General features: G+C 40.2%; 1 protein-coding gene across 1 annotated transcript; it reads left to right on the forward strand.

Moving 5' to 3' along the window:
- The first annotated feature begins 13,445 nt into the window (after window positions 1-13,445).
- Window positions 13,446-94,543, forward strand: C5H12orf56 (chromosome 5 C12orf56 homolog). The gene is made up of 13 exons (XM_052640248.1): window positions 13,446-13,697; window positions 44,587-44,749; window positions 50,475-50,547; window positions 59,329-59,734; window positions 63,406-63,479; window positions 71,717-71,861; window positions 77,330-77,436; window positions 78,062-78,151; window positions 83,652-83,775; window positions 87,605-87,679; window positions 88,201-88,275; window positions 91,114-91,292; window positions 94,417-94,543. The coding sequence occupies exons 1-13, from the start codon at window positions 13,446-13,448 to the stop codon at window positions 94,541-94,543; spliced, it is 1,890 nt and encodes a 629-aa protein (XP_052496208.1).
- Window positions 94,544-131,007: the final 36,464 nt, after the last annotated feature.

Raw genomic sequence — 131,007 nt, forward strand, 5'->3', positions numbered from 1 at the left:
TTTCTGATTGTTAAATATGTACTGAATATAGACTAGGTTACCCTCAGTGGGACTACAATGAAAAAGAAAACCTGGGAGAAGGGAATGGACAGAAAAGTAGAATAAAATTAATGTTGACTATGCCAAAGCCTTTGACTGTGTGGATCACAATAAACTGTGGAAAATTCTGAAAGAGATGGGAATACCAGACCACCTGACCTGCCTCTTGAGAAACCTGTATGCAGGTCAGGAAGCAACAGTTAGAACTGGACATGGAACAACAGACTGGTTCCAAATAGGGAAAGGAGAATGTCAAGGCTGTATATTGTCACTCTGCTTATTTAACTTCTATGCAGAGTACATCATGAGAAACGCTGGACTGGAAGAAACACAAGCTGGAATCAAGATTGCTGGGAGAAATACCAATAACCTCAGATATGCAGATGACACCACCCTTATGGCAGAAAGTGAAGAGGAACTAAAAAGCCTCTTGATGAAAGTGAAAGATGAGAGTGAAAAAGTTGGCTTAAAGCTCAGCATTGAGAAAACAAAGATCATGGCATCCAGTCCCATCACTTCATGGGAAATAGATGGGGAAACAGTGGAAACAGTGTCAGACTTTATTTTGGGGGCTCCAAAATCACTGCAGATGGTGACTGCAGCCATGAAATTAAAAGACACTTACTCCTTGGAAGAAAAGTTATGACCAACCTAGATAGCATATTCAAAAGCAGAGACATTACTTTGCTGACTAAGGTCCGTCTAGTCAAGGCTATGGTTTTTCCAGTAGTCATGTATGGATGTGAGAGTTGGACTATAAAGAAAACTGAGCGCCAAAGAATTGATGCTTTTGAACTGTGGTGTTGGAGAAGACTCTTGAAAGTCCCTTGGACTGCAAGGAGATCCAACCAGTCCATTCGGAAGGAGATCAGCCCTGGGATTTCTTTGGAAGGAATGATGCTAAAGCTGAAGCTCCAGTACTTTGGCCACCTCATGCGAAGAGTTAACTCATTGGAAAAGACTCTGATTCTGGGAGGGTTTGGGGGCAGGAGGAGAAGGGGACGACCGAGGATGAGATGGCTGGATGGCATCACGGACTCGATGGACGTGAGTCTGAGTGAACTCCGGGAGATGGTGATGGACAGGGAGGCCTGGCGTGCTGGGATTCATGGTGTCGCAAAGTCGGACACGACTGAGCGACTGAACTGAACTGAACTGAACCGTATAACAGCTACATTTATTTTGTGACCTGCCCCGTGCAAAACACTGCACCAAGCATTTTATATATAAAGTATCCTGAGTCACTTTTGCATCACATTTATAATTTACTTGTTCAAAATGTCAGGCTAGGATTCCTGTTCTATTTCAGTGTATCCTGGTGCCTAGTACCACCCTGTAGTTACAATTCAATAAGTGAATCATTGCATGGATTCTTACATTAGCTGTGTGGGTCAACTACTGATTATGGAAGTTCAGTACTAATCCTGGTCCAAGTGGCTCCAAAGCCTATATTGTGTTCAGTATATTCCACTGTATCATCCTAAAGAACTTCAAGAACAGCAAGAAGAGATAAGAGAGACTTCCTCAGCGATCAATGCAAAGAAATAGAGGAAAACAACAGAATGGGAAAGACTAGAGATCTCTTCAAGAAAATTAGAGATGCCAAGGGAACATTTCACGCAAAGGTGGGCTCAATAAAGGACAGAAATGGTATGGACCTAACAGAAGCAGAAGATGTTAAGAAGAGGTGGCAAGAATACACAGAACTGTACAAAAAGATCTTCATGACCAAGATAATCACGACGGTGTGATCACTCACCTAGAGCCAGATATCCTGGAATGTGAAGTCAAGTGGGCCTTAGAAAGCATCACTATGAACAAAGCTAGTGGAGGTGATGGCATTCCAGTTAGGCTATTTCAAATCCTGAAAGATGATGCTGTGAAAGTGCTGCACTCAATATGCCAGCAAATTTGGAAAACTCAGCAGTGGCCACAGGACTGGAAAAGGTCAGTTTTCATTCCAATCCCAAAGAAAGGCAATGCGAAAGAATGCTCAAACTGCTGCACAATTAATATTCATCTCACACGCTAGTAAAGTAATGCTCAAAATTCTCCAATCCAGGCTTCAACAGCACGTGAACCATGAACTTTCAGATGTTCAAGCTGGGTTTAGAAAAAGCAGAGGAACCAGAGATCAAATTGCCAACATCTGCTGGATCATGGAAAAAGCAAGAGAGTTCCAGAAAAACATCTATTTCTGCTTGATTGACTATGCCAAAGCCTTTGACTGTGTGGATCACAACAAACTCTGGAAAATTCTGGTTTTTTTTTTAATTTTAATTTTTGTTTACAATACTGTATTGGTTTTGCCATACATTGACATGAATCAGCCACGGGTGTACATGAGTTCCCAATCCTGAACCCCCATGGAAAATTCTTAAAGAGATGGAATACCAGAACACCTGACCTCTTGAGAAACCTGTATGCAGGTCAGGAAGCAACAGTTAGAACTGGACATGGAACAACAGACTGATTCCAAATAGAGAAAGGAGTCGTCAAGGCTGTATGTTGTCACCTGCTTATTTAACTTATGTGCAGAGTACATCATGAGAAATGCTGGGCTGAATGAAGCACAAGCTGGAATCAAGACTGCCAGGAGAAATATCAATAACCTCAGATATGCAGATGACACTACCCTTATGACAGAAAGTGAAGAAGAACTAAAGAGCCTCTTGATGAAAGTGAAAGAGGGGAGTGAAAAAGTTGGCTTAAAGCTCAACATTGAGAAAACGAAGATCATGGCATCTGGTCCCATCACTTCATGGGAAATAGATGGGGAAACAGTGGAAACAGTGTCAGACTTTATTTTTGGGGGCTCCAAAATCACTGCAGATGGTGACTACAGCCATGAAATTAAAAGACACTTACTCCTTGGAATAAAAGTTATGACTAAACTAGACAGCATATTAAAAAGCAGAGACATTACTTAATCACAAAGATCCATCTAGTCAAGGCTATGGTTTTTCCAGTAGTCATGTATGGATGTGAGAGTTGAACTATAAAGAAAGCTGAGCAGCAAAGAATTGATGCTTTTGAATTGTGGTGTTGGAGAAGACTATTGAGAGTCCCTTGGACTGCAAGGAGATCCAACCAGTCCATCCTAAAGGAAATCAGTCCTGAATGTTCATTGGAAGGACTGATGTTGAACTTGAAACTCCAATACTTTGGCTACCTGATGCAGAGAACTGACTCATTGGAAAAGACCCTGATGCTGGGAAAGATTGAAGGCAGGAGCAGAAGCGGAGGACAGAAGATGAGATGGTTGGATGGCATCACTGACTCTATGGACGTGAGTTTGAGTAAACTCTTGGAGTTGGTGATGGACATGGAGGCCTGGCGTGCTGCAGTCCATGGGGTCACAAAGAGTCAGACACAACTGAGCAACTGAACTGAACATTTTTGAGCATTTATTATGTGCCAGAAACTGTTCTGAGTGTTTAGACATTAATCCTCACAACAACATGCCCATTTTATAGATAAGAAAACAAATGAAAGTTAAGTAGCAGAGTTGGGATTCAAATGCACACAGTCTGACTGTAGAGTCTGTGCTTTCAACCCCTGTCTCTCAAATGAAGGTTCATTAAAGGATGATGACACTGTGGAACTATTGTACTAGTTCTTCCTATAAATATGCTGAGGCACCTCTCTTATAACAATAAAATATTGTTTTTGTCCCATATTTCCCTTTTCTTACAATTGCCAGAGTACTTGAAAGAAGCATAATAGATAACATTATATATTGCATTATGGATTATAGTATGTCTCCATATAACTTCTCTTATTTGTTCCTTTTAGCTTGTAGCGATGGAGCAGATATCATCATCATCATCATCATCATCTTTAATTTACAGTTAAGGAAACCAAGGTCTATTTTAAGTAACTTACCCTAAGTCACATGAGGCTTTCCTGATGGCTCAGTGGGTGCAGAATCCACCTGCAATGTGGGAGACACAGGAGATTCAGGTTTGATCCCTGGGTCAGGAAGATCAGACCCTCTGGAGGAGGAAATGACAACCTACTCCAGTATTCTTGCCTGAAAAATCCCATGGACAGAGGAGCCTGGCAGGCTACAGTCCAAAGGGTCACAGAGTCAGACGTGACTGAACGACTAAGCACACACACACACCTAAGTCGCATAGGTAGTAAATGTATTAGAACCCTAAGTTCTTGAATCTAGGCTTCCTGTCTTCAGGATACCATACATTTTTGCCTACACTTAATCCTCCAGTCTCTCACTTTTTGTAACATATTTTCTATCCTCAAATCATTCAACTGAAACTTAAAATTATCCAACCCTGTGACCATTTTTATGAATTTACTTCTATTTTCCCTTTGACTATTTCCTTTCTCCTTGAAATTATCTCCTATCTTAACTTTGACACTGTGTTATCCTCAAACTCTTTTATTTCATTTTTCTGATGACACCTCCTACTTTTATTCTCTTACCACATCTTCCCCAAGGCTGCCTTCTTAGCTACGTGGCTTTCTGTTTTCTGCCCTTGCTCTCAGTAATTATTTCCACATCTTCCGCACTCATTTCTATGAAGATCTCCCCTTCTCTACTTCTGGTTCTAAGGTTTTGTACTCTCATCTTGTGTTACAAGACACACATCTCAACCAGTACACGAAGTCTAATACATCCAGAAACCAAAGTTGAGATCTTCCCCACAAAATCCATCTGACTCCTGATGTGACCCTTTCTGCCAATGCATCCAGCTCCTCAGCACAAGTCAGTGCTCCTGGGATCACTTTTGTTGCTTTCACGTCCAATGACCCAGTTCAGTTTCAGCATAGCGCTATCACATCTGTCCTTTCTGTTCCTTTCCTTGTTTCCTCTGTCTGACATTAGGCTTTCAAAGCTTCTCTGCTGGATTTACTGAAGGAAACTTACCCATTACTTGAAAGTTATCTTCAGGTGGTAAGACTGCAGGTGATTTCTGTTATGTTTCTTGTACCTTTTTGGATTAAAATAATTTTTTTCCCACAGTGAATATGTAGTACGTTCTTAAAAAATTTTTTTTAAAACTGACTGTAATAAAAGGGAAAAAAGGAATAGTTTCATTGACTTTGAGAATTTATTGAATGCTATCTCTCTCATGAAGAGACTCTACATTTGAGCGACCAGGTTTATTTAATCATTTCTTTGATGTGCTTTTTTTTTCATACCTCTCATGTCATTAATATATTTTTGTTTTGTATTAAATTTGTATGGTTGTCTTACTCACCTAGTAATCAATTCTTGAAGACTGAAAATAAGTTCTTTCTGATTCTGTTTATGGATAACAGCTTCTCAGTATTTGTGACATGTATTGAATTGAACCCAAAATAATATAATGTGAGCTGATAAACACTGAGTTGTGTCTCAAATTTTCTTCACTGCAGTGCTTATTAAGCCTAGTGCCATTGTTGCCAAAGCTCATTCGCAATGGGCTTCCTGGCAGAGAAAGAAGTTGGAAAATAGGTCAGGTGAGCTGTCTTTATTGGGTTCTAGTTCAATCATTGGTTTCTTTTATAGGAAGTGGGTGTGATGCAGGAAGCCTGAGGCAGAACAGAGCACTGGGGCATTATTTAGTAAAAGAAATGTTTGCTTTAATCTGCTTTGGATGGTTCCTTAGACTTAATTATAATGACATGTCTCCTCCATATTTCAGTTGATTGCTAAATGTTGCAGATAATTTAAATGGTCAGTATCTGTTAATACTAAGTAGAAATACCAAGGGATTCCTAATACAGACATTAAAAAAATTCAGCTTCTATTTACCTATTGCAAACTTCAAGTATCTCTCTTTACATACTGTCTGTCCTTATTTTCAGGTTGAGAGGTGGGAACACTTAGGATCCTAAGAGCCATTGAAGGGTACTTCCAGTTTGAAATCCTTACAGGGTTCTTATGACCTGTGGCCCACTGCTCACTTCTCCACCAAAAATGCAACTAAAAAAAGAAAAGGTAAAAATTCCATTCTTTTGTTTGTATGTTTGTGTATGTAGATTATATTTTTGTCTTGAGCTATAATCTAAAATGTAAAAAGTTAGGCTTAGTTCAGTTCAGTCGCTCCGTCATGTAAAAAGTTAGGCTTAGTTCAGTTCAGTCGCTCAATCGTGTCCGATCTTTGTGACCCTATGGACTGCAGCACGCCAGGCTTCCCAGTCCATTGCTAACTCCCGGAGTTTACTCAAACTCATGTCCATAGGGTCGGTGATGCCATCCAACCATCTTATCTTCTGTCGTCCCCTTCTCCTCCTGCCTTCAAAATTTCCCAGCATCAGGGTCTTTTCAAAGGAGTCAGTTCTTTGCATCAGGTTGCTGAACTATTAGAGTTTCAGTTTCAGCATCAGTCCTTCAAATGAATATTCGGGACTGATTTCCTTTAAGATAGACTGGTTGGATCTCTTTACAGTTCAAGGGACTCTCAAGAAGTCTTCTCTAACACCACAGTTCAAAAGCATCAATTCTTTGGTGCTCAGTTTTCTTTATAGTCCAACTCTCACATCCATACATGACTATTGGAAAAATCATAGCCTTGACTAGATGAACCTTTGTGATAATGTCTCTGTTTTTAATATGCTATCTAGATTGGTCATAACTTTTCTTCCAAGGAGTAAGCGTCTTTTAATTTCATGGCTGTAGTCACCATCTGCAGTGATTTTGGAGCCCCCAAAAATAAAGTCTGTCACTGTTTCCACTGTTTCCCCATCTATTTCCCATGAAGTGATGGGACCAGATGCCATGATCTTCGTTTTCTGAATGTTGAGCTTTAAGCCAACTTTTTCACTCTCATCTTTCACTTTCATCAAGACGCTCTTTAGTTCTTCTTCACTTTCTGCCATAAGGGTAGTGTCATCTGCATATCTGAGGATATTGATATTTCTCCTGGCAGTCTTGATTCCAGCTTGTACTTCATCCAGCCCAGCATTTCTCATCATGTACTCTGCATATAAGTTAAATAAGCAGGTGACAATATACAGCCTTGATGTTCTCCTTTCCCTATTTGGAAACAGCCTGTTGTTCCATGTCTAGTTCTAACTGTTGCTTCCTGACTTGTATACAGATTTCTCAAGAGGTAGGTCAGGTGTTCTGGTATTCCCATCTCTTTAAGAATTTTCCAGAGTTTGTTGTGGTCCTCACAGTCAAAGGCTTTTGCTTAGTCAATAAAGCAGAAGTAGATATTTTTCTGGAACTCTCTTGCTTTTTTGATAATCCAATGAATGTTGGCAATTCGATCTGTGGTTCCTCTGCCTTTTCTAAATCCAGCTTGAACATCTGGAGGTTCATGGTTCATGTGCTGTTGAAGCCTGGCTTGGAGAACTTTGAGCATTACTTTACTAGCATGTGAGATGAGTGCAATTGTGTGATAGTTTGAGCATTCTTTGGCATTGCCTTTCTTTGGGATTTGGAATGAAAATTGACCTTTTCCAGTCCTGTGGCCACTGCTGAGTTTTCCAAATTTGCTGACATGTTGAGTGTAGCACTTTCACAGCATCATCTTTCAGGATTTGAAATACCTCCACTGGAATTAAGGCCCACTTGTTAGGCTATCACCCAACAAAGAAGAATTTTATATTACTACTTTGTATAAGGGGAACTGAATGACCACATATGTACCAGGAAATCACATACTGGTTCAGTTCATTTTTAAAAGACTTATGGAGTGTTCACTCTGTTCCAAGTACCTGTTCTAAGTACTCAGAAACACTGCTAATCCTCATAATAACCCTGTGGGGTTGGTACTGTTACCCATTTCACAGATCAGGAAACTGGGGCACTGAGCATTTAAAGTAAGCTGTCCAGGAATTCCTAGGCATTCAGTGGATAAGACTCCTCATTCTCACTGTGAAGGGCCCAGGTTTGATCCCTGGTTGGGGAACTAGGGTCCTGCATGCTGTGCAACACAGCCAAATAAAAAAGTTGTCCAATGTGATTTTTTTAACTACTGAGTGAGAGCTGGAATTTGAACCCAGGTCATCTGGCTCTATCCAGATGTCTATCCAACCTAGACAGCATATTAAAATGCAGAGACATTACTTGGCCAACAAAGGTCCATCTAGTCAAAGCTATGGTTTTTCCAGTAATCATGTATGGATGTGAGAGTTGGACTATAAAGAAAACTGAGCGCTGAAGAATTGATGCTTTTGAACTGTGGTGTTGGAGAAGACTCTTGAGAGTCCCTTGGACTGCAAGGAGATCCAACCAGTCCATCCTAAAGAAAATCAGTCCTGAATATTCACTGGATGGACTGATGCTGAAACTGAAACTCCAATATTTGGCCACCTGATGTGAACAATTGACTCATTGGTAAAGATCCTGATGCTGGGAAAGATTGAAGTCAGGAGGAGAAGGGGACGACAGAGGATAAGATGGTTGGATGGAGTCATCAACTGGATGGACGTGAATTTGAGCAAGCTCCAAAAGTTGGTGATGGACAGGGAAGCCTGGCATGCCGCAGTCCATGGGGTCACAAAGACACTAAGTTGTGTCCAACTCTTTGCAACCCTATGAACTGTAACTCACCAGGCTCTCTGTCCATGGAATTCTCCAGGCAAGAATACTGGAATGGGTTGCCGTTCCCTCCTCCCAGGGATCTTGTACAGGATCTGTACCAAATGCTTCCTGAGTTTGGTTGGATTTAGAAGATAAGGAGTAAATGCCTATGTAGGGTGTATTTATGTTGTTGTTGTTGTTTAGTCACTAAGTCGTGTCCAACTCTTTTGTGACCCCATAGGCTGGAGCCCAGCAGGTTCCTCTGCCAATAAGATTTTCCAGGCAAGAATATTGGAGTAAGTTGCCATTTCCTTCTCTAGGGGATGTTCCTGACCCAGGGGTCAAATCCTCACCTCTTGGATGGCAGAAGGATTCTTTACCACTGAGCCACCTGAGAAGCCTATATTTATGTTAACTGGTCTTGTAAAGCTTACTAAAAGATAAGGGAATACAGACACTTTACATGTCTGTAGTCCTTTCATAATTCATAAGTCATTGCCTTTGGTCCTCCTACCAACTCTCTAGTTAGCAGGGCATATGTTTAGTAGTAGTTTCATTACACAGATGGTGAAATGAAGCTCAAAAGGTGAAGTGACTTTTCAAAAATCTCAGATACTAAGCAACAGGATTAGTGCTCTAATCCAGTTCTCCTGATTCCAAATCCAGGGATCTTTCCCCTATATTAAAACCCTTTCCTGTGATCTGAACTTTGCTGTTACCTTGGCAACAGTAGAGAACAATGAGTGCCTGGAAACCATGATACTGCCTTCTCTGTGTGCCACAAAATTAAAAAGTTAACTGAGGTCACCTTAACCACCAGACCCTTTGTTAAATTCCCTTCTTTGTGTGTATCACCTTCACATTTGTTAAGCCTAGTACCCTCGTCACCAGAAACTTGTTTATGATGGGCTTCGTGGCAGATATATCAGATATGCTTTCTTTTCTGGTCCTGATCCAGTCATTCTCTTTCTTAGTCCCGGGAAGTGGCTATGAAACAGGGAGCCTGTGAGACATGAGACAGCAGTCTGGACTGAGCCCTGTTCCCCACTTGGGCCTCCTGTTCCAACTCTGTAGTAGCCATTTCCCTCTCAAACACTCTCCTGAGGTATGACTCTTTGGCAAACATGAAGGGCCTTTCCTTCTCTTGGTTTGAGGCAACAAATTTCAGAATGGGTTAGATGGGAATAATCCTTACTTCAGAGGAAATAGCCATGACCCTGGGGCTCCCTTTTCATCCAGGTATGAATATGAAGAGTCAGATGTATGATCAGATCCTAAGAAAACTTCAAATGCTAGGTCATTTAACATTTTGTCAGCAGGTGGCACTTCTCTCCTTACTCACCAAATACAGTCTTTCCAAAAGAGAAATATTGTTTCTATTCCTTTGCTGCTATTGAGTTTCTCAGACTTCTTTAGCTACATCTAAACATTTCTCCTCAGTTTCCTCAGTTTGTAGCAATTTAGTCTACATTATGTTTAGGTTTTAATTTATTTATGCTGTTTCCACAAAGGATTTGAAATTGCTTACAACATACAGTATGCAGTAGTAAAATAGGAAAATGAAAATGTAAAATGTAATAAAGAATACATAATTCAATACTGGGTTGCCGGTAGCTGGAACAAATTAAACAAAATATATATATACTGTTTGCATTGTCTCTGGGTTTCTGGGTGAATCAGAAGGGAGAGAGAATGACTTTTCTAGGATTTGAATTTAAAATGAAAGTTCTCACCTAGGCTTACTAGAGATAAGTTTCTGTTGCTGTGTTATCATCTCATTAACCTAATTTACAATAAGTTGTTCCTGGTCTTCCAACAACACAAGAGAAGACTCTACACATGGATATCACCAGATGGTCAACACTGAAATCAGACTGATTATATTCTTTGCAGCCAAAGATGGAGAAGCTCTATACAGTCAGCAAAAACAAGACCAGAAGTGGACTGTGGCTCAGATCATGAACTCCTTATTGCCAAATTCAGACTGAAATTGAAGAAAGTAGGGAAAACCACTAGACCATTCAAGTATGACCTAAATCAAATCCCTTATGATTATACAGTGGAAGTGAGAAATAGATTTAAGGGACTAGATCTGATAGATAGAGTGCCTAATGAACTATGGATGGAGGTTCGTGACATTGTACAGGAGACAGGGATCAAGACCATCCCCATGGAAAAGAAATGCAAAAAAGCAAAATCGCTGCCTGGGGAGGCCTTACAAATAGCTGTGAAAAGAAGAGAAGCGAAAAGCAAAGGAGAAAAGGAAAGATAAAAGCATCTGAATGCAGAGTTCCAAAGAATAGCAAGGAGAGATAAGAAAGCCTTCTTCAGCGATCAATGCAAAGAAATAGAGGGAAACAACAGAATGGGAAAGACTAGAGATCTCTTCAAGAAAATTAGAGATACCAAGGGAACATTTCACGCAAAGGTTGGCTCAATAAAGGACAGAAATGATATGGACCTAACAGAAGCAGAAGATATTAAGAAGAAGTGGCAAGAATACACAGAAGAACTGTACAAAAAAGAGCTTTATGACCTAGATAATCACGATGGTGTGATCACTCACCTAGAGCCAGACATCCTGGAATGTGAAGTCAAGTGGGCCTTAGAAAGCATCACTACGAACAAAGCTAGTGGAGGTGATGGCATTCCAGTTGAGCTATTTCAAACCCTGAAAGATGATGCTGTGAAAGTGCTGCACTCAATATGCCAGCAAATTTGGAAAACTCAGCAGTGGCCACAGGACTGGAAAAAGTCAGTTTTCATCCCAATCCCAAAGAAAGGCAATGCCAAAGAATGCTCAAACTACCGCATAATTGCACTCATCTCAAACGCTAGTAAAGTAATACTCAAAATTCTCTAAGCCAGGCTTCAGCAATACATGAACCGTGAAATTCCAGATGTTCAAGCTGGTTTCAGAAAAGGCAGAGGAACCAGAGATCAAATTGCCAATATCTGCTGGATCATGGAAAAAGCAAGAGCGTTCCAGAAAAACATCTATTTCTGCTTTACTGACTATGCCAAAGCCTTTGACTGTGTGGATCATAATAAACTGTGGAAAATTCTGAAAGAGATGGGAATACCAGACCACCTGACCTGCCTCTTGAGAAACCTGTATGCAGGTCAGGAAGCAACAGTTAGAACTGGACATGGAACAACAGACTGGTTCCAAATAGGAAAAGATTGCCAGGAGAAATATCAATAACTTCAGATATGCAGATGACACCACCCTTATGGCAGAAAGTGAAGAAGAACTAAAAAGCCTCTTGATGAAAGTGAAAGAGGAAAGTGAAAAAGTTGGCTTAAAGCTCAACATTCAGAAAACGAAGATCATGGCATCTGGTCCCATCACTTCATGGGAAATAGATGGGGAAACAGTGTCAGACTTTATTTTTGAGGGCTTCAAGATCACTGCAGATGGTGATTGCAGCCATGAAATTAAAGGATGCTTACTCCTTGGAAGGAAAGTTATGACCAACCTAGATAGCATATTCAAAAGCAGAGACATTACTTTGCCGACAAAGGTCCATCTATCAAGGCTATGGTTTTTCCAGTAGTCACATCCAGTAGGATGTGAACATTGGACTGTGAAGAACGCTTAGCGCCAAAGAATTGATGCTTTTGACCTGTGGTGTTGGAGAAGACTCTTGAGAGTCCCTTGGACAGCAAGGAGATCCAACCAGTCCATCCTAAAGGAGATCAGTCCTGGGTGTTCATTGGAAGGACTGATGTTGAAGCTGAAACTCCAATACTTTGGCCACCTCATGTGAAGAGTTGACTCATTGGAAAAGACTCTGATGCTGGGAGGGTTTGGGGGCAGGAGGAGAAGGGGACGACAGAGGATGAGATGGCTGGATGGCATCACTGACTCGATGGACGTGAGTCTGAGTGAACTCCGGGAGCTGGTGATGGACAGGGAGCCCTGGCCGTGCTGCAATTCATGGGGTCGCAAAGAGTGGGACAAGACTGAGGGACTGAACTGAACTGATTCCTGGTCTGTAAAAAGTAAACAGTACTTGTCACTACCCTGAAGCCTCAAGGCTGCATGTTCAGCATTTCTCGGCCTCCAAGTTTCAATTTTTTAAGGACGCAGGCTTCACCCGTTCAGTCATCCTACACAGATTGAGCTCCGACTGCCTACGGGGCGTTGTCCTGGGCACTGGGAATAGAAGCATATCCATTAGGTGGACTTGGGTGTGCGGAAAAGAATTTATAACAGGCTCTTATGTCAGCTTTTATGTAGGTGCAGAAAGAAGAGCTACGTCTCTACTCGTGAAAAATTAGAGAGCTATGCCAAGCAATCTTATAATCAAGTGCTAAATCTGTGTGGTTGATCTTAATAGAGCTCTAGGATTTTTTTATTTAAAAATAAATCGGTAAATTTCATCTCATTCAAGTTTGTAATAGAAAACCAGACCAAACCCGAGGCCTCGATGCTTGGTCCGCAACAGCTAGGCTAGGGGAGGGTAAGGGGCCGGGGTGAGCAGAGGGCCCCAGGATGCTTGGCAGCGAGCCCAGAAGGACCAGCGTCTCGCCCCGCCCATTGTTGTCGGGGACTGAGACTAAGATTGGGGGGCGGGGCCAAACGCGGGGGGTGTGTGTGTGTGTGTGTGTGTGTGTGTGTGTGTGTGTGTGTGTGTGTGTGTGTGTGTGTGTGTGTGTGTGTGTGTGTGTGTGTGTGTGTGTGTGTGTGTGTGTGTGTGTGTGTGTGTGTGTGTGTGTGTTGGGGGCGGGGCCGCGGTGGCGGTTCAGGGGGCCGGACGCAGGAGCTCCGAAGCTGGGGGCCCGGCCACCAGCGCCCGGGGAGGCGGCCGCGCGATTCGGCGGCTTTGTGGCGCGCGCGGGTTCCACCGCGGACGGCACGGAGGCGGGGTCGGACAGAGGCGTCCGCGGACCCCGGCACTCGGCGGGGCCGCGGGCGCCCCGCATGGCCAGCCCCGCGCGCTGCGGCTTCCCAGCGCGCAAGAATAGCCGCCTGGACGCCTTCCTCCGGAGGCATCTGCCGCCCGAGGTCTACGACGCCGTCCGCACCTATGAGCAGTGCATCGTGGTATCTGACTCGGAGAAACACACCCTAAAGTACGTGGTGCTCACTGACCGGCTCATCTACCTGACCGAGAACCCGCCCAAGTCCATCCGACGAGTCGTGGCGCTGCGGGACATCGTAGCCATTGACCTGGTGAGGCGCGCAGACGGGCTCGCGAGAACCCCTTTCTTGGGCCCCCCGAATCCCTGTTACTCGCGGGAAGGAGGAGGAGGAGGAGCTTCCTCACCCTGCCCGGGATTCTTGTTCTCTTTAACATATACTTTCCTGCTAGTAGCCACATAGGAAAACTGGATTGCTGTATGCATTCCGAATAAAGATGCTTTTACCATTATTATTTTGTGTACCGGTCATCCCTGTCCCCTCAAATAGGACGAGAGATTTGAGAACTTAGCCTCCTTCTAGAAGTACGCTTTAAGGTAGTTCTTTCGTTAATTAAGCACCCACAGTGGGCCAAGCACTGTGCTAGGCTCTGAGGATGAGAAACTGAAACAGGGGGCCTTCCTAGAAGATTCTGTGGGAAAGACAGAAAACCAAAACCAATGCAAAGAAATGCCATGTGAGAAGTGCGAATATGCCTTGTTTATGTTTTATCTTTAGGGCTTAGACCATGTTAGGTACTCAGTATGAGTAAGTGAATGAACGAATAAGTGCATGCATTGATAAGATTTGTATGGGACGCATGGCAATCTCTCGCAGGTATTTCATCCAATCCAGGCTCAGGCCATGCTGGGAAAACTTCCTGGAAGGAGTGTCATTAGAGCAGGAGCCTTAAAGGAGATACAGCCTGTCTCAGTTTTTAGTTGCTGCTACTGTATCCCTTTCATCCAGCAATAGATTTACCTTATAAACCAGCAACAGCTTGGAAGCAGTCTCCTCTCCAATTACTGTTTCCCACCCCCCTTGGCTCCCTTTGTCTGAGTTGCTCTCCAGGTGTGTTCTTCCTTTTTCCACTGGGGACAGGTGTCTAGCCTCCTGTTTCTTTCCCTCGCTTGAGTCTCTGTGTCTCCCAGGGGACAAGCTAGCAAGCCTTGATGGGGTCAAGAAAATCATAGCTTCTTTGGATCATGTCTGTAAGAAAATAATGAAATCGAATGAAAAAAGTGAAAGCTTTTTCTACTTAAAATACCTCTGTGGGCTGATATCGCTATGCTGATTTCTTTGCTTCATTTTGATCTCAGGTGGCCTCAGCCTGCAGGGGATTGAAGCAGGATTCCTGGCCAGAGATTGAAGTCAGCCACCGAAGTGACAGCACTGGATCCTAGACTAGAACATCAGGGACCAGTGGTCAGTGACAAGGCCCTTGCCTGTCAGCTGTGTAGAAATGAATTCCCACATAGAGACAGAAAGTAGTGCAACAAGGAAAGCATTTATTAGGAGGAAAAGGGTACTGTGGATAGACACACAGGTGGTCTCAGAGAGTTGCGCCCTTGTGGTAGTTTGAATCACTTTAATGGGGCATTTCTTCATGTTTCCTCTGGCCAGTCACCTTGCTTTGCCTGGTTGAGTCCATATGCATCAGGGTCTTTCCATGTGTGTGCATGCATCCCTTAGCCAAGATGGATTCTAGCAAAGAGGCCGATCCATAGGTTGATATCACTTAATATGTGATATGGGGTGGTGCCCCCTCCCTTAGACCTCCAAGAAGCCTTTCTGTGCATATATAGTTAAGACGGTCTCCTTATCCTCAAGAGTGATAAATATGTGGTCTCTTTAATCTGGGCAGGGCTTAACTTCTCTTTCCTTCTGCTATTTTGGAGTATCTGTCCATAGGGGATGAACTCCAGCTGTTCAGCCTAGGGCTCATCTATCTCCTGCCTTAATTTGAGCAAGAGTTAGAAGTAAAACTACCTTTTCCTCACTGCTACTATTTGCATTCTCTTGAACTAAAATTTAAAAAAATTTAAATTTCTGACCAAATGTTTTAGAAAACATTAAATGGTCAAATTTTTTTCTAGTGTCTGCAGTGTAAACATGTATTCTTTGGACAGAAAGTAATGATTTTAGGATATTGTTACTCTCTCCCAAAAGAGACAGTATACATATGTCGATAAGTGTCATATAGCTTTCTTTTTAAGCTGTCAGAATCTGCAAAGTACAGTAAAGCTCCCTAGGTCTCCCAAGACAAGAATACTACAGAAAGGCATACCTGATCATGCTTGATGTTCAAAGTTTACCTTGCTGGCATATAGGAGACTGTGTAATGTCTATAAAGGTACTGAACAAGTCTCAAGATTTCAGCATTGTTGACAGAATTTTTTTTTTTTGGCTGTGTTGGGTCTTTGTTGCGGCATGTGGGACTGTTCAAGTTTCAGAGTGTGGGCTCCAGAGCATGAGGGCTCTGCTGTTGAGGGATGCAGCCTGTTACCCCACAACATGTGGGATCTTAGTTTGCTGACCAGGGATTGAACCCACATCCCCTGCAGTGGAAGGTGGGTTCTTAACCCCTGGACCACCAGGGAAGTCCCTGTCGGTACAATGAATGTCCATCTTACACAATATAGTTTAACTTTGGTTAAAGCTGTGGAAGGCAGAATAATGGCTCCCCAAAGATATCTCCAGAACCTCTTTCTATTTTATATTACTTCCTATTTTATATTATACAACAAAGGGGAATTACAGTTGCAGAGCTTCCCAGGTGATGCAGTGGTAAAGAAGCTGCCTGCCAGTACAGGAGATAGAGACGTGGGTTCGATCCCTGAGTCAGGAAGATCTCCTGGAAAAGGAACTGGCAACCTCATATTCTTGCCTGGAGACTGAACAGAGGACCCTGACAGGTTACAGTTCATGGGGTCACAATGAGTTGAACACAACTGAGCAACTGCACACATATGCTAACCCGCTGACCTTAAAATTGGGAGATTATTTTGGATTATGCATAAGGTAAATGTAATCACTACATCCTTAAAATTGAAAAAGAGAAGCAGAAGAGTCAGCAGCAGAGTGATGCGCTATAAGAAAGACTGATTTTGAAGTTGGAAGGGGGCCACAAACCAAGGAATGTGGATAGCCTCTAAAAGCTAATAAAGGCACAGAAACATGTTTTTCCCTAGAGCCTCCAGAAAGAATGCAGTCTTGCTGATACCCATGTTAGATCAGTGAGACCCATTTCAGACTTCTGACCCCAGAACCATTAAGAAAATAAGTTTGTGTTATTTAATACCACCAAGTTTATGAAAATGTGTTACAAAAACAATAGGAAATCAGTACAGAAGTGTTTTCTCTTATGATGTTTTAAAATGGGTAATTGTTTAAGAAATCTTATTTCAGTGAGTAATAAGTACAGTCATGCCAAGCACAAATGCCTTGACAATCTCTTTTGCTGAGTTTTTATTATAGTTCAGTGGCTTGTACTAAATTTGCTGACCTACTGAGTGCAGCATTTTAACAACATCATTTTAAGGATTTTTTTAATAGCTCAGCTGGAATTCCATCACCTCCACTAGCTTTGTTTGTAGTAATGCTTCCTAAAGCTCACTTGACTTCACACTCTAGGATGTCCGGCCCTAAGTGAATGACCACTGAGTTTTCCAAATATGACCACTGACCATCTCAATGACCACTGTGGTTATCTGTGTCATTAAGACCTTCCTTGTATAGTTCTTCCATGTATTCTTGACACTTCTTAATCTCTTCTGCTTCTGTAAGGTCCTTACAGTTTCTGTCCTTTATTGTGCTCACCCTTGCATGAAATGTTCCCTTGATATCTCCAGTTTTCTTGAAGAGATCTCTCAGTTCAGTTCAGTCGCTGACTCCTTGGGACCCCATGGACTGCAGCACACCAGGTCTCCCTATCGATCACCAACTCCTGGAGCTTGCTCAAACTCATGTTCGTTGAGTCGGTGATGCCATCCAACCATCTCATCCTCTGTTGTCCCCTTCTAATCCCACCTTCAATCTTTCCCAGCATCAAGGTCTTTTCAAATGAGTCACTTCTTCACATCAGGTGGCCAAACTATTGGAGTTTCAGCTTCAGCATCAGTCCTTCCAATGAATATTCAGGACTGATCTCCTTTAGGATCCTTTGGGACTGGTTGGATCTCCTTGCAGTCCAAGGGATTCTCAAGAATCTTCTCCAACACCACAGTTCAAAAGCATCAATTCTTCAGTGCTCAGCTCTCTTTATAGTCCAACTCTCACATCCATTCATGACTACTAGAAAGAGATCTCTAGTCTTTTCCATTTTATTGTTTCCTCTATTTCTTTTCATTGTTCTGCACTCAGTATGACAGCATATTTGGAAAACTTGGCAAAGGCCACAGGACTGGAAAAGGTCAGTTTCCATTCCAATCCCAAAGAAAGGCAATGCTAAAGAATGTTCAAACCACTGTATAATTGCCCTCATTTCACATGCTAGCAAGGTTATCCTCAAAGTCCTTCAAGCTAGGCTTCAACAGCATGTGAACTGAGAACTTCCAGATGTACAGGCTGGGTTTAGAAAAGGCAGAGGAACCAGAGATCAAATTGCCAATATTTGTTGGATCATGAAGAAAGCAAAGAAACTTCAGAAAAACATCTGAAGTGTTGACTACATTTAGTGTTGACTACACTAAAGCCTTTGACTGTGTGGATCACAACAAACTGTGGAAAATTCTTAGAGATGGGAGTACCAGACCACCTTATCTGTCTCCTGAGAAACCTGTATGTGGGTCAAGAAGCAACAGTTAGAACCAGATGTAGAATAACTGACTGGTTCAAAATTGGGAAAGGAGTAGGACAAGGCTGTGTATTGTCGCCCTGTTTATTTAACTTAAATGCAAAGAGAGAGAGAGAGAGAGTGTGTGTGTGTGTGCTCAGTCATATCTGACTCTTTTTTGACCCTACAGACCGTAGCCCCCAGGCTCCTCTGTCCATGGAATTTCCCCAGCAATAATACTGGAGTGGGTCACCGTTTCCTTCTCCAGGGGATTTTCCCAGCCCAGTGATCAAACCTGCGTCTACCTGTGTCTCCTGCATTTCAGGTGGATTCTTTACCACCACTGAGCCACCAGGGGAGTACATCATGTGAAACGCTGGGCTGGATGAATCACAAGCTGGAATCAAGATTGCTGGGAGAAATATCAACAACCTCAGATATGCAGATGATACCACTCTAATAGCAGAAAGTTAAGAGGAACTAAAGAGCCTTTAATGAGCGTGAAAGAAGAGAGTGAAAAAGTTGGCTGGAAACTCAACATTCAAAAAATGAAGATCATGGTATCTGGTCCTATCACTTCATGCCACACAGAAGGTGAAAAAGTGGAAGCAGTGACAGATTTTATTTTCTTGGGCTCCAAAATCACTGGATGGTGACTGCAGCCATGAAATTAAAAGATACTTGCTCCTTGGAAGGAAAGCTAATGACAAACCTAGACAGTGTATTAAAAACAGAGACGTCACTTTGCTGACAAAAGTCTGTATAGTCAAAGCTATGTTGTTTCCAGTAGTCATGTACAGATGTAAGAGTTGGACCATAAAGAAGGTTGCTGCTGCTGCTGCTAAGTCGCTTCAATTGTGTCCGACTCTGTGCGACCCCACAGATGGCAGCCCACCAGGCTCCCCCGTCCCTGGGATTCTCCAGGCAAGAACACTGGAGTGGGTTGCCATTTCCTTCTCCAGTGCATGAAAGTGAAAAGTAAACGTGAAGTCGTTCAGTTGTGTCTGACTCTTTGCGACCCCATGGACTGCAGCCTACCAGGCTCCTCCGTCCGTGGGATTTTCCATGCAAGAGTACTGGAAAATACTGAAAAGGCAAGGGTGCCATTGCCTCCTCTGATGAGCACTGAAGAATTGATGCTTTCAAACTGTGGTGCTAAAGAAGACTCCTGAGAGTCCCTTGGACAGCAGGGAGATCAAACCAATCAATCCTAAAGGAAATAAAGGAATGTTCGTTTGAATGACTGATGCTGAAACTGGAGCTCTAATACTTTGGCTACCTGATGGGAAGAGCTGACTCACTAGAAAAGACCCTGATTCTGGGAAAGACTGAGGGCAGGAGGAGAAGGGGGCAACAGAGGATGAGTTAGTTGCATGGTATCACCAACTCAATGGACATGAATTTGAGCAAATTCTGGGAGATAGTGGAAGACAAAGGAGCCTGGTGTGCTGCAGCCCATTGGTCACCAAGAGTTGGACATGACTTAGCAACTAAAGGACAATGATGACAGCTTGTACTAACTAAGCTTCATAGGGTGTGTGAAAAATGAGTGTCCCCACATTGCTTTATCTAGTGTCAATTAATATCCACAGGTGTAGTTGGCTTGTCATCCCTCTGTGAACATTATGTCTGTCCTTAATACCACACGGAGAATTTTCCTGATTTCTGTGTTACGTCAACTGTATTGTCCCCTCATATATATAGTTGTCTGTTACAGTGGATTACATTGTTAGAGTGCCAGGCAGCTTTGTTGTTTAGAATCGGTTCCTCCTTTCTTGAAAGATCAACTGTTTTAATCTCCTTTTCTACTAGGGTGCTGTCTTTCTAAGGCTACCTCTTTAGAATCCTTTTCCGTTCTCAAAGGTCTTCTCATTTTACTGTGCAAATTTGTCTCTTGTTATTTAACTTTCAGTTGGCTCAGGTTCCCAGTGGCCTTTGTTTTCACTGTTAATAAAGCCCCTAAGCAAGCCAATCCTTTATGCCTCTGGGCCCCCACCTTTGTTCCCCGTCTGGCTAGATCTCTCATTTAGTTCCTGTCTCATGTTCTAGTTACACTTCACAGAAAAAGAAAAGTGCAAATATACAGATTAAATTCTATTCTCTCTCCTAAGAGGGGGGAAAGAAAATGAAAAGAACAGCAGTGAGATGCTGTGAAAACACAGACGTGAGATTTCCATTCTAGCAAAGACAAGTTTGATGTGCACTTGGAGGTCTCAGTAGGGGACTTTTTTCCAAAACAAATTAATGTCAGATTTATTTAAATAATTTAATGTAAGTTTTGGTCATTTATTTTTTAAAACTAATTATTTTAAAAACTGAAATATAATTGACCTATAACACTGGGTTAGTTCCAGGTGCACAACACAGTGGTTCAATATTTCTACACATTACTAGTGATCACCACTCAGTGGGCGTTTGATGTGGTTCATCTCCTAAAACAATGGGTTTCGAAGGTCCCTTAGGCAGAGCTTTTGTGAAAGGCTGATATTTTCTTTAAAATTAACTTTTGAAAACTCTAGAGTTTTGCTTTTATTGTGTGCATCACCACACTATTCTTTAAGCACTTCTAAGATTAGATACATTTTTCAAGCGTGAGAACCAACTATCCTGAACAGTGATTTCCAAAAGTTCAGGAACACTGCCTGATTGATACATGTGACATGGCCAATAACTATTTGTTAAATGTTCAACATAATCTGTCTCTTCATTTCTCAATTTATTATTTGCAGTATACACAGGAGTGTTTAGTAGTACATTTTTATTCAGCTTTTGCCTTCTACCTGTGTGGATTTGGTCAAGTTATTCAACCTCTACTTTATCTCTCCATTTCTTCAGCTGTAAAATGCAGATGATAGCATCATCCTTATAGAGCTATTGGAAGGATTAAGTTCATTAATAAATGAAACATACTTTAAATAATACTTGGGGATTTCCCTGGAGGTCCAGTGGCTAAGACTCCATGCTCCCAACACAGGTGGCCCGAGTTCAAACCCTGGTCAGGGAATGACATCCCGCATGCCACAACTAAGACCCAGTGTAGCCAAATACATAAGTCAATAAATAAATGTGTTTAAAAAATAAATAAAATAGTACTTGGCGCATGGTAGGAGCTATACATGTTTCATTATTATTAATAACCTTTATCCACATACATTAAGTCAACTTAGGTTCATGAATCTGTAAGACTGATATCTCTTTGGGAGATTAGTAAATTTGGGGGGGAAAAAAAAAAGAAGAACTGGTTTTTGAGCATTGCTTATGTATTAGGTGTTTTAAAATCTCACTTGTTCTTTTTGAAAACTTGCCCATTGGGTTTGCCGAGTTTAATTTGTTGAAGAACAGAATTCCTGAGCTCCACCCCCAAACCTGTTCCTCTCTTAACTTTTCCCATTTTAGGAAGTAATGTCATCCTCCATTATCTTTAGTTCTTTCTTTCATTCCCCATATCTTACATATTAGTCTATCCTCTTGATTTGTGTTGAAGAGGAAAAAGTTTTCCTCAACCCTTCTAAGGATCCTGATTAGGTCTGAAAATTAAACTGAAAAAAAAAATAGATGAACAGGGGAAAACTGTACAAACTTGTTTAACATAAATTTTATATGATAAGGGAGACTTTAGAAGGAAATGAAATTCCAAAGAAGAAACAGTTACACCTGTGTGTGGGGGCTTCCCTGGTGGTCCAATGGTTAGAACTTTGCCTTCCAATACAGGGGGTGCAGGTTCAATCTCTGGTTGGAGAACTAAGATCCCACAGGACTCATGGCCACAAAACCAAAACATAAATAATATTGTAACAAATTCAATAAAGACTTTAAAAAATGGTCCCACATCAATTAAAGAAAAATCTTAAAAAACAAAGCACAAACCGGTGGGTGTTTAACACTAAGTTTGATGAAGAATGGAGAGTCATAGAAAAATGTGATAGTTCAAAAAAGCTGAAAAAGCTAAGGGTCATAAACTGGGGACATTTTAGCGAGGCCTGCTTGTTTGGATTCATCTTAGCATCCCTGTCTTGGAGATAAGGTTGTTCCTTTCTTCTGGGTATAGAGAGACCAACTCTCTCATGAGGGCCTTATGACCCAATTCAGGGAGGAGGGCTGGGGATCAGAAAGACTTTTCTGCATCTGCATTTTCTTGAATGCCTTCAGCTCAGAACACTCAGTATGCTAAGGTACCAACCATGTTTTGGAGTAGTGTGTTCTGAACCCTGTCACTTGTCTGCTAAAATGTATTTAACTATGAACTACCTGGAACACTTTCCCTCACATCTTCAGAGGGTTGATTCCCTGGGATGCCTTCTGGGGCCACCCAGTCTAAAGTGTCAGTCCCCAATACAACTACCACATCACTGTTTCAAAGCACTTACCACTATCTGCACTATGAGATTAACGTGTTTGGTGATTTATTCTTAAGTGTGTCCCATAGTGGGCTCAGTGGTAAAGAATCCACCTGCCAAGCAGGAGATGCAGGTTTGATCCCTGGGTTGGAAAGATATCCTAGAGAAGGAAATGGCAACCCGTATTCTTGCCTGGGAAATCTCACAGACAGAGGAGGCTGGAGGGCTACAGTCCATGAGATCACAAAGGAGTTGGACACGACTTGGCAACTAAACAACAACAATAACAAATGCCCCGCAGTAAATGTAAGCTCCATGAGAGCAGGACCTTGTCTGTCTTGTTCATCCCTGTATAACTGTGCGTTATATTCTCTGACACATAGCAGATAGTCAATAACTATTTGTAAATTGGGAGAATGAATAAGTGAATAAATGGATGCTCAGGTACATCATACAGTTCACTTCTTAGAAAGGGAGATCATATTTCCTTATTTCCAAATACTGAGAGACTTGGGAGATTGGCAGCTCATCACACTGGCCAGAGTTACACAGTCAGTTAGAGGCAGAGTCGGACTAAATTCTCATGGGTCTCCTGCTCCTCAAGTTCAGCTTTCTTCATGTATTTTGTGTGTTTGCATGAAATGATCCCTGTGTTGTTTATCATGCATGTTGAGAGGTAGTAAAAACTTATAGAAGGTAAGACCATGTTATGGATACTTCTTTTCATCTTGAAATTTTTTTCCCCCCTGTATTTTGACTCACTTCTTACATTTCAAAGATCTCACTGTGGGAGGTGGAAAAAAGTGGTAAATTCTTATCAGTCATTTTGGCTGCTGCTTAAGAGTTTGTTTGCATAGAATATTTTGGATATTGCATTCAAGTCTTGAGAAACTCTAAGAGGACCAGCAGTTTGTCAGCCTGATTCACTGCTCTGACCCTAGTGACTGGTCAGAATTGTTCAGCTTAAGCTGCACTAAGAAATCACCTCAAAGCCTGAGTACTTTCACACAGCACAGAGTCTAGTCTTAGCTACCTGTCCATGGTGGATTAGCAAAGACTGTTCATTTTACTCACAAGGTGTGTGATACTTAGTTACCCATTTTAGCATCAGAGGTTCCCTTTTACCACATGCTTGCTTGATCACCAGGGCAGGGGGGATTGCCTCTGCAAATTATGCACTGGGTTTTCATCTTCTACCCAGGGGCATGTCCCTACTTTTCACATTTCATTAACCAGAGTCGGGAACATGGCCATGCTTAACATAAAAGGGGGTAGGAAAATATGATCCTACCATGTGTGTGTTCCACATGTCTGGAAGAGAGGATAGGAATACTTGTGAACAGCTCTAATGGCTGCCTCAAATTGCTGACATTTTATTGAGTGCTTACTATATGCTACCCATCTGCTGTTCTGTGTGCTTGATGTGAAACTTCTTTATCCTTACAACAAGCCCCAGATGATACTGTTACCTCAGTTTTACAGATAAGGAACCTGAAATAGAAGGATTGAAAGCAGTTTGCCCACTGTCATCCACCAAGTGACAGAACCAGAATATGAACCTGAGTCATCTGGCTCCAGAGTCAGGGCTCTTAATCTCTAGGCTACAGCTGCCTTAGTACCTAGCGGATCATTTTTTTTAGTTTTCATTGACTGGATTTCCAGAAGACTCTAAACTCTTTTGAGAATAGAAACTGTAATCTTATGTTTTGTATGTTTCAACTTTGTGCTTTGTATCAGGAACTCAAAATATCTACGAGGAGTTGAACTGAATAAATTAGAAACTTGATAATCAACTGCTGAAAGCTTAGGGTTCCTTTTTTCTCTGAAATTAAAAGCTGGTAAAAGAAATCCAATGAAATCAAGACTAAGGGGTAAGGTAAATATAGGATTATTCACAAAATACTGGAAAATAAAGGAGGGTTTTCCCCTCTCCCTGCATTTTGAAAGTAGTACTTTAAGAGAAACTGGTACCAGTTGCAAATATGAATATGGTCAAAAATGATGCAGACTTATTCATAAGTGATATATTATTCTTAGTGTAGTGAAAGTGTTAATCACTCAGTTGTGTCTGACTCTTTTCCGACCGCATGGACTGTAGCCCACCAGGATCCCCTGTCTATGGGATTTCCCAGGCAAGAATACTGGAGTGGGTTGCCATTCTCTTATCTAGGGGGAATCTTCCTGACCCAGGGATTGAACCCAGGTCTCCTGCATTGCAGGCCAATTCTTTACTGTCTGAGCCACCAGGGAAGCCCATTTTATTCTTAGAGATTTAGTCAAAAAAATTAGGGATATTTTCAAGTAAAGCCTATTCATTTAATAACAAGAAAGAGCATTCACCTCTCTCCCCAAATGCCTTTTGCTGCCATCATCAGAGACAAATGCCAGACTGAGTGGACCATGAATCTGGCTCAGCATTGCACTACTGAAGTTTTTATGAACAATCAAATATCAAGAGTTATAACACACACCTATTGGGTATGTACTGTGTGCCAGCCACTTTAAGTGGATTATCTCATTTCATTGTATTGATTCTTTCAGGAAGGAGATGTTCTCTTTCTTGCATAGATGAGAATACTGAGGCAGAGAAAGGGTAAATACTTGTACAAGTTGCATAATCTGAAAACATGTGACCTGGAATGTAAATTTAACCTTTGGACATCATAGCCAGCATTCTTTTAACCACTATGCATATAGTAACAACTGGCCTCCTGCAAATTTATGGTATTAATATTTCTTGAGAAGCTTTTAGGTTTTACAATAGGACAAAAGAGTTACCTCAGTATGCACATTGCATGGTTTCTGAATATCGGGTGTCAGGAACAAGGGGAATGGATAAACAAAACACCTTTTCCATTCTCCCACACCACCTCTCTGTATTCAGGATTGTTGTCCTTCACAACTGAGGCTGGTGTCATTGCTGCTGATGAGGTTTAAGGACAGGTTTGGCTGCAAAGACCCAGATGGAATATAGTATCTTTTTCATAGGGCTAGGATTTGCAAGGTTTTTTTTTTTTCCTTTTAGTATTCCTCAGGTGTGGCTCTCGGTCCTGAGGCAATGATTTTTCAAGCAAACATTAAAATAATCTAGGGACTCTGCAATATTATGTGAGGGCAGTGCCCCATTCTCCTAATGGGTAATTCCTTTTGAAATCTATGAGTGGATCATTCACACCAGCAATATTCATACTTTCCAAAAATAGTTCACCTACTCAGATTTCCTCAGGAACTGGTATGCTAAAGCCCAAGGAGAGTACAATGGGAAAAAACCACCTGGTGGAGGCTGCACAATCACCACAGTGGAAGGCTTTGCCAAATGCTAAATGTTAGAACTGGACATGGAACAGCAGACTGCTTCCAAATCAGGAAAGGAGTATGTCAAGGCTGTATACTGTCACCCTGCTTATTTAACTTATATGCAGAGTACATCATGAGAAACGCTGGGCTGGAGGAAGCACAAGCTGGAATCAAGACTTCCGGGAGAAATGTCAATAACCTCAGATATGCAGATGACACCACCCTTATCTCAAAAAGTGAAGAAGAACTAAAGAGCCTCTTGAGGAAAGTGAAAGAGAAGAGTGAAAAGTAGGCTTAAAACTCAACATTCAGAAAACGAAGATCATGGCATCTGGTCCCATCACTTCATGGCAAATAGATGGGGAAACAGTGGAAACAGTGTCAGACTTTATTTTGGGGGGGGTCCAAAATCATTGCAGATGGAGACAGTAGCTTTGAAATTAAAAGATGCTTGCCCCGGAAGAAAAGCTATGACCAACCTAGACAGCATATTAAAAAGCAGAGACATTACTTTGGCAACAAAAGTCTGTCTAATCAAAGCTATGGTTTTTCTGGTAGTCATGTATGGATGTGAGAGTTGGACTCTAAAGAAAGCTGAATGCCGAAGAATTGATGCTTTTGAACTGTGGTGTCGGAGAAGACTCTTGAGAGTCCCTTGGACTGCAAGGAGATCCAACCAGTCCATCCTAAAGGAAATGAGTCCTGAATATTCATTGGAAGGACTGATGTTGAAGCTGAAACCCCAGTACTTTGGCCACCTGATGCAAAGAACTGACTCACTAGAAAAGACTCTGAAGCTGGGAAAGATTGAAGGCAAGAGGAGAAGGGGACGACAGAGGATGAGATGGTTGGATGGCATCACCAACTTTATGGACATGAGTTTGAGTAAACTCTGGGAGCTGGTGATGGACAGGGAAGCCTGTAGTGCTGCAGTCCATGGGGTTGCAGAGTCAGACATGACTGAGCGACTGAACTGAAATGTAAAAATAGCTTCCACTTGGGAGTAAGCTTAACTACAGTGTGACATAGGTGATAGCTAACGTGGTTTAATTTGAGGGAGGTTCATTGATGGCCTCTCCATATATTGATTGGCCATTTCATCAGGATATTAAATATTTTCGGCTTGTCTGGTCCTCCAGATTTGCTCTGAAATAATCTTGGAACAGGTGATTCATTACATTGCAATTTGAGTAAATTTTTTTTTTACCTGCTTTCCTCCCTTTTTGGGAGATTGTAGAGTTAGAATGTGCTCTGCAGAGGAAGTTAGGTCCTGAAATGACAATGGAAGCAGAAAAATGTCTCACAGTTTACCTGTATCAGGGCCTTACTTCAACTACTTACTGTCCCATTAAGTAAAAGTGAAAAAAAGTAAAAGTGTTAGTCACTCAGTCGTGTGCGACTCTTTGCGACCACATGGACCACCAAACTCCTCTGTCCATGGAATCCTCCAGGCAAGAATGGGAAGACATTCCCTTCTCCAGGGGATCCTCCCCACCCGGGGATCAAACCCACGTCTCTTGCATTGCAGGTGGACTTTTTACCATCTGAGCCACCTGGGAAGCTTATTAAGTGAAATAGTCTCCAAATAGATGTTTGCCTTCAGTTTTTCCCTTTTCTTCTGGTTTATGTCTTTGTTCTTTCTACACTGAATAGTTCTACTGAATGTATGTTAGATTTTATAGAGAGCATTTTACCAGTGTTTTGAACTACTAGTATTCATTTATACTACAGATATATAAATGAATAAAAAATGGAACCTGATTTTGAATAACTCATAATTTAGAGAGGAAGGTAAGCCAGATGGAAAATAAGAAAAATGATAAGCAGATGATTATAATGGAATATGAAAGCAGATTAAATAGAATATTTTGGGATAAGAGAAAGTGATATATTCTATCGGGTGGATGAATGGGTAATGGTTCACCAAGAAGTAACTTTTGAGTTTCATCTTGAAGGAAGATTAGAAGTTTCTAGCCAAAAAAAAAAAAGGGACAGTATTCTTAAAAGGAGGGAATAACATGTACTTCATCAGCTTTCTACAATATGTGTGTGTGCTAAGTTGATTCGGTTGTGTACGACTCTTTGTGACCCTCTGGACTATAGACCTCCAGGCTCCTCTATCCATGGGATTCTCCAGGCAAGAATACTGGAGAGGGTTGCCATGTCTTCCTCCAGGCGATCTTCCCAACCCAGAGGTCGAACCTGCGTCTCTTGTTTCCTGCACTGGCAGGTGAGCTCTTTACTACTAGCACCACCTGGGAAGCCCTTTCTTCAGTATGTTTTACCCAAATCAGTGGAACCTAGTAGAGCTTATTTTAGCGAAGGTCACATAGCTGTTCTGCTTCTACCTGTCTTTTCAGTTTGTTCAAACTAGGATCCAATCAAGAATCACACATTGCATTTGGTTGTCATCTCTCTCATATTTACATTTTCATATGGAAAATCTCAAGCATAAAGAAACTAGAATAAAGGACTGCATTTAATATTTCTTATAGGTTGCTGCTGCTGCTGCTGCTAAGTCACTTCAGTCGTGTCCGACTCTGTGTGACCCCATAGACAGCAGCCTACCAGGCCCCCCCGTCCCTGGGATTCTCCAGGCAACAACACTGGAGTGGGTTGCCATTTCCTTCTCCAATGCATGAAAGTGAAAAGTGAAAGTGAAGTCGCTCAGTTGTGTCCGACTCTTCACGACCCCATGGACTGCAGCCTACCAGGCTCCTCTGTCCAAAGGATTTTCCAGGCAAGAGTACTGGAGTAGGGTGCCATCGCCTTCTCCGTCTTATAGGTTAGCTAGTACCAATACCTTTTATAAAATTCTTTGGGATATAGATACAGAATTCTTTATAAGGAATGTTCTTAACAAAATGCATAGGTAAATTACATATTTACATATATTCTCCTCCCACAAAACAGGACTCAGTAGATACCCTTTGCCTGCATCTTTGCAGGGAAGCTCTTGTGGTTCTTTCTGATCATGCAAATACATTTCCTGAAGTAGTCATTAACAAAGTTTTAATATTGTAATGTTATAATTTCATGTTTTAAAATATATATATTCAAGCTGAAAGAGACCTTAGTTGATTCCACATTTCTCATTTTAACCTGAGAAAATCACAGCCAAAGAGAATAAGTAACTTGACCAAAGCCACATAATTACAATAATGGAGACCACATTAGAAATCAGATTTCTTAACTGCTAGTTCATAGCGTTTGCCCAGCATTCCAAATTTCCATCAAGGTGTCCTAGTTTGGTCATGATGTACTTAATAATTAGGGCAACAAAACAATGAATTGGTTCATAAGACTTTAATGAGAATAATTCATACCAGTTAACCTGATTGCTGCCTGCTTGATGGCTTTTCTTTAGGACATGTTAGTACCTTCCACTTAGAAATCTGATCTTCAAGCGATTTTAATCCTGACCTTTGTACATGAATTTATGTTCATTTTAAAGGCTTTCTTAGTCTGAGGTTCTCTTTCATGTGTCAGTCCCTCTTTGATATCAGGCCTTTGATAGAGATTCTGAAGGTGGGCAATTCATGAAAATGGGTAAGAAGTAAGAGTTACTTATCTCTCCTAAACTAAAGGAAATAAAAGCAAAAAATAAACAGTTCAGTTCAGTTCAGTCACTCAGTCGTGTCCGACTCTTTGCGACACCATGAATCGCAGCACGCCAGGCCTCCCTGTCCATCACCAACTCCAGGAGTTCACTCAGACTCACATCCATCGAGTCCGTGATGCCATCCAGCCATCTCATCCTCGGTCGTCCCCTTCTCCTCCTGCCCCCAATCTCTCCCAGCATCAGAGTCTTTTCCAATGAGTCAACTCTTCACATGAGGTGGCCAAAGTACTGGAGTTTCAGCTTCAGCATCATTCCTTCCAAAGAAATCCCAGGGTTGATCTCCTTCAGAATGGACTGGTTAGATCTCCTTGCAGTCCAAGGGACTCTCAAGAGTCTTCTCCAACACCACAGTTCAAAAGCATCAATTCTTCGGCGCTCAGCCTTCTTCACAGTCCAGCTCTCACATCCATACATGACTACTGGAAAAACCATAGCCTTGACTAGATGGACCTTAGTCGGCAAAGTAATGTCTCTGCTTTTGAATATGCTATCTAGGTTGGTCATAACTTTTCTTCCAAGGAGTAAGCGTCTTTTAACTTCATGGCTGCAGTCACCATCTGCAGTGATTTTGGAGCCCCCCAAAATAAAGTCTGACACCGTTTCCACTGTTTCTCCATCTATTTCCCATGGAGTGATGGGACCGGATGCCATGATCTTTGTTTTCTCAATGCTGAGCTTTAAGCCAACTTTTTCACTCTCCTCTTTCACTTTCATCAAGAGGCTTTTCAGTTCCTCTTCACTTTCTGCCATAAGGGTGGTGTCATCTGCATATCTGAGGTTATTGATATTTCTCCTGGCAATCTTGATTCCAGCTTGTGTTTCTTCCAGTCCAGCATTTCTCATGATGTACTCTGCATATAAGTTAAATAAGCAGGGTGACAATATACAGCCTTGACGTACTCCTTTTCCTATTTGGAACCAGTCTGTTGTTCCATGTCCAGTTCTAACTGTTGCTTCCTGGCCTGCATACAGATTTCTCAAGAGGCAAGACAAGTGGGATCTAATTAAACTTTAAAGCTTTTGCACAACAAAGGAAACCTTCAACAAAACAAAAAGACAACCTCCTGAATGGGAGAAAATATTTGCAAGTGATATGACTAATAAAGGATTAATATCCAATACACATAAACTTCAGTTTAAAAAGAAAGAAAAAAGAAATGAAAGCCAAATGGGTCCATTTAGTAATTAGAAAATTTGGAGTTTTTGAGGTTTCTGTGACATTTGTTACCAGAGTAATAAGGTCTGTACAGCAGTCTTTGTCCTTAAACACTGTCTCACAATAAGATTACAAAATACAGAAACACAAAAATCTACCTCATCATACCATTGCACCATCTCATAATAGAAGCAATTTTATTTTTAGACCCACAGTATGTTAGGTTTTTTTGGGGGGGCATATATGTTTTATACTTTGCATGTCAGCTGCATAAGTTAAGAGCACAGGATTCATTTTGAATATTTGGTCTGCCACTTACTAGGAAAGGAACCTTGGGCAGGCTACTTAACTCTCTCAGACTCAGGTTCTTCAAATTCCCTTGTAAAATGGGAATAGTTTTACCTACACTAGGAGTTCTATGAGGATACAGTGAGGTAATACCTATAAAGAACATGTAATAAGTATTCAATAAATGTTAAATTTTATTACGTTTTGTAAGATACTGTTTGAACATTTAATCTCTTTTTCCCATCTTCACTATGGAGCAAATCTGGCCTCAAGGATCAGAATCTTATGAGTTCTTTGAAAAGGAAGGACAGGAAGGTGGGGCTGACTCCTCAGGACTTAATAGCCCGGGAAAGGGCAAGGATCTGCAGTGCCCAAAGGAGGTATAACCAGTGGTATAGGCAGCCAATGGCCTTATGCTTGGGTTGCTGTTGTTCAGTCGCTAAGTCATGTTGATTCTTTGTGACCCCATGGACTGCAACACGCCAGGCCTCCCTGTCCATTACTATCTCCTGGAGTTTGCCCAAGTTCATGTCTATTGAATCAGTGATCTCAACCATTTCATCCTCTGGCCCCCTCTTCTCCTGCTTTCAATCTAACTCAGCATTAGGGTCTTTTCCAATGGATTGACTCTTTACCTCAGGTGGCCAAATTACTGGAGCCTCAGCTTCAGCATCAGTCCTTCCAGTGAGTATTCAGGGTTGATTTCCTTTAGGATGGACTGGTTGGAGCTCCTTGCAGTCCTAGGGACTCTTAAGAGTCTTCTCTAGCACCACAGTTCGAAAGCATCAATTCTTTGGCACTCAGCTTTCTTTATGGTCCAACTCTCACATCTGTACATGACTTCTGGAAAAACCATAGCTTTGACTATCATGGACCTTTGCTGGCAAACTGATGTATTTGCCTTTTAATGCTTGGGTATGGCTGTCCAACTGTGTAGGGGGTCCCCAAGACTATCTTCATGCTTGATGGATCATAGAAGGACTCACAGGACTCAGACATGGTTTATTATAGTGAGAGAATACAGATTACATTTAGCAAAGGGAGGTGTGTAGGATGGAATCCAGGAGATACCAGGTGCAAGCTTCCAGTTATCTTTGTCCAGTGGAGTAGCATGTGTGTGTGTGCTAAGTTACTTAAGTAGTGTCCGACTCTTTGTGACCTCATGGACTGTAGCCTGCCAGGCTCCTCCATCTTCCAAGATGCAAGGTATGAGCAGCTCAGACCTGGAGAGTTAACCCTTTCCTGCACACCTACCTACTTTTTTAACTTCACAGATTGAGAGACGGTATTCCTGGTTGGTGAGCCAGCATGGTTTTTCTTCCCGTCACATAAGCAGTGAAACCTAGCAGGACTCTGTGGGGCTCCTAGCCACGGAAGCCTTTCAGACAGTTGCTAATCAGGGAAGGGAGGGGAAGCAGAGACAAGGGAGGAGCAGCCAAGAAACAATATGGCAACCTTGGGGCAGGGTTGGTGTTCCTCTCCAAGGGATGCCTGCGTGTGTGCGTGCTATGTTACTTCAGTTGTGTTTGACTCTGCGACACTATGGACTGTAGCCCGCCAGGCTCCTCCGTCCAGGGGGTCCTCCAGGCAAGAATACTGGAGTGGGCTGCCATTTTCCTCCTCCAGGGGATCTTCTCAACCCAGGGATAGAACACATGTCTCCTGCGGCTCGTGCACTACAGGCAGGTTCTTTACCACTGAGCCACCTGGGAAGCTCCCCCTTAAGGGATATACAGAACAATTTATTTGAGCACCTTACAGAACTAAAACTCCCCATAAATGGAAAATGTTAGCATTCTTCACTCCAGAGAGGAACACCTGAGGTCAGATTAAAGGAGTACAGGCCCTACACACCCTGATCCTCATAAACACCCTGACCCTTGAACTAATGCTATAAAACCCCTCATGAAATCTTCCTGGGTTAGGACACACAGTTTTTCAGGGGCACAAGCCTGCTTTTCCTGGCACAGCAATAAAGCTATTCTTTTCTACTTCACCCAAAACTCAATTTGGCACTAGTGTACAGAGGCTGAGTTTTCAGCATCAGTAATACAGGTTTTTTGTTGTTTTTTTTTAAGATTTTCCCCAAGACTAAATTTTTTTAAGGCGGGGACATGTGGCTTACAGGATCTTAGTTCTCTAACCAGAACCTGTGTATCCTGCAGTGGAAGTGTGGAGTCCTAACCACTGGACTGCCAAGGAATTCCACCCAAGACCTAGCTTTTAATAGGAGGATAGCAGCTGGTGCTCTTGGACATGGTTGGAGCATGGGGTTCCATATTAGTAGTGAGGGGGTCAGCACCTTTTTCAGCGGCAAAGAAAGGTCATATATCAGGAAGCACTATAATTGATGAATAGTCTTCAGTTCAGTCACTCAGTTGTGTCTGACTCTTTGCAACCCCATGGACTGCAGCATGCCAGGCTTCCCTGTCCATCACCAACTCCCAGAGCCTGGTCAAACTCATGTCCATCGAGTCGGTGATACCATCCAACCATTTCATCCTCTGTCGTCCCCTTCTCCTCCTGTCGTCAATCTTTCTCAGCATTAAGGTCTTTTCCAATGAGTCAGTTCTTCGCATCAGGTGGCCAAACTATTGGAGTTTCAGCTTCAGCATCAGTCCTTCCAATGAATATTCAGGACTGATTTCCTTTAGGAATGACTGGTTTGATCTCCTCAAATAGTCTTAGAGTTTTTATAATATTGAGAGGGAGCGCTTCGGAGGCTGTTGAGAAATAACTCCACCTTGTCAGCCTCAGTGTCTAATGAGAAAAGGCAGACAGCTAAAGTTATCATTTATATAAGTGGAACAGCAGAAGTACAGCACTGGATCAGTAATAATTTAATACAATTATATTTAAAAGAGGTGATTTAAATATGGGCAGCTGTTCTTTAGAAAATCGAACGTATGAAGTCATAGGCTTAAAGCTCAGAACCCAGATGCAAAAAATTCAGAACAAATTAAAAAAATTGCCAAGCTATGGAGGGAACTTCCTGATTCAGAGAAAAAGATATATGAAGATGCTTACAGGGCAGACTGGCAGGTTTACAAGGAAGAGAGAAACAGAATTCAAGAACAACTAACTCCAAGTCAAATGGTATCTTTGGAAAAAGAAATCATGCAGAAACGTTTAAAACAGAAAGTGTTAATAAAAAAGAGAATAAAGCTGAAAGCTATAAATGAAAACTGGAAAAATCTCTCTAATTCTCAAAAGCAGGTATATATTCAGCTTGCTAAAGATGATAAAATTCGTTATTATAACGAAATGAAATCTTGGGAGGAACAAATGATGGAAGTTGGACAAGAAGATCCTAGACATTGCTCAATTAAATACCCAGCAAAAAATGACCCTGAGAAGTTTTAAAATAGAAGATTGAGTTATGTTCATAATGGATAGACATAAGAAACCAACTAGGTCTCAATACCTGAAGCTGTTGTAAAATTAAAATGGAAAAAGTTGGTGAACATTTATATTTAATTCCTTTTCTGTAGCCCATGGACTTCTGCTAGCCGATTTAATACATTTTGTATTGATGTCTTGCTTTTGAAAACCCAGATAAAAGTTCATGTGGAATTTATTTTGTGTTTAGGAACTACTGAGCATCACAATAATCCATGAAATGTAGCTGCTGCTGCTAGTCACTTCAGTCGTGTCCGACTCTGTGCGATCCTATCGACAGCAGCCCATCAGGCTCCCCTGTCCCTGGGATTCTCCAGGCAAGAACACTGGAGTAGGTTGCCATTTCCTTCCCCAATGCATGAAAGTGAAAAGTGAAAGTGAAGTCACTCAGTCGTGTCTGACTCTTAGCGACCCCACGGACTGCAGCCCACCAGGCTCTTCAGTCCATGGGATTTGCCAGGCAAGAATCCTGGAGTGGGGTGCCATTGCCTTCTCCAATGAAATGTAGCAGTGCATCATTTTACCTTTGATAAAGGTAAATCAGACTGTTAAGTTTTTTTATACTTGATGATTGTGCAAAAAATATTCTTGTTTCCTTATATTATGGAAGCAGGAGTTTCCTATTCATAAGTATCTCAAAGTGTGTAGAAGCCATAGTGTTCTATGATATAACTGCATTTTTAAAAGAGCATCCAGAACTCATGCTGGTAAATTCCAAATCCTGGGTATAATTCCATCAAGTCGGTGATGCCATCCAACCATTTCATCCTTTGTTGTCCCCTTCTCCTGCCTTCAATCTTTCCCAGCATCAGGGTCTTTTCTAATGAGTCAGTTCTTCGCATCAGCTGGCCAAACTATTGAAGTTTCAGCTTCAACATCAGTCCTTCCAGTGAATATTCAGGTCTGATTTCCTTTAGGAATGACTGGTTGGATCTCGTTGCAGTCCAAGGGACTCTCAAGAGTCTTCTCTAACACCACAGTTCAAAAACATCAATTCTTTGGTGCTCAGTTTCTTTATAGTCCAACTCTTACATCCATACATGACTACTGGAAAAACCATAGCTTTAACTAGATGGACCTATACATAAATAGTGTGGTTTAATTATTTTATTAAGAGTTTTTATGTCAACAAGTCATAGGAAAAAAAAATGTCACGTGTCTCAATTTGGAGTTCTATGGTTATTTTCATGTAGATATTCTACAGGTATGATTACCTGTGCTAGAAGTAAAAGCAGTTCTTTCAGCTTTGAAAACTGGTCCTAAAAACATAAACTCAATGCTGTATGAAATAATGGATAATTTATTTCCAACCTAAATTAGCTAAGAGTTTACAAAATAGAATATATCATAATATTTAAAGCTTATTTGGGACATAAAGTTAGAAATTTTTAAACAAAGGTAATTCTGTAGGACCATTACAATTTCCTTCCTGCCTCCTCCCTCCCCTTCTCCTCCACTTCCTCCCCCCACCCCCCACCCCCATCTCATTCCTCTCTCTCCTTTGGGCTAAAACTTTGGCTTTTGAATTTCCTAAAGATGCTTCTGATGTCCCAGTGCAAAGGCAAAACATCTTTTTTTTCAGATAACACCATATCTAAAGTAAATCGCTAACAAGGGACTGAATTCAGCTCTGTCCCCTTTAAGAGCTTTCTTTTCTTTCTTCAGGCGTTGATTTGGACTAAGCGTCCTTGCCCTGTTCTCTGATGCCAGTGGAGAGGCTTTCTAGTCAGAAAAGTAGGCCAACACCCCATGGATGAGTAAATTCGCCTTGTTTGGTTCCTGGGTGGTCCTCTCATGCTTCACAAGCATGCTGTGGGTCTTGAAAAAAAGATCTTGATTAGTTTTTTTTTTTTAATTTTTAAAAGTGAAAGAAAAAAGAGAGACCATCTTCCTTTCTTTAACACTTTGCCCTGTTAATTCAAGTCCAAGTGAATTAATTGTGTACATCAGAGTCTTGCTCTGTTTATACATTTGTATTCATAGGATCTGCAACTGAGATTATGATTGTTACATGAACCAATAAGAGAGCAGAGGGAAGGTGAAAAGTGACCGGTCATTTTGGCACTACCACTATTCACAGTTACTGTTTATCACATCTGTCATCATCTCCCCCCACCTTTTCCAACATAGATGTATCCCTTTAGCTGTGTGACTGTTATCAGAAATCATTGAACACTTCTGTTCTTGTGATGGGGTGTCACGGTGTGCATAAAAATGGCTTTTTAAAAAGTGAGCCTACTGTAAACAAATTGTTTTTATTAATCATATTAGATGTTGTCCTTACTGTTCCACCCCTGCAAACCTGAACTCTTTGGTGACAGATTTTTCAGGGAAGAATGCACACATCTATATTTAATGACTATGAGATGCCAGACTACCAGCTGAAATATTTTTTTAAAAAAAGATCAGCAAACAAGATGATTCTTATAATTAAATGAAAATAAATTATATACATATAATTCCATCATCCAGAGATAACCATAGTTAGCCATACACCCAAGAAAATCTGGAGTACAATATTACAAACTGATCAATGAATTAAAAAACATGGAACCATATTCCACATAAAAAGTGAAAGTGTTAGTTGCTCAGTCATGTGTGACTCTTTGTGACCCCATGGACTCCTCCTGCCAAGCTCCTCTGTCCATGGGATTCTCTAAGCAAGAATAGTGGAATGGATAGCCATTCCTGTCTCCACAGGATCTTCCTGACCCAGGGATCGAACCCTGGGTCGCCTGCATTGCAGGCAGATTCTTTACAGTCTGAGCCACCAGGGAAGCCCATATACACCACATACTGTTTTATAATCTGTTATTTTTAGTTTCCAGCATATCATGGACATTTTTTCATGCCAATGAATACAGAAAGAATTTAAATGACTTCTTTGTATAAAATGTCACTTTAGTGTATTTAAGCAAGATACCATGTTCTAGAATGACAGAGCTAAGCAAATTCGATGATTACAGCAACTAAAAAAAGAAGTCTGACTCTACTTACTTCCAAATGAAGGAATTAGCATAATTTGACTGAAACTCTGACGAAATAATGAATCCAGCTGCTTGATTACTTTTTGGATTCCTGCCTTATTTTTAAAAGAAATTCTTCTCTGAGAGGATCCCCACCTCTGACCACTAATAGGGCTGTGCACTTAAATCTTAGTTGTTTTTTTGTAAAATTGGCTTTAGAGACAGAGTAACTTGATTTGTAATTCTAGTTCCACCATTTATTTACTAGTTTTGTAAACTTAACTCTGCATCTTGGATTTTTCCATTGCAAAATGGAGTTAATAATGACTATCTTATAGATTCGCTGCAAGTATTATTATATAAAATTTGTGCTATTTTTCATGAACTGTAATTATTCAAATAATTATAAATACTTTTTCTCTCCCCAAAACTGCTAATAAGCAATTTGACTCAGAAATGTTTACATATTTATTTGCATTCAGTCTCTACTTAAGGCATGGTTTTCATCAGAGTAACACCAAATACACTGGAATCATAGACTGAAGTCTTGAGGAACACTCCCAATAAAGATTCCAGAAGTATTAGAGAGTTAACTGTAAAGGAGAAAACCATAAAGGAAATATAAATTGTAGGTGAATATTTATCTGATTTTAAGGTATAGAAGGCATTTCTAAGCATAAACAAAGGAAGAAATGAGGTCAAAAGTTGACAGATTTACCACTTAGAAACGCTATGTTTCTGTATGTTTTTAAAAAACACAGAAAAGTTTTCTACAAATAACAGCATTGTAAAATATGTCATAGACAATGAAAGACATAGATAGGTTGCCCCCACCAGAATTCCTACTAATCACCCCTATCCCCACTTCAAAGTCTTTACCACCCCCACTATCATAATAATCTTAAAAAAAAAAAAAAAAGGTTATTCTTTTTTTTTCAGCCAAGCCCCACAGCTTGTGGGATCTTAGTTTTACTCCTGCAGTGAAAGCACAAGTCCTAACCACTGAATCACGAGGGAATTTCTGAGAAAAGATTCTTTATCACAATATAAGACTCTTCAGGCTGGCCAGATTATTTACATAGGTGCAACAAGAGTGTTAATTTACCAGATAGGCCTCCTTAAAAACACTTTGCAAATCTAGGGTACTGAACAACTACCACTGCTATAGATTTAACTTCTATCTGGAAATTCCATAATGAATGCAGGTTAGACTTTTAAAAGCCTATATTTGCTTTCCCAAGGCTAGGAAATCAAGTTTAAGAAATTCCACCAGATTTCTCCTGCAGTACCTATAAAATTTGAGTGTTTTTGAGATCTTGAAATTTCTTCTGGAGGGTCTTCCTGAGGTTCAGAAAATTTCTTAAGTTTTCTAGTCTGCCAGGAAGTGACTTTGCTAATATCTGTGAGGCTGGTACACCTAGGTACCAGGCCAGTTTTCCTTGGAAGTCTTTGTTAACATTGGTTCCATAGGTACAGCCAAACTTTGGCCCTTAAAATGGGCTGTCATACCTGGTTGAACCAGCATTCTACTTAAATATTACACTTCATGTAAGGCTGTAGTTATACAATCAATGTGTCTGTCAGGTTATATCCCTGTAAAAAGGAAAGCAGATCTTTATTCAATCAAGTTAAGAGTTTCTGAATTCTGGGGGAGTCAGTAAAGATCTGATATTTAAACATTTTCAGTTTTCAAAAGTAGAATCCACTAAATTGTTATGTTACATACTGATTATTACTTAAGAAGAAAGAGAAAAAGCTTCCTTTCATATCCAGAAAAACAGAACATTAAAACAACACTAATAATAGTCCAAAGAAATAATAAAAATAAAATTCCCCTCATCAGTTTCATTTTGTCCTTAACTGTTAATTCTTATTCTGATAAATATTGGGTTAGGAGTCTTATGAAGTCACCTGCTTCTTGATATAACAGAATCCTGGAAATCCTGACTAAGCCCACTGGTGCAGTCTTGAGGGTTGACTATGTAATATCAGGTCAGCATTGAAGTATTAATACTTTGAAGAGTTATATGTCAATTATACCTCAATAAAAATATGTTTAAAAATAGTTTGAAGAACCTGGCTCAATTATTTTTCCAGGAGGCTCTGAAACTGGCCTTCTTTGTTGAAGACACAAACTCTGATCTTTAGCTTATAGTAGAACTCTCAAGCAAGCATCTCAATAAAATGAAAACTGTTTGTAGAAGACAGAGACATTAAATGACTATGATTAGTTTATTACTCAGACCTTTCAAATAGGAAAGTCTGATGAGGCAACTGACAAGAAAATTAATCTCACACACTAGTAAAGTAATGCTCAAAATTCTCCAAGCCAGGCTTCAACAATATGTGAACTGTGAGCTTCCAGATGTTCAAGCTGGTTTTAGAAATGGCAGAGGAACCAGAGATCAAATTGCCAACAACAGCTGGATCATCAAAAAAGCAAGCGAGTTCCAGAAAAATATCTATTTCTGCTTTATTGACTAGGCCAAAGCCTTTGACTATGTGGATCACAATAAACTGTGGAAAATTCTGAAAGAGATGGGAATACCAGACCACCTGACCTGCCTCTTGAGAAATCTGTATGCAGGCCAGGAAGCAACAGTTAGAACTGGACATGGAACAACAGACTGGTTCCAAATAGGAAAAGGAGTACATCAAGGCTGTATATTGTCACCCTGCTTATTCAACTTATATGCAGAGTACATCATGAGAAATGCTGAGCTAGATGAAGCACAACCTGGAATCAAGATTGTCGGGAAAAATAACAATAACCTCAGACATGCAGATGACACCACCCTTATGGCAGAAAGTGAAGAACTAAAGAGCCTCTTGAGGAAAGTGAAAGAGGAGAGTGAAAAAGTTGGCTTAAAGCTCAACATTCAGAAAACTAATATCATGGCATCTGGTCCCATCACTTCATGGCAAATAGATGGGGAAACAGTGGAAACAGTGTCAGACTTTTTTTGGGGGGGCTCCAAAATGACTGCAGATGGTGATTGCAGCCATGAAATTAAAAGACACTTACTCCTTGAAAGGGAAGTTATGACCAACCTAGACAGCATATTCGGAGAAGGCAATGGCACCCTACTCCAGTACTCTTGCCTGGAAAATCCTATGGATGGCGGAGCCTGGTGGGCTGCAGTCCATGGGGTCGCTAAGAGTCAGACACGACTGAGTGACTTCACTTTCACTTTTCACTTTCACGCATTGGAGAAGGAAATGGCGACCCACTCCAGTGTTCATGCCTGGAGAATCCCGGGGACAGGGGAGCCTGGTTGGTTGCCGTCCATGGGGTCGCACAGAGTCAGACACGACTGAAGCGACTTAGCAGCAGCAGCAGCAGACAGCATATTAAAAAGCAGAGACATTACTTTGCCAACAAAAGTCCGTCTAGTCAAGGCTATGGTTTTTCCAGTAGTCATGTATGGATGTGAGAGGTGGACTATAAAGAAAGCTGAACGCCGAAGAATTGATGCTTTTTAACTGTGGTGTTGGAGAAGACTCTTGAGAGTCCCTTGGACTGCAAGGAGGTCCAACCAGTCCACCCTAAAGGAGATCAGTCCTGGGTGTTCATTGGAAGGACTGACGTTGAAGCTGAAACTTCAATACTTTGACCACCTCATGTGAAGAACTGACTCACTGGAAAATACGCTGATGCTGGGAAGGATTGAAAGCGGGAGGAGAAGGGGACGACACAGGATGAGATGGCTGGATGGCATTACTGACTCGATGGACATGAGTTTGAATGAACTCCAGGAGTTGGTGATGGACAGGGAAGCCGGGTGTGCTGCAGTCTATGGGGTCACAGAGAGGTGGACACGACTGAGCAACTGAACTGAACTGAACTGATGACATGCAAAACAAAGATAATAAAGCCATGCCAAAAAATTAGACAAAATGTATCTAAGGGTAGTGATGAAGCTTGTTTTCAAAGACATCGTAAAAGTTACATCTCATTTGTAAAAATGAATGAATGAACATGATTTTTATATAATGCTTAAATATAGCTAATAACACTGAGATATTATACTAATAAGGCTTCCCTGATGGCTCAGTGGGTAAAAATCTGATTGGAGACTCAGGTTCAATCTGACACAGGACACTCAGGTTCAGTCCCTGGGTCAGGAAGATCTGGAGGAGGAAATGGCAACCCACTTCATTATTCTCACCTGGGAAATTCCAGGGACAGAGGAGCCTGGCGGCCTACAGTCTATGAGGTCACAAAGAGTCAGACATGACTAAGCACACGGCACACATTATACGAATATAATATAAAGAATTGTGGTTGTTCAGTCGCTAAGTCATGTCACACTCTTTGTCACCCCATGGAGTGCAGCACACCAGGCTTCCCTGTCCTCCATTATCTCCCAGCGTTTGCTCAAGTTCATGTCCACTGAATCAGTGATGCTATCTAACCATCCCCTGCCACCTCTTCTCCTTTTGCCCTCAATCTTTCCCAGCATCACGGTCTTTTCCAGTGAGTCAGCTCTTCACATCAGGTGGCCAAAGTATTGCAGCTTCAGCTTCAGCATCAGTCCTTCCAATGAATATGCACAGCTCATTTAAAATATTAGATGGTAAATGTACATTTTGGGGCAGAAACATTTTACTTACATAAGTGGTTGCTTATCTGTACAAGCCATGAGAACACAGTTCTTTTAAGAATTACTAATGTAGGAGCTTCCCTGGTGGTCCAGTGGTTAAGAATCTGCCTTGCAATGCATGGGACAAGGGTTTGATTCCTGGTTGGGGAAGATCCCACATGCCAGCTAAGCCCATGAATCACACACAACTCCTGAGCCTGAGAGCTGAAACTACTGAAGCCCAAGCTCCCCAACAAAGAGGGGCCACTACAGTGAGAAGCCCACTAGTCACAACTAGAGAAAGCCTGGCCACAGCAAGGAAGATCCAGCCAAGGCAAAAATAAATAAATACATTTAAAAGTTAAAAACAAAAAGTATTACTAATTAGCACTTTCGTGGTGGTCCAATGGCTAAGACTCTGCACTCCCGTATCAGGCAGCTCATATTTGATCCCTGGTCAGGGAGCCTGGTGGGCTGTTGTCTCTGGTGTCGCAGAGTCAGACATGACTGAAGTGACTTAGCAGCAGCAGCAGCAGATATAGAAAGAGCTTATAGTTTCAGATCAGTAAAGTTAGAAAACAAATTCACACTGGTACAGATATCCAATAGCTGTTCTTTGTATCAGATGGCAATGATCAATTCTGTTCCACTGGACACAATCCATATCATTATGAACAAAAATCATTTGAATTATTATCAGTTTTCTACAACTTACAGTTTTAAAATAGCTTAAAGACGATAAAAGATGAACACCTAGATAATCCTTTTTGCCTATTTCAAAGCATTTCATAATTTATCTTGATTAAAGCAAGGGAAAAATATTCAGAATACAGTTATACAAACCAGAAAATTTAGCTATTTATGTGTAACATTCTAATTTTATAAACTTTGCAGGTTTCAAAATAAAGGCATTTCTGAAGAATCTTTCGTGCAGAATTCCTTTATTAACTATAAAACTTTGTATTAACTAAAGCACATTCTCCACTAGGCCTTGCTTCATTAGCCTGATTTGAATTATCCTACATATTTGAAAATAATTTTAAAAATTTGAGTAGGTCCTGACAGTTTTTCATTAATCCATCTTCCTATCTTTGGTTACTCTGTATTAGAATTAAAATTTTTAATTATTATCATTAATCTCCTTCTTATATTTGTGAAAAGAAAATGATGGAACTAAACAATCACAGGAAACATTTTTACCCAAATTCTAAGTCCCTGTAAAAATTACAGGGAAATCCCTACTGATGTTTGAATTAATAGTTTTAAGTATGTGTCAGGTGATTCTCCTTTGGAGAAGGAAATGGCAACCCACTCCAGTATTCTTGCCTGGAGAATCCCATGGACAGAGCAGCCTGACAGGCTCCAGTCCATAGCGTCACAAATTGTCAGACACGACTGAAGCTTTTAGCACACAGGTACACACAGGTGATTCCCTTTACTCTTAGCTTTTCAGTCATGTGCCACTGCTGCCTCTCTGTCATAAAAAGGGAAGTAGATTGTTAAAGAAAAGATCAAAAGCCCTTAATATTTATTGAGATTTTCCCCTTTTCAGTCAAGAATAGAAAACAAGCACTTTGGAGAGAAGAAAAAGCTATTCAGAAGTAGGAAACTTCCAATAGTTTAAACCTTGATGTTTGTATTCACAGAATCTTCGTAGACTGTTCTCTACAAATGGCTACTGTCCTCTGTAGAGAAAAATCCTAGTCTAAACCCAATTAATTATACCTTTTAAGACCTTTAAAATTCTTTAAAAATTTTTAAAATGGAAGTAGTAGGGTATATTTTAACAAATAAAGACACTTATTATTTATTTAGCAATCCTATAGTGTAAATAGTTTCTTAGGTTTTGTTGCTGAGCACATTTTTAGTAAAGACTAAAACAAATAGAGAAGGAATTGGGAAACCTAACAATAAGAGGAAAGATTTCCCGGGGAAAAAAATAATAAGAAGGAATACAGTAAAAATTGCAAATAGAATTTGCATAATACCTTATGACCCAGCAATCCCACTGCTGGGCATACACACCAAGGAAACCAGAATTGAAAGAGACGCATGTACCCCAATGTTCATCGCAGCACTGTTTATAATAGCCAGGACATGGAAACAACCTAGATGTCCATCAGCAGATGAATGGATAAGAAAGCTGTGGTACATATACACAATGGAGTAATACTCAGCCGTTAAAAAGAATACATTTGAATCAGTTCTGATGAGATGGATGAAACTGGAGCCGATTATTCAGAGTGAAGTAAGCCAGAAAGAAAAACACCAATACAGTATACTAACACATATATATGGAATTTAGAAAGATGGCAATGATGACCCTGTATGCAAAACAGCAAAAAAGACACAGATGTGTATAACGGATTTTTGGACTCAGAGGGAGAGGGAGAGGGTGGGATGATTTGGGAGAATGGCATTGTAACATGTATACTATCATGTAAGAATCGAATCACCAGTCTATGTTCGATGCAGGATATAGGATGCTTGGGGCTGGTCCACGGGGATGACCCAGAGGGATGTTGTGGGGAGGGAGGTGGGAGAGGGGTTCATGTTTGGGAACTCACGTACACCCGTGGTGGATTCATGTCAATGTATGGCAAAACCAATAAAAAAAAAATAAAACGAATCACCAGTCCAAAAAAAAAAAAATTCCCATAAGCTTTGGGGGATTTATTATCCCAGAAGAGATGAGCAGTTGTATTTGTCTTTAATCAGCTCTATTCATTTTGTTTTTCAGATTGATGATTACCCAGAATTTCTAAGTCCACCAGATAGAGAAACCAACCAGCACATTCGTATCATTTATTATACAACTGTCTTAAAAAAAGAGTGTGAAAAATCAAAAGGTGTCAGGAAATTCTTATTTCCATTTCATCATGCCAATGCTAACAACAAAAAAGGTATGTAATATATTTCTTTAGGTGACATAAGAAAAGATACATTTCTATAGGAGATAAAAAGATAATGTTCTTTTTTCCTTCCCAGCTTTACTGAAGTATGATTGACAAATAAAAATCTATGTATTGATATTTAAGGTGTACAGTATGATATTTTGATGTATGTATATCAAAGTGATCACTGTGAAGTGATCACCACAGTCAGGCTAGTTAAGATATCCATCACCACACAGTTACTTTTTTGTTTGCTTTTTTTTTTTTTTAAACACTTGAAATCTACTCTTTGCAGATTTCAAATATACAGCATGTTGTTGTTAACTACAGTCACCATGCTATACATTTCAGTCTCTAGGACTTACTTATCTTATAACTGAAGTTCTGCAACCTTTGATGGACACCTACCTTTTTCCCTTACCTTCACTTCCAAGTCCCACAGTGGCAACCACCATTATACTCTCTGTTACTGTAAGTTCCTTTTTTAGATTCCATGCAAGTGAGATTATGTAGTATTTACCTTTCTGTGCCTGGCTTATTTGCACAATGTCTTCCAGGTTCATCCATGTTGTTGCAAATGGCCGAATTTCCTTCGTTTTAGAAGCTGGACAATACTACATCATGTGTGCATATGTATACATATATACACATACATATGTACATACACAGGCTTCCCAGGTGGCACAGTGGTAAAGAATCCACCTGCCAACGCAGGAGATGCAAGAAACGCAGGTTTGATCCCTGAGTTGGGAAGATGGCCTGGAGTGTGAAATGGCAACCTGCCTCTGTATTCTTGCCTGGAAAATTCCATGGTCAGAGGAGCCGGGAGGGCTACCATCCATGGGGTCACAGAGTCACACAGGACTGAGCGACTAAGCACGCGCACACACACACACACACACACACACACACTACATTTTCTTTATCCATTCACCTATTGCCAGACACTTAGGGTGTTTACCATTCTTGACTGTGTGTGCTCAGTTGCTAAGTCACGTCCTACTTTTTGTGACCCCATGGACTGGTTCGACAGGCTCCTTTGTCCATAGATTCCCCAGGCAAGAATACTGGAGTGGGTTGTTACTTCTTTCTCCAGGGGTACTTACCAACCCAGGGACTGAACCCTCACCTCTTTCCTCTCCTGCATTGGCAGACAGTTTCTTTACCACTGAGCCACCTAGGAAGCCCCATTACACAATTCTTGACTACTGTAAGTAATTCTGCCATGATCATGGGAGTGCAGATATCTCTTTGAGACAGTGATCTTATTTCCTTCAGATATATACCCAGAAGTGGGATGGCTTTTATTTTTAATTTTTTGGGGAACTTCCATACCATTTTCCAGGATAGCTATGCTAACTTACATTCCCTCCCAACAGTGCATGAGGGTTCTCTTTTTTTTGCATCCTTGCTAACACGTGTTATCTTTGGACTTTTTGATAAGTCATCCTAGCAGGTGTGAGGTGACAGCACACTGTGGTTTTGACTTGCTTTTCCCTATGATTAATGATGTTGAGAAGGTTCGGTTCTTTACACTGAGGATAAGCGGACTATCCATGACCAGCAGCATAGTTTCTGGGCTTAGTTTGCCATGAGTAGAGAGGAAGGAAGGAAAGAAAAGTATGGAAGAAAGGAAGGGAGGAAGGAAAATAAAAGAAGAAAGAAAAAAGAGAGGAAAGTGTTTTCACTAAATACTGGTTTAAAAAAAGAATGAGTTAGACTCTGAATTCTCTTTGGTCAGTGCTTGTTTGATTTTAGTAACCTTATCAACGAACGGAGATTTTAATGAAAAAACCTGGTGAAGAAGTACAGGGGGTAACCAGAAAAATTGTGAGGGAGTAACCAGAAAGATTGTAACACCTGGCTTTAGGAGAACTCCTTATAGTCATCTCTCTGAACCCTGTGCCTTTTACCAGCAAGGGAGTCACCAGCCCTGCCCTGATAATTGTGGTTCATTAACAGCATTCACTCTTCATTCAAAAATATTGGTTGGAAGTCTGTTCCCAAGAATGACTCACATGCCACCTTTAGATCTTGTTTTTAGGGAGCTCAGTGTGTGATTTTCCAGTGGTGCCTAAGGAGATCCAGATGACCTAGAGAAAGGGAGGTGGGGAGTCCGGACTCCCAGCACTCATCGGGCTCAACCCCAGTGCAGCCCTGCTTCTAGGTTTCACACTTTGGGCCCTTCCCAAACATTTCTCATGGAGAAGTTTTAAAAATTCAAGGGTGACTGGATAAAAATAGATTATATACTTCAGGATGACACTGCTTACTTTCTTGGTCTTATTTTGTGCATGAAAATACACACATATATATGTATTTGATATATGTATATGAAATGTACATGTATACAAAGGAGTCCTTTAAAGTATCCATCCCTATAATTGGGAGCTGGTGAAAAGCAGACAAAAAGGCATAGACTTGGGACTCAGTTAAGCCAGATTTGCATACTGGTTCTCAGCTTTCCCAGCTGTGTGACTGTCTGCAAGTCACTCAACTTTTTTGTGAGCCTCAGCGTCCTCATCTCTGTTACTAGCGTCACAAGGTCATTGTATTTGAAATCATGTGGCCAGGGCTGGGCACACAGCAGGAAAGTAGGCAGCTGTGAAGACTGCATGCTTAGCATGGAGGGAGAAAGAAAGAATGAGATCTGCGGCGGCTCACTGCCGGCATCTAGCCAGTGTACCCAGACCAACCGGTACCAGCCTGTTCACTCTTCACTGGACTCCACTCAAAATTAGGGTCAACCTCTTGGAGTACTGAAGAGCTACTAAGTGTGAGAAAAATGTCCAGTGTCTGTACACTGTCCTGGAAAAGGACCTTACCACATCGACACTCCAGAGCATGGCGACTGTTTTTAAAAGCTGCTCTAATTAGCAAACTTGTTAAATCCCTGGTTGCTCTTCAGGTCTCCTGTCACACTAATTAGGATATCTAACTGGTGTTGGTTGCCTTAAATGCATATTTATGCTTGTCCACAAGCATAATTATTCTTGGCTTCTTTTCCCCTAACACGTATAAGATGAAAACATGCATTAAAGAAGCCAATTATAGGTAGAAGTTTTATGAAATTTAAATTCCTAGAAACTTTGCAAATGATGTTAAAAACAGTAGAGAGTCTTTAAAAACGTATCCTTTGTTCACACACATTCACGGAATGACACCTCTCCCCTCCTCTCCTTTGTTTTCATCTCTAAAGGTACCATCTGACACTGGCAAAGAGATTTTCAAAAACACGAAACTATTGCTGTTTCAAGGAGTCATACGTAGCACACATTGGAGGATAAAAAACATGCCCCCTTTCCAGCAAGTCAGCACTGATGTGCTCAGATTCCTCTTGGCCTCCAAGCTGCTTATTCCTGGGTTAGGTATTGCTCTGTGCACAGGACCCCAGTGGTTCACCTCCTGGACATTCTGTAATATGTAATTCTGAAGCAAGAGATACACTCAAACCTATCTAAGCGTCTATTTGAGGGTAGTCATTACTAGAGTCCTTCATGCTAATAATGATGATGCCATGCCTAGAGAAGCCGCTCACATTAATTACTGAGTATTTAAATAAAGATAATTATTAGAACTCCAAATCTCTTGGGTGAAAGCCTAGGGAATATTTGTGTCATGTGGTAAAGGTGCTCACACTCCAATCAAGTAGATCATCTTAACAAAGGAAGCTCAAAATTGCAGATCATTTATAATATAAATACTGAGTTTAATCACCACATTTTAAAGCAGGATTTCTAATTAGGCTCAACTTCCCTGGAGCTACAAAGAGGCTTTTCTCTATAGTACACATGTATACCTGTATGGGCCACAGTTAGCACTCTGAATTGCACAGTTTATGGCAACCCACTCCAGTGTTCTTGCCTGGAGAATCTCATGGATAGAGGAGCCTGCGGACTACAGTTCATAGGGTTGCAAAGAGTCAGACACAACTGAAGTGACTTAGTACGCATGCACATATGGTTAGATGAAGGGCACGATTAGTAAACTCTAAATGAACAATCTTGGTGACAGCAGAGTGACAGTGGTGAGCTGTATTAACAGTAAGAGCTCTAGAATGAATGGGGTTATTAATGCCCATTAGTTTCAGTACATTCTAGAAGAGTACTACCCAATAGAACTTTCTGCAATGATGGAATTGTTCTATATCTAGTCTAATTATGTCTAAACGGTATCCATCAGCTACCTGTGGCTGTTGAGGACCTGAGATGACTAGTGCTACTAACTGAATTTTAGTTAATTTTAATGTTAATAGCCACAGGTAGCTGATGGCTACCAAATTGATCACTGTAGTTCTAGAATCATGGAAAGGACCTTAAAGGTTTTAGTGGCGTATTTTGAAACACTGGCATAAAGTGAAGTATACTAATCCCAAACCAGAACGAGACACAATAATTTAATGAAACAAAAACAGAATCAAAGTTTTTTATATGTGTGTGCATATGTATACTTGTGTATGTGCATAATTTTTATTTTAAACCTAAAACCTAGCATGTTTTTTAAAACTAGTGATGTGGGGTAAAGCCAAAACAACAAGACATTGATGAGTCTCTTAGGTTAAGTGGATAACTTTTTAAAATAAAAGCTTTTGGCTGCTCCTGCAGCATGTGGGATAAAAGCTCCCCAACCAGGAATGGAACCCATGCCCACCGCATTGGGAGCACAGACTCCTAGCCACTGGACTGCCAGGGAAGTCTCGGGATAATTTTTATCAATACATAAGCTTGTTGGTCTTCCCCAAAGGAATAGGATTTGACAAATATAATCAAACCTCCTACAGGCAAAACAGCAGGTTTGTTCTTTTTGGTGTGTTGCTTCTGAAAGTATTCCTCAGCTGACCAGCACCATCAGACACACACTGTGCTGAACGACTTCCTACCTAAGCTACTGAAGAAGATTGAAGACTGCTGGTGCACGCGAGATAACACAGGGGGAGATCTCTCTATTATCTGTATTCAGGCTCTCTTGTCATTATTGCCAGTATAGCCTTGCCGGGTTCCAATCCCTGGCATCCAGGAGACAAGACATCCCACCAAGTGCTGAAACACAACTCTAGCCATACTTCATTTCTCAGTGAAGAACAGATGATCCTAAGTTCAGCCACTCCATTGTTACAAATTAAAAAGCTAATATAGAGAGGCAGGGACATGGACACTAAAGTTTTGTCACAACCTCTTAGTGTCCACATACACAAAAAGAGAAAGTCCAAGTTTGGTTGGTGAACTTGGATGAAATCAGGTGTAAGAGATGACTTGAGCCTAGCTAGGCACAGGCTGATTGTAGGTAGTAGCTTCTTAGTGAAGCAGCCCCAGCACTCCTTCCCCGTCCAGCACGCCAGCAGTGCTGTACTCCGTCTCCATTTCTCCAAGCTGCTGGGTTAGGTACTGCTCTGTACATATGACTCCTGTGGCTCACCTCCTAGACATCCTGTAACATGTGGTCCTGAAGAAGAGATAGGCTCAAAATTGTCTGACCCCTAGGCCACAGGTGTTCTACTAATATGTTCTACTTAATTCTAGCAAAAACCAAAGGTGTTATTTGTATCACATTTAGTACCAAATTTGTGAAATGCCTACTATTTCAAGTGCCTGTGATGACTGGGGTCCTAAACACGTATTCAGTTCAGTTCAGTTTAGTCGCTTAGTTGTGTCCGACTCTTTGCGACCCCATGAATAGCAGCACGTTCAATCAAACTATGTAATTAATGACCAATTAACTTTTCTTTTCTCCTTAGTCAAAGAAGAGAATAATGGGCCTGTCTTTTGGAGAGGCAAAAAGGCTAACAGACTGAATGAATCCATTTTCAGGTGAGATTGTTGGTTTATGTTTTTAACTTGCTGACCAAAATTTATTTTACATTTAAATTGGCTTTTTATTTAAAGTGCTTTTACTCTACTAAAATCTTAGAATTGAGTTCTGTTTATCTCATATATATAATTATGAAGGTATTTGGGGAGGCTTTCTTCTAAATTCAAATCCAGTTAGTTATAAACTATAAATTTTCCCATTTCAATGGAATATACAGTGTCTCAATATAAGTAAATGATTAAAATTAAATTAAAAAACACTTACTGAACTCTGATTCTGTGTAGTAGGAACTTGGTCCCTGTAATAGATACAACAATGAGTAAGATATAGTTCCTACCCTTGAGAAGCTTATTCTAACCAGGACATATGATATTTGCATAAATGAAGATACTGCAAAGTATGCATGCTAAGTGTCCTCAATGAGTTTGAGCAAATTGTCAGAGAGATTTAATGAGGAGAAAGGTTTTATTCAGTTTGGGGGAGGAGTCAAGATATCAGATCACAGTTGTTGAAGGAATCACACATGGTGATTCAGATATTGCAGTTGTGGGAATCATAGAAGCTAGGGAGGCCTGGCGTGCTGCGATTCATGGAGTTGCAAAGAGTCGGACACGACTGAGTGACTGAACTGCACTGAACTGAACTGAACGATAGAAGCAGGAAAAAAATGGAACATGTGTAAATTTGAAAAGGAGTTTCCTAAGCTGCACAACTCAAAGTATGGTTCTATTACACACTTTAAGTAACTAGACACTAGAAGGAGGAGGGGAGCATAGGATTCTAAGAGCTCTGATTCAGGGGATGACAGGCAGGGGGAAAATTAAGGTGTGTTGGGGCCCTGAAAGTCAGGTATGACATGGGGGGAATAGCCAGGTTAGGAAAACACTGTAAAATGCTGCAAAGAAAAAGTGAGCTCCTACTTGGGAAGTATGCACAGATCTGTGGTGCATCATGCTGTGTAATAACTCAGGATACTGGGGAGGGTCCTTTTCCCACTGTACTTACTCTCATACTCACCTTCTCTCGCTGCACAATGATGTACAAAGGTCTTCTAAACCTAAATGTCACTATTATAACTTTTTCCTCACCAAAAGAAAAAATATTGGTTTAGGAAGCCTGGCTTGTGTCAGATAGGCTTAGAGGAGCATGATTTGATCTAAATCCATGTGATAAGAAGCCAAGTTTTAAGGGGTTGCAATTCCATTGTTACCCTGAGCACCATAAGTTACTAGATTCTTGGAGGAGGGGTCTCTGCCTTCCTGTCTCAACATGGCTTGCGTAACTAGAAGTATTGAGGGAGGGGCCGTGCCAGTGGATAGCCCCACACGCTCTCAGATTCAACATTCTTCATTTCACATTTGGTGTACAGTGCCCTAATTCTTCTAGACCATTCTGTTAGCCTCATTATCTTCTTCCATTTTAGAAAAATTAAAGAAATTTAGAAGTAATGTATGCAGTAGTTGTTGTAGGTTATCTTGGAGGTTAGAACTCTGTTAAAAGTGGCTGATGTCCAACATAGGTTAAAAGGGGAATTCAGGCAATATTGGAATTAGAGGGCAATGCATGTTATTCAACATTCATTCAGTAGATGAAAGAGGAGAGTGAAACAGTTGGCTTAAAGCTCAACATTCAGAAAACGAAGATCATGGCATCCAGTCCCATCACTCCATGGGAAATAGACGGGGAAACAGTGGAAACAGTGTCAGACTTTATTTTTGGGGGCTCCAAAATCACTGCAGATGGTGACTGCAGCCATGAAATTAAAAGATGCTTACTCCTTGGAAGGAAAGTTATGACCAACCTAGATAGCATATTCAAAAGCAGAGACATTACTTTGCTGACTAAGGTCAGTCTAGTCAAGGCTATGGTTTTTCCTGTGGTCGTGTGTGGATGTGAGAGTTGGACTGTGAAGAAGGCTGAGCGCCGAAGAATTGATGCTTTTGAACTGTGGTGCTGGAGAAGACTCTTGAGAGTCCCTTGGACTGCAAGGAGATCCAACCAGTCCATTCTGAAGGAGATCAACCCTGGGATTTCTTTGGAAGGAATGATGCTGAAGCTGAAACTCCAGTACTTTGGCCACCTCATGCGAAGAGTTGACTCATTGGAAAAGACTCTGATGCTGGGAGGGATTGGGGGCAGGAGGAGAAGGGGCCGACAGAGGATGAGATGGCTGGATGGCATCACTGACTCGATGGAAGTGAGTCTGAGTGAACTCCAGGAGTTGGTGATGGACAGGGAGGCCTGGCGTGCTGCAATTCATGGGGTCGCAAAGAGTCGGACACGACTGAGCGACTGAACTGAACTGAACTGATAGATATTAATGTAGATCCATCCATCTTACCTGTTAAATCTGGTATATTCTATTTTTTGGGCTCTGTGATTGACTTCAGATGTACAACAGTGAGAAAAATCAGCAAAAGTTAGAAACCACACTGCAGGAATGTAGGAATAGTAAGCATGAAGTTGGATTAGGCATACCTGGAACTGGGGACTTGAGTGCCACAGAACTTTGTCTCTGTCTCCTGGGATGTTTGTGGATCAGCTTCATTTTCTTTCACTGAATAACATGTCCTCTCTGGGACAGCAAAGTCAACAGCTGTCTTAAACTCACTTTTTATTGCTCCCACCACCACATGGTGACTAACTCACATACTTTCTTGCACCAAATTAAAAAATCCTGGGACCTCCCTGGTGGTCCAGTGGTTAAGAATCTGCCTGCCAGTGCAGGGGACACAGGTTTGATCCCTGGTCTGGGAACTAAGATCTCACATGCCACAGAGCAACTAGGCCTGTGTGCCAGAACTACTGAAGCCCATGTGCCCTAAAGCCTGTGCTCTGCAACAACAGAAACCACAACGAGAAGCCTGCATGCCTCTATTAGAGAAAACCCACGCACAGCAACGAAGAGCCTGAGAGCTTCAATGAAGACCCACCACAACCAAAAAAAAAAAAAAAAATCCTGAGAAGTCTCTGATGCCTAGCTTGAATAAATGATTCACTGATGAAAATATCCACCATAACCAAGAGGTTTAAAAACATGGCAGCTTCTGTGCGCTCCATGTGTGGAGGAGAGGAGTGAATATAGGTCGGGGTGGTAGAGTTAGGTCTGCTATCCATACTTTTCTAGGACTACCATCTTTGTCATTAAACATTTGAGTCAAAAGTGTAAACAAAAGGCAGGCTATGATAAACACTAATTAGAGGGCTAAAGAATGTTGTCGTGTAGAGGGCTTTGAAACACCTCTGTGGTATAAAGTTTTAGGCCTAATTATGAGAAGCTGCAGGTCATAAGAAGGAAGCAGTTATCTTGGGACATCAGATTGACATAAATATGATTACTTTTCAAGGTAATAGTAAACAACAGACCTTCTAACACCTGAGGGATGGAAAACAGACTAGTGATGATCTCTGATAATGAGATTCAGTACTTCAGTTTCTCTCTCTTTAGTATAGCTTCATTAGTGGATAGTTCCATGTACTCAGACATTTTACAGGAGAAAACCCAAGCAGATGTCTCCTCAAAACGCTCCTTGAGGAAAAGTTTATTGTGACCTACTTAAGAGTCCCCTAAAGCTGGCAAGGAAAAGACTGCCTATTGCTTGCACATATAAAAGGAAAACATAGAGATCAACGGAACATTTTTTACAGTGCTGGCACAGAGGCAGATTTATATAAATTCAACTGAGTTCACCCTGAATAATCCAAAAGGAAAAGAGTGACAATGCTTAGCCTTCAGTCTAGATCTGCTCTGCTTATACCCACTAGGGTGGATTTTCATCTAAGTTTACATCTGTCTATAGCCTCTACTGATATCTAGCTAATGGAAGCTTAAAAGCAGACTTTCTAACCATAGGGCATAGCAAGTAGAAGGATGAACTGAAGAAACCGGTCTGTTTAATAAACAGAATTCACATGGGTTCAATCCCTGGGTTGGGAAGATCCTCTAGAGAAGGAAGTCGCAACCCATTCTGGTAGTCTTGCCTGGAGAATCCCATGGACAAAGGAGCCTGGCAGGCTACAGTCCATGGGGTTGCAAGAGTCAGACATGACTGAGTGACTAAACCACCACCACATGACAGAGGTGACCACCTTGGCATCCTTATGATATGAGAATGTGTTGCACTTAATATCATTAGCAAAATAGAAGGGAAAAAAACAATCAAGAAGTTGAACCTTGTATCTTTCTCTAAGAAGAAACATTTCTTGGCAGAAACTAGAAAAAGGGAGCTGTTTTATTCTTTTCTGCATAGTAGAGAAAAACATGCAGGCTCAGTAGTCACACTGGATAACATCAAGTCTAGACTCTGTCTTGGACTATTTCACCTTCCCAGGGCTTCACTCCTCATTGTAGGATGGGGCTCACAATGGTGCCTATCCCACAGGGATGATACATAAAGAACTAAATCACTCACGTACGGTTGACCCTTGAACAACACAGGTTTGAACTTTGTGGGTTCATTTATATGCATATTTCTTTAATAGGTACGTACTACAGTCCTACACAATCCTCAGATATGGAACCTTGGATACAGAGGGGTGACTCTAAAGTGTTATGTGTTGATTTTCAACTGTGCAGACGGTCAGCTCCCCAACCTCATGTTGTTCAAGGGTCAACTGTACATGTAAAGTGCTTGAACTGTGTGTGACACTTAGTAAATCCCTATTAAACTTAGCTCTGTTGTTATTGCTAATTATCTGTAAGTCAGTCACTAAACAATAATCTATTCGGCATCCTCAGAATCCTTGATCAAGTCTTGGAACAGAGTAACTTCCCTCTTTTCTACTCTCACTAATAATACGGTATTTAAAGAATAAAAATGCTATTGTGTGGGCTTCCCAGGTGGCTCAGTGGTAAAGAATCTGTCTGCCAGTGCAGGAGATGCGTTCAATCCCTGGTCTGGGAAGACCCCACATGCTGAGAAGCAACTAAGTCGGTGTGCCACAACTACCAAGCCTGTGCTCTAGAGCCCAGGAGCTGCAACTACTGTGCCCATGTGCCACAATACTGAAGCCCGTGCACCTAGAGCTCGTGGTCCACAACAGGAGAAGCTGCCACAATGAGAAGCCTGTATACTACAACTGGAATGTAGCCCCTGGTTGCCACAACCAGAGAAAAGCTCATGCAGCAATGAAGACCCAGCACAGCCAAAGTTAAAATAAGTAAATACTTTCTTTAAAAGCTAATAAAAAATGCTATTATGCAGTAATTTGGCATGTGTGTGTGCTAAGATGCTTCGGGCATGTCCGACTCTTCAACCCTATGGACTGTAGCCTGCCAGGCAACTCTGTCCTTGGGATTTTCCAGGCAAGAATACTGGAGTGGGTTGCCATAAAATGTACTATTCAGAATGCTAACTGTGTTGAATGTTATGTTATGTGACTCTGGGTCACATGACGAGTTTGGTACTGGTGTCTGCCAGCCTCTTGATTACACTTAAATACTGATAATTACTTTCCAGTTTTGAATTATTTTACATAAAATTGCTTATATCTCACCAATTCTGCTTCAGTAGAGCCTTCATGGGGAATTTTTAAATTCAGGAGAGCTGAAATTCTACATCTTTTTAAAAAAATTTTTTTATTTTTACTTTATTTTACTTTACAATACTGTATTGGTTTTGGCATACATTGACATGAATCCACCACGGGTGTACATGAGCTCCCTGAAATTCTACATCTTAAGATCTAGGCCTATATAATTTTTTTTTTATGGAAGAATCATTGTTCTTTATTGCTCTGCTTGTTTTTTCTATTTTGTATATTAATCTGACTACTTCCTTGAATAGGTGCTTTGCTCTCCATGAAAACTAAATTCCCCATTTTCGTATTTAACTTCTTTCTCTTCCTTCTTAAGAGTTTTAAAAATCAAATAATTATTTTTTTGTATTTGATTTTAAAACTTTTGAAAAAGATGAGAAAGAAGTTAAATAAATTCTACTTACCATTTTTCCTCATTTCTTGATAGAATCAATAAGCTAGCATATATGTACTTTGTATTCTTAGTTGACCTTGCATCTAATGGATTTTTCTGAAGCTGTTAAATGTTGCCTGTTGCTTTTTGGACTGTGGGTTTAACTTGATGATTTCAGCCTCAAGGAGTGAATGTGGCTGTGTTTGATGTGGAGGGGAAAAGGAGAAAAGTCATTTGTGCATAATTTTGATCTTGGAGTTATCTTTTCCAGTTCTCTCATTGCTTACTCCTTTATGGCTGGGCTCTCCCTAGAGATACATAATCAGCTCATTAGAAAAACACTTGACTTTTAGCAACCTAGTACTATAAATATGAAGTCGACTAGTGGAAATTCAAGGTTCTAGAACTCTTGCTTAGTAATGAACTACTCTTTAATCAGACTACTAAGAGTAGATATTACTGAATTTTAAATGAAAAATACAGTTTAGCTTTACGGTTGGCTTGCTTAAGCTGTGAAGCTATAATGTCTGTGGCATTTTAATTTATGCTGTCAAAAAGGTAATCCTTGTTAGAAACTCTTTTAACTCTCTAAAATAATAAAGTTTTCATACAACTGAGTAAATTACAGTCACTTCAAGTGGATCTTTCTGTAATTACCTGAAATCATTTTGCTGACCTTTAAGATCAATTCAGTTCAGTCGCTCAGTCGTGTCCAACTCTTTGCAACCCCATGGACTGCAGCATGCCAGGCCTCCCTGTCTACCACCAAAACCTAGAGCTTACTCAAACTCATGTTCATTGAGTCAGTGATGCCATCCAACCATCTCATCCTCTGTTGTCTCCTTCTCCTCCTGCCTTCAATCTTTCCCAGCATCAGGGTCTTTTCCAGTGAGTCAGTTCTTTGCATCAGGTGGCCAAAGTATTGGAGTTTCAGCTTCAGCATCAGTCCTTCCAATGAATATTCAGGACTGATTTCCTTCAGGATGGACTGGTTGTATTTCCTTGCAGTCCAAGGGACTCTCAAGAGTCTTCTCCAACACCACAGTTCAGAAGCATCAGTTCTTCAGTGCTCAGCTTTCTTTATAGTCCAACTCTCACATCCATATGTGACTACTGGAAAAACCATAGCTTTGACTAGATAGACCTTTGTTGGCAAAGTGATGCCTCTACTTTTTAATATGCTGCTTAGGTTGGTCATAGCTTTTCTTCCAAGGAGCAAGCATCTTTGAATTTCATGGCTGCAGTCACCATCTGCGGTGATTTTGGAGCCCCCCAAAATAAAGTCTGTCACTGTTTCCACTGTTTCCCCATCTGTTTGCCATGAAGTGATGGGACTAGATGCCATGATTTTAGTTTAACATATGTTGTGCCCAAAATGAACATTTTAACCTAATTTCATAACATTATCTAACATAATCTGTGCACTGGCTATTTAATTCAATTTCCATAGAGAAAATTTTAGAAAATATCATCTACAAGAATAAAGAAAAGCTATCACTTTTTGAGCACTTGTATGTTCATGTGTGTGTGTGTGCATGCATACATGTACACATATGTAAAGTCAATGGAAGAGGGAGCTGAGAGTTGAAAGTCAGCCTAGTTCATAGCATTGTACAGATGATTAATGAATTTTGCTACTGCTGCTAAGTCGCTTCAGTCATGTCCGACTCTGTGCGACCCCATAGATGGCAGCCCAACAGGCTCACCCATCCCTGGGATTCTCCAGGCAAGAACACTGGAGTGGGTTGCCATTTCCCTCTCCAATGCATGAAAGCGAAAAGTGAAACGGAAGCAACTCTTAGTGACCCCATGGACTGCAGCCTTCCAGGCTCCTCCATCCATGGGATTTACCTGGCAAGAGTGCTGGAGTGGGTTGCCATTGCCTTCTCCAGAATGAATTCTACACCTGTTTTAAATTAAGAACAAATAAAAACAAAGTGGTTTCCAACTTTCATAGAGGTTCCAGTCTCATAAGGGAGATAAGATAAATTAATATAAAATGATAAACCAGCAATTCAAGACAATATAGGGTAATATTAATAGCTAGCACCTACTGAGTGATTAATTGCTAGCATCTGTTGAGTATTGCATGTATTTTCTTACTTAATCCTCACAGAAACCCAATGAGATGGTTCTATTGGCTCCTATTTTAAAATTAGGAAATTAAGGCTTAGGTCAATCAAAATCACATAACCACTGAGGGGCAGAGCCTGGATTAGAACTTGGATCTCATATTCTGCAACTTCTTAGCCTCTGCCACTTGCTTCCTTGGGCTGCAGAGAAAAGAAGTGGGTCATGGTGAGCTGCAGAGAACAGGGAAGACAAAAGATGGGACAAAAGATTGATTCTGAAAAAAAAACTGCTGATGCTATTGCAATGATATTAGAAAAATTAGAAGAGTATTAGCAAAACATGAGTCAAAGAAAACACCATTTAAGAAAGTCTCTCTTCACATCTCTCCATATGAATAGTTTTTTCTTTATGGTATCCATCAGAAATGCACAATGAAAGAACAATCAAGTTTCAAAACTAGAATGAAAAGTCCTTTCACTAGGAGTACTGGGCTCTGTGAAGGACAGGCATAATGCTTTAGATGTAAAAAAAAAAAAAATGGCTCTTTAAATGACATAGGGTAGATTCTATTTCTGAAAGCAAGAGTATATACTGAAGAATTGTACCATAACTCCTAGCAGGTGAGAGTAAATCGCTCCTTTCTCCTAACAAGCATTCCCTTTATGCGAAGACTTTTACTTTCAGACTTTATGCGAAGACTTTTACTTTCAAACTGCTGCAGTGGGCCACTGGGTTCTTTTTGTTCCTTTCTGTTAAATTCTGAATATTATGTTTAACTCTAAATTCTACCTGACAGGTACCACCAGGAGAGCAGCACAGCATCCAAGGACTCAACTCTCGGCCCTTCTTCAGACCTGAAGAAGCTGTCCCTTCATGGCCAAAGAGCTGGTGGACCCTTACCTAACCCTTCCAGGAGAAGTTGTCAGCTCACATCAGCCAGTAGCAAAGCTAGTGGGCCATTTTGTATAACAGACACAAAAGAACCCCAGGGGCTTTCAGATCACAAAGACTCTCTAAGTGAAATCCCTTTCAAGTGCAATGGGAACGGAAATGAGTTTTACTTAGGAAATTCCACCCTGGCTTCCCCTTTACAGAGCAACCCAAATCTAGAGAAAAAGGAGTCAGAACTTCATTTGTATGTTATTTCCACAACATCATCAATATTTCTGCACTTAAAAAGTTCATGGAACAATTATATTATAGTAAGTGCCCTCCTAAGTTAACCTTGCCTTGAGGATTAGTTTTTAGGATAGGCTTCCCTGCTCTTCCTCCCCATTTTGGAAACTTAACCTTGGGATTTAAGATAGTGAAAGACACAATGCACTGGACAATTAAGGAGATGACTTTATCAGGCTACTGCAATAGGGAAAATGCTCATTAATGAAAAGTGTCTTAAAGAAAAGGAGATGGGCCTGAGGTTTCATGAGGCAGGTAACAAACAGGGCAGTTGGCCGTAAGTCTCGTGGGAATCAGTGAGGAAGGTTGGAGACAGGTCTTATTTTGGAATATTTGTGAGCAGTGGTTTTTTTACAGTTAGCTGGGGTGATTTCTCAGGCTTCCCAGGTGGCAGTAGTGGTAAAAATCCTGCCTGCCAGTGCAGGAGATTTAAGACACACAGGTTCGATACCTGGGTCGGGAAGATCCCCTGCAGGAGGGCATGGCACCCCACTCTAGTATTCTCGCCTGGAGAATCCCATGGACAGAGGAGCCTAGTGAGCTGTGGTCCATAGCGTTGCAAAGAGTTGGACACAATTGAAGTGACTTAGCACGCATACAAGGGGTGATTTCTTAATCATTCAGCTTTCAGTGAGGACAAAGCTCAACACTGTCAATATGTTTCATTATTTCTTAGCTGTGCTACTGAAAGTAGGCTAGTGGGAGTCATTGTCATAAGATCAGATAATTTTACAGAGATCACCTGGCTTATGTCCTTTATTTTATAAATGAGGAGACTGAAGCAAAAAAAAAATTCTAAGTAACTTACTCAACATTGTGTAGTAAGTTTAGAGGCAGAGTCAGAACTCTCATTTAGTAATCTTTTTATAACACCAGGATCAGTTTTATAATATGACTCTTTTTAGTTCCCTTCAGTGATATATAATTTTTATTACTGATCTTCGAATATAATAATGTTGAAATGAAAGTCACTCAGTTGTGTCCAGCAGCTCTTTGCAACCCCATGGACTATACAGTCCATGAAATTCTCCAGGCCAGAATACTGGAGCGGGTAGCCTTTCCCTTCTCCAGGGGATCTTCCCAACCCAGGGATTGAACTCAGGTCTGCATTGTGGATAGATTCTTTACCAGCTGAGCCACAAGGGAAGCCCAAGAATACTGGAGTGGGTAGTCTATCCCTTCTCCAGCAGATCTTCCCAACCTAGGGATTGAACCCAGGTCTCCTGCATTGTGGGTGGATTCTTTACTAGGTGAGCCATAAGGGAAGCCCTTCTGAGTGAAAAGAGTCTTTCATAATGATGTTAAGAGGAATGAAAGACTCTTATCACTCAGAAGAAGCTAGGAAGGAGGGGTTTTATAAGTGGCCCAAAATTTGGAAGACTGCAAGGCAACTCTAGTTTTTTTCTCATAATACAGTTCAGCATATTTAATGTTTAAATTAAATGTTAAATGTTTAAAATTCATCTGTAAAATCTTAAACAGCTTTCTCCAAATTAAGAATGTATGTGAATCATAAATAGAGGGAAAATCTTGATCTCTTAAAAGAAGGCCTTATATACAACTCTTTGTGACCCCATGGACTGTAGTCTACCAGGCTTCTCCATGGGATTTTCCAGGCAATAGTCCTGGAGTGGATTGCCATTTCCTTCTCCAGGGGATCTGCCCAACCCAGGGCTCAAACCTGGGTCTCCCGCACTGTAGACAGACGCTTTACCATCTGAGCCACCAGGAAAGCAACCATATATTCTAATAGAAAACCCAAAACTTAATTGACTTTTAAAAATCTGCCTAAATATTTCAAAATAACTGTTTATGCTTCCAGAATTAACTAACTCCTAGTTTTAAGTACTACTTTAAAATTCTGCAGTAGAGGCATGCTTGGGGGTAAGTCAGATGGGCCAACTCATAGCCCTTCTGATGATAAAAGCAACAACAAATAACTACGATGTAGTGTTATTATCAATGTTATTAACTGTGCTGATGCTTTCTGTATATTAACTCATTTAATCTATACAACAGTCCTATGAGGTAAGACTGTTATTCTCATCTTATAGATGAGGAAACTAAGGTATAGGGAAGTTAAATGTATTCAAGGTTATACAACTAACACAGAACTGAGATTTGAACCCAGATAGACTGATTTTTTTTCTATGCACTGAAATACTGTGGATGGAGGGGGTTATCCTTATGAGTTGGCAGACATTATTATTAAACAACATTCTATCCCTTGAAAGAAGGAAAACAAGTAAGCAAATATTTCATATACAAATGATCAATCAATTAGGTTACCATTTATTCTAGTGAAAACGGTATTAACTCAATATAAACATTTTAAAAAGTGTGACTTTTTCTGTGACATTGTTGGATTCTCTAATTAGGGTGGTTACCCTTGGTTAGTCTTGGCTATCTTCATAGATTTTAGGAAATGGAAAAAAAATAATTTCCTACATCAGTCAGACTTATCTTGTGTAATTGATCTGTTGTGTCTGAGATTTCTTTCCTGTTGAGGTATGGAAATGCTCCTGGGAAAAGACATCTTAACTCTGTATACTTTCAGGTAAAATTAACCTAAACCATCCAGTTAGAAATTAGCACTCATTCTGATTTTAAGGGTTTCCAAAGAGTTGTCTCTGTGAGTAAGACATTTTATCTGTAAATTTTACCAAAAGTAATTATGATCTCTGTTGTTTAGCATCTCAAATTCTACAAAGACAAAATATGCCAATTATTTGCCCTTATGTTGTGAAGATAACTGCTAGAAAGCTAAATAACTAAGGAATATTCTCAAATTAAAATTCTAGATTTAAGGCAAGGATAAATTTGGAGAGGAAAAAAGGGCAGCTTTTTTTAAAAAAGAAAAAACATAGAATGATGACAAAAATAGTAAGACAAAGCACATAATTCCCCCCCTACACACGCACCTACCACCATACGCTGTTTATAAGGAGTAAGACAGGAGTTGCTTGGAACTGTAAATCAGAAACATTTCAGAAATCCCTTCTGACCTGTTAAGCCTCAAAATAAACAGAAAATTATTTAGAGAACTTGCCGAACATTACATGCCAGTTTGTTTTAAGACCCAGAATGAATGGGAAATGGCAACACTAACGATTTAAGGAAAAAATAACCCCATTAAAGGGGGAACAGGTAACAAAATTATTGTATATCTTGGCAATGTAATACTGTAATTATTAAAAAAGACTGAAGTAAATCTATATATATAGATATGAAGAACTGTCCACTATGTATTAAGTGAAAAAAAGACCCCAGATTAGCATGTGATATGATGTGGCTAGTATTAAATAAATATTATAAATATATATCATCTAATGTGTAAATATTATAAATGTATGTTATAATTAATATGTTTTTATCTCCCTGAAAGAATATAAACCAAACCAACAACAGCAAGGTGTTTTGAAAATTGAGACAGAAGGGGTAGTGAGGGATAGGGAACTTTTTATCATTTACACATTTCTGTACAGTCTGATGTTGATACAGTGAGCAAGTGTTATGTTTAAAACTTTAAAAAAACTAAGGAAAAATTCCCTGTGCTATTATCAAATACCGGAATGAGTCACAAATCATGTACTGTAGAAGGGATTAAAGAATAGATATATGATACTGACTAAAAGTAAGGGGAATTGATTTTCATTCAACAAAAATTCTAACTATTCCCACTTTTTTCCTCTTTCAGAAAGCTACTCTTTTACAAGATCCCCTATATGTTAGTGAGTTCAGTCCTGCTACTGGAAGTCAAAAGCCATACAGGTAAGAAGTGATGACAGGTCAGAGTTACATAGGAGGTGGGGGTGGGGGTCTGTTCTCTTTGCCTCTCCCAACTCTGTGAGTTGCTGACCATCACATTTATATCTATATCACTTCATGCCCTGAATTGCAAATACTATATGGGACATCACTTCTTGTATGTGTCACAGGAGCCATAACGTCAGCATATTCAAAACAGGGCTCAGCCTCTTCCTTCTGTGACCTGACCTTCTGTCTATGTTTCCCAAACAGGGCATGATGTCAGTATCTCCAAGACAGCCTAAGCCAGGGTCCTGGATCCTCAGATGCCCACCCTCTACATCCAGTCATCACCACATGATTTATTGTACCTATTGAATATATCCGGATAACACCTACTTCTTTCCACTGCCATATGCTCAGGTCCAGTTATCTCTGTTTGAGGCTCCCACCAGTATTTTCCTTGCTGGTCTCTGCCTTCACTCTTGCAGCTCGCTAGACCCTCCCTCAGCATGACAGAGGAATCTCTCAGAAGCACAAACCCTGATCATGTCACTTCTCCCTTAAAGCCTTTGAAGAGCTCCCCAGTGCCCTTAGAAGGTCTACACTCTATAACACCTTTTTACATATCTTCCTAATATCTCTTTATTTTTTTCTCCTCAACTGTTGTGTCCCCCACACTCCTACCTTAAATTCCTGATCCAAGAGAACTTGTAGCTCTCAAAAAGCTCCCTGTTCATCTGGGTCCTAACATGATGGCTTCCATTCTAGAACTTACCCGCTTCTCTTCTTACTCTTCATAGAAATGTCAGCTCAAGTCTTAGCTCATTATCCCTTTTTCTAAAAATCATTTCTCAAAGTAAGTTAAGAGGGCCCCTCCCTAAAATCCTGTGGTCACACAACTTGTAGCACTGTCCGCTCTGTATTATGGATTGCTGCCCCATTAGGAAATATGCTCCTTAAGCGGGGACTGTACTTTGGTCATTAGCACATAGTAGACTGCCAGTAAGCTTTATACAATGAATGAATGAATGAATGAAATAAGATAGAGGCTGGACCTTATATGCGAGACAAAGGAACTTGGATTTTATCCAGACTTTATAGTACTACTATGTTCTCATCACAATCAGCCTTACATTGAAGCAGTTACTTGTGATGTGACTATTACTGCCAATAGATTGTGAGCCCCTGGAAGGCAATGGACTTCCTTTGCGGCTCAGGGGTAAAGAATCTACCTGCAATGCAGGAGTCGTGGGGTTTGATCCCTGGGTCGGGAAGGTCCCTTAGAGAAGAAAATGACAATCACTCCAGTATTCTTGCCTGGGAAATCACATGGACAGAGGAGCCTGGCAGGCTACAGTCCATAGGGTCACAAGAGTTGGACACAACTTAGCAACTAAACCACCACCACCACCCTGGAAGGCAAGAAGGATATCTTACTAATTTTTGTATTTTTCTTACTTAAAACAGTGCTTTGCACAAAGAAAACATTCTGTGAATTGATGATTCCAATAACTTTGATATTAAGTCATAAGTGAGTTTTGAGAGATTTATGATAAGTGACATATACTGGGGGTGATGTAAATAAACTAAGGGAAAGTTTAATTTTAAAAGATACAATTTATTCCCCATTAAAAGGACCCAAAGTTCCTTGGAAGAATGACTAATTCTAGGCCTGCGGCAGGAAATACACAAATGAATTTGAAACAGCTTGAGGCAGAATGCAAAGAGCAACAGGGCCCAAACTAAAGGACACAGGAGCACCCATGAAGGGGCTCCTAATAGCCAAAGATAGGACAACACGAGATCAGAAAAAATAATGAATAAGATGATTAAAACATAATGAATATATAAAAATTCCAAAGTGTATAATGATGCATCATGGAAAGTCCTCTCTCCTACCCTCCTTCCGTTAAGAAATAAAAATACACTAAACTCCATTAGAAGTAAATAGGGCATTAATTCATCTCTCTGCAAATAAGCAAACAAATGGAAAGAATTAAGCATTTATCCTGCCTTTCCTGAATAAACTAGTTAGTTCAGGGTAACCAAGTAGCTCAAGTTGATGAGAACAAATTTAACTTTACAGAATTCCAGCTAAATAAATGTGGAAGGTTTGACAGAAATAGAAAATTACCATTTTTCCAACCTCAAATGAAATAAAAGATTCATGCAATGATCTCAATGGATGGAACTATTAGATATAAAGGTGAAGTGTAACTTCAAAATCGAGGGATCATGTAAATAACTAGACCATTGATCAGTCTTAGCTCACTTAACTGGGATGCTCTAATGAGGCACTTGAAATTTTTGTGCCTCATTATTTGACATAACATGAAACAAAGAGCACCACCTATGGCACATCTTTGCTCAGACAATTAAATTGCTTTGTTGTGGTTTAGTCCCTCAGTTGTATCTGACTCTTTTGCAGCCTCACGGACTGTAGCCCGCCAGGCTCCTCTGTCCATGGGATTGCCCAGCCAAGAAAAGTAGAGTGCTGTTTGCTTTTCCACAATTAAATTGGAATCTGACTTAAAGTGTGGGTGTGTCAGCCTTAAGAAGGAATGAAATTCTGATACATGTGACAATATAGATAAGCCTTGAAGACCTAATGCTATGTGAAATAAGTCAGTCGTAAAAGGACAAATATTTTATGATTCCACTTATATGAGATACCTTAAATAGGCAAATTCATAGAAACAGAAACCAGAATATGGGTTACCAGGAGCTAGGGAGAGAGACGAATGGAGACTTATTGATTGATGGATACAGAGTTTCTGTTTGGGATGATGAAAAAGTTACGGAAATAGGTAGTAGTGATGTTGCACAATATTATGGTCGCACTTACTCCTGCTGAATTGTATTAATACACCTTAAAATGGTTAAAATGGCAAATTTTTATGTTATATATATTTTATCTCAGAATTTTTAAAGGTGTGTGTGTTGTTGTGTGTGTGTGTATGTTTAAGGCAATAGATAAAATGAGACTGGCAAAATGTTGAAAATTACTGAAGCTTAGTGATGGGTATGTGGGGGTTTCTTATGTGATTTTCTCCATCTTTGTGTATGAAAATTGCCATAGTTAAAGTTTTTAAAAGACCTAAGAAACACAGCAAGCGAATATAACCATTATCTTATTTAGATCTTGATTTTAGCAAGCCAAATATAAAAATATACTTTAAGGCAAGAGAGAACATTTGAATACGGACTGGGTATTAGACAATACCATAGAATTACTGATAAGTTTGTTGGTGTGATGATGATGAGTGTGCAAGGAAATGTTCCATTTATTTTGAGATATGTTCTGAGGTATAGGGGTTAAATAACATAATGGTTTGGGATTTCTTTTTAAAAAAGATGATTATCTAGATAACTTAGAATTTCTACATGTTTTCATATGTTTACTCTAAAAAATATCCATTTTAATTTTGGTGCTATATTGTATAAAGTGATTTTAAAGTTAATTGTATAATAAAACAGGCTCTCACTTTGTGTGACTTGAAATTTATCCCTGAAGGCAAGGAGAGGTCTGCCTCTATCTGGACTCAGGAAAAGCATATTTCTTGCAAAGTTAATTACTAAAGGCAATAAATATATTTAAAGTATAGTAATTTAATGTACCACGAAGGATGCAAATATATGTACAAGACACGTAGGAAATGGTCTGTACCTACAAGGCACCTTCAGTTTAAAAAAGACTAAATATTCTTTGGGTTTTCAAGTTAGGATTCTGACACAGTTGTGAGTTCTGTAATCTGATTATTGTGAATATATACACTGGGCTTCTGAGATAATGTAAGAAAAACCATTCCAGCTATAAAGTATGATACAAATGTAAGGTATAATTAATGTTAAATGTTTGTAAAAATGAAAAAATACAGGAAAAACAGAACTTATCATTAAATCAAGAATTCTCCTGCCACATTGTTGGGTGAGGTTTTGTTTTCTAGCTCATGAAATATAGAATATCTGTTGACTTTAATATAAAATTTCCTCTTATTCCTAAACTGAATAATGGAGTCTTCTGGCACTAGACTTTTTCTTATTTAAATTAGTCAAAGTTTGTCATCTATCTAAAAGCAAATATTCTCTGAATTTTCAGAGAAACTGTGATTATCCATAACTTCTCTGTAGAAATATAGACCACTGAATCTAATTTGAATTTATGAGGTAAGATAAGACCTCACTTTACATATGAATTGATTTTCAATATGAAGAGTTTAGTGTGCTTTTTCTTATGAAATTTGTTTTTGCCTTTTTGAAAAAAATAGTTTGATATTATAATCTATTATCATAGGTGCCAAAAGATTAAAAACAGTTCATTTCTATATGAATCTTAGCAAATTGCTGACTCCCAGTGGGAAAAACTGGAAACTCAATTTCAAAATGATTGTGCTGATATTGTATTTTTCCTGGGCTTTTGCTTTTCTAAGCTCATTTGTTTGTGAAAACTACATATCTGCTGTTTATTTGAGTTCTTAGCAGAGGGATTTTATGGTTATTTTTTAAATATGAAAAATTTATTGCCATATGAAATATGGCAATAATTTGAAATGGGTATATAGGGAAGCAAGATCTCAAAGCTTATTCCTATTTAGATCATATTTATTAAATACTTATTGTATGCTAAGAACATGAAATAACTAAAATATCAAAACAGCACAGTGGGATAGGTACTATCATCATCCTCATTTTACAGATGGGAAAACTGAGGTATAGAGACACTAGGAAACTTGCCCTTGGTAGTTGCTCAGAGGAACAGGGGCAGATCTAGGATACTGACCAGTCTATCTGACTGTGCCCCCATACTCAAAATCATGTTCATCTGCCTCTATGACTGTTATTACTGAATTCTTTTATTTTTTAAATTCAGGTATAATTGATTTATAATATTATGTGTTTTTGGTATACAACATCGTGATTCACAATTTTTAATGATTATAGTCCATTTAAAATTGTTATAAAATATTGGCTATATTCCCTGTGCTGTAGGATATATCCTTGCAACTTTATTTTATACATACTAGTTTATACTCTTAATGCCATACCTCTACCTCATCCCTCTTCCCTTCTCTCTCCTCACTGGTGACCACTAGTTTGTTCTCTGTAACTGTGAGTCTATTTCTATATTCATTAGTTTGTTTTATTTCTTAGATTCCACACATAAGTGATATCATACAGTATCTGCCTTTTTCTGTCTGACATTGCAATTAGCATAATACCCTCCAAGTCTATCCATGTTCTACAAATGGCAGGATTTCATTCTTTTTTTATGGCTGAGTAGTATTCCTGTGTGTGTGTGTGTGTACATACACACATATATGGCTTCCCTGGTGACTCAGTGATAAAGAATCCGCCTGCCAATGCAGGAGATACAGGTTTGATCCCTGGGTCAGGAAGATGCCCTGGAGGAGGAAATTGCAACCCACTCCAGTAGTCTTGCCTGGGAAATCCCATGGGACAGAGGAGCCTGGCAGGCTATAGTCCATAGAGTCACAAGAGTTGGACATGACTTGGCAACTAAAATTATATATATATACACATATACACACACACACCATATCTTCTTTATCCATTCATCTGCTGAGGTTACTTACATCCATTAGCCATTGTAAATATGGTCCTATGATCATTGAGGGTACATGTATCTTCACATTAGTATTTTCTTTTTTTTTTTTCAGATAAGTATCCAGGAGTGGGTACTTGGGTGACATGGTAGTTCTATTTTTAGTTTTTTGAGTAACCTCTATCCTGTTTTCCATAGTGGCTGCACCAATTTACATTCCTGCCAACAGTGTACAAGTGAAAAAAGTGAAAGTGAAAGTTACTCAGTCGTGTCCAACTCTTTGTGACCCCATGGATTGTACAGTCCAGGGAATTCTCCAGGCCAGAAGACTGTAGCCTTATCCCTTCTCCAGTGGAATCTTCCCAACCCAGGGATTGAGCCCAGGTCTCCCTCATTGCAGGCAGATTCTTTACCAGCTGAGCCACAAGGGAAACACAAGAATACTGGAGTGGGTAGCCTATCCCTTCTCCAGGGGATCTTCCCAACCCAGGAATCGAACTGGGGTCTCCTGCACTGCAGGCAGATTCTTTACCAACTGAGCTATCAGGGAAGCCCTAACAGTGTACAAGGATTCCTTTTTTCCCCACATCCTTGCCAACATTTGTTATTTGTGGCCTTTTTGATGGCTAAGATTGATCTCTTCATGTTCATTTCTACTCTGGTGTCTTCACTAGAAAAGAGACTATTTTTCAGAAAGTCTTAATTTTTATGTTAATAAGAGAGGTTCATTGATTGGATAGAAGAGAGCATCTTAGATTTGTTTTTTTTAATAAAGTGGGAGGTAGTGGGCAAGAACCAAGATTCTATGTAGTATTATTGGAATAAATGTCTGATAACAAGATTTCTACAGTAAGTGGTAAAAATATTTTTACCTTAAGTCAGAAATTCTAAGACATTTCCATTGATCTACATAGAACATGAAACAGCTCTCTTACTGTTACTTTGCACCCTGCTTTTCTGAATCACTGGTTGTGTGAGCTTGGACAGGCTACTTAACCTAATGTCCTGTAAACGTGATAGTAATTCCCAGCTCAGCCCACCTAGTGACACCGAATGAGCTAGTCCATGAGGAGTACCCAGGCCAAAGCCTGCCACAGAGTCAGTGCTTAGGTAAGTGCAGTTGTTATTGCTGAGCACAGTGGGAGATGGAAACAACATCCAAACTGTTAATGGTTTTTCAAGTTGCTGCAAATCAGCTGAGGGGCCAGGACAAGTACACAAAGAACTGCAATGGAGTGAAGTATGGAAAAAAGGCTATGGAAGAGGGTCTCCATGGTTGGTAGAATTAGGGAAAGCCCTAAGGAGAAGGTGTTAACTCATTTCAGCGAAGCCAGCTTTTCCTGAAGTGTGGAACGGACGTGGGGCAATGATGTGGGGTGACTTCATGTGGTTTTCTGACATGGCATGAAATGACTTTGAATTCCACAGTAAAAAAGTGATTCTCTCTTCCAACTCGTCTGATCTCATCAGAGAGAATCTGTTGACTTGGTGCCAGTACAGGCAGGTCTCTAACACACTTATCTGCCCTTTTGTCAAAGGGAGAGCAGACTTCAGGCTCAAAATAGGGAGCATCAACTTACAATTTTGTTGCTTTCAAGCTGTTTTTACAGTTACCTGCTAATTATAGCAAACAGTACTGGTTTTTCCCTTGTGAAGTAGTAATAAGTTTTCTTCGTAAAGAAATTTCTCTAGGAAAAAATGAGTTGATTTAAAGGAAAAATAGTATGCAAACAATATTACATATGATTCATGGATTATGGTAAATGGTATACAAACAGACTCTGAGATAGACTATGAAAGAGGGACAGAAGATTCGGGATAGGTACAGCTAGAGTAAAGGGGCATGGTCAGAAATGTGTTTGGAGAGTAATAAACAGTTCGATTTAGAGGCTTCCCCAGTGGTTCAGCAGTAAAGAAAGAATCTGCCTGCAGTGCAGGAGATGCAGGGGATGCGAGTTCGTTCCCTGGGTCAAGATCTCCTGGAGGATGAAATGGTGACCCACTCCAGTATTCTCGCCTGGAAAATTCCACGGACAGAGGAGCCTGGAGGGCTACAAGGAGCAGTTTTCATTACTGATAAGTAATTAAGTTAGAAGTACAAAACTATACTAATATTCCATTAGTCCTCTTCCAGCCATCTTCCCATGCTGCCATGATGGTGGCACCATGAATGTCCTGGCTAATGCTTTCAAGAGTATCAACAATGCCTCAAAGAGAGGCAAATGCCAAATTCTTATTAGGCTGTGCTCCAAAGTCATCTTCCATGATGAAGCACGGTTACACTGGCGAATTTGAAATACTCGATGATCACAGGGCTGGGAAGATTGTTGGGAACCTCACAGACAGGCTAAAGAAGTGTGGAGTGATCAGCTTCAGATCTGATATGCAACTCAAAGATGTGGGAAAATGGCAGAATAACCTGCTCCTGTCACATCAGTTTGGTTTCACTGTACCAACAACCTCAGCTGGCATCAAGGACCATGAATAAGCAAGATGAAAACACACAGCAGGGAAAAGTCCTTGAATTGTTTTTTTAGGGATGTAATACATGCAAGCAAATAAAATGCCTCAGGGAACCAAAGAAAAAATTTTCATTAGTAACAAAGTTTTACATACCTGTCAGTAATTGTTGATATTTCTCAACTGCTGTTTCTTATCATTTTCTTTCATGGCAAATTTTCTTTTCTTTCTGTAGATCTGAGGAGAAAATTAAACACTTTGGTCAGCTTAAATCTGAACTTTTTCTTAAAGACAACACGTTGAGGAAGATACTTTGTTTAATTATGGAACTTAAAGTAACAGCCCAGAAAAACTTCATTCTGAAAAGACTTTTCTGGAAAGTAGGTGTTTTGTCTTATTTTTAATCTTTAAAACTTGTTTTACCTGTTTATCAAATGTAGCATATTCAAGCATAAAGTAAAATAGAAATAAATATCTTGTATTCTGATGCTGTTTTTAAAAAAAATGTTGATTAAATTTAATGCAATCGTCTCGATGCTTGAAATGCTGTGATGTAATCACAGGGAGACGGAAGAGAGGGGAGAGCAGTAGCAAAAAGATGGTAGCTCACATGGGCTGGGTTGACAGAGTGAAAAAAAGAGAGAAGGTCAGGGGAAGCTCCTGGCATGCAAGAAGTGTAAGACAGTGAGATAAAGCAGATATCAAGAAGTTTTCTGTGCATGTTCCCCTAAAACAAAAATAGAATTAAATACACTTTTAAGTGTAGGATTGATATATTTTAAAAAATTTTTATTGTGGTAAAAGTCATATAATACAAAACTATCGTAACCATATTTAACTGTATAGCTCAGTGGCACTAAGTACGTTCATCTTGTTAAAGATGACTCCTGGGCTTCCCTGGCGGTTCAGTGGTAAAAAATCCACCTGCCAATACAGGAGACATGGATTTGATCCCTGATCCAGGAAGATTCCACAGGCTGCGGAGCAACTAGGCCTGCAGGCCACAACTACTGAGCCCACACACCCTAGAGCCTGTGCTACACAACAAGAGAAGCAATGAGAAGCCTGAGTATCACAATAGAGAGTAGCCCTTGCTTGCCACAACTAGAGAAAAGACTGCACAGCAACGAAGACCCAGCACAGGCATAAATAAATAAAATAATTTCTTAAAAAGGTGACTTCTGAGAAGTGAAAGCGATCTAGCTCTCCCATTCGGCAAGTTACAGACTTACTCTGGAAGACTGACTTAGTGTCATCCAGTTTTAGGTGAAGGCATTGAGAAGCCCAGGTTAGTACTGGTACTGTGCTAATGAGGCTGATTCTGGCTCCTGGCCTCATACATAGTTGCTGCCATACTTCTTAGATTCTCAGTGCTTCATATGTCTGATGACCAACCATCCTGGCTTACCCAGAGTAGGGTAACAAACTGTTCCAGTGTCTGGGACTGAGGAAGTTCATGGCACTTGCACTTGCTTGTAGTAAAAAAGCTAGACCAATTGCAATTGGGATGGTTGATCCCCCTAACCAGAGGGCATAGTAGCTATAGGGAATAGTCTGTCAAGTGTCGCCAGCATTGAGGCAGGCAGGGATGATGCTGCGGTGCTGTATCATCTAAAATGCTTGTGCTAGACAGACCCTGTTAGGAATACACCACATTATTAGCTTAGAGGTAGCTCTAATTTTTGGTTCTTGGGTAAGAGGATGGGAAATTATATATATATTTGTAAATTATAATAAAATTAGTATAATGAATAATTATAGCCATATTCTTATACTACTATAATTATTATAATAATATAATAAACAACATAATATTATATAATTATAGTAATATATATATAGTTGACCCTTGAACATTAGTTTGAACTGCTTGGTCCATTTATATGTTAATTTTTTCAACAGTAAATACTATAGTACTACATGATCACATGTGGTTGAATCCATGGGTATGGAATCACAGATATGGAGGGTTGACTGTAAGTTATACTCAGATTTTTGATGGTGAAGAGGATGAGCACTTTTAACTCCCCCCAAACCTCCACCCCTTGTTGTTGAAGGATCAACTGTGTATCATTTTCCCTTTTAAAAATCAGCTTTATTGGGGTATAATTTTCCTCTGTTAGGTAATTTTTATTCTTCTATTACAATAAAACTTTTAAATTTTGAAAAGACTTTTTCATAGGCTGACTAAACTGAAAACTTCAGGAGTACAGATATCATGTCCAGTTAGTCTGTTTTGCTTAATATGTTATTTGCATTACTTCGCATAGTACTTGCCACATGGCTGGATTAAATCATTATACATTCAATGAATGAATGAAAGAGTTCTCTCTCTTCTTTTTTTTTTGGCCAAACCATGTGGCATACAGGATCTTAGTTCCCCAACCAGGGTTCAAACCTGTGTCCCCTGCATTGGGAGCTTGAAGTCTTAACCACTGGACTGCCAAAGAAGTCCCCAAAGAGTTGTCTAGATATGTTCTTTCCCAACCCTTCATTTTTTATTCATGAAGTTTTTTTCCCTTCAGTTTTTAAACATATAAAATTTACCATCTTAACCATTTTTAAGTGTGTAGCTCAATGTTATGTATCCATGTTGTGTAACCATCACCACCATCCATCTCCAGACCTCTTTTCATCTTACAGAACTGAAACTATACTCAATAAACAATAATTCCTCATTTCCCCTCCCCGAGCCCCTGGCAACCATGATTTTCCTTTGCGCTTCTATGAGTTTGATTATTCTAAACATCTCATGTAAGTGGAATCATACAGCATTTATCATTTTGTGATTGGCTTATTTCACTTGGCATGATGTCTTCCAGATTCACTGAAGTTAAAGGATATGTCAGGATTTCCTTCCTTTTAAGGTCAAATAATATTTCAGACATGTAATACCACATTTTATTTATTCATTCATCCACTGATTAGCACTTGGATTGCTTCCATGTTTTAATTATTGTGAATAATGTTGTTATGAACATGGATGTGTAAATCTCTCTTTAAGACCCTGCTTCCAATTCTTTTTGGAGCCCAGTTAGAAGCAGAATTGCTAAATCATATAGTAGTTCTATTGTTAAATTTTTTAGGCACTGCCATACTGTTATGCACAGCAGCTGTACCATTTTACATTCTCACCAACAGTGCATAAAGTCTCCAGTTTTTCCACTCCTTGCCAAGACTTGTTATTTACTGATTTTTTGAAGCAATCATTCTGATGGGTGTTAGGGTGTATCTAGTAGTTTTGATTCACATTTCCCTAATGGTTAGTGATGTTGAGCATTTTTTCCCATGCTTACTGGCAATTTGTATATCTTCTTCAGAGAAATACTGGGGTCCAATTTACATATAATTAAATGCACATATATTTTAAGAGTTTAAAGAGTTTTAACACATAGTTTAAAAAGTTTTAGCAAATGTATATAACTGTATAAACACCACCCAAAATCCCATGGGCAGAGAAGCCTGGTAGTCTGCAGTCCATGGGGTTGCTAAGAGTCGGACACGACTGAGTGACTTCACTTTCACTTTTCACTTTCATGCATTGGAGAAGGAAATGGCAACCCACTCTGGTGTTCTTGCCTGGAGAATCCCAGGGACGGGGGAGCCTGGTGGGCTGTCGTCTATGGGGTCGCACAGAGTTGGACACGACTGAAGCGACTAGCAGCAGCAGCAGCAACCACGATTTAGAACATTTTTATCACCTCTTCCCTTGTAGCTCAGTTGGTTAAGAATCTGCCTGCAGTGCAGGAGACCCGGGTTCGATCCCTGGGTCAGGGAAGATCCCCTGGAGAAAGAAATGGCAACCCACTCCAGTATTCTTGATTGGAAAATCTGAGCCTGGTTGGCGGCAGTCCATGGGGTCACAAAGAGTCGGGCACGACTAAGCGACTAACACTTACACTTACTTACACCTATCACCTCTTAGGGCTAAATTGTGCCCTCTGGCACTCAGTTTCCTCTGATCCATGTCCTCAGGCAACTATTGCATCTTCTATTATAGATTAATTTTGCTGTTCCTAGAATTCCAGTTACATGGAATTGTACTGGAGTTTGTGTTTGGCTTCTTTTAACATAATGTTTTTGAGATTCTTCCCTGTTGTTGCTAGTAGGTGGAAGATATTTTAAACATGAAAATTCCTGAACCACTGAGCAGGTGGGCGATTACAATAATCACTGATATTTATTAAGCACATACAATATGTTGAGTACTGTTCAGGCTTTACAAATAATATCTCATTAATCCTAACATCAACTTCATGAGGTGATTCTATTAATCCCATTTTAGAGATGAAGAGCTATAGAATATATAAGTAATTTGCCAAACATCCTGCAGCTACCCAGTGGCGGAACCGTGCTTCCTAGGTGGCTCAAGTGGTAAAGAATCCACTTGCCAGTGCAGAAGACGTAGGCTTGATCCCTTGGTTGGGACAATCTCCTAGAGGAGGCAATGGCAACCCATTCCAGTATTCTTACCTGGAGAATCCCATGGACAGAGAAGCCTGCGGGCTATAGTCCATGGGGTCGCAAAGAGCTGGACACAACTGAGCATACATACAGCCTGGCTCCAGAGTCAGCATGTAAAGCTACCATACTCTGCTAATTCACCAGGGCACTGGCTAAATCCCAGCACTTCTCAGTGGGCCAAGGTGTCCATTTGCCCTTCTTTTCCTTCCCATTCTCCACTTGCCATCCCAGCCTCTTCTCATGCCACATTAACTAAATAAGAACACACATGTACCTGTCTAAACAAGGAGTCTAGGTTGCCACAAGTGAATGAAAAAGTCCTGGGGAGAAAAGGAACAACAGAGAAATAGAAAACAGAAGCAATTATATCCTATTTCTCATTAGTACCAACTTGCCTCATTTTGTGGGCCAGTGCTTACTGTCGTGCTCGATTATCTCATGAGACTGGATAGGAACACACAAAAAATTGGTTCCCCCACTCTTAAGTCAGTGTTTATTTTTGGCAGAAATGGCAATCTACATTTCCACTGTTTTAACAGAAGTATTAAAATCATTCTGCACCATCTTCACAGGCTGTACCACTGCCATTCATTTGTTTTTGAATTAGTAAACATTTCACAATGAGTGCTTTTCTAGACATATTCTCACAAAAGCCATATTACTTTGGAAAGGCCAGACATATAGTGGCCCCCATTTAACGTTGTTATTCCAAGGTGACTTAATGACTTGCCTAAATTATATACCTACTTCTGGCTGATCTTCAATATTAATGGTGAAGTCGTCTCCCAGCATCACCTGCTTATTTTTAGCTCTGGCTCTGTTCAGCAGGACAGTGGTCTCCTGGTTGTAAGTAAAAGTATGTTTTCAATTTGGGTTATGCTAGCGTTAATGAGTGGAGAAGGCAATGGCACCCCAGTCCAGTACTCTTGCCTGGAAAACCCCATGGACGGAGGAGCCTGGTAGGCTGCAGTCCATGGGGTCGCTAAGAGTCGGGCACGACTGGAACAACTTCACTTTCACTTTTCACTTTCATGCATTGGAGAAGGAAATGGCAACCCACTCCAGTATTCTTGCCTGGAGAATCGAGGGACGGAGGAGCCTAGTGGGCTGCCATCTATGGGGTCGCACAGAGTCAGACACAACTGAAGCGACTTAGCAGCAGCAGCAGCATTAATGAGAGAGATTGTAAATCCCTTTCTCCCTAATCAAAGAACAAATAATTTCTTATTTTTATTATGGAAGAATTGACAGTTTTGCAAACAGGTAACTCAGGGAGGCCTGGCATGAAGCAGCCCATGGGGTCGCAAAGAGTCAGACAAGACTGAGCGACTAAACTGAACTGAACTGAACTTAATTACCATTTCTTTCCTGCTTGCTTTCACAGACCAGTGACCTTTTCTATTTCCTAGTGAATAAACTTCATGAATACTTGCCAGAGTCTAGGGATAAGAATGCACTTCACAACAGAAGCCAAAGGGCTGATGAGCTGGTGTAAGTACTAACTGGCTAATCACAGATATTTTTTCCCTAGGATGTTAAATAAATGGAAGGCACTAGGCAAAATATGTACTGTTTTAATGATAAATAATGCTGCAAATTTTGCTTCACATAGATTTTTAAAAATAGCATTTATTTTGTTCTAATTGTGTGGTCAAAAACTACACAAGAAACTAGTAATACTGGCTGTCCCCAAAGGAGAAAAAAATCAGTTTATGAAGGAAAGACACCTTTTACTTATCCCCATTTTTACATTTGAAATTTTGAAAAATTACCTACTTGAAACAGTTAAAATGATTAAATTTTGTTTTAAAATAGTGATTATCATTAACACTTTGCAAAAAATAAGTACAAAAATCAATATGATAATGACTTGTAATCTTGACATGCACTTATTAATTTATTCATTCAACAAATATTTTTGAGTACTTACCATGTAGCCATCACAGAATAGGCTTGCAACCAATGTTGGCAATTGGATATATAGAATTTCCTTCCTATACTTTTTTTTAAAATGGGTATCTGAATGTAATTCTATTAAGGATTACTGATTTTGTGAAATTCTGAACTCATAATGAAGTCATGCCATTTCTGTGACATTTTCCTCTTTGTTTTACAGGGTGTGCATTGAAATTATACAGACTCTGGGACGGATGTTCAGAGAAACAGAAACTGAGTCATTGCGCCTGAACATATTAGCAGCTAAGAAGTAAGGCCTTTTAAAAATTGAGATCTTGTAGCTGCAACCCACTAACTACTCTTTCGAGTGTCTTCCAGAACTCATAATTCTTTGACTTCTCTGCTTGATCCCTTTGTAAATATATTAAACTCTTTTGTCTCTCACTTCCTTCTGTGATGAACAGATTAATTGGTGTATACTGAGTTCTCTCTGATTATTGAGGGCACAAAGATTTTGTTATCCTAAGTTCGTCTTTTGTCGTCATCTGAAGACCAAGGGGTTTTCCCGGTGGCTTAGTGGTAAGAATCTGCCTGCAATGCAGGAACTGCAGGAGACACAGGTTTGATCCCTGGGTTGGGAAGATCCCCTGAAAGAGGGCATAGCAACCCACTCCAGTATTCTTGCCTGCAGAACCCCATGGATAGAGGAGCCTGGTGGGCTACAGTTCATAGGGTCACAAAGAGTTGGACACGACCAAAGCGACTTAGCATGCATGCAATCTTGGAGTGAATATTGGAGGGTAAGAGGTGTAATAAAGTTACTCCAAAATATGTGTCCCAAAGAAGAGAGAAATTTACATGTTTCTTACATATTAGTCCAGAGTAAAGAGCCACGCTTTTTGCTATAAGATCAGCCAGAGACCTAGGTTTCCTCCTTTTTATTGCTCTACTGTCTTCTATCATGCTATCTTTGTCCTCATGGTTAGCTGGCTGAACTTCTTGCCTTCATCACACCCTCTGGGAATCAGGAAGGGCAAGGAAATTTCTTCTTCTTTTTACTTAGGAATATATTTTATTCACTTATTTTTTTAAATTGGAGTATAACTGCTTTATAATGCTGTTTAGTTTCTCCTGTACAACAATGTGAATCAGCTGTAAGTATACATACATCCCCTCTCTCGAACCTCCCTCTCACCTACTCCCCCTTCCCCCCTCCCCACAGCTGCAAATCCTACTCCTCTAGGTCATCACAGAGCACCCAGCTGAGCTTCCTGTGCTATAGAGCAGCTTCCCAAATTTCTTTTTAAAGCAAGGCATAGAAGACTTTTGTTGTTGCTGTTCAGTCAGAGTCGTGTCCCACTCTCTGAGATCCCATGGACTGCGTAATAGTTTTGCTTTCCTTCTATTGCTGAGAATTTTAGGCATACGGCATTTCTAGCCGCAAAAAAGGCTGCAAAACGTGTCTGTAGTTGGACTTCTGTGTGTCTAGCTAAACTTTAGATGGCAGTGGGACAGCTGTTATTCAAAGGAAGAATGGGAGAATGTATAGTGTGGGACAATAGCATTCTTTGCCACAGAAAGTGTGTGTTTGCATATTAGCTGTTTGACCTTTTTATGAGATTTATAGGCTATGAATTATATCCTTGGGCAATGGTCTGGCTAAAATCTTAATTTCCTCCCACTCTTTCAATCAACTGTTTATCTACATTTCTTGCATCATAAGGTGGAAGAAGGAGGAGCGCCATGGACTCTGAAACATTTGAACCTGAAGGAAGAATAAGAACTTTTAGTACTATTTTGTCCAGGCTATTTATTAGAGACTTTTACAAATAAATTTTACTGATAATGGTCATTAGCATATCTTAAGCAAAGGAAAGTTATGACCAACCTAGATAGCATATTGAAAAGCAGAGATATTACTTTGCCAACAAAGGTTTGTCTAGTCAAGGCTATGGTTTTTCCAGTGGTCATGTATGGATGTGAGAATTGGACTGTGAAGAAAGCTGAACGCCGAAGAATTGATGCTTTTGAACTGTGGTGTTGGAGAAGACTCTTGAGAGTCCCCTGGACTGCAAAGAGATCCAACCAGTCTATTCTGAAGGAGATCAGCCCTGGGTGTTCTTTGGAAGGAATGATGCTAAAGCTGAAGCTCCAGTAGTTTGGCCACCTCATGCAAAGAGTTGACTCATTGGAAAGACTCTGATGCTGGGAGGGATTGGGGGCAGGAGGAGGAGGGGATGACAGAGGATGAGATGGCTGGATGACATCACTGACTTGATGGACGTGAGTCTGAGTGAACTCTGGGGATTGGTGATGGACAGGGAGGCCTGGCGTGCTGCGTGCGATTCATGGGGTCACAAAGAGTCGGACACGACTGAGCGACTGAACTGAACTGAACTGAAGCAACTTGCTGTGTGTCAAGGACTATAGGCATACTATGCTTTACAGCAGGGTGGTCAAATGTTTCTGCAAAAAGCTACTTAGTCTCTGTTGAAACTACTTAATTCTGCCGTTGTCACAAAAGCAGCCATAGACAATATGCAAAGGAAAGGGCACAGCGGTATTCCGATAAAGTTTTATTTATAAAAAGAGGCTCTGGGCTATTGTGTCTGCAGGCCATAGTTTGTTGACCCCTACTCTAGAGCATACAAGGAAAATATACTGCTATTTTCTCTGCATACTTTTTTTTCTCTGCATACTTCTTTATGTAGTTGACGATACTGCCATTTCCCCAATATCCAAGAGAGAGATTCAAAATTATGTCTGATATTTAAGTCTTCTCCCACACTGAAATGATTGCTAAATCACATTACCCCTTTTGTCCACCTTTTGGTCTCTACTTTTCTTTATCCCAATTGGAGAAAATCATTCTTACCAATCTCTGTTGTAAAGTGTTGCATTTTAATTGCTCTGTCTTAACTTGGTTCTGCCACATCAGCCCTACTGTATCAAGCTTCTTTCCTGAGACAACAAATTCTTCTCATGTCCTTTGGTACATATAGTATATTGCTGTAGTTGGTTGTAATACTAACTTTTCAGTCAATTTTGATATTCATAGTGGTCAAATCATGTTATCTGTACCAATAACTAGCACAGTAAATGTCTAATAAAACTAATAATCTTCTGTTGCTATGTAACAAATTATTGGGTTGGTCAAAAAGTTCATTTGGCTTTTTCCATAGATCTTACAGGCAGACCCGAATGAACTTTTTGACCAACCCAATACCACAAATTTAGTGGCTTCAAACAACATACACTTATTATCTGACAGTTTCGTGGATCAGGAAATCTGGATACAGCTTAGCTGGCTCCTCTGCTCAGGGTCTGACAAGGCTGTAATCAAGGTGGTTGGCTGGGGCTGCAGTCTCAGGCTTGGGGCCCTCTTCCAAACTCATTTGGGTAGTTGTTAGCAGAATTAATTTCCTTATAGCTGTAAAGCTCATGACAGCTTGCTTCTTGGCAGGAGAATATCTCTGAGCTCAGAAAAGGCCTAAACTCTCTTTTAAAGGACTCGCCTCATTAGCTTAGGTCCACTCAGGATAATCTCTCTTTGATTAACTCAAAAGTCAACTCACTGGGGATCTTAATTACATTTGCAAAATTTCTTCACCTTTCTCATCTAATATAACTTAATGACGAGAATGAAAGCCTAATATGTTCCCAGGTCCTGACCATACTTTAGGGAAGGGATCATATAGAGTGTATATGCTACAGGATGCAAATCTTGGAAGCCATATTAAAATTCTGCTTACCAAAATAACACAGAATGACTTATAAGACCATGAATGTGCCCTTCAACGTCTGTACTTTAAGATACTGTAATACATGAAAAAAAATCTTACATTGGGAATAATAACAATCTAAACAATAAAAGTATCAAACTCTTGGTACCATTTTTAAGGGTGTGATGTCAACCCTAAGGTGTCTATTATAATAAGTCAGGATGAAATACCATTTTAGAATAAAATTTCTTTTATCTATTATTGACTTAATGGATTTTAAATTGAGTTGGCAGAAGGAATAGATTGCAGAAGGGATAGATTTAAAATTAAATTCCATTTGAGCAAATAAAAAAACATTTATTCATTTCAGCATTTTCCTCTTTATTTTTTTCATAAGTAGAGATTTTATTAGTTCAACCCACTTCATTGTATTCTTGAAATATGCTATAATCCTTCCTTTTTTTTAAAGTATTCTTATGGTTGAAGTCATGTATGCAGTGACTCAGAATTTGAGAGTTCCTCCCTTTAGCCTAGGATATATGATAGTTTGAAAAAAGTTGTTGCTGAAAATAAAGGACTATAATTAAATATTACAGTGAATGGAATGTCAATTCAAACTTAGTATCAGGAAAGCTTCTAAATAGAGTATTTTGTTGATTTGAGAAGTGTCTTCTGAAAATAAACTGGCTGTTTTAAAACAGCCTGAATAAAACATTAGCAAATATCCTGTAGGACATATCCTGCTTTTTTGAGCAATGTGGTAACTGACAGTGTGCTAACTTCTTTTGCAGATATGAGAACTAGATTTGTTTTTTGAGTTGGTGAAAGGAGGGGAATTGCACTTTTATTAGAATTTTGGTAAACGTATCATGGTAATAATTTAAATGACTGTAAAGATTCAGTTCAGTTCAGTTCAGTCGCTCAGTCGTGTCCGACTCTTTGCGACCCCATGAATTGCAGCACGCCAGGCCTCCCTGTCCATCACCAACTCCCGGAGTTCACTCAGACTCACTTCCATCGAGTCAGTGATGCCATCCAGCCATCTCATCCTCCGTCGTCCCCTTCTCCTCCTGCCCCCAATCCCTCCCAGCATCAGAGTCTTTTCCAATGAGTCAACTCTTCACATGAGGTGGCTAAAGTACTGGAGTTTCAGCCTCAAATATTACTAAATAAGATTGTTTATATTCTTCTTTATTCCATTATGAAAGGAATGCTTAAGAATATAGAGGATTTCTATATAGTCCTATATGTACATTCTTTTATTGCTCCTCTCTGTCAAAGCTTCTCTGATAGTGTCTTCAATTAGGGAATGGATTTTTCTAGTGGTCTGCCTTCAGCTTTTTTTCAACCTTGTAGGGGTTGTATTATATGTATGAAAATGGGATTACTGACCTAGCTTCTCAGGAAGCATGTTATGAATTGTGATTTTTGTGTGTGTGAGCCTTTTTATTTTCAAATAGTATGATATATTATTCAAATATGCAGTAACATTTATGTGGGTTATTACTATATATTAGGGGACTGTACACTGCATTTGAAAGACCTGAAGTTTAATACTACTTTTATTTACTAATAGCTAGTGATCTTTAGTGGAACAATAAACCTCTGAAATGGTTTGTTACAAACAGTTTCTAGAATCAAAAAACTCTACAATATCACTTATATGTAGAATCTAAAAAATAAGACTAGTGAATCTAACAAAAAAGAAGCAGACTCACAGATATAAAGAACAAACTAAGTGCTCTAACCAGTGGGCAGAGGGAAGGGGGGAGGGGCAAAATAGAGGTAGGGAGCTAAGAGGTACAAACTACTATGTATAAAATAAATAAGCTGCAAGGATATATTGTGCAAGACAGGGAATATAGCCGATAGTGTGTAATAAGTATAAATGGAGTATAACCTATAAAATTTTTGAATCACTATATTGTATACCTGAAACTAATATTATAAATCAATTATACCTCAATTAAAATAAACAGTCCACAGTCCTTCATACTTTTAAATATAATTACATTCAGTGCCTGAAAACTTGGTGTCACTGTTTTTCTTTCTGAACTTAACTCACTAAGTGCCTTTATTTTTTTTCAGGGGAACACTATTTAACCTTTTGGTAATTTTAATTAGTGAGCCTCAGATTCCAAAATCAAGTCCTGTGTTTGACATCCAGTTGGTGGCTGACTCAGCTTCAGTTGAGATGTCTTTTGATGCTGAGGTGAGATGAAAATTTTGGAATACATTAATTACAATATATACGAGTTCTTCTATGTGGACCATTAGTTCTATAATATAGAAACATAATTAAATCAAAGTTAATATTTTGTTATTAACTTCAAAACTTAGATAGCTATTCATCAATATTATATCCATTTTATATGTTTTAAAGTATGCATACTGAGAAAACAGTATTCTGTATATATTAGATAAATCTGTTTATATCTGTCTCTGTAAGATATTTATGTATATAATTTCACAGCAGGGGTCTAATGGGTAAAAAAGCAGTCTTAGAGATATATCAGGGTTAAGGTTCTTGTCTTAGTTTATCATTTCCTTACCTATCTGAGTAGTGCAAACTTAGCATTACATGTTTGTTTAAAGTTTTACTAAAATATTAGAGGTATCAAAGTGCCACGGAAGAACTGTACAAAAAAGATCTTCACGACCCAGATAATGATGATCATGTGATCACTAATCTAGAGCCAGACATCTTGGAATGTGAAGTCAAGTGGGCCTTAGAAAGCATCACTACAAACAAAGCTAGTGGAGGTGATGGAATTCCAGTTGAGCTATTTCAAATCCTGAAAGATGATGCTGTGAAAGTGCTGCACTCAATATGCCAGCAAGTTTGGAAAACTCAGCAGTGGCCACAGGACTGGAAAAGGTCAGTTTTCATTCCAATCCCAAAGAAAGGCAATGCCAAAGAATGCTCAAACTACCGCACAATTACACTCATCTCACATGCTAGTAAAGTAATGCTCAAAATTCTCCAAGCCAGACTTTAGCAATACGTGAACCGTGAACTCCCTGATGTTCAAGCTGGTTTTAGAAAAGGCAGAGGAACCAGAGATCAAATTGCCAACATCCGCTGGATCATGGAAAAAGCAAGAGAGTTCCAGAAAAACATCTATTTCTGCTTGATTGACTATGCCAAAGCCTTTGACTGTGTGCATCACAAGAAACTGTGGAAAATTCTGAAAGAGATGGGAATACCAGACCACCTGACCTACCTCTTGAGGACCCTATATGCAGGTCAGGAAGCAACAGTTAGAACTGGACATGGAACAACAGACTGGTTCCAAATAGGAAAAGGAGTATGTCAAGGCTGTATATTGTCACCCTGCTTATTTAACTTAAATGCAGAGTACATCATGAGAAACGCTGGACTGGAAGAAACACAAGCTGGAATTAAGATTGCCGGGAGAAATATCAATAACCTCAGATATGCAGATGACACCACCCTTATGGCAGAAAGTGAAGAAGAGCTAAAAAGCCTCTTGATGAAAGTGAAAGAGGAGAGTGAAAAAGTTGGCTTAAAGCTCAACATTCAGAAAATGAAGATCATGGCATCCGGTCCCATCACTTCATGGCAAATAGATGGGGAAACAGTGGAAACAGTGTCAGACTTTATTTTTTTGGGCCCCAAGATCACTGAAGATGGTGACTGCAGCCATGAAATTAAAAGACGCTTACTCCTTGGAAGAAAAGTTATGACTAACCTAGATAGTATATTCAAAAGCAGAGACATTACTTTTCCGACTAAGTTCCGTCTAGTCAAGGCTATGGTTTTTCCAGTGGTCGTGTATGGATGTGAGAGTTGGAGTGTGAAGAGGGCTGAGCGCCGAAGAATCGATACGTTTGAACTGTGGTGTTGGAGAAGACTCTTGACAGTCCCTTGGACTGCAAGGAAATCCAACCAGTCTATTCTGAAGGAGATCAACCCTGGGATTTCTTTGGAAGGAATGATGCTGAAGCTGAAGCTCCAGTAGTTTGGCCACCTCATGCGAAGAGTTGACTCATTGGAAAAGACTCTGATGCTGGGAGGGATTGGGGGCAGGAGGAGAAGGGGACGGCCGAGGATAAGATGGCTGGATGGCATCACGGACTCGATGGACATGAGTCTGAATAAACTCCGGGAGGTGGTGATGGACAGGGAGGCCTGGCGTGCTCCGATTCATGGGGTCGCAAAGAGTCGGACATGACTGAGCGACCGAACTGAACTGATAATGTACGTACTCTGAGAGAATAAATCAGGTTATTATTAGTTTATTTTGAATAGGCCAACACAGAATTTCTTTAAAGGGTGGACATGATTTGATAGTTCTTGAACACACAATCAGAGTTCTGTTTTAGAAAGGTCTTAAATTCACTCATCTATTCAATAAATATTATTGAGTGTCTGTTATGAGCTAAACAGTGTTCTAGGCAGCAGGCTGCAAATAAAAAGCAAAATAGATACAACTTCTGCCCTTATAGGTTGAAGAGACAGGCATTAATTGGTCAAATATAACATCAAATATTATTACAGACTGTATATGGAGCATCTGCAGTACCAATTTCAACACTGGAATGAGTGGATTAGGGATAAAAAGAGGAGGATGGAAACAAGACTGACAGAAGTGTTAAGAAGCTCGTGCTGTAGTCCAGCTGAGGGATGACAGGGGCCAAGAAGCAAGCCTTCTCTGACCCCCAAACAACACTAGGCTTTCTTTTTAGAGCTCTCCTAACTTCCTGTGCCTTTCTTCCACAGCTCTTGTCTCAGTGTATAACTGTGCATTTATTTATGTGATTATTAGATTGATATCTGTTCCCCCCTAGATTTGTGATCCCATGGACTGTAGTCTACCAGGCTTCTCTGTCCATGGGATTTTCCAGGCAAGAGTACTGGAGTGGGTTGCCATTTCCTTCTCCAGGGGATCTTCCTGACCCAGGGATCGAACCCAGGTCTCCTGCATTGCAGGCAGATGCTTTATCCTCTGAGCCACCAGGGAAGCCCTTGTATATTCCACCAGGGCAGTAACCACGTCTCTGTTACTCTCCATTAGTACAGTATGGGACTCCAATGAGTACTGTGTCTGATGCATGTTTGTTCAATAAATAAATGAAAAAAGGAAGATGGTAATTGTGAAGAGGAAAGATTCCAGAAATTTTTAGGAAACTGAGTTGATAAAAATATAAAGAGTTAATATTAGATGACTTTTAGATTCTGGCCTGGATGACAAATAACAGCTATAACAAGAATAGTAGGTTTAAAGGGGAAATAATGAGCTTGGTTTTAGATTAGTTTATTTGATTTGCCTTTGATATTTCCACATGAAAACATCCAGTGAGTAGTACAGACAGGTCTGAATTTCCTGTTTTCGGACCTGCTGGTCTTTTGCACCTGGGCTATGAATGAAACCATGAGCAGATTATATAAATTCTGGTTCCAAGGTCTAATAGAGCAGGTGGTTTCAAACTAGAACTCTTCCTTGCAAAGGATACTGTTAGGGAAAATGTGGGGCCTGTAGCATGCCTACAGACACAGTTCCCATGCACCAAGTGGCCTGTGGGCTAGGAGACAGCTTCACCAACTGTTTGAATTTCTTGAGAACAACAACAACAAAATGTCTCTAACTTTACATTTACCCATACCACAGAAGGAGTTATCCTTCAAGTTGGGCATAAGACTTAATTCCCTGGAGAATCTCCTACTTCAATTCTGGGGAGTATATTTCTACATTCTTGAAAGGAAGCAGGATGGTTGATCTGAATGACACTGCAAATCAGTGTGCATTTTTTTACATGTCAGTATTATTCCGTAGGCCGTATCTTCTTTTCCTTCTTTTCCCACTTTCTTAGCCATTATTATATGTGCAGTCATTTTATGAGAGCCACTTTTTTGAGAATGATTGACTCAAACAGAACAAGAAAATTAACCACACTAATACTTTCTATTGGTCATAAGTTCTTTTTATAAATACCTAAGGAGAACCAGAAGAAATGATTATATGATTATTTTCTGGCTCTGCCAATGATACTGCATTGATTACTATTTAAAATTCTAGTTACAGAAGCTTATCCTGGAATATACAGATACAGCTACAGCACTTTTGTATGAGATACTTCTTGTCTTTCAGCAGGTACAATGGTTTTATTATACATACCATATTGTGTCATTATCTTATATGTCATGATCATTATATGATATATACAGTTGTTGTTGAGTCACTAAGTCACGTCTGACTCTTTTGTGACCCCATGCACGGTAGCCTTCAAGGCTCCTCTGTCCATGGTATTTCCCAGGCATGAATACTGGAGTGGGTTGCCATTTTCTTCTCCAGGGGATCGTCATAACTCAGGGATCAAACCCGCATCTCCTGTATTGGCAGGGTAATTCTTTACCACTGAGCCACCTGGGAAGCCCTATTATATGATATATATATTCTATAATTAAAATGCTTGTCTTAGAGATAATCTCCAAAATTGGGTGATTTAAATGATAGGACTACTATTGTTCTTAAGTGTTCATCTAGCTTATGTTCCTAAATACTCATCTTAAAGATTTGATTAATCAGGATAAAATGTATTTGAAAATGAATATCTTTTTAGCTAGGTTTGAACTTCATGAATATAACTTGCTTATTTCATTGCATTTTTTTAGGGAAATCTTGGATTGCAGTCAACAAAGTTTGCTATTAGCTGGATAATGTCGTTTCTACAAAGTTGTCCTCCCATAGTAAGTACCTTCTAGAAGCAGAAACAAAACTGATGAAACAGATCAAAAAAGGCTGATGAAACAGATGCTCTTGTACTTAATTAACGACTATTTCTCTATAAGGGGAGAAGTTTATAAAACAGAAGAAAATGTACATTTGGTAATTTTATTAGTCAAAATAAAATGTTTTTCTATTTGGGGCCTGAATGTTTAAGATATTGAAATAACATCTTAAATGTGATTTTTATTTAATGAAAAGCCCTAAGCTATATGTAGGAAATAGAATTTTAAAACGCTGGCTGTATAATTAAGTGAAAAACATGAATATTCATCTTAAACAGTGAGTGTGAGTTGGTGAGTATGAGGACACTTTTAGTACTGTGGCCACTCTGTCCTGGCAGCCGCCACCCTGGTCTGTGGTATCACCATCTCTCTCCTCGACACTCTAATTGCATTACGTGGCCTGTCCTATCTTTCCACCAGACTACAGTCAAAGGAATCTATTCAAAATAAAAAATCTGATTATGTCATCACTTGCTTTAAATCACGTGCTCATAATAAATGAAGACTAACAAATGAAGACTAAAAACTTTAATATGGCCTACAAGGCTGTGCATGTTATGACCCTACAGCCTCCTCTGGTCCCTCACTCTGCTAGCTATGTGGGTCTCATACCCACTGCCCACCCTGATACTCCCAACTCCATCACATGGTCTTTACCATTCCCTCTGTCTGTCTGCTTGAAGCACTTTTTCCTTCTTTTTACACCTAATTAACTCCTCATCCTTCAGGCCTCAGTGCCCCTTCCTCATGTGGGATGGAGGTGATGATTCTCCCATTCTGGTTATATCAGATTCTTCCATCATGGGCACACATTGTCAGAGCATGGCAACTTTTTCCTTTTCTACACAGGACTTGTTACTGTTGCAGTCTACACTGTTTGTGTTATTATTTGATTCTGTCTTGTGGTAGCCATTAGTGTCCATATATATTCTGGGTTTCTCTCCTTTCAGGCAAGTAGTAGCAGTACACTTCCCTACCAACTCGAAATTAGGTGGGTCTCTGTTTCTGCTTTGGCCAATGGAATGTGAGCAGAAGTAACCTATGTCACTTCTTGTCCAAAGGTTTAGGAGCCAGTGTATGCTTTCCTGCCTTTTTTTTTTCCTTCTGATAGGGTGACTAGTAACATTCCATATGGTCCTGGAATGTGGACCAGTGACTACAATGAGCAGAAACCCCTACTGATCCTTAAGGAACATACAGCATGAGCAAATAATAAACCTTCCTTGTGTTAAACAAAGCATTGATATTTTGCGAATTTATTACCATCACATACCCTAGTCTATCATGATTGATACAATGTCTTTCTTCCCAAACTCAAGGGCCATAGGGTAGGAGCTCTGTGTTTTGTGCCAGGCACATAATAGATGTTAAATAAAATATCTGCTGAATTATCTCTAAGAAAGGCTTTATCCATTAATCTCTTCTCATCTCCCCAAACTTACTTTCCCTTTATTCATTCATGTATTTGTCTGTATAGTCAACATAGATTTAATTGGAAATCTTTTCAAAAGGTAGTAATGCAAACTAAATTTTTGTTGCTAATGGAGGATTGACATGTAGTATTATGTTCTCTCTCCATACATGAACATGCTTCTTTTAACCATCAGTGGTTTCCTGCTTTGAGCTATTTTGATGTTGAGTCTGTCTTAGGGAATCCAATTGCCAGATCTCTGACATATATATATAAAAACCTGACTGCAGTCGGAGGGTACACTTGTCAGTAGTACAGCCAACTGCCTTATACAGAGATTGAGCCAGGAATCTGAGTCCTTTAGCAGACATAGACTCTAACCAGTCTCAGGCCCACTTCAAAGAGTGTTGTAAAGTTACAGTCACTCCCAGCAACAGTAGCTCATATGTGCACAATGCAAGACCCTTACTTTTTGTGTGGGGTGTTTGCAGACCTCATCATCTAAACTACTGTGTGGAATCTGGGGTCCTAAGAACTCCAAGCGACAGGAAAGTTTTCTTGTCAACCTCTAGGATTAGTTCACCAAAGGAACTGAGCTGAGTATGTGGCCAGCCTATGACCATAAAGAACGTCAGGATGAAAGATGGCAAAAGCACCACTAACAGTGTTAAAAACTGCAGTATTAACCTACTTCTAAAGAGTCTGGGTAGAAACAGACCATTTGAGAGAAATTTGCAAGCAGGGAAACTGGTGGAATCATTGCATATACCTGCAGGCCAGTCAGCTCTGGCTGATTCTCTTTCTTGATTACAGCAAGATGCTAAAGAAATTAAAAATTTAATTCCCAATGGGCATTGCTTTGTTTCCCTGCTCCAGACTCTCTGATCTCAATCTGCATTTGCCTAACACAATATTTAGTCAATATGTGTAAATGGATCTGGGTTGGGGAAACTTCAGATCACCTGCCTTACTTAGGAAGGGTCAGTAGCCACGTGAATAGAAAAGGCAAATTTTGTTAGTGCTAATTTAATGAGCATCCAGAATGACCTTCTGGTTAGAGCCTGAAAGGGCAGTAGTATTCCTTTCTGTTTTTTACAGTAGCCTAAATTTATGCTTCCAGTGTTCTCCTCCTGCTTTGGAGTCAAACTCCTTTGACAGTCAGGTCTGGTTCTGATCCAGTTGGTAGGGGGGCAACTGGCAAACCCAGTTGGTGTGTGGTCTGGAGCTCTCTCAGTACTAATTTAGTAAGAAACAGCACAATGCAAGGGCATCAGGGAGTCGGGGTGGTGAGGACTTCAGCCTAGATTTCTAGTGGAGACTCCAGCTAAGCAGGTGCCCTTGCAGGCGGCATGCAGCGTGCATGTAACTGTGTTTCCCTTGCCTAGATTACTTTTGTGGCCAGTATTGTGAAACAAGTGGTGAAGGGCCTTTCAGCTTCATTTCAGCTGCTAAGTCCTGGCCGAGCGGTTTTGTTGTACCAGCAGTTTTACATCCTCAAGAGCTGCCTGCAGTACAGCAAGACTTTAGCTGAGTATATTAGAAACAACTACAGAGAAGAATTCAGGTAAGAAAAAGTCTGACTCTCATCTGCCACAAAATCCACTCATTTTTTATCTTCATGCAAAACTACAACACGACCCAATATTTAGAAGATTAGGTAGGAAATTCTAATGTTTGTTTTTAATAATATTTTACTTTGATAAAATAGTTACCTTACTGTGGTAAGGTAGGATTTGGGGTTGGGGGGTGTCTAAGAACTATTGCCACTTGAAGTACATTCCTACGCCAGAAGAGACCAGTGAATCATCAAAGCTCTCTGGGAAGGACTGTTTCTCACTCACTGTCTTTATCGCAACCAGCATCTATTTTGCAGAACTGGTAATGATTTTAACATGTGAATAACTGAAAGTAAGAAACCCTACTGAAGGAGACAATATAATTGACTGTGAATTAACCCAGTCATTGGGGGAAAGAAAAACAATTGATAAAGGAGGAATGATGAATGCAGTTACTAGGGTTTTCTTTTTTGTTGTTTCATTTACCCTTCTCTTACATTCAATAACAAAACAGTAAGAAAGAACAGTAGAGAGCATTGTTTCATCATCAGCCAGCTTGTTCTGCACCTCAGGGGTTCCTACTTCTATTTATAGGCCGGCAAAGCCAAATGCTCTTAGTGGTATAGCTTTGCATTAGCACCTTTAAAGGGAAAAACAAAACAAAACCCAGGTTGTGTCTAACTTAAGATGAAAAGGGTGCAGCAGGCATAGCTTTGTTATTACTTTGGATGGAGACAGACATACAAGGTTGGGAAGGCATGTGTGGCCTAAAGATTTGCTTTAAAAAATTTTACAGGTCAGTGTCAGTCCTGTTTTTCCTCCATGTGGTTTTATAGCATAGGTTCCATTCTGGTTCCCATAAAAGGGTTTTGGTTGCCCCACTATGAGTTGGTGCACATGACCTAATTTTTTCCTCACTTTTTTTGAAGTAAAATTCATATAGCATGAAATTCACCATTTTAAACATTTTAAAGGGTGCAATTCAGTGGCTTTTTATTTTTAAAGACTTTATTTTTTGACCCAGGCCTACAGCAGTGAAAGTATTGATTCCTAATCACTGGACTACCAGGGAACTGCCAAGACTTTATTTTTTTTACTTTTTTGTTTTGGTTGCACTGCGTGGCATGCAGGATCGAACTCAGGCCGCTTGCATTGGAAGCACAGAGTCTTAACCACTGGACCACCAGGGAATTCCCTCAGTGGCTTTTAATACATTTCACAATGTTGTGCAACCACCACTCCTATCTAATTGCAGAACATTTTCATCACTCCCAAAGAAGCCTGTTACCCATGAAGCTGTCACACCCCAGCACCCGGCAACCGCTAATCTACTCTCTGTCTCTGTGGATTTGCCTGTTCTGGACATTCCATACAAATGGAATCACACAACATATGGCCTTTGTGTCTGGTTTCTTTCACTTAGCATGATGTTTCCAAGGTTCATCCATGTTGTAGCATGGGTCACATAAATCAATGTCTTAAAAATAGTTACACACATTTAAAAATCAGAACAATGGCAACAATAGTGTCACATGCCTACATGAAAATAATTGGCCAGGGCTCAAAAGCAGCTACCCTCTTAGGTAGATAACACACTGTTTAGTTTGCCACTGTCTCCTCTCTTTGTCCTTAGTGTTAGCCTTCCTACATGTGACACCCAAGTCTCACATATAGAAATGTTGTACCTGTTCAGTTTGTCTGGGGTGCGCCTGGGCACTGGTGTTTAAAATAAACTTTCTAGGTGATGCTAATGTGCGTCCAGGGCTGAGAAGCAATGCTTGAAGCCGTCCAAGAGTCTAGCTAAAGATTTTCTTACTTTTGTCTCTTCCCTGGTTTTTTCCTATAGTAGCTGACCCTTGAACCGTGTTGTAGCTAGGGATGCCACACCCCACATAGTTGAAAATCCACATATAACTTTTGACCGCACCCAAAGTTAACGAATAGCCGATTTTTGACCAGAAGCCATTCTGATAACATAAAGTTTATTAATACATATTTTGTATGTTATGTGTATCATACACTGCATTCTTACAATTAAGTCAGCTAGAGAAAATATTATCAAGAAAATCATATTTATTGATACAGGAAGTTCATGTTGTCTTTAAAAGATGAACTATCTATAAGTATCTACATTAATTTGTCTTAAGTGGTACAAAGCACTGTAGATGTTACACATATTACAATCACTAGGCAAAAGAAATGAAAAGATAATGTGAAAAAGAAATTTATATTTATGTACAGGCCTAATGGTTCATGCATTGGTAACAAAGCAGCAGCAATATGATCGCTTCATGGTAACCTGGCTTATACAATAATGAATGAATCATAATAAAATGTTTATGGCACACAGTGTTATAGTCATATTCATAATATAGTATTGGAAACACTGTTACTTAAAAAAAAAACACACCTGTGGTGATAGGCTGATACAGTTTCTCCAGTTACAAGAAAGAGAAGCATACTGTATGGTCTGTAAGTCTTTGAAAGCAGTTATAAACAGTACTATGAGAACTCACGCAGTATCAGTCTTATATTAAGCATCGCCTTGTGCCTATGTAAGGACAGGCAATCCACTTCAACACAAGTCTGTGCAGTGTTCTACACCTATATTTATATACACTTACTGAAAAAAATCCAAGCCCAAGTGGATCCATCCACACAGTTCAAACCCATGTTGTTCAAGGGTCAACTGTACTTCACTGAGGCCGTGGGGACAAACTCTTCTCTTCCCTTGACTTGGTCCTAGTGGGGCACCAAGCTTCACTCACCCCAGCTTGACTCATTTAAACTCCCCGCTGTGTATGGCCGTGAAAACGAGAGGGAAGAGTCTCAGCTCACACTGTGGTGAGGACAGGCCTAGCTTCCTTATTGATGCTTTGATAACTGATACATTATTAATGCAGTTCACTCTCTTTGCTGAAGTAAAGTGCTTCAGTGAGCTGAAAGGCTCACATATCAGAGGTCTTCTAGGTCACAAATGGAGGAGATTAGAGGGCTAAATGTTGGCAGTCTTGTGGGTTAAACTCCCACACTCAACAGCCCTATGCCATTAAGTATGTATTTAATGATGTGACTGGTGTGAAAAGTCTTATTTTTAAAGCTCTCTATTTTGTTTCTTTTTATGATTTGCAGGTATTTTATTCACATGCCAGCATTGGAAAAAAGGCTCCCATTATGTTACCCTATTACCCAACCTACCACTCAACTTTTCCATGAAGTTCTGAAACTGGTTGAACAGAAACAATCTGTGAAATATTAATAAGAGTATAAAATGTTAATTGGAAGTCAACTTAATATTTATTAGAAATACAGCTATTCCTGTATTTTACAAAAAAGATCTTATTTGAAGGTTCCCTCAATACCTCTCCAAGAGAAGTCTTTAAAAAGAAACTGTTCAATACAATGACATAAAGTGTTGCTGAAGACTAGCATTTTTCTAAAAGAAAAAGTTTAAGACGTAAAAGAAACAGAAACCTATGAAGAGCAAGTGTAGAAAGTGCACCCTGATGAGTTTTGGTATAATAATGGTGACTGGCATGAAGCCACTGACATATCCAAAAATAATTGTGGGGAGTGTAAATATTGGGCAACAGGATGACACCAGGTGTAAAAATTCTAGTGATATAAGTATTCATGGAAGAAGGAGCAGAAGAACATAGGTATAGCTGTAAGAAAGGTCAGTTCCTCATTTATCATGGGGAAACCAGCTTAGACTTGCTTCAACAAAACTAAATGCATCCTGCCACTCTTAAACAAACCTGGAGCTAATGAGAGCAGTCTCGTAGCATTTCTATGAAAGAGAAACTGTCTATAAGCAGTTATGGCTCTTCCAGTTATTTCTAAAATGTCTTACTATATCTTATGGCAGTAAACTAATCCAACAAAAACCTTCACTTTGGCATCCCTGCTGAGCTATTGGATTTGCGTTTCTAAGAACTCAGGAACTGGGTCCTGCATTCAACTTACTTAAGGGAGAATCAGAGAAGAATCCAGCACCAAAGAAAGGGCTCCCAAGCCAGACTTGCCTGTGCTGTGCAGTGGAGAGAAAATTAAACTCGGGACATCTGATTCCTGGTTCTGGCTAAGCCACTAACCAGCTGCTTGACCTGGAGAAAGCCAGATCTCCTTTCAGGGCCTCCTCTCCTATGTGGAAGGCTAAAGGTAGAACTTTTTCTCCAAGTTCTCTTCCAGCTCTGACATTCTCTGCCTGTGATGAGACACTTCTTGGCATTCTGTAATGGGCAGTGCATTCCTCTGCTACCCTGGCTCAGTGCCTGGTTGTACACTGATTTCAACAATGCTGTTTTCTTTGGACTAAGCATTTTCATCCTGGCTGTCATACCATTGCCCCAGAAAGTGTCTGAGCCTTCTGCACTGTCACCCATCCAAGATTATAAGTCTTCTGCTTTCTAATCTAGGGACAGAAAGGGAGCAAAATGGTGTTTATGAGTGTCCCGGGCTGTCAGATAAGGGGTTATTCCCAAGAGATGGTTAAACAGGAGAATTTGAAAAGATTCTTAAGACAAAGGCAAGCAACACTTGAAACTGGAAAAATGATGGGACAGTAGGCTGACTACTGATGAGTGCGGAGCCTGCAGAATGACAAGAGCACTGACTCAGCTCTGCCTCGGCTTCCAGGCAGTGCCCTGGCTCTGGGCTAGGCGTGGCGAGGCTCTGGAGAGGGCTTGGGGGTCTCTTTCCCACGTGCCTTCTTGTCTGTGTTGCCTCTTCTCTCCCATTAGTTTTGGACCTTGGGAAGTTACTTAACATCTCTAAGCCCTAATCAAAACAAAAATATAACCTATCCCAGAGGGCTGTTAGATTTAAATGAAAAGGTACTGCTTAGGCACATAAGATGGTATGTGGAAGCAGTAAAGATTCAGTGATGCGTGCTCAGTTGCTGAGTCACGTCTGACTTTTTGTGACCCCATGGACTGTAGCTTGCCAGGCTCCTCTGTCCATGGGATTATCCAGGCAAGAAATACTGGAGTGGGTTGCCATTTTCCCCATTAGGAGATCTTCCCCACCTAGGGATAAAACCCATGTCCCCTGCGTCTCCTGAAATGGCAGGCAGACTCTTTACCACTGAGCCACCAGGAAGTTTTAGGTTTGGGTACTTATTAAACTACTATCAAAGCTGGCTGAGAACTTAGAGATTAATAAGTGCCTCCCTTATTTCCAGGACCAGTTTGGGGACTAGCTATTATACTCAGCCCCCAATCTATACAGCATTGAAGAACAGATTCATTTCATTATTAAACTGAAAATTCAATTTTATATTAGCAGGAGTATGATTTCATTAGGTGACTATTTCTACTGCTCATCACCAAGGACTGTAGACTCTAATTGACATTCACAATGCAAGAGCTTCGTGGGAAATATTCTTCCCAAGGGTGGACAGAAAGCTTTTCAGTCATGTAAACTATTTTTAACCTTTGATTTAAACAGCTAATTACTAACTGATCAAGCAGACTTTGCCATTCTGTCCTTATAGTGTTCCTAATTGATTCACAGACAGGGTGAGAATACACATATGAAGAGTTTGTTCATTTTACTGAAATCTAGATAATCCAGAAACTATGTTAAGAGGGAAAAGCCTAAAGTCTCTCTGACTGATGATGTATTTTACTTATTTCCATACTGACTCTCACTCACCATTTTTCAGTGTATAGAAATGCCTGAGTATGGTAGTAAGTATGGTATTAAACATGTTCTAAGGCATTTGCTAAAAGTGGTCACAGCTTGTTGACTGGTGATATGTTTCAGCCAGTGGCATTATCTTTTCTCTGAGGTTAGACTCACTTGTTTTCTATTTAATGTGTTTGTATAGTAGAGAGGTTTCAGTGATAAATGTAGAAGAGAAGCTGGAAATTTCTTGAAAAAATGAATTTAATGGGAATTTCTGAGCAACCTTTAATAGTATTAACTCACTCTGACTTCTCTTGTTCACTGTATTTACTTCTAAAATGCAATACTGACTTGTAAGTTCCACCTGAACTTGGCTCCCTGTAGGATGAAGACAGTCAGCAATTCTTCATCCCATCAGACCAAGCACTCTGTGCCTGTATATCTGTCTTTTGGATCTGAAGATTTTTACATTGAGAGGAAGGTAGAATGATTCTGGCTGGAAATAGGGGTGGTATAACTTGTGACCGAGAGTCCAGATGCTTTGTCAGCAAGACCTTGTTTTGATTCTTGCCCATCTACTTGTTATCAGACTTTTGGCAGGTTATTTAACTTCTTTCAGAACTTCCATTTTGTCAAGCATAAGTTAATAGAAAGTCTGCCTTAAGGGTTTTTGTGAATATTCATTCATTCATATGTAAACAAGTAGTTCTATGGCCAGAATACACAGACAAACCATATAGCATTGCCATTTTCAAGTTCAAAACTATCAATATCTGCAATCTCATATGGTTCAAATAAATAAAACCCCCCCTCAATCGATGGTAGCAATTATCCTAACAGAAACACTAACTCACGTTAAGAACTTATTCTTTAAATACGTGTCATTAATTCTAATTTCCCAGGTAGTATGGCATTTTGTTATAACAGGGCTTATTCTTGCACGGATTTGGGTGAACCTTAAATCATGTATTAACAGTTCAATTACAAATTATTAAGTGGGCATAATATAATTTAAAATGTTCAAACAGAATTTAAAATTTCCTTTCCTGCCTTCTCCCCAAATGAAGCAATCTGTTCTTGCACCAGTCTGCCCCTCCTCAGTGAATTTCACTTCATTCACCCTTCCACTCAAAAGAGACAGTTGGGAGGTTTTTGTGTCTTCTCCTTTCTCTTCATCCTCCAAACACAATCCATCAGCAGTGCTTATTGGAAATTCCTTCAAAATATATGAATAATCTACTGACTTCTCATAATTGCTCTACTTTTGTCCAAACCTCCATCACCTAATGCAATAAACTATTTCATTACCTTGTTTTCACCCCTGACTCCTACAAAACCCTTCTCTAAGGTGAGAGTGGACTATTCTTTTGAACAAGGAAATCAATACAATTTATGACTTTAAACCTCTTTTCTTCTCATTACCCAAGATGAAATCCAAAGTCCTTACCATGGCTTTCAGGTGTCTTAATGACCTGACCTTTGACTACCTTTGTGACCTAATCCAATCACTCTTCTCACTCACTACTCCCTAAACACACAGGCCTTTTATGGTTTTCCTTTAAACCTCCAAGTTCTTTCAAGGCTTGGACACTTGCACTAGCAAATGCTTCCCCCCCTCAGATCATCAAGTGTCACTTCAAAGAGGGCTTTTCTGATCACTCCAAAGTGGCCTCCCTATCACTTACCTCACTTTGTATTTGTTTACTTACCTGTTTTCTGCAATGCAGTTTAAGAATGTAAGCTTCATGAGGGTCTGGCCCGCATTCATGACTATATCCCAATATCTGGGATAGTGCTATCCCAATATCTGGCTATTCTACAAAGTTCCTCTTCTATGCTGAGTTGAAAGCATGGGCTAAAGAAACATGTAGAAGGAGACCACAGACAGGAGCGCCAGCCCGAGCTGCCACATAACAGCAAACTCATGAAAAGGCCCCAAGTAAGAGCTCTAGAAAAAGCGCCCAGGCAAGCCACAAATTATGAGACATAATAAAGGGTTGGATTTTTTCCAGCTTTACTGAGGTATAATTGACTAATAAAACTGTACGGTAGTTAAAGTAAACAATGTGATGATTTGATATTCTTGTACTCTGTGAAGGGATTTTCCCCACCCTCACCCCTCACCCCCACTCAAGTTAATCCATCCCTTACCTCCCATAGATATCTTTTTTTTTTTTTGAGGGGGAGGGGAACCATTTAAGCTCTACTGTCTTAGCAAATTTCAATTATATAATACAGTGTTATCAGCTGTGGTGACCATGTTATACATCAGGTACTCAGACCTTATTCATCTCATAATTGAAAATGTTTATACCCTTAAAAGTCTGGAGAAGTACCAACTTCTCCCTATTTCCCCATCCCAGCCCTAGCAACCACTTTCTACCCCGTTTCTATGAGCTTTTATTAAAAAAAAAAAAAAGTGTGATTTTAAACCTCTAAGTTTTGGGGTGGTTTATTATGTAGCAATGGGTAAACAGAACAAGGACATTTTCATTTATTTTAAATACATCTACAGCATTCTATTCAGACTTAAATTGAAGAAAGTAGGGAAAACCGCTAGACCATTCAGGTATGACCTAAATCAAATCCTTTATGATTATACAGTGGAAGTGAGAAATAGATTTAAGGGACTAGATCTGATAGATAAAGTGCCAGATGAACTATGGATGGAGGTTCGTGACATTGTACAGGAGACAGGGATCAAGACCATCCCCATGGAAAAGAAATGCAAAAAAGCAAAATGGCTGTCTGGGGAGGCCTTACAAATAGCTGTGAAAAGAAGAGAGGCGAAAAGCAAAGGAGAAAAGGAAAGATATAGGCATCTAAATGAAGAGTTCCAAAGAACAGCAAGAAGAGATAAGAAAGCCTTCTTCAGCGATCAATGCAAAGAAATAGAGGAAAACAACAGATTGGGAAAGACTATAGAGATCTCTTCAAGAAAATTAGAGATACCAAGGGAACATTTCATGCAAAGATGGGCTCGATAAAGGACAGAAATGGTCTGGACCTAACAGAAGCGGAAGATATTAAGAAGAGGTGGCAAGAATACACAGAAGAACTGTACAAAAAAGATCTTCACAACCCAGATAGTCATGATGATGTGATCACTAATCTAGAGCCAGACATCTTGGAATATGAAGTCAAGTGGGCCTTAGAAAGCATCACTACGAACAAAGCTAGCGGAGGTGATGGAATTCCAATTGAGCTCTTTCAAATCCTGAAAGATGATGCTGTGAAAGTGCTTCACTCAATATGCCAGCAAGTTTGGAAAACTCAGCAGTGGCCACAGGACTGGAAAAGGTCAGTTTTCATTCCAATCCCAAAGAAAGGCAATGCCAAAGAATGCTCAAACTACTGCACAATTGCACTCATCTCACATGCTAGTAAAGTAATGCTCAAAATTCTCCAAGCCAGGCTCCAGCAATACGTGAACTGTGAACTCCTTGACGTTCAAGCTGGTTTTAGAAAAGGCAGAGGAACCAGAGATCAATTGCCAACATCTGCTGGATCATGGAAAAAGGAAGAGAGTTCCAGAAAAACATCTATTTTTGCTTTACTGACTATGCCAAAGCCTTTGACTGTGTGGATCACAATAAACTGTGGAAAATTCTGAAAGAGACAGGAATACCAGACCACCTGACCTGCCTCTTGAGAAATCTGTATGCAGGTCAGGAAGCAACAGTTAGAACTGGACATGGAACAACAGACTGGTTCCAAATAGGAAAAGGAGTATGTCAAGGCTGTATATTGTCACCCTGCTTATTTAACTTAAATGCAGAGTACATCATGAGAAACGCTGGACTGGAAGAAACACAAGCTGGAATCAAGATTGCTGGGAGAAATATCAATAACCTCAGATATGCAGATGACACCACCCTTATGGCAGAAAGTGAAGAAGAGCTAAAAAGCCTCTTGATGAAAGTGAAAGAGGAGAGCGAAAAAGTTGGCCTAAAGCTCAACATTCAGAAAATGAAGATCATGGCATCCGGTCCCATCACTTCATGGCAAATAGATGGGGAAACAGTGGAAACAGTGTCAGACTTTATTTTTTTGGGCTCCAAAATCATGCAGATGGTGACTGCAGCCATGAAATTAAAAGACGCTTATTCCTTGGAAGAAAAGTTATGACCAACCTAGATAGCATATTCAAAAGCAGAGACATTACTTTTCCGACTAAGTTCCGTCTAGTCAAGGCTATGGTTTTTCCTGTGGTCGTGTATGGATGTGAGAGTTGGACTGTGAAGAAGGCTGAGTGCCGAAGAATTGATGCTTTTGAACTGTGGTGTTGGAGAAGACTCTTGAGAGTCCCTTGGACTGCAAGGAGATCCAACCAGTCCATTCTGAAGGAGATCAACCCTGGGATTTCTTTGGAAGGAATGATGCTAAAGCTGAAGCTCCAGTAGTTTGGCCACCTCATAAGAAGAGTTGACTCATTGGAAAAAACTCTGAGCTGGGAGGGATTGGGTGCAGGAGGAGAAGGGGACGACTGAGGATGAGATGGCTGGATGGTATCACGGACTCGATGGATGTGAGTTTGAGTGAACTCCGGGAGATGGTGATGGACAGGGAGGCCTGGCGTGCTGCAATTCATGGGGTCGCAAAGAGTCGGACACGACTGAGCGACTGAACTGAACTGAACTGAACAGCATTCTATCAATGTTGGTGTAATTCCAAATAAAATCATTTGCCACAATCAAGCACTCTAACCAGCATAAATATTTTACTTATCTGTTCTTCCAACTTTTTCTAAAAGTTGGCTGAGTGAAGTTGCTCAGTCGTGTCCGACTCCTTGCAACCCCATGGACTGTAGTCTATCAGGCTCCTCCATCCACAGGATTTTCCAGGCAATAGTACTGGAGTGGGTTGCCATTTCCTTCTCCAGGGTATCTTCCTGACCCAGGGATCGAACCCAGATCTCCCTCATTGACAGATGCTTTACCGTCTTAGCCAACAGGGAAGTCCTTAAAAGTTGACTAAACATGGCTAAAATCATAAAATCATTTTTCCTTTTGTCATTTTAAATGGATTAGACAGTATTCCACAGAATTCTTATCCTTTTAAAATGGGATTTATATTTGTCTAAGCACAACAGGGTCCACACTGTCACCGTCCCTTACTGGGGAGGAACCCTTGGAATCTCACAGCACAAATAACAGCTGACCACTTAAGTGCCGATAGTGTATGATGAACACCAAGAGGACCAAGACTGCTTCTGCCTTCAACCCTTGCTCTCTGAGCCAGTCCCTTCTAGGGAAGGGGAAGTTATACAACATGGAGGAGATAAGGTTTTGAAGGTATACTGGTTATATATCAGAGGTATCTGGCTTCTGGGTTTAGGAAAAATCTTGGGGCACAGGGTTTTCTTTTCTTTCCTTTTGTTTTTCTATTTTTATTTTCCTTTCTTGTTGTCTTCTACTTGGAAGGGGACTTTGCAGAACTAAGAGGGGCTAGAGGTGGAACAAGAGAAAAGAAAGCAAGATTAATATTTGCCCTAAGATTCTGAGAGACAAAGGGGACCGTTAAATTTCCCTCTGGGTGGTCCACTCCTTTGAAGACCCGAGGAGAGGTGTAGGATTTCAGGGCATAAGTTGTGCCTATAAATAAAGATGTCGGATTTGATGGAGCCACTAATTCCCTTCCTTCCTCTTTCTGCTTGTGGTGGTGACGCAGATGGAGTAGTTAGTGGCAATGGTAGTGACAGTGGTTAGTGATTTGTTTCGCCAGCAAGGAGGACAGTAGAGGTTTCCCAGGTGGTGCTAGCAGTAAAGAACCTGCCTGCCAGTGCAGGAGACAAAAGAGACACAGGTTCGATCCCCAGGTTGGGAAGATCCCCTGGAGAAGGAAATGGCAACCCCCTCCAGTATTCTTGCGGAGAACCCCATGGATAGAGGAGCCTGGTGGGCTATAGGCCGTGGGGTCACAAAGAGTCGGACAGGACTGAAGTGACTTAGCAGAAGCAGCAGGGCAGTACAGGAGGTGGAGGGTGTAGATCAAGTGGAAGAGGGCCACTGTGGGGTTTTGCGGGCTCTTCTGCAGTAGTAGCCATTATTTAGAACGTTGTTCCTACAGGGAAATTACTCTGTCTTCAGCACAGCTAACCTGCAAATGAATTTGGAAAGGACACATTTATAAAGGGAGTATTTTATATCCCGGGGCTTCACAGGTGGCTCCATGGTGAAGAATCCACCTGCCAATGCAGGAGACATGGGTTCTGTTCCTGGGTAGGGAGGATCCCTTGGAGAAAGAAATGGCAACCCACTCCAGGATTCTTGCTTGGGAAATCTCAGTGACAGAGGATACTGGCGGGGTACAGTCCACGGGGGTCAGAAGAGTCAAACAGCAACTAAACATTTTACATCTATTCCCAACTATAACCACCAGGGGGCAAAATTGGACAAGGAAGACAGAAAAACAACTGCTCTAGGAGTTTTGATTGATGAACTTCTAATTCCTGCTCATCTTCAAAATCAAATTAATTTTTATTGTCAGCCTTCTTTAATATGTACTCACATAAATCTTGGTGTGAGAAAACTGTTCTTTTGTGCTCAGTCGCTTCAGTCGTGTCCAACTCTTTGTGACCCCGTGCGCTGACGCCCACCAGGCTCCTCTGTCATCCTCTGGGGGATTCTCCGGGCAAGAATCCTGGAGTGGGTTGCCATGTCCTCTGCCTGGGTATCTCCCCAACCCAGGGATCGAACCTGCGGCTCCTGTGACTCCTGCATTGCAGGTGTATTCTTTACCAACTGAGCCATCTGGGAAGCCCCCATATGTTCTTATAAAATCAGCACAAATGTATAGTTTAAAAGTTTACAAAATTAAATGTAAATTAATATCAATGTCACATGTGATGTTTTGCTCAAACGCCACCTCTCCTCGCAAAATGAAGATGGAAGAGTGTATCACAAAGGCCCTTAAGTTCTCCAGTCTCCTGGTGTCACATTTCACTGTGCTCTTCAGAACTACTGCACATCTTTATGTACAGGCCACGCTAACCTCGGACTGCCCCTTGGCTTGAACATTTCACTGTGTTTGAAATCTGCTTGTGTTCTTTTTTTTCCCCAATGTATTGCTATTTTTTAAAATTTTCTTTTAAACTAAAAGAAAATTTTTGAAATATGGTTGATTTACATAGCCACAGTGTTCTTTATTTTTTGCCACACCCCGTGGTATGTGGGATTCTAGTTCCCCAACCAAGGATCAAACCGGTGCCCCCTGCATTGGGAGGGTGAAGAAGTCTTAACCACTAGACCACCAGGGAAGTACCTGCTTCTGTTCTCTTTCTGGCTGAGGACACTCAAAGTTCCCCCACTTAGGGACAAACAGTAGCCCAACATAAACAATGCAAACACAGGCATTCCACTGAAATAAAAATGAAAGTTTAAACTTCCTAAGAAACTCCACAGACTTTCAAGCTGAAGTCAAGACCCCAATTTGAGAGGCTCTGCTGCAGAGGCTAAAGGGCTCACAATGTTTTAAGTATGGTGACTTAACATCATGGTGTCCCTGGATGGTTTACGCTTTTTCCCCCCCAGCACTTCTGCTATATTTTCAATAGTGTCTTCATTTGAATGATAAAGTAATAAGGTTATATCTGTACCCTGGTTAGAAGCCAGTCTCAGTGTGGAATTTTAGGATCAGGAAAGATCTGTGCCCCAGCAGTGGGAGTTAAGAAGCAAAAGTTAAACCTACTTAGAGAAGCTTCTTGGGCTTTGTTGAGAAGCATATCCAGTCTAATAAGAGTAAAGCTTTGGGGGTTCAACCAAACTTTTGATATGTTCTGATCTTCTTTTGTGACTCAGAAGCGTCAGGGGTTCCCCTGACTCCCCCATATTAACAAAACACCACCTCAAAACACAGGCTGTAAGAAAGGAAATACTAATATATAGAATGAAAGATTTCATCACACTGAGGATTCTCTGATATTTGAGAGCATACAAGGTCATTTTTGGGTAGGAGGGGTGAAACTTCTGAGAAGGCCACATTTACTCAGAGAAGCTGGAAGACTGGACAGCAGTTTTGTAACTGTATGACATAATTTGGCTAGCATGATGCTTTGGGCTTGCTACACAACAAAATGATTCCTCCCCGCCAAGTCTCAAGACCAAATTCAGTTGTCAGTGTGCCTTCAGATGGTTCTGTGTTAGCAATAATGAAAAGATGCCACAAAATAGTGATTTTCAAGGAGGCGGAGAAATATTTCTCTACAATGCCCCATAGGCAAATTTGCTGAGACTGGTCTGTTGAAGTGGATACTAATGACAGCATTCTGGCAACTCTGAGTTCCATTCCTTCAGATGACGATGATTATTAGCATTATTTCATATTTATCAAGCCCCAACTGGAGCAACTTGTCATAATGGACAGGGAAGAGAGAGGGGGGAAAAAAGCACCATCTGTCCTTGGCATATGTGCTGGGGATACTTAATGTGGCGACAGTGTCTAAATGTGGTCTGTCAGAGGTTTGGGAGGTTTCACACAAATTTCAAGGATCTTGCTGCCCCAGAGAGTTTGGATTTAGCTGGGCTAATTTGGAGTTAGTTGGATACTTAAGATGTACAAAAATTAATAAAACTGGGTCTCTGTTCTAAAAAGCTAAATTCTCTAAGCTAAACTGAGTACAACCTTCAAAACTTTTGCCATACCATCTGTATTTTTATTTACTCCATATTTTTCTAACATCATTTACTCCATATTTTTCTAACATCATTATTTACTCCATATTTTTCTAACATCATTTCTAGTACCTCTACCTAGTTTAGAGTATCTGGGAAATCATGGAGTTGATGTTCTAGATATATATATTTAAATATATATATATTTAAATACTTGTGCTTACATATTTTTAATATGCATTTTTAAATAAACACAATTCTAAAAATTTCAAATGCCTTTACCTTGGACTATCTAAAATCATCTTTGTACCACTCTATGGGAATGATAACAGTAAGGAACACTTAAAGAAGATATTATAAGGGTAGAATAAGTCAGATGGTACAGGTATAAAGAAAGGGTTACAGGAAATCACAGAAAGAAGTTTAATTCTGATTGGGTTCATTAACAAGGCCGAACTTAGAGGATTTAGTATTTGTGGAGATTTTAAAAGTATCTACGTGGGTAATATTGTTTCATAAATGTGTAACTTTTTTCAAACTAAAGATGGCAAAAGATTTGACAAAGCTTGGTGATGAGTGCACAGATATCACTATATTATTATCTTCTCTGTGTGCTTGAAATACTTTATGATAATAATAAAATGTGTCTAGGATTTGGAGAAGAGAAAAGCATTCCAAGTAGAAAAGAAAGTATGAGTGAAGGCACAGAATCCTGAAATTCAGGTGAGGTGTCTCCAACACAGGCCTCCCCAGTGGCTCAGTCGTAAAGCCTTCTTGCCTGGAGAATCCTATGGACAGAGGAGCCTGGTAGGCCACAGTCCACGGTGTCGCAAAGAGCTGGACATGACTGAAGCGACTCAGCACATGCACATCTTCGATAGAAGGTAAGCGTCAGAAAATTAAGTTGTGGCAGATCATGTGGGACACTGTCTAAGTGTTCCTGAAGAAGAGGTCTGCAGGCATGGGACATCCCTGAAGGTTTCTGATGAACAATATATAACCAGAGCAGTAGATTAGGAGTAGAACTCTGGGAGAGAACTGCAAGATGTGGAGAGCCCAGATTTGGAAGGATCTTATAATAATGACTCAAGTGAAAATATGGTAGTCTCCCTAAGACCAATAACATCCTAATTTGCTCCCTTGTTCTGCTCGTTTGCATCCCCTATTTTTATTTTTTAAAAATCCATTTCTACTGGGCAGTGATATTTCCTCCTTCCTATCCTAGATTCTTTGCAGTCTCATCAACTACATTGTAGACAAGTCTCATCGAACTATATTTTCTGTAAATGAACAGACAGTAAACATTTTATGCTTTGCAGGCCACGCAGTCAATGTTGTAACTATTCAGTTCTGTTGCAGGGAGCCACAGACAATACAAAATAAATTGGTGAGACTGTATTTCCCTAAAACTTTATTTATAGACACTGAAATGGAAAATTTCAGATAAATATTCTTCTTTTGATTTTTTCAACATTAAAAAAATGTAAAAACCATTCATAGTTTTCACACTGTATAATCTGTAAATTACAGAAATGCAAAACAAAACCTAATGAGATATCATTCCTCACCCCTTGATGGCTATAATCAAAAAGACAAATAATAACACGTGTTGGCAAGAATATGCAGAAGCTGCAACCCTCATACATTACTGTGGGAATTATAAAATATCACAGAAGCCTTGGAAAACAGTTTGGCAGTTTCTCAAACATCTAAGCAGGGAGTTATATATGATCTAGCAATTCCACTCCTACGTATATACCCAAGAGAAATGAAAATATATGTCCACACAAAACACTATACACAGATGTTCATGGCAGCATTATTCATCACAGTCAAAATGTGGAAACATCCATTTCGTTCTCTTGGCAGTAAGAAGGAAAGCAGCATTGCTGTGCCACAACCTGGATGAATCCTGAAAACGTGCTAAGTGAAAGAAGCCAGTGGCAAAAAAACCACCTACTGTATGATTCCACTTATAAGAAACATCCAGAATATGCATATCTATAGACAAAAAATAAAAAAAAGAATACGAGGGCTGGCAGGTTTTGGCGAACAGGGAGAGGAACTGCTCATGGGTGAGGGTTTTCTGGGGATATGTGATGAAAATGTTATAAAATCAATTGTGGTGAAGATAGTGCAACTCAATAAATACACCAAAAACCCACTGAACTTTACACTTTAAAAGGGCAACTGTAGGGCATGTGAATTATATCTCAATAAAGCTGTTAAAAAGTAAATAATGGGCTGCAGGCTAACTGTTCCCACAGGTGGCAGTTTTCCAGCCTCTGCAGTAGACACCAGATGAACTGGCTGCTTTCAGAAGCTTACTAGTAGACTTGGCTATTTCAACTTGGAAAATTCAGTTTAGGAGAGCTGGAAGATAACTGTAGACAGGCTTTTGCTCTTGGGTCCTGCTGATGAGGCAATCTATAAGTCTCATAGATGTGTGATATAAGCAATGATGAATTTCCATTTATAAAGTCAGGAATTTAGCCCACACACTCAGATACACTCAGATTGTTTGTGGTTTCCAACACTGAGGTCCTGCAAAGCCACCAGGCTTCGAGGACCTTCACCTGGTCCCAGCTGAGCTGCCCAGGCAAGTATTTTGTCCATCTTTATTCCTATAGACCAGCTGGCTGCTTAGCTGAAATTCTCCAGCGTCCCATGATTTTAAAAAGCTTTGGGACTTCCCCAGTGGTCCAAGGGCTAAGACTCCACGCTCCCAATGCAGGGAGTCCAGGTTTGATCCCTGATTAGGGAACTAGATCACACATGCTGCTGCTGCTAAGTCGCTTCAGTCGTGTCTGACTCAACCCCAGGCTGCCCCGTCCCTGGGATTCTCCAGGCAAGAATACTGGAGTGGGTTGCCATTTCCTTCTCCAATGCATAAAAGTGAAAAGTGAAAGAGAAGTCGCTCAGTCATGTTTGACTCTTAGCGACCCCATGGACTGCAGCCCACCAGGCTCCTCCGTCCATGGGATTTTCCAGGCAAGAGTACTGGAGTGGGGTGCCATTGCCTTCTCCGAGATCACACATGCCATAACGAAAGATCCCATGTGCCACAACCAAGGCCAGGAACAGACAATTAAGTAAATAAATAAATAAACAAACAAAAGCAAAGCTTTCTCTCATTACCTCTTTAGAGAGGCAATGTGAGGTGTGACGGTAAATTTAATCTAAATTTTTCTTCTTATAATTAGCGTCTTGGCCAAGACAACTGCTTAGATAGTTTCTGTACTGTAACTGTGGCACTAGGCATTCATTCCACAAATATTTGTTTAGTAGGTATGTGTCAGGCACTATTCCAACCGCTAGAGATACAGTAAATAAGAAATTAAAAACCCCTGACTTCATGGCATGGCATTTATATTCTAATAAGAGGAAGTCTCCTCCTCTTCTCTCTGCATCTTTCCATCATGAACTACTATATTATCATGAATTAATCTTGAGTAAGACTCCTGTGCTTCAAGAGAAGTCATTTCACCTCTCTCTCTGTTTCTAGACAGGACAGATCTATACTCATCCACAGGGACATCCTGTGAATTCTGTCCACAATAGAATTTCAAAACACATACTTCTTCCCATCTTTACTAGTCCAAACCAATATCATTAACACCTATGTTACAGCAATAGCTTTTTTAGGAGTCTCCTGAATCTTAAATTTCTCCACAGTTACTTTTAAAATAATAAAATCTGATTACATCCTTTTATTTAAAACTTTCCAATAGCTTTTTCATTTTTCTTAGGATTAAGTCCAAAATATATAACCTGCCCATAGTGGCATTACATGTCCTGGTCCCTACCTACCTCCCCTCAAATCACTCTACCCTTGGCTCAAAATTTTCCTACCACATCGGTCTTCTTTTTTTCCCATCCTTCCCCACCCCCATGTTTTCTCTTTATCTTGAGCATGCCAAGCCCTTTCATACCTCATTCATACTTGTATTCACAAAATTCAGCTTCACTTTCTCAGTAAAGCTACCTTCGACTCCACTCTATCATAGACTTTGAGTTATTAGACAAGTAAGTTATGTTATTATTTACTTAATAAATGCCATCTCCAGTGACTATGAGCTCCTTACAAGGGCCTTCTATCATCTGTTTATATCTCCTTACCTAACTCAGGATCTGGCTGATCACAGATGCTCAACAGATGTTTTCAATAAGAAATGGATATTCTGAAAAACATCAATTAAGACAGGAAGACTAAGAAATTACTTCAAAAATGTAAAAGTATTTTAAGTACATACATTATAACTTAGAATAAAGAGAATGATCTGAAAAAGGATAGAAATATGATTAGAAAAGAAGGAAATGAGATGGGGAGAGAGTGACAAAAAGGACATAGAGTCATGGCTCTAAGCAACAGAAGAAGCGTGGTAAAAAGAATATCATTTAAAATAAAAACTGGTGAGGGTTTGATTGAAGCATCATTTATTTTAGGAATAATGCTTTTACGAGACTTGGAAAGTTATAATTTAGGACTGTAACTCATGTAGCAGTCAGAATAAAGACCATCCCAAATTTTTGAAAAGGACAGTTTTTTCCACTTCTTCGCATCTTTTGTCTTAAATCCTTAGAATCTTCTGAATGACATATTACATGCCTTCCTCAGGAGAACTATAAGTTTTAGGAAATAAAACACAGTGCTGTGCTTGCTTTTAAGAGGGAAGCTTTCAGTTCACTTCCAGCCTTAATTCTTGGATAATCTGTGCTTCATCTTTTCTCTCTTCAATCTCTGCACATGGTGGTAGCTAACTATTTAAAACTGGGGCAGAATTTTTAGTTTGATTATTAAGTGTCAAGATGAGGTCATTTGTAGAAAAAATGTTTAATAATATGCAGAAAGCACAGCTCCAAAAGTCTCCATGAAGACCTTTGCCCTACATGTAAATGGATGAATGGATGGAAATGACAACTTTAGGTAACACAGGTGAGAACAACAGAACTGAAAGATCAGATGAATTAACATTTAATGATACACACATACTGAGGAAAAACACATGCAAAAGATCTTCTCTGAGGAACACAAGATATAAATTTTAATGATGTTACTAAAAGAATTAAGTCCATGATCATTTAAAACACAGGGAGAGTCCTTTTGTCTTAATGAGGGCTCCAATCCTTTACAGAATTACTAGAAAGAAAATGTTGACCAATACAACTCCAATCTATTTGGGAGTTTAAATAGTGTCCATTTATGAGAACAACATTTATATTCTATTAAGAAAACTGATAAAAAGTTTTCTGGGGTTCACAGTACAGCATTAGTAAAATTGAATACCATAATTATTTCAACAACTAATTACTGAGTTCCTACTTTTGCATTTCAGCTGAGCTATTTCAAATCCTAAGCAATGATGCTGTTAAAATGCTGCACTCAATATGCCAGCAAATATGGCAACTCAGCAGTGGCCACAGGACTGGAAAAGGTCAGTTTTCGTTCCAATCCCAAAGAAGGGCAATGCCAAAGAATGTTCAAACTACCACACAATTGCACACATTTCACATGCTAGCAAAGTAATGCTTAAAATTCTCCAAGCCAGGCTTCAACAGTGTGTGAACTGTGAACTTACAGATGTTCAAGCTGGGTTTAGAAAAGGCAGAGGAACCAGATATCAAACTGCCAACATCCACTGGATCATAGAAAAAGCAAGAGAATTCTAGAAAAACATCTACTTCTGCTTCATTGACTATGCTAAAGCCTTTGACTGTGTGGATCACAACAAACTTGAAAAATTCTTATAAAAGAGATGGGAATACCGGAACATCTTACCTGCCTCCTGAGAAACCTGTATGTAGGTCAGGAAGCAACAGTTAAAACCGACATGGAACAATGGACTGGTTCCAAATTGGGAAAGGAATATGTCAAGGCTATATGTTGTCACCCTGCTTATTTAACTTATATTCATAGTGCACCATGCAAAATGCTGGGCTGGATGAAGCAAATGCTGGAATCAAGACTGCCAGGAGAAATATCAATAACCTCAGATATGCAGATGACACCACCTTAATGTCAGAAAGCAAAGAGGAACTAAAGAGCCTCTTGATGAAGCTGAGAGAGGACAGTGAAAAAGCTGGCTTAAAACTCAACACTCAAAAAACGAAGATCATGGCATCCAGTCCCATCACTTCATGACAAATAGATGGAGAAACAATGGAAACAGTAACAGACTTTATTTTCTTGGGCTCCAAAATCACTGCAGATGGTGACTGCAGTCATGAAATTAAAAGACACTTGCTCCTTGGAAGAAAAGCTATGACAAACCTACACAGTGTATTAAAAACAGAGACATTACTTCACCGACAAAGGCCCACATAGTCAAAGCTATGGTTTTTCCAGTAGTCATGTATGGATGTTTGAGAGTTGGACCATAAGGAAAGCTGAATGCTGAAGAAATGATGCTTTTGAACTGTGGTGTTGGAGAAGACTCTTGAGAGTCCCTTGGACTGCAAGGAGATCAACCCAGTCAATCCTAAAGGAGATCAGTCCTGAATAGTCATTAGAAGGACTGATGCTGAAACTGAAGCTCCAATACTTTGGCCACCTGATGCAAACAGCCGATTCATTAGAAAAGACCCTGATGCTGGGAAAGATTGAAGGCAGGAGAAGCGGGAGACAGAGGATGAGATGGTGGGATGGCATCACTGACTCAATGGACAAGAGTTTGAGCAAACTCTGGGAGATGGTGAAAGGGAAGCTTGGCGTGCTGCAATCCATGGAGTCACAAAAAGTTGGACACAACTGAGTGGCTGAATAACAACAACAATTACTGAGTATCAACTATGGGCGAGTTACTGTAAAGATGAATAAGACCCAGTGCCAATCTTCAAGATTACTATATGGCAAGCTTGTAATACATTAACTATAGAGATAATTATGTGATAAAATAGTTGAGAATAAATGACCAGGAGGTACAGTTTTATGAGTTAGAAGGCAAAAAGGCTTGGTTTTACCTTATTGAGATCATCAATAAAATTTTCATGAAGGAAGTAGCGTTTGAAATGAGGTTGAATAACAGTAACTTTTGCATATTCTGGGATACGAGAAAAGAATATTCCAGGCCATTGGTACAGTAACAGCAAAGGTACCGAAGTGGGAAAGCAGGAGAGATTTTTAGGCAACTCAGTAACTATTTTGCCAGAGTATAAATTGGATGTTTTGGGGAGAGGGCAGTTGGATATACCACAACTGGACAAGTAGGTTGGAGGCAGGTTGTGAGGAGCTTTTCAAATTCGTTCCCTCACTTCTTCAGCATTGACTGAGCACCTGTGCCCGCCATTGTTTTAAACACAGGGGTCAAAAAACAGGAGAGGAGAAGCTGGAAGCATGTTAACTGTGTCTTCACAAACATTCACCACTATAAGCCTAAACATTCTTTTCATAAAATGAAGTCATATTATTTGTCTGCTCCCCAAACTTCATACTGAATTAGTCAAGCTTATTAATGGTGTACCTGAGCCCATGAGATCCCTGTCTCACAGGGGTTCAAAAGTAATTTTGAGAAAGAAAGAAACACATTTGCAACCAAATATACTTTTCATTATACACTCTAATTTCCAGGAACTAGGTCAAATTGCTTAGCAGGTTTGGAAGGATTTAACCTATCCCTCTCTGGCAATGGCAACCTCTGCAGCTTGTTCCATGAGAGGCTGGTCCCATTTGGTTTATCCCAGTGGGATGATATCATGACGATAATCACATCCCAGTAGCTGATCCACCGACCAGCCAAATTTGGACTTTATCAACTGGAAGCAACTGCTAAAGAATTCTAAGGACAAATTCTTGCAGCTGTTTTCAGCCTCAAACATGACTGGAATATCAATCTGTAAGCTGGAGGTGGCACATGCTGAGAATCTGTTGAAACTACAGGAACCCAGATTTAAAAGTGGCAAATTTTAGGCACCCCGCCTGGCTATTAAAACAAAGAGGCTATGTCCACATTTAAATACTTTTAAAAAGAAATGTGAAATAACAAAACATTAAGAGTAGAAATGAAAGTCATTGACATGCAGGGCAATTATATAGATGACAAATTAAAATGAAATGTAAGAATATACTAGGGAAAAGGCTACACTAAAAGATTATCATTCACTCAAAACGTTGTAAGAAGAAGGTTTCCCAGGCTGAGTGTTCATTGCATATAAGGTGCCCAAAAAGCTTTCTCAGTTTGAAGTTCAAATCTGGGGAACTCCCTGTCCTCTGGGCTTTAACCCACGCCTGACATTACTCATTCAGGAACTGCTGCCAACCTTGTCTTTGCATCCAAGCAGAAAACAGCACTGCAAGTCTTCACAAAAAGCCTCTGGGCCTTGAACGGCCTTACTGATGCAAGTGAATTTACTTACTACTATCTTACTACTATCTACTACTCACATGTTAGTCTTCTGATAAGATAAAGAGTCTTAGTGTACCTAATCTTTGTCCTTTCACCCCCTCCAATCTGAAATGCATGTTGGGCCAGTCCAATTAGGAAAATGGCCTAGTTTTGATCCTCTAGATAAATATAGGAGGGTTTTTTTTTTTTTTCTTTCTTTTTTTTTCAGGGTGGGGAGATTGTTGCAAGGCTTACAGGATCTTAATTCCCGATCAGGGGCTGAACCCATCCCCTCGGCAGTGAAAGTGCAGAGTCCTAACCACTGGACCGCCAGGGAATTCCCAGGAGTCATTTTTAAAATCAGATTTCTGCTGGGTGACTCTCTCTATAGCTTAGAAAGGAAGACACAGCAGAAATATAATTTATTCAATTCAGTCAATCAGTATATGTGTTTTAGTGCCTAATATATTCTTAGCACTGTGTTTGATGCTATCAGGACGAGAAGTGTCAGAGGCTAATAGTCAGAGGTACAGGATCAACACAAATAAATAAGGAAGGTATAAGACAGTACATGCTGAGCTGTTATCTCTCTCCTTTGTATATACTGTGCTAAGAATGCACCCTGTCAAACTGCCTTGCTACCATGGTGACAGTTACTAAGAATGCACAGACCCAAATATGAATAGGTTACAGAGTTCTGTTTTGCTGTTGTTCTTGTTTCTAAATATGCAGTTTCTTCAGTGAGATGAATGGTTCTTAATATCAGTCTCCAATTTTCTCTATGAATTCTCTGTATTCAAGTCCTTAAAGAGCACCCCAGCCCATCCAGGCATATCCTGCACAATCTGGGGGTCGTTCCTGTTGCTTGGGGATCGGGCTTTAACCTTTCATGTGTAGCGTCGAATGACCTCAAGTGTCCCAGGCCTCTAGGTTTACTTGGCCCTTTAATACAAAGGTTATGATTCCCCAAGGTTACCCCAAGGTTAAGAAGGAATTCTTGATCGTTTCTAAATTTCTGTGTTTTAGTGGCTGCTATCTCCTCTTTCCCCCACTTCATCCTAGTTGTCACCACTGCCCCTCCTCATTTATTCCCCAAGCACCATTCTGCACAAGTGGTTGTTCATAAAAGACTTACTGAAGGTCTGGGAATTACAAGAGGAATTAGTGCACTGGCAACCCACTCCAGTATTCTTGCCTGGAGAATCCCATGGACTGAGGAGCCTGGTGGGCTGCAGTACACGGGATCACAAAGAGTCAGACACGACTGAGTGACTTTACTTACTTACTTAAGCACAGGACAGAAAATAGAAGTATCCAGAAGTCCTATGGTCCTTTTCAACACAGGGAATTTATCACTATGTTTTCTTTTCCGGTACTGCCTGCTGCCATTTTGCTCAGATTTCCTTCTTCTTCATCTCTTTTCTGAGTTCCACAGGTTCCAAATCACTGTAATTTTATTACTCCAAACAAAGTTTTAAAAATTCTCATTGTCAAACCATCCCCATAGAGACTAGCTCACAATCCCAAAGGCTGGTCTTTTTTTTTTCTCTTTCCTCAAACAAAATCTCCATTTACCCCAGAGGTGAATTTTGCTGCTCCCCTAGAATGTAATATCAAAGTGAAAGTCACTCAGTTGTGTCTGACTCTTTGTGAACCCATGGACTTAGCCCGCCAGGCTCCTCTGTCCATGATATTCTCCAGGCAAGAATACTGGAGTGGGTTGCCATTCCCTTCTCCAAGGGATTTTCCTGACCCAGGGATTGAACTCAGGTCTCCTGCACTGCAGGCAGATTCTTTACCATCTGAGCCACCAGGGAAGCCATAATGTAAAATAGCAGCTAAATACAATTACTTTTTAAAAGGTACTTATTTTCTTTCCCTTTCACATGCTTTTGGGCTTTGTTTAATCTGCATTCATGGTAACATTGTTTTTGAGACTGAACTACTGACATAAGTCAAAGTTTCAGAAACATTATGCCTTCTCCATAGGTCATTTATATGTTTACAGAGAATTTTATTTCTTTTTCTTTTTAAACTTCATTTCCTAAAAAAGGGAGCAGAAGAAAAACTGGTCCCCTATAGAGAACTCCCTACTATTTCTGGCATTATCCACAGGCCAAGAGTATTTTATATGCATGCAACACAATTTTTATAAAAGAAACATTTTCACATTCAGTCTCAGGAATAGACAACTGGGCAGTGAACACAGCCCTGCTCTAAGGAAAAGAATCTCAGCTCTGACTACAGAAACATCTCCAAAAATGTTGAGGACTGATTTCTTGGAGGCATACTCAAATTACATTTGAATGTCACCCCCAAAAGAAAGTAACATATGACAGTAAAGAGGAGAAAAATTGATGAATATTTCCCCTGGGAAAGATCTCAATCTATACATTTATTTTTTACCTCTTAAGAGCCTGTTTCGTACTATGCAGGACACTGGACTAGGTATCACGGAAGATGTGAGGAAACAAAATTGAAATCCCACAGAAGCTTAGACTTCAGAGGGTGAAGAAAGTTTCACTATACAGAAGTAATAATTACTGAATGAAAAGCAAAGTAGAATTTATTCATAGAGTTCTGGAATTTCAGAACTTCAAGTGTTTTTAAAATTAATTTTTATTGGAATATGGGGCTTCCCTTGTGGCTCAGCTGGTAAAGAACTCACCTGCAATGCGGGAGACCCAGGTTCAATCCCTGGGTTGAGAGGATCCCCTGGAGAAGGGAAAGGCTATCCACTCCAGTATTCTGGCCTGGCGAATTTCAAGGACTGTACAGTCCATGGGGTCACAAAGAGTTGGACACGACTGAGCAACTTTCATTATATTGGAGTATAGTTGTACCTATATAGGTACTGCTGCTGCTACTGCTAAGTCGCTTCAGTCGTGTCCGACTCTGTGCGACCCCATAGACGGCAGCCCGCCAGACTCCCCCGTCCCTGAGATTCTCCAGGCAAGAATACTGGAGTGGGTTGCCATTTCCTTCTCCAATGCATGAAAGTGAAAAGTGAAAGTGAAGTCGCTCAGTCGTGTCCGACTCTTAGCGACCCCATGGACTGCAGCCTACCAGGTTCCTCCATCCATGGGATTTTCCAGGAAAGAGTACTGGAGTGGGGTGCCATTGCCTTCTCCATATATAGGTACACAGAGAGTCAAATAGGGATACATATAGAGAGAGTATTGGTGGAACTACTCTTTGCTCTGCCAAAAAGCCAGAAAGTTACCTTGTTTTGCTTCACCATGTAGATATCAACACACAAAAGTATGGAGCAAAGAAAATAGGAAAAGAAATGCTATTTGGGATGTTATAATATTGGAATTACTTATTTTTCTTAACAAATAATACACCAAGTTTCTACCTTTAAGGCATTTAGTCTAGTGGAGGAATAAAGTGAAAGTCACTCAGTCATGTCTGACTCTTTGCAACCCCATGGATAGTCCATGGAATTCTCCAGGCCAGAATACTGGAGTGGGTAGCCTATCCCTTCTCCAGCAGATCTTTCCGACCCAGGAATCAAACAGGGGTCTCCTGCATTGCAGGCGGATTCTTAACCAGCTGAGCTACCAGGGAAGCCTGGAAGAAGAAACCGGGCTATTATGATATAGAGAACTACACAGGTCACATAGCTAGAGCTAAGACCTAGGGAAACTCACAAGGGGCATTCCATTCTATACGGGTGGAGGTAGAGAAGGGAGTGTCAGAGATTTCTCAAGTAAAGGAATAAGGAGTTGGCCAAAGACGAGAAGAGGCGGAAGAGGCCTAAAGCCACAATCTAGTTGTGGTGGGTGCCCTGAACTGGCTCTCAGCATTTATGCCAAACCTCTAGTATTTCTTTTCAATATTTATTTGGCTGGGTTGGGTCTTAGTTGGGTCACGCAGGATCTTTTGCTGAGGTACAGACTCTCTAGTTGTGACAAGCGAGCTCCTGAGCATGTGGGCTCAGTAGCTGCTCTGTGGCATGCGGGATCTTAGTTCCCCAACCAGGGATCAAACCTGTGTCCCCTTCATTACGAGGCAGATTCCTAACCACTGGACTACCAGGGAAGTCCTCTAGTGTTTCTGAGACTGCAGGTGTCATTGTTGTTATTCAGTCACCAAGTCGTGTCCAACTGTTTGCAACCCCATGGACTGCAGCATGCCAGGCTCCCCTGTCCCTCACCATCCTGGAGTTTGCCCAAGTTTATGTCCATTGAATCGATGATGCCATCTAACCATCTTATCCTCTGTTGCCCTCTTTTGCTTTCAATCTTTCCCAGCATCAGGATCTTTTCCAATGAGTTGGCTCTTCACATCAGGTGGCCAAAATATTCCAGCTTCAGCTTCAGCAGCAGTCCTTCCAATGAGTATTCAGGGTTGACTTCCTTTAGGATTGACTGGTTTGATCTCCTTGCTGTCCAGGGGATTTTCAAGAGTCTTCTCCAGCCCCATAGTTCGAAAGCATCAATTCTTCAGCGCTCTGCAGGTGTTAAGGAAGAATAAAAACCACACCTCCCCCATCTCCGTGCAGTTAGGGTTCTGCTTCTGCCAATTAGAAGCACTTGGAAGATGGATCGAAGGTTGGAGCCACCTGCTCTGTTTCTGCCAGTAAACTCAGCTGTGAACACGCTGGGCTTTACTAACTAGTTTATGTACTAACTTCATGGGTGCTGAGAGGTAGTCCCAGGAGCAGCAGTGGCTCTCTGTTAACAGTGACAGTGTTGAGTCTTTGAACTCAACAGCACCAAAGGTGTCCCCAGATGCCCCAGCTCTCTGTCTACAGCAGAGATCGCCTCTTGCCTGGTAAACCAGCCCAGCAGTCTTGTCCTAGTAAGCACTCCTGGAGGCCCCACTTTTATCTCTTCAGACTTTCCAGGAACTCTGTAAGCTCCTGATTCCCTGTATTAAATCTCCTGTTGCAACATGATATGAGTGGGTCCTATTTCATGCACCAAATACACCAAATAAATACAAAAATACACAGTGTGCCATGAGTAATATTATTTGCAAGGGTCATCAAATAAGGGACCAAGATAGTATATATGTATCTTAGGCATTGCCGGACCCTGCGATCTTGATCTACTTTTCTTTCTCCACCCCTCCTAAGTGTTAAGTACATTCACATTATTGTGCAACGATCTCCAGAATATTTTCATTTTGCAAAACTGAAACTCTATACTCCTTAAACAGCAAATCCCCATTCCCCTCTCCCAGCCACTGGCAACTACTGCAATTCTACTTTCTGTCTCTGTGAATTTAACTATTCTAGATACCTCACATAAATGTAATCGAATATTCGTCTTTTCTCAATTGGTTTATTTTACTTAGCATAATGTCCTTATAGTCCATGTTGTAGCATGTGACAGGACTCCCTCCCTCCCGTCCTTTTTAAGGCTGAAAAATATTCTGCTGTATGCATGTACCATATTTTCATCATCACTCCTCTATTTATAGACACCTGGTTTGCTTCCACCTTTTGGCTATTGTGAATAATCCTGTTATGAACATGGGTGTGTAAGTGCCTCTTTGAAAGCCTTTCAGTTCTTTTGGACGTATACCTAGAAAGGGGATTACTGGATCATATGGTAATTCTATTTTAATTTTTTGAGGAAGCAGCATACTGTTTTCCATAGGGGCTGTACCATTTTATGTTCCTACCAACAGGGCACAAGGGTTCCAATTTCTCCACATCCTCGCCAACATTTATTATTCTCTTCGTTTGCTTTCAATGGTAGCCATTTTGATTTGCATGCCTCTAATCATTAGTGATGTTAAGCATCTTTTTATATGCTTTTTGGCCATTTGTGTATCTTCTTGCCCATTTTTAAAGTGGATTCTATTTGATGTTGTTGAGTTGTAAGAGTTCCTTATAGATCCTGAATATTATCCCCTTATTAGATATATCATTTCCTTAGGCTGCCTTTTCACTCTGCTGCTTTTGCCAGGCCAGTCTTAGTCCATGCTCATGAGTGGAAGTCTAGTCCGTAGCAACTTGCTGGCAGTCTGGCCAGATCTAGAGCCATCTTCCATCCTAAAGACACTAGTGGGAATGAGCTAGAGCGTCTCTATCTTTGACACCCCAGGTCTTAGATACTGATTCCCTGAGACCTGTGAAGTATCCCCATGCTTTGAGCCCAAACCAGCCAGCCTGAGGTTTCTACGGCTGTCAAATTATAAACAGCCTTAAGACTGGGTAAGTGGGAGTCATGGGGGTAGACTCACTAGATTTCGGTTTTGCCAATGTCAAGTGCCTGCCACTAGAAAGCTGAATTCAAACACAATCTTCACATCTGCTTTGTAATTTAGCACTGCTCCTTTCACTTCAAACAGTAGTGCAGTTCACCTTCTTTGATTCTGTTTATTCTCAAAGGATAAAATATCCCAACCTTAGAGACCTTAATGACTTCCAGGCAAATATACAGAAATTGGACTTCCCTCATGGCTCAGAAGGAGAAGGCAATGGCACCCCACTCCAGTACTCTTGCCTGGAAAATCCCATGGACGGAAGAGCCTGGTAGGCTGCAGTCCATGGGGTCGCTAGGAGTCGGACACTTCACTTTCACTTTTCACTTTCATGCATTGGAGAAGGAAATGGCAACCCACTCCAGTGTTCTGGCCTGGAGAATCCCAGGGATGGGGAGTCTGGTGGGCTGCCATCTGTGGGGTCGCACAGAGTCAGACACGACTGAAGTGACTTAGCAGCAGCAGCAGCAGCATGACTCAGATGGTAAAGAATCTGCCTACAATCTGGGAGACCCGGGATTGATTCCTGGGTTGTGAAGATCCGCTGGAGGAGGGCATGGCAACCCACTCCAGTATTCTTGCCTGTAGAATCCCCATGGACAGAGGAGCATGACGGGCTACAGTCCATGGGGTCGCAAAGAGTTGGACATGACTGAACAATTAAGCACAGCACAGAGAAAATTAATGCATTACTTAATGCTACCCAGTTCATGCAACACCTGCTCCAAAAGACTCTTGCTGATTCTGCAGTAGTGGGTATGAACTCAATGGCATGCTGCCTTTGCTAAAATATCCTATTTGAAGAGATATGATTATGATCTATAAAAGGTCTATTTCCTTTTCTAACTACTATTGCCCTTTGAAAGACTTTAGGAAGCCTTACATGCCTTATTTTTCTGGTCCCCACAAGAAAAGGAAAACAGGATGATTAAGGACAGAGCTGCACAAGCTCAAAAAGAAGAAACACTGGAAGAGAAGGATCCTGATTCTTCTCCCCTGACTTTTATGTTAAACCATTGCTATTCAAGTGTTTATCACTGTATTACTTATAATCACGAACATCAAGGACAGTGACATTTATAAATTATTTCAGCTATAAGTAACAGAAAATCCAAACATAAGCACATTTTAAAAAATATAGTTTTTTTCCTCATCATAATGAGAAATCCAGAGATAGGTAGTTGCTTTTTAAAAAAATTTATTTTGGCTGCATCGGGTCTTATGTGCAGTATGCAAGATCTTCAACCAGGGATTGAACCGACATCCCTTGCATTGGGGAAGTCCCTTGGTTTAAATGTTCAATGATCTTAAGGCCAGAAGCCCTTCGTTTTCTTGACTTTTCACTCATGGATGAAAGATGGCTACCATAGCTCCAGACATCCTATTCCTTACTAAGCAGAGAGAACAGGGAAGAGATGATATCATTTTTGGCTGTGCAATTTTATTTGGAAGGCATAAGGTTTCCTGGAACTTCCCTTCAACTTCAGAAATCTTCAGCTGACTTCTCGAAGGCTGGAATTTACACCACTCCTAGCAAGGTTAGGAAAACAAAATACATGGGAATATTTGGTTTTCCCATCCCATAGGCAGGCAAGTGAGAGAGAAGTTGGGGATGAATGTTGGTCTAAATTACAGGGTTTGCCACAGTGAAAACCAGGAAACAGCAAAATATTCAAGAATGTAAGACTGAGTATAACGTATTACATGAATCCCGAGGAGCTGTTACAAACTGTGGTATAAAAAAATACTTAGTGGCATGCAAAATGATTCATAAAATGTTATCAACTAAAAGTTAACATACAAAACAATAGATGAGAAAACATCAAAGTTGTTGGGGTGGCCTAAGTTTGGATAGGTTTTTTAAAGTTACATAAATATATGCAAAAATAAAAAAGCTGGAACTGATCCTCTGAAATGTTGATTGAGGTTGGGTTTTTCAGGAAAGTGACTCTGGGGCAGAGATTTGCATGCAGGTGGTTTAGCACAGAATACTCTGAGAGGCAGCGCCTGTAGGGGAGGCAGGACGGGGCAGCGGGAGAGGGTGAACCACAGGGCAGAAGGCACCGAGCTTTGTGTACGAAGTGAGTTCTCAAGCTGCATGTCTCAGACTGTCCCTTGTACCTTTCTTAAAAATTTATTTGGCTGCATTGGGTCTTAGCTGCAGCATGCAGGATCTCCCACCAGGGATCTAGCCCACATTGAACCGCCCTTTTTCAAAAAAAAAAAGGCAACTATTTATCTTTGAGGGACTGTGCCTTGTACCTTTACAAGTGACCAGTGATGGGATGTGAGCTGTCTCCAGGGAGGGGATGTAACCTAGTGTGAGGCAGTTCGTTTCACAGAAGGTAATTCTGGAGAACAACTCACATGTGAGTCATCAGCAGCCAAGATTCCTGGCAGCTGTATCCTGAGCTCCAGGCAGCATACCACAGTGTCCACCAGAAATGTCAACAGTGATTACCTCTGGGTTTGCGGATTAAGGTTGGTTTTCTCTTTTAAAAATATTTTCCATAATGAATATAACATTGTTCTAAGGATTAAATGAGTTAATACACAGAAGGCACTTAGTAGAGTTCCACCCCACTCCAGTACTCTTGCCTGGAAAATCCCATGGATGGAGGAGCCTGGTAGGCTGCAGTCCATGGGGTCGCTAAGTCGTACATGACTGAGTGACTTCACTTTAACCTTTCGCTTTCATGGATTGGAGAAGGAAATTGCAACCCACTCCAGTGTTCTGGCCTGGAGAATCCCAGGGACGGGGGAGCCTGGTGGGCTGCCGTCTATGGGGTTGCACAGAGTCGGACACGACTGAAGTGACTTAGCAATTAGCAATAAATTTAGCTGTAATTATTTCTTGTGTGTGAATAGCTAAGAAAAGAAGAGAAGCTGAAGGCAAAGGGAAAAATGAAAGATATACCCATTTGAATGCAGAGTTCCAGAGAACAGCAAGGAGAGGTAAGAAAGCCTTCCTCAGCGATCAATGCAAAGAAATAGAGGAAAACAACAGAACGGGAAAGACTAGAGATCTCTTCAAGAAAATCAGAGATACCAAGGGAACATTTCATGCAAAGATGAGCACAATAAAGGACAGAAACGGTATGGACCTAACAGAAGCAGAAAATATTAAGAAGAGGTGGCAAGAATACACAGAAGAACTGTACAAAAAAGATCTTCATGACCCAGATAATCATGATGGTGTGATCATTCACCTAGAGCCAGGCATCCTGGAATGCTAAGTCAAGTGGGCCTTAGGAAGCATCACTACGAACAAAGCTAGTGGAGGTGATGGAATTCCAGTGGAGCTATTTCAAATCCTAAAAGATGATGCTGTGAAAGGGCTGCACTCCATGTGCCAGCGAATTTGGAAAACTCAGCAGTGGCCACAGGACTGGAAAAGGTCAGTTTTCATTCCAATCCCAAAGAAAGGCAATGCCAAAGAATGCTCAAGCTACCACACAATTGCACTCATCTCACACGCTAGTAATGTTCAAAATTCTCCAAGCCAGGCTTCAACAGTACGTGAACTGTGAACTTCCAGATATCCAAGCTGGTTTTAGAAAAGGCAGAGGAACCAGACATCAAATTGCCAACATCTGCTGGATCATGGAAAAAGCAAGAGAGTTCCAGAAAAACATCTATTTCTGCTTTATTGACTATGCCAAAGCCTTTGACTGTGTGGATCACAATAAACTGTGGAAAATTCTGAAAAAGATGGGCATACCAGACCACCTGACCTGCCTCTTGAGAAATCTGTATGCAGGTCAGGTAGCAACAGTTAGAACTGGACATGGAACAACAGAGTGGTTCCAAATAGGAAAAGGAGTATGTCAAGGCTGTATATTGTCACCCTGCTTATTTAACTTATATACAGAGTACATCATGAAGCACAAGCTGGAATCAAGATTGCTGGGAGAAATATCAATAACCTCAGATATGCAGATGACACCACCCTGATGACAGAAAGCAAAGAAAAACTGAAGAACCTCTTGATAAGAGAGAAAGAGGAGAGTAAAAATGTTAGCTTAAAACTCAACATTCAAAAAACGAAGATCACGGCATCTGGTCCCATCACTTCATGGCAAATAGATGGGGAAACAGTGGAAACAGTCAGAGACTTTATTTTTGGGGCTCCAAAATCACTGCATATGGTGACTGTAGCCATGAAATTAAAAGACGCTTGCTGCTTGGAAGGAAAGTTATGACCAACCTAGACAACATCTCAAAAAGCAGAGACATTACTTTGCCAACAAAGGTCTGTCTAGTCAAAGCTATGGTATTTCCAGTAGTCATGTATGGATGTGAGAGTTGGACTATAAAGAAAGCTGAGCGCAGAAGAATTGATGCTTTTGAACTGTGGTGTTGGAGAAGAATCTTGAGAGTCCCTTGGACTACAAGGAGATCTAACCAGTCCATCCTAACAGAAATCAGTCCTTAATGTTCATTGGAAGGACTGATGGTGAAGCTAAAACTCCAATACTTTGGCTACCTGACGCAGAGAACTGACTCATTAGAAAACACCCTGATACTGGGAAAGAGAAGGTGGGAGGAGAAGGGGTGACAGAGGATGAGATGTTTGGACGGCATCACCGATTCTATGGACATGAGTTTGAATAAGCTCCGGGAGGTGGTGATGGGCCAGAGAAGCCTGGTGTGCTGCAGTCCATGGGGTCACAAAGAGTCAGACACAATTGAGGAACTGAACTGAACTGATAAATATATATATGTACATATACACATAACATTTTAAAGAGAAAACATAAATATGGAGAAAATCAAGAAGAAAGTATGAAATATGATTAAAATAACAGAACTTCTGTTCTTTTCCTTTTGGCTTATTTTTTTTAATCTGTGAAATTATTTCTTAAGACATTGTTTTTTTCCCAGCATGTTCAACAGAACTTTGTGTGATGACAGATATTTCAGGGACTTCCTTGGTGGTCCACTGGGTAAGACTCCGAGCTCCCAATGCTGGGGTTACAGTTTCCATCCCTGGTTGGAACTAAGATCCTGCACACTGAAAGTCACAGCCAAAAAAAAAAAGAAAAATTCAGTGTTTGTGCTCTCCAATATGGTAGCCATTAGCCATAGGTGGCTGCTAAGCATTTGAAGTGTAACTAAGGCAAATGAAGAGCCAAATGTTAAATTTTATTTAGTTTCAACTCATTGAAATGTAAACAGCCACATATTGCTAGTGACTGCCATACTGCACAGTGCAGCTCCATATCAATTCTAGGCAATGGTTATTTAGAGCACAGATTTAAAATACGCTTTCTGTCTTGAAGTTTGGTTTTCTTTTTCAACTCACTATCCTGTATAATTTCTACCTTATGACTTCAAAATCATTATATTTATGGGTAGAAAAACAAAACGGCAAGAGCTAATTAAGTGTAAAAAAAGAGGGGGGCTGTTATTGGTCACATTTTTAAAATATACAACAGGGAAAGTAATTCAATTGAAAGTTAGGTGCTAACGAGCTATATATTGTTAACTGTATGGCATTTTTAAGTAAATAACCTAAGGAGAAAGTGTTCTTCTTGGTAAATTAAGAAAGACTTCTCATTGAAATCAGACCTCTTAACCATACTATGCACATAAATGGAGATAACTGCAGAAACAATTTGAAAATACCTGAGTAACAATGTGGAAGTCTCTTACCTCTTAGGTGGGAGGCATATGCATAAGGGGATAACTCAAGAACAGAAGCAATGTCATAAAGAAAAGAGAGACAGATACTGGTTTGCATCTCGCCCTGCCAGTTACTGGCTGTGAGTACTTCGAACAAATTACTTAAATTCTCTGTAATCAAGTGGTGATAACTACACCTGCTGTGAAGATCTATTGGAAGATTAGTCATACATTAAAGTCGTGGTATACAGTTAAGTGCTAAATCAATAACAATTTTACTATTAGTATAATGTCAAGGAAAGTGAAAAAAGTGAAAGTCAAGGAAACAAATCAGCAAAAAGAAAGTAAGCTGAAATACTTAAAAACTGGGGTAGGAATCAACTGGAATAATCATTAAACTGTAAAATTATTTTTGGTATACGTTCTTTTATATGTATTTACAACACACAAAAATTAATCAACTGTTTATCAAATGAATGAAAAAAAATGCTTGGATAAATGAATTAATGTCTTGCCCATTTTAAATATCATTTTGCCCCCAAAATGGGTTATCACTAAAATAGTTTTGTCACTGGCGTTGTCAGTAGGGATATTTCAAAGACTCTGTAAAGAGCAGCATCAAATCAGCGGTCTTTCCTAGACTTAACAGGAAAGATTAGGGCTGAAATTAAGGGACAACTTCTTAAGCAATATTAAGGATAAAAAGGATCAGTTAAGAGCTTCCACCCTTAGATATTTTCACGAAAATAGATAATTCTCCATGCTGGAAATGTGATTGGCATCTGTGGTAGTTTCCAGGGTGGCCTCCTTTGAACCTTACTGCCTAGCCATTGTGCGCCTCCCTAGTCTGCCCAAATTCAGTGACTTCCAAGGCTATGTCATAAAAAGTCGTGCAGCTTTTGCTTTGGTCTATCAGATTGATCACATGCTCCAGGACAAGCCAGTGGCCATGCTGTGAGCAGGACACTCAAGACATCCCATGGAGAGACCCATGTGGCCAACAGTTTGTGCCAACCTGGTGGACGTGTGAAGACAGTCACTTTGAAAGCAGCCTCTCCAGCTTCATAAGTCTTTAGATGACCACAATCCTAGCCAACACTGGACTGTAACCTTATGAAACACTAAAACAGAAATGCCTAATTGAGACACTCCTGAATTCCTGACTCACAGAAATTGTGAGAGGCAATACATGATTTTTACTCTCTTAAGTCACTAAGTTTTGCGGTTATTTGATATACAAGATAAAGGACAGAAAGGGTAAGGACCTAACAGAAGCAGAGGAGATTAAGAAGAGGTGGCAAGAATACACAGAACTGTACCAAAAAAGTATTAATGACCCAGATAACCATGATGGTGTGGTCACTACCTAGAGACAGATATCTTGGACTGTGAAGTCAAGTGGACCTTACAAAGCATTACTATGAACAAAGCTAGTAGAGGTGATGTAATTCCACTTGAGCTATTTCAAATCCTAAAAAAGGATACTGTTAAAGTGCTGCACTCAATAAATCAGCAAACTTAGAAAACTCAGTAGTGGCTACAGGACTGGAAAAGGTTAATTTTCATTCCAGTCCCAAAGAAGGGCAATGCTAAAGAATGTTCAAACTACCGCTCATTTCAAGTGCTAGCAAGGTAATGCTCAAAATCCTTCAAGCTAGGATTCAGCAGTATGTGAACTGAGAACTTCCAGATGTACCAGCTGGGTTGAGAAAAGGCAGAGGAACCAGAGATCAAACTGCCAACATTTGTTGGATCATAGGGAAAAGAAGGGAATTCCAGAAAAACATCTACTTCTGCTTTACTGACTATATTAAAACCTTTGAGTATGTGGATCACAACAAACTGTGAAAAATTCTTCAAGAGATGGTAATACCAGACCACCTTACCTGTCTCCTGAGAAACCTGTATGCGGGTCAAGAAGCAACAGTCCATGGGATTGCAAAGAGTTGGACACGACTTAGTGACTGAACAACAACAACAAAATTTTGTCACTAAGTTTTGGGCTTATTTAATATGCAGCAGTAGATGGCAAGCATATCATCAACAGCAAACATTTATTGCTACTGTCTAAAGTGTCTTGCTAATAGACTGAACCAGATGATCCTTTAAGGTAGCTTGTATATTTACAGCATCAATGTTTTAATAGCCTATCATGTCACTGACTCAGTATCTTTTTCCTACAAAATTCCTGTAAGACACGGAGAATCAGCCAATCAAATATAAATAGACATTAATAAACATCCCTTAAGTTTGTAGAAATAAAGAACCTCAGCTGAAGCTGGAGTCAGAATATGTCTATAGGGAGAGCTCTCATGGCTGTGCATCATTAGTTACTCCAAACTATAAGAGACATACCCTTACCTCTTCCCACAGGAAGGTACTGACTACTTTACTATTTAGCAGGAAGAAGAAAACCATCTTTCTGGCCAACCACTGCCCAGTCAAAGACTGCAGCACCACAAACAATGAAAAGCCTCCAGAGGCCATACTTTGAACTCCCTGCTTCCTCCCAAGAACTATTTAGTTATGACAGCCCCTTCAGTTCAGTTCAGTTCAGTCGCTCAATTGTGTCCAACTCTTTGCAACCCCGTGGACTGTAGCCCGCCAGGCTCCTCTGTCCATGGAATTCTCCAGGCAAGAGTACTGAAGTGGGTAGCCATTCCCTTCTCCACGGGATCTTCCTGTCCCAAGGATCAAACCCAGGCCACCTGAATTGCAGGTAAATTCTTTACCATCTGAGCCACCAGGGAAGCCTTTCCATGTCCTCTGGACTTGCTATGGTCCACCATAGTTTCCATTACCTGAATTGCAATTCCTCTGGCTATTTCTGAGTAAACTCTTTTGCAGGTAAAATAATTGGCTATTATTAAATTTGATAAGTTCAAGGTATTATTCTAGGTGCTCTGCTGATAAAAAGGTTGGATGTTGTGAACCATAAAAGCAACAATAGTAACAATAAGTGTTAACTAATATTTATTAAGCATCTACTCTTAGTGTTTTATTTTTTTTTAATTTTAATTTTTACTTTATTTTGCTTTACAATACTATATTGGTTTTGCCATACATTGGCATGAATCTGCCACGGGTGTACATGAGTTCCTAATCCTGAACCTCCCTCCCACCTCCCACCCTGTATCATCTCTCTGGATCATCCCCGTGCACCAGCCCCAAGCATCCTGTATCCTGTATTGAACATAGACTGGTGATTCGTTTCTTACATCTTAGTATACATGCTTCAATGCCATTCTCCCAAATCATCCCACCCTCTCCCTCTCCCACAGAGTCCAAAAGTCCGTTCTATACGTGTGTCTCTTTTGCTGTCTCACATACAGGGTTATCATTACCATCTTTCTAAATTCCATATATATGTGTTAGTATACTGTATTGGTGTTTTTCTTTCTGGCTTACTTCACTCTGTATAGTAGGCTCCAGTTTCATCTACCTCATTAGAACTGATTCAAATGTATTCTTTTTAATGGCTGAGTAATACTCCATTGTGTATATGTACCACAGCTTTCTTATCCATTCATCTGCTGAGGGACATCTAGGTTGTTTCCATGTCCTGGCTACTATAAACAGTGCTGCGATGAACATTGGGGTTCATGTGTCTCTTTCAATTCTGGTTTCCTTGGTGTATATGCCCAGCAGTGGGATCGCTGGGTCATAAGGCAGTCCTATTTGCAATTTTTTAAGGAATCTCCACACTGTTCTCCATAGTGGCTGTACTAGTTTGCATTCCCACCAACAGTGTAAGAGGGTTCCCTTTTCTCCACACCCTCTCCAGCATTTATTGCTTGCAGACTTTTGGATTGCTGCCATTCTGACTGGTGTGAAATGGTACCTCATTGTGGTTTTGATTTGCATTTCTCTGATAATGAGTGATGTTGAGCATCTTTTCATGTGTTTGTTAGCCATCCGTATGTCTTCTTTAGAGAAATGTCTATTTAGTTCTTGGCCCATTTTTTGATTGGGTCATTTATTTTTCTGGAATTGAGCTGCATAAGTTGCTTGTATATTTTTGAGATTAGTTGTTTGTCAGTTGCTTCATTTGCTATTACTTTCTCCCATTCAGAAGGCTGTCTTTTCAACTTGCTTATAGTTTCCTTTGTTGTGCAGAAGCTTTTAATTAGATCCCATTTGTTTATTTTTGCTTTTATTTCCAGTATTCTGGGAGGTGGATCATAGAGGATCCTGCTGTGATTTATGTCAGAGAGTGTTTTGCCTATGTTCTCCTCTAGGATTTTTATAGTTTCTGGTCTTGTGTTTAGATCTTTAATCCATTTTGAGTTTATTTTTGTGTATGGTGTTAGAAAGTGGTCTAGTTTCATTCTTTTACAAGTGGTTGACCCGTGTTCCCAGCACCACTTGTTATGTCTTAGTGTTTTAGACGCTGTGCATATACTCTCATTTAACCTTAATATATTAGAGAAGGAAATGGCATCCCACTCCAGTATTCTTGCCTGAAGAATTCCATGGACAGAGGAGCGTGGCAGGCTACAGTCCCTGGGGTCACAAACAGCTGGACACAACTGAGTGACTAACATACAACCTTAATATATATTGCCAAATGTTTTCCAGGAAGGTCATACCAAGTTACATTCCCATCTGTAAGGTATAAGAACAGAGTCCCTGCATGTTTACCAGCACATAAAAAAAGATTTTTACAAAATCTGGTAGGTGAAAAATATAATAGTCTGCATTTCTCTGATGACTAGATCTTGATATGTCAAGTGCCTCAGATCTCTGCCTGACATACAGTTACAAAGCTCTTTCCCCAGGATGGCACTGCATTTTCTTGAAATTTTTACAAACAATTCAATCCCTTCTTGTAATTGTAATTTCTTCCAATTCTTTCCTAATTATGTTCTTCTATTTCTAGATCAATTAAATTTTCACTTGTATTTCTTTCTAGTTTGTTTACGATTTGGTTTTTTACATATGCAATTATTTTTTGTTGTAGGATACATGGGGAAAGCTTTTTCTTCCCCATAATCAAGTCTCCTTCACTATTAATTTTCCTTTCCCCACTCATCTATGATGCTACCTTTACTACCTAAAGAATTCTTACGTATCTTGAGTATGTTTATGAGCTTTAAAACTGTTTTTCACTGTCTGTCGGTTTTGGGGCTAGTACTACTTTTTTTTTTTTTTTTTTTACTTACTTTTCTGCTCATTCATTTAGAACCATCACATTGTCTTCCAGGAAGCCTTGATTCTTCCAAAAAGACACCACTGCTGCCTCCCTTTTTACCTTTATAACATATAAAATTCTGCTTTGAATCAGTTAACAGAGTTGATCTTTCTCAATTATATTCCTG

This window comes from Budorcas taxicolor, chromosome 5 (genome assembly GCF_023091745.1).
Source record: "Budorcas taxicolor isolate Tak-1 chromosome 5, Takin1.1, whole genome shotgun sequence".
NCBI lineage: Eukaryota > Metazoa > Chordata > Mammalia > Artiodactyla > Bovidae > Budorcas > Budorcas taxicolor.

Bases quoted from the DNA above. Each gene is read 5' to 3' on its own strand.
- C5H12orf56 (XM_052640248.1), top strand. From the start codon at position 13,446: ATGGCCAGCCCCGCGCGCTGCGGCTTCCCAGCGCGCAAGAATAGCCGC. The intron at 44,750-50,474 runs GTATGTAATATA...TTTTCTCCTTAG, and splicing joins CAATGCTAACAACAAAAAAG to TCAAAGAAGAGAATAATGGG. The intron at 50,548-59,328 runs GTGAGATTGTTG...TCTACCTGACAG, and splicing joins CTGAATGAATCCATTTTCAG to GTACCACCAGGAGAGCAGCA.